Source organism: Poeciliopsis prolifica, unplaced genomic scaffold (assembly GCF_027474105.1).
Source record: "Poeciliopsis prolifica strain line A6 unplaced genomic scaffold, Auburn_PproV2 SCAFFOLD014, whole genome shotgun sequence".
Taxonomy (NCBI): domain Eukaryota; kingdom Metazoa; phylum Chordata; class Actinopteri; order Cyprinodontiformes; family Poeciliidae; genus Poeciliopsis; species Poeciliopsis prolifica.
In genome coordinates this window covers 4,478,259-4,593,162 of record NW_026562389.1, presented here as the reverse complement: position 1 = coordinate 4,593,162, position 114,904 = coordinate 4,478,259, and the positions used below count along the sequence as shown (strand labels likewise).

The window sequence follows — 114,904 nt, the reverse complement described above, 5'->3', positions numbered from 1 at the left end:
AGATTTTAGGGTCCCTTTAAGGAGACAAGTAAATAATTTCCTTGTGGGTCGTATCATGCAAAATATAAAACAAATGAAAACAGAAACTATCTGATGACACGTAATAAATTCAGATTTTTGTGATTTTGACATTTAAGCTTAGTCTCTTTTTTTATTCAATTTGAAACTACTGTATTTTTCCAAAATGGAAAGTCTTAACTCATATTTTCATTCAGCCTTTTTTTTCTATGGTGATGCTGTGAGCAGGAAGGATCTCAGGTAGCAGTCAGTATTCAAACAAATCTGAAGAAGCCTCTGACTGAAGGAATTGTGGCCGATTGCCTTAGAAAGATGGAACAGTAGCATTTTTTTTTCTCTCTAGGAAGGTTGAGTATTTTATACATTTCTTGTACATTTAAATAATTCTAGATGTATTTTTTGTGAATTTGAAGAACTTATTGGGTGATTTCAAATGTTATAAATGTTTAAAATAATTTGGAAAGTGCGTTTCTACACACAGAGGATTTCACTGCAGCCAACAAACAGGAAGGAAATCCTACAAGACTGAAAAAAAAAAAAAACTCAGACTAAACAAAAACATCCTGTTTGGAAAACATTTGACATCTTTAACTAAACTCTGAAACTAACGTCCTAAACAGCATAAATAAAAACATTAGCAACAAAGAGCATATTACTTTAGTCATCAACAGATTTTATTTCAGAAAAGTACAAAAAAGATTGTTGACAGCTAAATACAAGTCCTTTATGGCACATAGTTAAGAAATAATTGTTAACTCCAGAAAAAGACAAAAAGTTGAGAATGGCACATCAGATGGACAGCAGCGCGGGAACAAAGATTCAATCTGGAGGGGATGGAAGAAGTTAAATAAAGTCTCTAATGTAGATTTTCTTTTTAAGAAACCTGTAGACAGTTTTAAACTGAAGCGAATACAGACATGATCACAACTGTTTTCAGTCTGCAGTTTGGAACTAAAACTGCAGACACAAACAAGCAGGTCATTCTAGAGACAGATTCTCTCTATATTAAGAGTCTGGTTGGATTTTATTGTTAATTATTAAAGTTCTGCTGAATTGAAATGAACCAGATGAAACCGAAGAGCTGCTGTCAGCTGGACTGAAGGCAAAAAGAGGCTGAAAGTTGAATTAGACACAAAACAAAAGTTTAAACTGACAGCAAAACAGACAGAAACTGGCGGTGAAAGTAAGATTCAAACATCCTGTAAACTTTAGTGAAGACGTCTTTTAGTACCGTTTTCGATGGCAGACTGACAGACAACGACGGCGTGAGGCTAATTAACGGATAAATGTTCATGATAGTCATCTTTTTTAGAGAATAAAACAAAACAGGACAGTGTGGTTCTCCAGGCAGCTGGTGGATGGATGCTTAGCGGGAGCAAACAGAGGAAGAATAAGATGATGAAGATCCAGGTGTGACTCCTGGCTGGAGGGTTTTCTGCAAATATGGCGGATGCTTCCCTGGTTTCACTCGTCAGATTTCATCTTCATCTGAGCCTGCATCTGAGCGAGCATCTCCTGCATGCGCCGCAGCTGCGGAGAACCAACAAAAATAATCAGACAATTAAAAATAACAAATGAAAAACAAACATTAAGACGGTTTTCAGTTTATAACAAACAGCTAAAGAAATATCTTTCATAAATTAGCAGTGTAAAAACCATTTAAAATGTATGTATATTTTTATTATTTTCAGATGTAATGGCATCAGGAAAGTGACTAAAGTGTGTATTTGTTAGTAATTATTAAATAAAACAAGAGTTAGTAATTATTAAATAAAACAAGAGTTTTGGTGACTTTTTAAATATCTATTGCCATCTTGTGGCTGTGAACGTTAACTTCACCAAATACTATTTTCCTTTTTATTGTTTGTACTAAAATAACTTTTTTCTTCTGTGTTTGATTATGTCAGCAGAGAAAATACATATATTATCTCAAATAAACCTAGTTTTCTTATTTTGAAAAGTTTGTATTATTTCCTCCTGCCTATGTTTTATTTGTAACCTTTATCTCAGTATTTTGCAGAAATTCTATTTTGATACTTTTAAAGTGGCGAAATTCAAAGTATTTAGAGCAATAAAAACTTTTTCAAAGCACTGCTCTCTGATCAGATTCCTGTGATCCAGACTGATTATATAGTATTTTTCATTCATCTCTTTTTCTTATTAGGTTTTCATTCAGCATTATCGTCACTTTGATTTATTGTTCTTAAACGCTTTTACATTCTTTAAAATGTTTAAAAGCTTTTGAAAGGACTTCTGGATGTGAAGCAAAGTCATAAACCCAAAAGTAAGATAAAACCTTATTTCTGTGAATCGTTGTTGTTTTTGTGACTCTGACTTTAAAGCATGTCAAACATGTCAGGCATCGAGAATCAAATAAATCAGCTTTAACATTCCTGAATTAACATTTAGTTAATGTTTCAGTAACTAAACTTAACTCTAGGTTTTATCACTGAATGATCCGTACTGTTAGCTCATTTGACATGCACTGAAGAAATGCTTATAATGTACATAAAGAATAACATATTTATTCATTAAAATACCAACTATCTTAATAAATAGACCCTATCACCTATAAGATGATCTATTTTTCTAGACATTGTGATGAATAATATTTGTAATAATTTAGGTCAAAAACTGCGTATTCTGTACAGAACTGTAAGGTATTTACGCCATCAATGTGCCCTCTAGTGGTCCAAATTTCTAATAATCTAATTTTATAAGTGATTAATTAAAGGTGTAGTTGGTCCTATACAACAGTAAACATTAATTTAGCACTCTGATTATTGTACCTGGGTAGATACACTTACTTGACTTTTTTCCAGAAGAAGTTTGGAAAAGTACAGTTAAACTATATTAATCTTTATTTCTTGCTATCTTTAAATCATATACTATTTTCACAGTCACAATTAAATATACTAAAAAGACATAAAAATGCCCTTTCAGGCAGAATTTCTTTTTGCACACAGGCGAATTAGCTGATGGTACGGATTGTGAATTGACAGATTTTTATTAGAACATTGCAAGTTGAAAACCTTTTCAATCTCTTATTTGAGCTCCTATTTAATTACTGCAGCAAATAATAATTAAATATTGTTAATTAACTAACCCAGTTAATGGAACAGAGCAGTTGAATCAGTTCCCCTTTTTAGTGCATGGCTCTTTCTAGTAACTTTAGATTTTAAGAGCAGAGGAAGTGACTGCAGTGGTGTTTCCTCCTGCTGCAACAATTACAGCATGTAGAGAAAAGCTGCTCTTCTCGCCGGCGCTGAGTGCCTGGAGGTTACGGAGGTGACTCCCACCATAAAACTCAGCTAGGACATGCAGGGAGGAAGTGATGGCATATCCTGTTGGCACACTGCTTACAAACAACTGTGATTGAGCCCCAGCTGCAGCAGGCCAATCAAGAGCAGTCAGAAAACATTAAGTTAGGATGTTTTCCTTGCTAAGTGACTCTTCTGTATCGGTCTAATTTTTTAGATTAGCCTCAGAAATTCAAGAAAAAACTTGGCAATTTCTGATATTGTAAAGTTGAAAATTTATTAGAAAAAACAGAAATTTTGTACAGTAGCCCCATAATTTGTCGAAAAACACAACATGGAATCTTCTGAGTCAGCAGGTTTCCGACATTTGAAACAAAAATGTTTGAGAAATTTTTCTTAAAGGTGCCATAAGAAATTTTGTAGTTTTTATAGCAAATTTCTGACTTCAGAAACTTTGTTTTTTTTATAACATTTCTGAGATTTTGTGGTAGAAATGTACTCTTCTTTTTTTTATTTATATCAGCAGTAATACGCCACCGAAAACAGCAGTGCAGAGAGAGCAGATCTGTTTTTACCTCCAGCTCTTTCTGTAGCAGAATCTGGTCTTTATCCACCACATCCTCATCCACAGCTCTGCAGGAAAGAAAAACAAAAGTTAACCTGAATGAAAACACCTGAGGGTTTCCTGTTGATCTGATCAGCGTCTCACCTGCCGGCTCTCTTCAGTCTCTCGGACCGGAAGTTCTCATAATGCAGATCCTGAGTTACTTCCTGGAGGTCTTGCATGTGGGTCCTAAAATGACCAAACATTCAGACAGCTTCATTCAGAAGCTTCAAGAGCTCTTGATAGGCTTCAGATGGCCACAAGAGGGCAGTAACGTTCTGCTCTGAGTCATTTTCCAAACTTAACTGGTTCTATTGAAGTTTTCATGTCTTGCTCTAAAAAGTCCAGTAAGTTACCAGGTTTTATTACCAAGGAGACTCACACAAGCATGGTGCGTAGCTTCAGGAAGTCATTGTGCTCTGGGTTTTCCACCTCCACCACCCCCCACGGGTACAGGCGGCCACGGATCTTCTTCCCCTTCACCTCAATCAGCTGGTTGGACCCGATCACAGCAAAGGGGATGCTCGCCTGCAGAAAGGATGGTAAAAGTCAGTGGCTGCCCAGAGAAACAAGGAGGAATATCTTGATGATGTTTGTCCTCCCACCTTGAGCACTCGGGTCTGCTCCTTGAACTCCTCGTCTTCATCAGAGTCAGCGTCAGGAAGCTGATAGATTTTGATGCCGTGCTCTGCGATTTCATCAAGGATCTGATGAGAGTTTGACAGGAAAACAAACCGTGAGACTGAGGAGCAGAAACAGGTGGAAACAAACAAACTATTGCTTCCGAATGTATCAGTTTCTGCCAACGTTTAGTAATTAAAACTAACATTATTAAAGATAATAAACCTTGATAAAATTTATTGTGAAAATTTTAAGTCTAAATCCTCATGACAATAAATTAAACAATAAGCAATACGATAAAAGTTCACCACTGACTGAAGAACACATTAAAAACCTTTGGCATATATTTGCACTCAACATGTTGCAGAACATTTATAACAATTAAAGCTGCAAATCTTTGGGGATCTGTCTGTCAACTATATTTGCACATCTACAAAAAATTTAAATTTTGGTCCATTTTTTATAAAACAGTTCAATCTTGGTCAGGATAATAGAGTCTCAGAGACCAATAACATGGATTTATTCAAATAAAACAGTTTAACTTTATTTACTGATTGTGGAAGTTATCAATGCAGGTGAATTTTATTTAGGGGTATCTGGGTGGAAGGGATAAATAGATTCTTGATTTTGAAATATTTTCATGTTCTCCTTTCACCTTACAATAATGCTCAAACGTTTGTGTCAAAAATATCAAGGAAATGCATAAGTTTGTAGTTAGAAGTTGATGAAACAAAACAGTTCATGAATATTTGCATGACGCATTGTGGAGTAAGGTGAACTTTAAAGATAACCGAAAAAACACATAAAAGTCAGGAAATAAAGTCATAATAATATTAAAATTAAGTCATGAAGACAATAAAGTATTTATTCTCATTTGAGAATAAAGTCAAAATAAAAGGGGAATAAAATTGTAATATGAGAATAAAGTCAAAATATTACAAGATTAAATATTATGACAAGAATAAAGTCACAATATAATTACTTTATTCTCATAATTGAGGAAACAGAATCCATTTCTATTAAACGGTTAAAATAACAGATCTAGCTTTCACTCAGCAGGTTTAAAAACTCTATAGCAGCTTTCAGGTTTGCGTAAGAGCTTGTTGTTGCAGTAACACTTTTTTAATTAAAGCTCTGCCATGGAGGAAAAAGGCACGAGAGCAAAGCAGCATACAGGTGAAATAATAACAGTCTGTGTGTGGATTCAAGCTCTTAATAAGTACAGAAAAAGATCGCTCTCCCTCCTTTTTTTTTCTCCGGCCGGTAAAGAAACAAGTAAAAACAAAGGAGCTTTCTTCTCTGCTACCACAGGGACAGATGTCATTATTTATTATTCTAAACATCAAAGCTGCATTTTTCTTTTGTTTTCTCAAGAGCATAATTTTTCATATTCACAATGTAGGTTTACATAAAGGAGCCAAGAAATGCCAAGTGTTGTTTTAGGGGGACTTTCATGTGCTGGCGTACATAATGGGACAGTAATGAGTCAGCCGGGGAAGTGAGCGCAGGTTGGCCTGCTGGAGTCCATGTTGTGGCGGCGGCTTGTTTTCTCAGTGAACGCTGGACGCTGAGTGTGTGTGGGGGATTGTTGTGGGGCAGATCTAAAAACAAACAAGCTTTGCAGGACTCAGAGGAGAGCGTGACACCGGACCTGAGCCTCCTTTCCCCCCCTTTGGTCATGTACGCAAAAACACCCGATGTACAGAAGCGGCGTACATGGCTGCTAGATAAACACGACTGTGCCGAGGCAGAACAAAGAATTTAGGGAAACTGTACAGTCACAGGGAAAAATAAACACGCTGACGGGAAAAAACGAGGCACACAACAAATCAAGGCGGTCAGTAAGCAAATAAGATAAAGAAGAATTCAGATCATGGAATGAGATAAAAATGTTACATTTAAAAAAAAAAAAAAAAGCAGCTAAAACTGAAACGTGTTCAAAGGAAACTGCACTAAGAAGGTTATTGGGTCATTCCTGAAACACAGTTTTGTAGTCTGTCATCATCTGTTTGCAGCCCCTCCTAATCCAAAATATCTGTTTACCAGAATTATTCTGCTCCGCAACTTGTGCTTAAAACAGCCTGACACCTGTAATCAGGACCTCTCGTGGATCATCAGCTGCCAAAATCACCGCCTGCAGCAAATCCCTGTTGTCTCCGGCTGATTTAACTGTACACAATGTAGGCCTCAACGCTACACCAGACTCTCCTCAAGAGAGCCGGCGAACGAGAAAGCTGTGTATTTTAGTTGGCACCTGCATGCTGGCAGTGGAAGCCATTTTGATTTTTATGACTATCCTGCTGGGCAATAACACAACACTGGCCCCAGCATGCCTCCTTAATGTTGTTATGGTTGGCTGGATGGGTCCACTCCGCGATGTTCAGGGAACAAATCAACTGTTACACCAACTGGGTTCCTTCAGATATTTGATGTAAGCATTCCTGACTTTTCTATACTCAACGTGGCTTTAGAAGATATAAAAAAATAAAGTTTATCGTGATTTTAAAGCAGATATTTTCACAGTGAGCAGCAGAGTTTAAGAAAAAGAGAGAATAAGCTAAAGAGTAGTAGGACATGAGGAGGGAAGAAAATGAAGGACAGCCACAGGGAGGGAAGAAAGGAGAGAAAGAAGGTATGTCAAAGAAAAAGTTTGGACAAAATAAAAAAGAGAAAAGAAAGAAGGAGGAAAGTAGGACAGAAAATATTAATGAAGGACAGACAAAAAGGGGGAAAGAAAGTAGGTAAGAGCAAGGAAGGATAGGAGAGAGAGAAGGGATGAAGGAAATAATTACTCTAACAAGGACAGAAGACAGGTAGGAGACAAAAGTAGAAAAACAGGCAAAAGAGGAAGGAAGCGAGGACTCAATGGAGGAAAGATAAGAAAGAAGGAAGGATGGGAGGTAGGACTCAAAAGAGGAAACAAAAGAGGAAGGAATGGAGGTAGAACACAAGCGAGGAAAGAAAAAAGGAAGAAGGAAAAATGACACTAAAGAGGAAAGAAGGGAAGTAGGAGTCAAAAGAAGGGCATAGGACACAAAATAGGAAGGGAAGGAGTCAGAAAGGAAGGACAGCATTTAGAAAATTAAACAGAGCCATACAGAATTGTTTCAATATTGTCATTTTATTTTTCCAAACCTCTCCAGGAACCAAACTCTCATGACTTTACCACAGCATGGATCAGTGGAACCAAGTAAATATTACTTTATATTTTTGGAAACCAAGTATTTTTTTAGCTGTGGTATTTCATAATGTTGAGGTTGACTGAGGTGTACCACTTAGAAAATGGGTGAGGAATTTAAATTCCACAGGTCACAGCTAACATGGATTTATACAGAAAAGCAGGGATCAGACAGTTGTAGAAATAGCAGCATTAGATACGCTGCAGTGGTTATGTGTGGCCCATATATAGCAATACCTGCAGGCCTATACATAGATATAATTACAGAGGGATGTGGTGGGACAACAGCGAAGGTTGAACCAAAACCGCCAATCAAAACAAGGAGCAGAGTCATCATTAAAGGGATCGACATTTTCACCCAGTCAGCCTCAGATGGGAGTAATGTTTTTATGATTTGTTCATTTTCACACGAGCAAACCCACAAAAACAAGTGACTCAAACACCTGCTAAACAATTTTCACAGGAGGGAAACATAAAACTGCCCATGAGTCGAAACGCCGCTGACACATTCACAGTGGCACAGTTTTTCTCACGTGCCTCTGGAGGACGGAGCTAATTCTCCTCTGGGGTGGTATATTGCGTGTATCCACGAAACCTAAACTGCAACAATACTTGGAAGTGTACAAAAGCATTCCAAGAAAATCAACAATGTGCACACGGAGGGGAGAAAAACAAAACAAAACAATTAAATGCATCTTGGTACTAATCTACCTAGATTGAAAAGAGAATTGCAAACTTGCAGGAAGCAGGCTGAGGACACTTTGACGTAATGTTGATGTAATGGAGCAGGTCCCTGCCAGCTTCGTTAAGAAGCGTATCTGATCAGCTTTGATCCAACATTCGCTTTGAGAGAACATCTAAATCCTTGAAAAATCCAGCTTCTTTACACAAGCAGTCCTTTATCATTCTCTTTTAAGTAATATCAGTTTGCGCCAATCTTGTTATGAAAGGGAACAGTGTTTTAAAGCAAAGAGTAACTAATGATGGACCAACTGGTGGGACAGTATGGGGCTGAGGGACTGGGGCCCTGTTTTTCCAAGCTGAAGAATTTATTAAAGGAAAATCCCGGCCACTGTGATTGCACTGTGATCCTAATAACATTCCAGTTGATGCAAACAGCTGCTTGCTCTTTGCCTTGCAAAATAAAAATTAAAATACTCTTTGTCATGTTCCAACCAGAAACGCTCTTTGTGGCTTTCGAATGACTGCATGAAGTAAAAGGAAAATTATAAATATGCACAAAAATGTTATTTTTTCTTATTTTGTTGCGTTTTACACTTTTTAAAACCCCCTTTACTTGGAGGTACAGCTGAAATCTTTTTGTCTCTTTCAGCTTTGGACATCTATAAAAACAAACGTTTGCTCCCTTTTCCTTTTAAAATGGCTCAAAATCAGTCAGACAGAAAGAAAGAGTCGGTAAAAATCAAGTGTTTTCGAGTATCGCCACAGAGTTTCAGCTGAATTAGGTCTGCGCCACTTTTACACTCAACGATGCTTTGATTGAAAACCAAACAGTTCAGGCTGTATGTTTATAATCATCCTGTTTGATAAAACAAAGAGCAGGCAAAGAGGAGAAAGAAAAGCTTGTTTTTTGCTAGTTCACCATTCTTTCTCCTCTTACAGAACTTAATTTTCGAATCAAAGATGGGAACAGACGCTTGTCTCTGAGCAGGAAAGGCTTTTCAGCCAGTCATCTTTATCCAGCCTGCAGAGAGCCTGATGAGAGCAAGGGAGACCCAACAATACCTGAACCACAGGAGGGGGTAGCAGGGATTTAAACTTCAGACAAGCCACTTGCAGAAAAAGACGTTTGCATGCACTAACATGTAGCCAACCTCTGCCTCACTTTCACTACTATAATATGGCATTAATGGTAAAAAAGGGGACTAGATGGTGGGTCTTTGTAGCCACAGAAAATCAGTGATTTACCAGAACAATTTTGCAATGGAGGAAAAAAAAACCAGGCTTGCATATTCAGCCTACAGACAGAGGTGGACAGAAGACCTAGCCATTGTATTTTATTCAAATAAGTAAAAAGTTGCCAAAAAATTATACAGGAGTAAAAACGTATTTGGTTTAAAAGCTATTTAAGCACTAACTGGTCAAAAAAAAAAAAGAAATTAAGCATTTAATTTCTAAAAATGATGTAATAAGACAGACCAAAATATAAAGTTATGTGGAAATGTTGGTACAAAAAGACCAAAATAGAAATAATTCATATCAATAAGAATTAGAAAATGTCAAAATCATTTTATTTCAATGTAAAAGTAACAGAAATTGCAGGTGTGTCTGTGTCTGATGAATCTTTGGTTAAAACAAGTTTGTTCTTCATTCAGTGAAGTTACTCAGTGGGTAGACTATCCACAAATATTAATCAAGGATAATGACACTTCATAAAATTACTCCAGTTAAACAAAATTGTACAAAATACTGATAAAAGTATTTTTCCCCAATGGTTACTCAAGTAAATGTAGCCAGTTGCTACCCAACTCCACCTAGAGAATTTTGTTGCAACACAAAAACAATTTCTTTCTGTCAATGACATTTACAAAACCTTAATATAATGCCAACAAGTAAAAACATATTTATTAAAAGCAAAAAAAAAAAAAAACTGCATTAAAGGGTAGTGTGTCCCAACCTGCTGTATCTATAAGCGACAGAAAGTGGAAGTTTAACAGCCATGGTTACTTGAAGGCATCACGAGTATGATTGATCCACACACACACACACACACACACACACACACACACACACACACACACACACACACACACACACACACACACACACACACACACACACACACACACACACACACACACACACACACACACACTCCTATTGTCTGAGAAAAGCATTTGTACAGTTAAGACCACCCACCTCTCTGATCAAAGAGCACAGACACAATTGAGCTATTCATGTAATCTTGTATTTAAGTGAGACTTTAAGAGGGGAAGCAGAGTGAATGTAGGAATTCAACCAGACCAATATTTTTAAACTGGTCTCAGAGCTACACTAATAAATACAACAGATATAACCGACTCTTTAGCAGCGCTGCCCTTCAGCCCTTTCTCAGAACAGAGGACCGTGTGTAATGGGGGTGCTCGTTCCACAAGGGAAAGCAGTTATTTATTGTTTTAAAATCAGCGGAGATGTGAAGCAAGCTTGGGCACAATGACCGCAGGAGAGCAGGAAAATAAATATATCCGCGTGTTTGAAACACTCACAGGAAAACGGCCAAGCACAAGAGCAAGGACGTGCACAGAATGAAGTCATTCCTGCTTTCATTTCAACTTCGCAAGAGAGTTTAAAATCTGAGAACTGGTTTGACAAACGCGAGCTGTGGAGAAGCTGCTCAGAAAAGATAGATGAATGATAGACACAGATACATCTCAAAGAAAGTGAAACTCACTCAAAGGAATGAACATCAGCCAACAAATGTATTTCCTAAAGAAAGTGTTTCTTCACAAAGTGCTGTACTCAAAACAAATTATCTGAAAGTTAAGTGGAAGGAAAACATTGGAGGAAAAAAATCCACAAACAACAGGGATAAACAGTCTTAAGAGAGCTGTTTAAGTTTGTGCACAGAGGAGACTATGAGGTTGAGAAAACTGAGGACATTTTAAATGTTGAAGTGGATGGCGTAGAACTGATTGAGGAGAAAGAGGAGCAGATTTCCCCCAAAAAATGTGTTGAATGTTTGGAAACATCTTGGATTCGGCAAAGGTAGTGGGAAGAATCGTTCCATCAACATAACTGGATGTGAAGTATTTGCTCTTTTTTTTTTTTTAAGGGTGCAGGACGTAAAGGTTATCCACCATGTATTGGCATCAAGTTGAGCTGATCAATATACCATGATATGACTTTAAGTTTCTGTATCGGTCTATTTTAGAGTCTATTTTGTTCAACACATTAAAAACTAACATGCAGCCACAATATTTTTGAGATACAGCTAATGACAACCAAACGCATCTGACGCTTTAAACGCACTTTCAATGCAAACGCCTGATAATTTTCTCTGCACTTCGCGTTTCTCCTGTCAGGTGCTTCTAGTTTACATTCAAAGTCTACGCAGAGGGGCGTCACACATGTCAAAATCGCTCTAGCCGTTGTTTTCCTTTGCCAGATGCATTGGACACTCCTGATGCATCAAAAGCTTCAATGTGCCTCCACAGACTTTGAAACAAGACGCACCTGACGCTCAAAACAAGTTTGGTGTGAACGCACCATAAGGCTACTGTGTTCTGACTGAGGTCACATCTGGGGAAAAATATCATTTTTATCCAACCTTAATTTGCTTTTCACCCAGCGTTTTGCTTTGTGAGCGGAGGATAAAACTCATATGACTAACACTTTGTTGTTCAGCTCAAACCAGACGACTTTATGTGTTGCTCACTCTGTAATTCCAGTCTAAACCTGCTGTCCTGAAAAAAGTAATACAGTTTGAGACTAAAGCCCTATACAGGATATGACTTTAGGGTCCCAGACTGAGAGGATCAGCTTCTCAATATACCCTCCTCAGGGGCAATTTATAAACCATGAGCATAGCAACCCCGGAGAAGGAAATTGGCATTAGATGGAAGGACAAAGTAAAAAAGCGCTTTGTGAGGCAGTTCCAGGAGAGGAACGACTGAGGAAAGTACAATTAAGGGGAGGAGAGGTGAACGATGGGAGAAATGTTGACCCGGTTCTCTGAGTCTGAGCTGTACAACAGGCTGGATGGTTGCGTCTTCTCAATGGAAATGGTCTCGGCACATTACAGGAAGCTTATATTGTTTCATACAAGTATTTCCCCTCATAATAAGAGAATGGTCAAGCATTGAGGAAAGCACAGGGGAGCAGGGATTTATTACGAGACAAATGGCTCCAAACTGTGAGAAAGTGCTAGCAAAACACCAACTAATAAATTGTGAGGGCCACAACACTCACTGTTATCAATCATCCGAGCGATTCTGCTTCCTGGCAGGTTCTTGGCTCCTGGAGGTCTAACCTCAGAGGAAGTTCTGATGTCCTGCTTCATTAAACACGACTGGCTGCTGAGAATCCGACATAAAATTTAGCCAGAGGTGGGCGACGTACCCAAAAATTATATTCAAGTAAAAGTATTACTTCAATACATCTCTCTTCAAGTAAAAGTAAAAAGTAGTCCTGCAGAAATTACTCAAAAGAGATAAAGTTCTTGGCAACAAAGCTACTAAAGAACTGAGCAACCGATCAAATCATAAAATTAGAAAGAAAAAAACGTAAACAGGATCTGATCTGAAGCTTCCCACTTTAATTCCTTTGGAACAATTAAAATTTATTTTAAGTCAAAAGGAGAAATCTTGTAAAATTTATTTTTTTAACTCATATTTAATTTAAGTAAAATTTCTTAGTCGCTTATTTTGTTGCTGGGTTGTTAATTTTGTTTGTTTTATCAAAATGAGTCTTTGTTGTATCACCGATCTTGGATTTCAATGAGACAACCTGCATAAATAAAAGTAAAATAACAAAAACTAAGTTATGTGAAAATATTGGTATTTTAAGGACCAAAATGAAAATAATTCATATAAAAAAAATTAAAACATAGCAAAATCAGGCAAAATAAATATTTTTCCAAATCAATTTATTTTGATATTAGATTTATGAAATTTTAACAAGAACTGCATGTGTGCGTCTGGTGAATTTTTGGTTAAAACAAGCTTGTTCATCACTCAGTGGACTTACAATATACACAGTATTTCATAATAAAGTTACTCAAGTAAAAGTAAAAAATACACTGTAGAAAAAATATTCCAAAAAGTTTGTTTTTTTTCTAAAAGGATACTTTGGGATGAAAATGAAACTTGTGCATGCTCAAGCTGCAGCCAAACAGGAGATAGGAGGAATAATCTGCACTCATTGGAGACATGGTGCCGTTTCTAAATGAAGATTTGTCAATTAAGCCTCTAGATTTCCTGTCGATAATGTCTTTCCAAGAAACTCACAATCACTATTAAGATTTAAAGATAAAGTCTGAGCTCAGTAAGAAAAACAGGACAAAAACATTTATCTGCAGGTACAGATAGCAGAAACAAAATGGCCTGCTAAATCCTCAGTGGCATGGGTTTCTGAGAAAAGATGCGAGCATTTCTTAGAAAGTTTTGTTTAACTTTTTATCTAATTGCTGCTTGGTGTGCAATAGGAAATGTCTGTTAGGGGAACATTTAGTGGAGGAAAAACTGATGGACAGATAAACTCACAGACAGATACTGCAGCACTTTTATTTGTGCTGCTATGGTTACACGTTTACAACAGAAGAAAACACATAAGTGGGGTGTAAAGACAAATGTCACGTCCGACTTCTAATCTAGACATGTGACCTGCTCCAAGTTGCCAAGCTCGGGTTTGTTTCCGGGACCGAGTGGTGACAGGAAACATGGGTTTGTTCATGTTTGGTGCCAGAGGAACACTTAAAAGGTCTAGGAAGGTTACACCATCAAACAACACAGTAGTCTTACTATAAAGTCATTTTCATCACAATGGAGATGGATTTCTGCTTTGATTTTTTTTAAATGACTCCCACAGGTAAAAATATATTTAAATGTCCATGTCTTTTGATATGTTCATAAATGTTTACCTTTAAAAAGACCATTACTTTCATGATCGACATGAGACGACCTTAAGAGCCTAGGTTATAAATGAGGGAGTTGAAAGCAGAAAGTGAGGAGAAACAAAGTGGTTAAACAGAGAACAGAGCAGCCGGTTGCCTACTTTGACGCCTGCAAGGCAGCCGACTCCAAGACCTGAATGAGATGCTGGTGGGAGGTCCGAGTACAAAGAGGAGGAGGACAGACAGGCTGGCAGTTAATACATGAAAAGATTAAAGATTAAAAACCTCAAGTTATGACGACATGTCTTTCAACAAGCTGTCCACAGTCGCCACATGCTTGATTAACAGAAGGGATTGTTGGAAAGCCAACAACTCGATCAAATTGATCTGGACTCCTTAGATTAAAACTTAACTGAATTTCACTTGGTACTTGAATCTGATTACATTTTATGATTGGGTTATAAATTGGAATGAATTGGATCCAGTCGTCCTTTGGAAAGAAATGACATTCGACATTATTTAGTGGTGTATGAATAAATCTGAACTAGGATGGGAGTCGATTCATAAAAGCGGCTGAAAAGGAAACTCAGAAGCAGCAAGACACAAGATTACGAATCAAAATGATTAATGATGGGTTACAGTTCCTCTCTGAGGCTCTTTATCAGCTGCTATTTGTTTGTTTTATCACTTTCTTGACCACACATAACGTAAACAGAAGAATGTTGAGCAATATTAAGCACCACCAACCTTGAAACTCATGACCGTTAAACATTTTGCAGCTACAATAAAGCAGAGAATCAGAAATGTTGACTATAAATTAATTTTTAAGTTATTTGTCTCATTTTGGGAAATATTTTATTCCTTTTTATAAAGATACTCTCAATCAAATAATGCAACCTCTTCTCATCATTTCTGCATAACTTACAGCTCTGGAAAACCTCCTGGTTATTCCACCAAATTTTGATTTCTGAACCATTCTCGATTTAAAACATTTGTGTTATTGTTTCTAAATGAACATAAACTTGTTTTCTTTGCATTTCTTGAGATCTAAAAGCGCTGCAACATGCTTTCTCATTTTCTGCAAAGAAATCCAAAATTTTTGCTTGGAATTTCAGACATGTCAATTCATTTTACTTAAACATATACCTATAAAAAGTAAAATTAGAGAAACTGATCATTTCAATTTTTCCAGGAAATATATTCTTGTAACTCCTATTTTCAGAAAGGAAAAATGCATTTAATTTTAATTAAAAGGATTTTGAGAAAAAAAAAAGAAACATGGATATGTTTGACTTGTTCCCAGTCCCAACTGGGGAAAAAGATAAAGAACAATATCTCAGACATTTTTTTTAATAAGAATAATTTATTTCTATAAAAATTTTATGTATTTAAAGCTTGAGATGGTTGAGGGATTGAATTTAATTGTTATACACCTCAGATATTAAGAGTTGATAACAACGCTAATAAGTAGGAATGAATAGATGAAGCAAATGTTTCTGTTGTTACTTGCTGGGTTAATTTATACAGATATATTGTATAAATGGGCTGGTCTGAGTGTTTGCTTTACTTATAAAAGCTGTAAGAAACCTAAAAAAAAACACAGACTCATGTTTGCAACCAAAACACCAACATTATTTGTGTGGAGGAAACAGGAAAGCCTGCGAACTTATAATGAATATGTGAGGTTATCATCTGAAAACACTCAATAAAATAAGGTGTTACTACGTCCTTCCCCCGTGGACAGCAGAAAGCCGAGGAGCAGGCAGGCAGACACCTGGGTCAGCTCCAACAGGAAGTATCTGGAGCAACTTAAAACTGGATATGTGTTGCATCCATGTTATATACAACAGTCCTGTTCCTTCTACAGTTTCCTCTCATTTATTGCCCCTCCCTGGACTTTTAAACAATCTGCTGGTGTCATGAAAAACACAGAAAGGTCATATATCACTGTAATTACACAGGGAAGCACTGCTGCTATTCAAAACAAACAGAAAAACGCCAGACACAGGAAGATTCCAGTACGCACGGATGAAAGATTTAGGTTTCACCCAAGTATTCTGTCATTAATTTGTTAATTTGGACCACATGTCAGGAATAAACCTTCCATCTGCAGGTGGAATAAAACAAATACATGGAATATCCTAAAGAAACGCAGCAATACTTTTACCTTCATGTCTCCTTCTGTGGAGAAATCAGCATTAACGACAAGACATGAAACTCACCCTTCTCTTCAGACGATCCCTCTCTCTCAGTGTGAGCGTGTCAGCCTTGGCGATTACTGGAACAATGTTGACTTTGCTGTGGATGGCCTTCATAAACTCCACATCCAGAGGCTTTAGACTGGGAGAGGGAAGAAACATGGAGATTAATCAGGAAGGAAATAACAAAACATAAAAATAGCAGACCCAAGAAAGAGGAACAGGACAGGAGAAAAACTGAAAACGAATAAAACAGAACTGAATGATTGGAGGAAGCTAAAGTTTGCTTTGCAAAATCTTTAAAAATAGAAAACATTTAGCCAGAAAAAACTAAAGAAACAAACACACGTCTTTGTCTTAACAGTTTTAAACAAAAAATTCTGCTTCTATTTACTTTAGTGGACTAAAGTAGTTATATAATCAAAATTTGTGACATATTTGCATTATTTTTACCCATGTCCAAATGGAGAAATGAAATAAAAGCAGCAGTGCACCCTGTTGTCCACTATGTGCCTCCGGTTCAGCCCACTCTCGTCATGTAGGTATCGCTCAAACTGATTGTCAATGTACTGGATGATGGTCTTGAAGCTGATGTCAGAAAAAAACACAGATACATACTCTTTAAAATATAGCTAAGCACTACAAAAAGGTAAAGGAAGCAAAACAGATATATATGGATGACATATTGAACTCTTCAATAAAATGTTAGTGTTTTTATGCACAGTTAAGAGCAAAATTACTAAAACATAAAGAGTTAGGTTCATAATCTTTTAATTTTATCGACTTGTTTTGTCTGACTGGAAGCTCTATGAACATTTCGGAGTCTTCATAATCCTGACATGGAGAGGGGTAAAGATTAGGGTGACGGTAAGGAGGCCTTCCAACTTTAAAAACAATTAACAAAGACAAATAACCAAAATACCAGTTTATCAGCTCTTAAAAAGGTGTTCTATTTGTGTAATACAAAAATGCTTTTCAGCTGGTTATTGAGAAGCACAAAGTTTTCAAAAGTAATGTTTTTGTCTAAATTTATATAGAAATAAATTATTCTTATTTAAAACAACATCTTAACCATTGTTCTTTATCTCTATTCCCATTTAGGACTGGGAAAAAGTCAAACATATCTGTTTCTTTCTTTTCTTGAAAGTCTTTTCATTAAAATTAAATGCATTTTTCCTTTCTGAAAACTGAAGTTACAAGAATATATTTCCACATGAAAGCGAATACCAAAAACAGATGAAGATCCATACTTATTTCACACCACCAGACATTCTCTAAAAGTATAACAGGTTTATGAGGATGATTATATTAAAACTGCTCATCCATTAGATCAGATGTACCAGTCTTGGCTGTCGATGGCGTCACCATATCCAGGGGTGTCAACCACAGTGAGCCGAAGCTTCACCCCCCTCTCCTCGATTTCAACAGTGGATGCCTCGATTTGGACTGTCCGCTCAATTTTCTCTGAGGGGGTTAAAGAAAAAAGTAAACAGAAGCACAACACCTGTAAAAATACCGTTAATGTATTTGTACAACGTTAAAAATCTATTTTCTCCCTATATGTGCCAAATACTTCAAAACCAGAGAAGTTGACTTTAAAATAAAGTCTTAAACGTTTTGCAGTTACAAAACTTGGTAATTTTTTTTTCAGTAAAACAAATCCTAATCTAGCTGAGTCATAAGAAGGCCGTCATTTTGAAGGCTGCATGCAGCATTCCAAACGGTCCTCCTCCAATAAAGCTCTGCTGGAGACTTAGCTGCAGACATTTCTTCTTTATTACAGAGTCTGTAAGCGTGTGCCTGTGAATTAGAAAGCGTACCAGCAGCTCCAGGGATGTAGCGCTCAGGGTAGAGATCAGTAAGAAACAGGCTGTTTATGAGTGTTGATTTGCCCAACCCAGACTCTCCTATTTAAAAAAATTGAAGAAAATTCATTGTGTATAAAGAAAAATAAGCAAATAAAATCAACATATGCAGTTAAGAGTGATCACTCACCAACTACCATAAGGGTGAATTCAAAACCTTTCTTCACAGATTTTCTGTGCACTTGGTTTGGAAGGTTTGCAAAACCAACATAACCAGCTGAGTCTGGAAACTGAAAAACATCAAAAAAAAAAACAACATCTCAAATCTGCAACGTGAGACATAAAATTCAGATTATAACAGCAATAAAGACCATAGCAGAACAGATTTATTTTATGAGCTTGTTTTCTTCACCAATTTCAGTGAATAAACTGGTCATTTCTTAAGCTCTAAGTCAGTGCAGATGTAGGTGAGATTGCTGGCGAAGCATATCACTGGAAAATTCCAGCAGCCAATAAAATAAAGTCAAGAAGCACTTGAGTTTAGACAGGATTTCCTTTTTAAATGCTAATACAAACATGTGGGCAAATCATTAGTACCAAAATAAGTCACACTGATCTCATTAGTGAGCTCTCTTCCAAATGTGGAAATTTGAAGCAAAACTAAACAGTTGTGTCATTCATATCCTCACCTTTCCTTTTTCTCCCGACTGCGACATTACTATTTGTCAAGTTACGCCTGCAAGTAAAAAGAAAAGATTAATTAGAGGATGATGTGACATGGTCGAGAGCATCTCATGTACAAAGCTAAAACAGTCTGAAACTGAGATAAAAACCCATTTGATTTAGCTGAACTCCATAGATACACCCGCTGCATCTATGCAGTTAATGGTGTACTATGCACCCCATTAACTCTTCTCACTACATCACTCCAAATGTTTGACAAAGGAACAAAACCAGTGGTTAAATCAGCAACATGATGACTGAGCAGGAAGACTGGACTTCATTTTATCAACAGTGACCTGGCTCCTGTGTTGCAATGTGAACAACATGACAGTGAAGCAATAGTGCCAGAAGGAGATTCAGGATGATCCTGAAACCATTTATTCAGGACTAGGTGCGGTGGAAACCTAATCTGAGTCCAGTCCATTGGTATGCAATGAACCAATCAAGTGCATGAACAATTTGGGAATAAAAGCATTAAATATATAACGTCGTTTCGGGCCACCTTTTGTAAGCACATGAAAGAGGGCAGAGATCCTTGATACTGACAGGGTGGTTTCACCAAGCCTGCAGGGAGAACAATGGATGTTTAACATCTTGGTTCCTGAAACTTTTCCGATATGGGCCAGCTCAGCTGAAGGAGAACATGTCTCACCCTTGACTAGAGTTCAAGGTCAAGGACTACACAGCCACACCAATCATTTAGGGAGGCAAAGACAAGGGGCGTGACCTGGTCAACGCAAAATGGAAAGTGATCGAGACTTCCCCAAGAAATAAGAGCTGATTAAAAGGAAATAACAGGCTTAACATAGAAATATTTATATGTAAACCTGAATTTAAAAATGCAGATCTGCAGATCTCAGACGGTTTGTGAGAAATCAATTAACAGTAAATTGATAAATGAAAACAAGACAGATTTCAGTCTTCTGTTAGCAGCTTTAAAATGCATGACAAACTCGTTTTAATTTTTTGTCAAGATATTAAATGTTGCTAAAAAGCCGATTGTGCCACAATGAAATTGATAAAACCCATTAACAAGCTTCAAATCTTATTGAGCTTTGAGAATGTGTTCTCAATTATGTCATTACCATTATGTTACTTGAAAATGGTCTCAAAATAACACTATTGTTTATTATGATAACTTCGGGGACAATTTATCAACCAGCAAAATTTATTAGGGTGAAGGCCAACTCCTGCAACTTTCTTATAAATCTTATAAAAGCAGCAGCTGAATTGAATAACAAGATTTGAAGAAAAAAAAAACATCCAAAGCAAAATCCAATTTTCAACTTGAAACTCAGAAAATCCAAATTCCAGGTACAACCAGAACAGACAAGCACTTCAACCTACCAAACAGCTTTATAGAAAATTTGAAAAAATTTACTATTTGTGTACTAAAATCTAATACTGAAAGGTCTGGGAAACAGTGGCATACAAAAAAAATTTAAATCCCTTTTGAGTATTTTGCTTTACATGTGAAAGTATTAGACCTCTGGTGACATAGGAGACATTGCCATTACATGATGGCCATCACGTAATCTGCCTTGAATCTTATGACTATCCTTCTAGTAATTCAGTGAGCACCAGATGAGCTAAAGTGTATTATTCCAGCCTTTGAACAAAATGGTGAACACACCAACAGACTGACTCACTGCCCAGGGTAACACCAGCCTAATCATTGGGTTCTAGGCTAAAAACACACCTAATGCAATAATTAATGTGTTTTCTTTTTTAATGGATTTGTGAGCGACCAAAGTGGGCCACACCAGCGCATTCATACACCCCAAAGTGTTGTTCCTCGTCCGGCTCTGTGGGAACCAGCATTAGTCCGGCAGCAGATTAATTAAACTGTTTGAAAACCGCAGCTGTAATCTCACAAAGACAACACTGCAGGACACACACGTAGGAGGCACACTTCAATAAGGCTTTCTTAATAATAGCCATTTAATCGTCTGGACCGCCAAACGTCTTGCACACCAACACACACAGCGACCACTGGGTCGTGCTTGTGAGAGATTGAACTATTGAGAAAAATACCACATCAAAAACAGTGAAATTTAAAACCTGTAAGTTAATTCATTAGCTGACAAAATGCAACAAAATTTCAGAAAAGGTTTAAGGATCCGAATGGAAACGTAACTTCTCCACAAGTAGAGTCTATAACTTATTAGGAAGACAGATCAGTGAGCCGAAATAACAAACATGGCAATAATTCACAATGACCAACCCCAGAACTGGTGAACATTAATAAACAATGACTATGTACATCTCTTCAAAGCTGAATATTATATTCTGATTATTAATCTTATAGTTGAGAGATAATATCAGGTGTAAGATGTTTTTAAAATGTTATACCCTCTGCATTTCTTTGACTTCATCTCTATTCGTTTTCAACATTATGAAATGGCAGAAGAAGACGTCCTTATTGCACAGAAATGAAGTGCTTGGTGGTTTATAAAGTTTAACCACCTCAAAAAGGCATTTCATCCACACAATTTTAATATGAGAGAAAGACTGAGACTCAAAGCATCCACAGTGTCTTGCATGTGAAAAACCAGAATGAGATAGGTAGTATGTTGGTGAGTAATTCAACCTAAAGTCTTAATAAGCTCATAGCTGATTAAATATAATTTGATTACATCCTGTAAGAAAAACTGATTAAAGAAGCGGAGAATATTTCTCCGCTGTGTAACAAGATTATTCAAAACCTCCAAGACAATAACGCTGGCCCACTTTGTAAATATGAATGATGTTTTATTGTTGCATTCACATCACTCAGGAGAACAGGAGGTAACATCCTCTGGTAGTTTTGTAGATGGGTGCGTTGATGCTTGAGTGGGAGATAAAATCACAGGAAAGGGGAAAGGTCAGAGACTAGTCAGGGATCAGAATTCAGAGACGCTATTCGCCGGCAGGATACATTCCTTTGATATCAAATTTATTTGTCCAGCTAAATTGTTTTCTGTAGTAGGAGACAGCTGTGGACTTTAGATTACAGCTCCTCGAGTCAGTCCTTGTGCTTGAAGCGCTAAGCATTCAGTAAGAATGGAAGTGAATTACGCAGGCTATCAGTGGGCCAAAAACACAAGCAAAGATGAATGATAATTCTTCAATAGTGGCCTGCTGCCACATCTAAGCCACATAATACAAATATTTAATGGTTTCCTACTCTTATTCTCTGGTTGTCTGAAAGTGAAATTTATTATTGTGCCACACAATAAATAATAATCAGATAAAGGAATAAGTTTTAGAATATGCCACAAGTGAGCATAATATACATTTTTTAACACAAATGAGTGAAACCAGCCTATTTTATGTCAGACCTGTTCTAAAAGGTCAGAAGCATTCGATTTGTTTTATGATTAAGAAATGCATCAAACATAAAAACTACCAGGCTGTGTTTTTGTCTGTTATTGGATGAGATGGAATAGAAAATGTTGGCAGGTTTTGAGAAATCGTACAGTTAAGAAAATGGTCTACCATCTCTATAAGGAATACATACAAGGACTATTGTTGATAGTTCTGAATTTACTAGTTTTGGTTAATGCAAATATGAAGAAATAAACTGCCTTTCATAAAATTTCTTGGATGTGCAGCTTTACTCTTCATCAAAAAAGACAGACATTTTCAAAGTTCTTATTTACATAAACTCAGGTCTCATTGTTGTCTCAATATTTATTTCTTTGTTATTGCTATTGTTTTATTTTATTTTATGGATCTTAAAAAGTTTTATTGGATTCCGGTCCAACCCTTAGAAGTAGTACTAAAATAAGCATATTACTGCATATTATACTTATTTTGCATAATTTTTATTACTACTTTTATTAGGAAAACCCAGTTTATTTGCATGCAGTTTCCATGGAGAACATTCCACTTTCCAATTATAGAATAATTTACAGTTTTTTCAGGAAATACAGCCAATAAATCTCCCACTCTTTCCGATTTCTCTACTTTTGATATACATAACCATCATTTAACCACAATAGAAAGGCTTCCTGAGGATCTGTGTAGCTAAAAAAAAAAAAGCTTAATCATCCAACCTTTCACTACAAATTTGAACTTTTTAAGTTTGAATATTTAATAAGAAACCACTATATTGCTATATAAATAGGTAACTAAAATAAAATACGGGCGCACATTGCAGTTTGAGATGTACCAAAATTATTGAGCTATAATCTGTCTTGTGTAGTAACTTAAATCCAGAAAAAGACATTTCTATAACTTTGTTCTGTTTTGATAATTATTTAAATTTACTAGGAATGATTTATTGGTAAGACACTACCAATTTCAATATATTTAGAAAGAAGTGAAAGGTTTGTTTTTATGGTAAAAGAGAACTATAAAAATAACTGGTATGGTCAAGTGAAAGCTTTAAAAAATTACTTATTGCAAGCTGGCCTTAAAATCTCTGACTGCTGCATCTTTATTTTTATTTTTTTTAAAGAGTAACCTCTTTGATTGTTCCTCATAGTTTGTCAGAATATGCTTAAGCCTCACCCTTCCCTGTATATGTGAAGAACAAATATCCAATCTAATCAAATCTGCCAACAGTAGACATTTAAAACTGAATCCAACAATTTTTTTAAATAAACGTTTTTAAGAAAAGACAATAAGTGAGTTCAAAACCCTCAAAAACGTAACTTTTCTTTTCTTTAAGACAAAAAAGAATAAGAAGAATGTGTTTGGACATGTGTAATGTGATGAAGGGGAAAATAAAACAAACTTTAAATCATCTCCAAAAGTCTTAGGGCCTCTTGAGTTTGTAACATTGATTTCCACCACACCCAGTTTGTCAGACATTAAGCTTACCAACTGGGACAAGGTCGCTGTTGTTTTGACCTACACCCTAAGTTGAATACAACGCAACATATAACAACCTTACTCTCTCCTACTTTAATGCTATATTTGTAAACAGATTTTAGGCGTAAAACAGAAAGGAACCTGGCCTAACGTTACATGCCGAACTTTAGCATGCAACAGTTGTTACCGCGACCGGTGTCGTGTTCCCAACTCGGCTTCCACAGCCTCTATTCCACAAGCTCCAAATAAACTGACCTTTTCGGATCAAAACTACTTTTAACGGGCGTGCCGCGTCTTACCTGCACCGTATTCTGAGGTATGGTTAATCAACGGGAGCCTTTACGCTGTTGCTGCTATCCCAGCCCAGGAAGGGGAACCCGGAAACTGCTTCCCTAAGTCCGCCCTCCTCCAACCAACAAGCTGCTGGTCAACGGCTGTCCCCGGGCGCAACTGCCGCCATTACGGCTCAGCAGAGTGGGTGGCTGTGCCGTTCATGTTCTGACATATGAGAGCCAAAATGGCGGACACCCAACTTTAGCCACTTTAATCGTCTGTTTTTCAACCTTTCTAATCGTTAAAGCCATTTCTGATTAGTTGCAGGTAGCGTACAAATTGTCAGAGTAAAAACATGGGTGTTTTCCCATGTATAACATCGATGGGTTACCATGGAAAATAAATTCCCACTTGAAATTAAAATTGGGCATGTAGCGCAACACAAGGGTATGGAAGCCCGTTTCTGCCACTCTAATAAAAAAAAAAAACTTTCATTATGAGATAATTATCACTGTATACTGGGATAGTATAGCATCATAATGTGATATAAGGAGGTGTATCACATACCTCATAATGAATGATCTCATCATGTTCAGATACTATCTCATTACTATGAGTTTTTTTCTTTTTCTTTTTAGTCACAGTGGTGGAATCAGGTTTCTACACATTTTTTTGGAAACACCTTTTACACTATTTCTACCATTTTTGTTGATCCAAGTATGTTTCCATGATTTGATTCGTTAGATTTTAAGATTTTTTTTAAGTATTAGTATTCCTTTTCAGAAGGATAGAACAACCTCCCTGTTAAACACTCAAATGGACATCAGAAAAATCAGTAAAGGAGCATTGATGATTCCTGTTGATGGTTTATGTCAGGATTTTTTTTTTAATTAGAAGATCACTGGAATGTATTTGATTTAATAAAATCAGTTCAAAAATAGTTTGAGTCTTTGTCTGGACTGACTTTAGAATCTGTTTATTGGCTAAAACTGTGCATAAACTGAGAATTTGTCTTCAATTTCATGCATTTACAGCTCACATAAATATACAAACTTTAGATTTAAGTAAATGATGGGGATTACTCAAATTTTTTTACATGTATTTATGTTTTGCTATAGCTGACAGCCTTCCCATATCAGCTTTACATTTCAGCTGTTCTCTTCAATTGACCTCAAGTTTTTTTCAGTAGTAAAATTCTGCTTAAAATTTAAAATGTCCACATTTAGTTCTTCTTTTTGTGCAAACAGAATTTTAAATCCCTGAATCTTGCATCAAACCAGATATGAAAATAGTCTTTCTCCAACATGTGTGGCACAGACATGTTAAGCCTCCATATCTGAAAAATCAATAATCCACTGTTTCAAAGCTGCTTAAAAAAACAGCTAAAACTTCCCCACAGCCAGGCTCCCCCTCTTCTTATAAACCCTTCATCCCCTATTCACTGGAAATAACAGTTCAAACGCACAATGCGCTCTGGACCGCTCTATTCAGTCGCTCAACTTCCCCTCATTTTCATTGGTCCCCAGAGGATGCGGCCGCAGCGGATTGGAGGAAAGTTTCTGGTTAGGTTTTCACACCCCCACCTTGCAGATATCCGTGGTCCGGTGATTCTGTGTTTCCAGTTGTTTTCACTTCCACTCACTAACAAAGAGACTCGGGGCAGCTGCTGTATGTGAATGTAGAGACTCCTGCGCAACTAAGGCGTAAAGCTACAAGGAGTGGAATCGGTCAGAGCTTGCAGGAGAAATACGGAGAACTTGATCAACTTTAGAAAGGACAAACAGAAGAAAGAAGAGTGAAAATGGTGTCGGCCGGGCTGGAGATCTTGGGTCTTTCTTTGTGCGTAATTGGCTCGCTCCTGGTCATGGTTGCGTGCGGGCTTCCCATGTGGAAGGTGACGGCGTTCATCGAGGCCAACATCGTGGTGGCGCAGACGATGTGGGACGGCCTGTGGATGTCCTGCGTGGTGCAGAGCACCGGCCAGATGCAGTGCAAGGTGCACGATTCCGTCCTCGCTCTGAGCCACGACCTGCAGGCGGCCAGAGCGCTCACCATCATCTCCTCCGTGATGGGAGTGCTGGGTCTCATGGTGGTGATCGCGGGGGCGCAGTGCACCAACTGCATCCGCACAGAGTACGTGAAAGCCCGGGTGGTGAACGCCGGTGGGATCATCTACATCATCAGCGGCCTGTTTGTGCTGGTTCCTCTTTGCTGGATGGCCAACAACATCATATCGGACTTCTACAATCCGCAGGTGCCTTCATCCAAGAAGAGGGAAATCGGCGCTGCGCTCTACATCGGCTGGGCGGCCGCGGCGCTGCTGCTGATCGGGGGAACGCTTCTTTGCTGCTCCTGTCCCTCCAGTGGAAACTCGGGATACTCTGTAAAATATGCGCCGACCAAGAGAGCCTCGCAGAACGGGGACTACGACAAGAGGAATTATGTGTAGCTGCTTGCAGACGGTGCGTAAAAGTGACTTGCAGCTTTGAAAAGCTTTTTTTTTTTTTTTTTTTTTACGGACCTTGTTTTTGCACCTCCAACTTTTTTTATGTATAAATTTGAACTTTGAAATCAGCGGAAGCCTCTCTGGTCCTGCAATATTCTCGGGCCGTATTTTTACACGCATTTATGTCGACTGGAAATCTTTTTTTTCCCAAGACTATTGGCAATATACTGAGCACCTACCGGAACATTGACGGAAAAAATTTAAAAAAATGAACGTTTGTTTTACTTTTTTATTTATTTTTTCTTCAATGTCCCTCTAGAGGCTCCATAACTGTAAGAGGTAGCACACGACAAAAAGGAGTATCTTTCTAAGGTACCTGCTTTTGTAAATTGTCAAAATCTTTAGATTTGGATTTATTTGTTATTTTTTCTTATTTGATTAACTGTATGCACCGAAAATGTAACGTGCTCTTTGTCCTCAATATGCATTGTCAGCACAAAGCTGTACAGTAGAATGGCTGCACACTCCCACAGTGGAAAACTGTTTTCTTTGGCGGCAGTAGCATTTTGCCACCAGAAACCAGCAATAAGAGCAAAAATAAACCGGTAATTTGACTTTAGTTTTAAAATACAAGATATAAAATTCTAATACAAACTTTTCTCTTTCTCTCTCTCTCTCTTTCTCTCTCTCTCTTTTTTCTCCTTTTTATGGTTCAGAAATGATACGTGATTTTTTAGCAGATCTTAAATGTCAAAACACAGGCAAACAGAAAACTGAGCCCTTTTGTCACATTTCTACACTAGCGAACGATGATCCTTTACCCCGTGACGTCACTATTTGTATGGAGTTCCAGAAGGGTGATTGTTTTCACCATCTAAGGCAAAATAAAAATCTACATCAACTACATACCCTCCTACAAGTTCAGCAAAATATGTTTATCAAATATGTTTTGTGATGAAAAACCAAACAACTCAGTGTCCAGCAGAAGTAACAGCGCCCCCTACTGTCACAGTATGCAGTAATCGTAGAATTTATTTGAAACATCAATGTAGCTTTTCCATTATTTTCCTTGCAAAGGGTTTTGTTTTTAATATTTTAGACACAAAAAGAGAATCAAACCATCTCACAACAAGAACAATTCAATTACATCTTTAAATGCTTTACCGTAACATTAAAATCGAATAACCACTCGCTGTTTAGTTTTTGGTTAATGTTTCATCACTTTTTTCTAATTAGAACATCAATGAGCAAAATCTGAATGCACCATGATCCAAGTCCGACGACTTGGAATCAGTGTCCAATAAGGAAAAAGACTTAAGAAGAAAATCTCACAAGTCCTTTTGAATCGTAGAATGTTTTTGCTGTGTTGGGGAATCATGTGGGAGTCCATTCTTTGTCTTCTCTGAGCACCTGCTAAGTTTTTCGCCCGATGAAAGCATCTTTTTCTTACATAACTTCCAGGTTTTTGTTACTATTTTTGACGTCTGATGTTATGTTTCATTTTCCATGTGTATGAAGATGCAATACTGTTTCATTTTATTATGATTAAACAGAATATATTGTCTGAAATCTAGTTTTAGAGTGTGTTATTAAAAACAAACCACAGCAGAGACGTGGTGAAGGGGGTGACGGGGGCCTCTTCGGGTTGGTCATGCTGTTCCCACCGCCGATCCATAACACAACCCCCATGATGGGAGAAAGTACTTTGGCTATCCAAAGAAATCCAGATGACAATGTCCATTCAGGCAGAGTGGGGCTCTGCTGTTCAGCCCCCCCGCCTCCCAACGACCCCCAGTTTGAGACCAACACCGCCCCTCCTCAGGCCAGTCAGTGAAAGGCCTCAGCATTCATCCACCAGCCATCAGTCTAATCTCAATCCCACAGAATAAGACACAATCTCTGGAGCTAGACTTACAAGTCCAATTCACTACAGAAAAATCATTTTATTAATGAAAATTACAGTACGTTAATATATAAATATCAGTGGGTATGAACTGTTATAGTTACTATTACTTAATAATTTTCAAGTATTTGAATTAGGCTGAAACGATTAATTGGATAAGTTGTGACTTAACTGATTATTTAAATTATTTTCAACTAATTTAGTAATTAATCATTAACTGACTCAAAAAAAGGCATTTGTTGGAAAATAACATATTTATAGCAGCAATTAAGCCAAAACTGTAAAAAAGAAATAACATTTTTTGCATTTAATACAGAAACACGTCTGTATGTAAATATGTTTTATCCAAAACTCATCAAATGTTAAAGTTTTAGCTTCAGCTGGGTCAGATTTACTACAGGAATGTTATGCTATTACATTACAGGCAATAAAAATATTTGCTGTCTTTGTTTTAAAAAACTTAATTAAATTGTTTATTAGCATCTTTTAATGCATTTCTAAAAAAAAAAAAAAGAAAAGAAAAGAGAAAAGCCTCTAATACAGCACAGAGTGCAATAGTAACTAGTTACATTTAATCAATTACATTTACTTGAGTAACTTTTTTGAAAAACATGCACGTTGAGGAGTATTTTAAATACTTTTTATTTTTACTTGAGTAATTTTATTATGAAGTATCGCTCCACTGAATGAAAAACAAACATGTTTCAATCAAAAGTCCATCAGACGCAGAAACACACCTGCAGTTTCTGTTAAAGTTTCATTACTTTTTTAGTGAAAGAAACATATTTGGGGGGAAAAAATACTGTACTATTTTTTGTTATGAATTATTGCCATTCTGATCCTTAAAATAGAAAATTTTTCACTTAACTTTACATTTTAACTCATATGATGATGTAATTTTAAAATATTAAATGATTGATAATTTGATCAATTACTCAGTACTTGACTAAATTTTTCACCAAATACTTTGTTGCTCTTACTTGAGTAAAAATATGCTGAAGTCGTGCTACTCTTCCCAGATTATAATTTCTCTGTCCTCTGCTCGCCTCCTCTAACAGGTTCTGGATTGGTTCTGAAATATGGGTCACAGGGTTAGAGCGCCACTTCAAGTTGTGGCAACAGCAGAGGAGAAAACTAAGAATTTCACCCAGTGAGTAACAACATTGTGATTCAAAACTGTGACTGGATTATAAGAGATTATCCATACTTGTTTTGCCTGGTGATTTAAGAATCTTAGCAAGTCATATGCCCAAGTTGAAAACATAAAGCCTGCATACAGTCAGGAGAGTCTCAAGCATTCAGCAGCTGTTTCTGAACTCGACAAGGGAATATTTATTTATAAAATAAAACTTTGGGTTTACAACAAAGTGCGGCCCGGCGGCTATTTGTGGCCTTTGGACCTGCAATTTAAGAAAGATCCAAATTTGGCCTCTCCGGCACAGATGTTTGATTATTGGTAAAATTATTACTGACATAACTTTCTCACAATGGAAAATGATAAATACAACACAAAATATAAGTTTTTTTATAACCTATCTTTCATACTAAGTATAGCCAACTTTGCTGCACTGAAATCAGTTCTTATTTAATTTCATAAATTTGGCTAAATATAGCAAGTGTTTTGAAAGAAAGTGATGCAAACAAAGAATTAATTTGTTCAGTCAAGCCCAAAAGAATTTGATAACTGCATTTGTTTTATTTGGCGTATAAAATCCTTTTTACAGTTTGGATTTGGTCAGTAGTTCGCGAGATAATGATTTATTGCTCTTCTTCATGTGTGTAACTTCATTCCTTATGAAATGGAAACACCACAATAGTGAAATTGTGTTTTTTGACATCAGCAGAATACAGACAAAGATTTGCTCACATTTATAATGGAAACACATCTCGTGAAGAACAGTAATGACCCTATACTAAAACATTTCTAAGTTTAAAAACAAAGAGAATTGAAACTGCCACATGCTGACAGCAACACTAACAGAGCATTTCAGATGGAAGTGGTGTTTTTGTCAAAGAAGTTCTGCTTAGTTTGTTCAATTTAACAAAAGAATGACTGAATTAGAGGAAAAGTAGTTTTGAAATGTCCCTGCTGGCATGTAGAGCAACTTGACTGAAAACCACACAAAGAGCCATGAATAATGTCCTCATAATTTTATAGTATATTCTGACAACCTCTACAATATTACCTCATATGGCATTTTCAGCAATGTCTTGATTTAAGGGTGTATAAACTTATCCAACCCAATAATTGCTCCATTGCTTAGTTTTCCATGTAGTTTCTCTCAGTCATAACTCTGTGTGTTCACTAATGTTTCAATTGTTGATTTTTTTGTTTTTATGGCATTTCAACTGGCTTGTTACTGAAATGTGCAATTCAAATAAAAATTTATTTCATTTTGATTTAATATTTTCCAACAAACCTCTGAGACCTTCAAAGAGTCGCCAGATTTACACTGAGAATGAACTGAACAATGTTTACAGAATAGACAGTTAATGGCTCTGAATTTTAATTAGGGGTCTAAATGGCAAATTATTTAAATGTTTTTAATATAAAAACATAAATTCCTAATCCAAACTGTGACTTCCTGGTTAAATAAATGTTAAATGGTGAATTTGGTGTATTTTCCAGGCAAATATGGCACAATCAAATAACTTGTTTCCTTGAGTTGTTATAAAAATTTCATAAATATCAAACATAACTATGCAGAAAAACAGGATCTTCACGGATGACCATTCATCCATAGGTAAGATAAATTATTTTAACAAATTACTTAAGAGTTTGTCTCCATACATTTTTCTAACTGTGCTAAATCATAAAAGTCTATTTTTTTTCTGGCTCATGTATGACAACAGCCTGGTTTGATGATAAACTACAGAAAGATGATCTCATTTAGTCGAGCGTGATAGGAGTGCAAACTACCTCCTCCTTCATCTCTGCTTTGTTTTTGTTGTAAATTCCTCCTCATCTGTTTCCAAGAAGAAAAACCCAAACAGCATCTCTGGCCCTATGGAGGTTAATTGCTGAAACAAAGAACAGGGTTGATTGGAAAACTGACCACAGATATGTTAAAATAACTAACACTAAAGAATAGTGGACACAAAAATGATTAAACTAGAGTAACTAAGAATAACTATAAAAGAGAAATAAACCTAACAATGGCTGAACTGAAGGGAAGCAGGAACAAGACAGATCTAACCAAGACAAGAAATACAAAATAATAATGAAACTGGAATCAAATCAAACAAATTAAAACTCAACAACCCAGAATCCTGACACCAACAAAAATGCATTGTGGTGCTCAGCCGCTCAGCGATTTATAAACTAACAGCATTTTAAAGTCTATTCTCTGAGCTACAGAGAGCAGAAGTCAGGATTGTACAACTGGTGTGATGTGCTCTATCTTCCTGGTGTCAGTCAGAACTCCAGCAGCATCTGCAACTGGAGGATTTGTTTTAAAATCAATGTTGCGACTAAAGATAAAATATGGAAGAGTTAAAAAACCCTGGATGAGTTTGTGAGATGAGACTTTCACACGTCCTGCCCGGAGACAGTGAGTGTCGTCGACCGGTTGGTGTGACTTCCACCTGCTCAGCCTCTTCTTCCCCTCAGCCATCAATCACTTCGCTCTTCGTCCTCCGTCAGCAGCACCCCCGCTCCCGCTCCCCCAGGCTCCGGTGAAGTGAGGCCAGCGCCCTTTACGCCTCCCTTCATCCGAGGAATGTGGCACATAACAACACCGACACACACACACACACACACACTGATGAAACGTCTCCCAGGGGAGGATCACACAGTCGCTTTTTAAAGCGTTCACACTCAAACAGATGTGTTGCCTCAACAGAGCTGAGCTGCTCAGGGAAATGTTGATGGTGATAAGGGGCAGATCCTGCGCTTTGGACAGGCGTGACCCGGTTCATTAAAAATATGTAACATGAAATGTTTTCGCCACAGTTTCATTAAAAGGTCTTACTTTGGTTTCTTTATGTGTTCCTAACACACAAAGAACAGAATTGAGGTTCCAGAAAACTGCAAAACAGCTGAAACACTGAATTCCTTCAACTCTATACTAAAACCCCACCTGTTTAGATTTGTTTATTAACCATAATGAATGAAACATTGACCAACATACTTATTGATGATGGCACTTATGATGGCAACTGACTATAAAATAGTCAGTTGCACTGACTGCATATCATACAGTCACCAACTGACTGCCTGATGTTTTTATGACTTCTTATTTTTGAATCAACAGGCCTGATTTATTGTGAACTGTTTTCTTCCACTCAGCTGTCCAGAGATTTTTTTTAAATAATGTAAAACAAAATGGCTGATCTAAATTGTTTAACTTAGTTTAACTTATTATTGATTTCTGAAGTACATAAAAGACACTGTTGCACAAATCTATCTCTTACTTGAAAGCAAAAATGTATAATGATCTTCAGGGTTTTATTATTTTTATCAGGTGTTTTTCTGATAATTCAAGAGAAATTGTATTTCTATTAATATAAGACTTAAAAGGGGCAGATCCTGCGCTTTGGACAGGTGTGACCTGTCTACCTGATGCAAACTGACATTTCCAGTAACAAAACCATACATTTATTTTTAATTTTTGTTTCTGCCACAGTTTTTCTTCCACTCAACCTTCTAGAGGTTGTTTTTAACAAAATAAGGCACTTTGCTTGATTTTGCCTGAAACTTTTAAACCTAATTTAACTTTGAATCAATTTCTGAAGTGCATAAAAATCACTGTTGCACAAATCTATTTCTAATCTGTGTAACATTATTTTCTTGTTTTCTTTTGTAAAGTTGTGTCACTTATTTAAAAGCACAAATTTATCCTTAGCATCTTCAGGATTTCTGTTCTTTGTGTCCCTAACAAGCCCAGATTCCAGATAGGATTAGCTTTTCTGGACAGCTTGGGAAAACAGCTACAGCTGATTGTTTCTGTCTGCTGCCTGTCTCCTTGTCATGCTGGGATGATTGTACACACACACACACACACACACACACACACACACACACACACACACACACACACACACACACACACACACACACAACACACACACACACACACACACACACACACACACACACACACATCAGCTCTTCCGATCTTCATTTCAGCCTGTTTACAGATGACCCCTCTGATCTTTAACCCCTGCCACCTTTAACCCAAAACAACCCCTCACAGCTGGATCTGTCTTTTAAAATGTCTTGAAGTGAAATTTTTAGACATTGCAATTGTCTTAAAATGATGCAACCGGTTGCAGTAATACCAGTTGCAGTGATACCAGCAACTGGTATTACGGCCAGTTGATACCTGCAACTGGAAGTAACACCAGTTGCAGGTATCGCTGCAACTGGTGAAACCTGTTCCAGTTGCCTTAGTGTTGCTATGAATGCAGGTTTATGCAAATGCAGTGGGTGAATCGTGGTCACATTTAAACATGTTTGTCATGTTAAAATGTTTTAGTCTGTGCCACAGATACAGACATTAAAAACAGAAAATGTTGAACCTTGGGCAACAGTTAGAAGTGGTTATAAACAATTTATTTTGAACTCTTACAGCTGCAGAAGTCATATTTTATTTTGATGTTTGAGTTGCTAGAAAACCTTTAGATCTCGATCATTTCCATATTCCAGATTTTTGCACAACAAACTAAACCAAAAATACTTTACAAGACTTTGCAATGTAAAGCATGCTGGATGAAAAGGAGCCAATGTAAACACTTTTTTCCCTTAACTGTTTCTGAGACACAGTAACATTCAGCAGGCGTGACTTTCTCATTAAGTTAGGCTTTGCTCTCCAGGGGGCCAGGAAGAGAGCCAGATGAAGGCCAGCCTGAATCTGGTCGGATGTCTTTTCTGTCAGTGTCAGTGGAGGGAGGCTCAGTCATGCAGCATTTTAGCCAATAACAAGCAGAGCAGCCATCAACCCTGAAAATCTACTTGCTCAAAGACTGAGTAGAGCTCATGAAGCAAAAGCTTCAGTTGCAGTGATACCACTGCAAGGCGCTTTTACATAGATGTTGTTTTATTCTTTGTGAGTCTAGATTAGCAGTGTGAAGCACCACTCTTTGCCTTTTGCTTGTTTTTGTTTATAGAAGGAAATTTTGCGCATGCGCACAACGCTGGAGGTCAAAACGACTTTTGTTTTACATGCCGTCCAGAGCCACGCTGCTATAAGATAATTAACGCTGCGATGGTTGATGAGCTAATTTAAAGACTGCTCTGCTTATGATCTGTCAGGGTTTGTGTTTAGGTTCTTTTTAATTTAATTTTTTAACTGAACCAACACACATCGAATTCCACATCACATCTACATCAAGTTTGTCAAAGTCAAGCTAGCATAACCATAACTGAACTACTTCCCTCTCCCCTTTGCTATTTTTTCTCAATTAAAACATTTTCCTGACCTTGTTATCTAGTTGTTGTAATGTTGACAATTAGTTGCAAAGCACTGCATCCCTTATTCTTTTATATATTAGGCCTATATTTAAGATATAGTTTGTTATTTTGACAAGTTAGCTAAAACCGTGCAGTGTCACCCTGCAGAGGGTCCATACAGATCATGCAAATTACAAATAAAATTTCAGCGCTGTGTGTTGGAGGGAGTTTCTGCTTAATCCTGCAAGCATAGAGGTCAGCATCACACGTTTTGCTAAATCAGAAATGCCTCCTGATCCCCCAGAGACATTCCTCATCCTACCAGGAACTGTCCTCATCTTAGACAGCTTTCCTCCCTCCCCACTTTATCTGCTCTGACTTACATCTGTCCAAGTAGCAGCAAGCTTTTCCTGGTTCAGAGACAAAAATGGATTGGTTTGGTTGATGAACTACACAGAAGCATGATCTCAGAGATCAGAGGAGAGGAGACTCCCTGCTCCTTCGTCTTCAGTTTTTTCAATGATCAAGAAAAAGAAAATCTAGAAATCTAGATTAAACATCTGGGAGATTATTTCTCTAACTTCAGATATTATATTGAGATATGGTTGAAAACATTATTTTCCTTAAGACTTGGCATTGCCTTTTACAACTAGTGGTATAGCACATCACGCCATGAAGAAGAAACTAATTATTTAAGCAAATTATATCACTTACAATCAAAGGAGAGAATCCAAAAAGTAAGAGAAGAACTCCTTCAACACATTTTTACTCAAGTAAAAGTAAAAAGTATCCCTCCCAAAAAATTATTCCAGTAAAAGTATTTGGTTAAAAAAAAAAGGCTAGTCAAGTGATTGAGACGTCAATCATTTAATGTTAAAAAAAAATCACACTCCAAAATATAAAATTTTGTGGAAATTTTGGTATTTTAAAAACCAAAATGAAAATATATTTTTTTCATTCCGACTGAAAGCTGGAATAAAAAAAAAAGAGGGAAAAAAGGTTGTTGTGTAATAATTACCTAGTTCCATTTTTGTAGAACACAATCAGTCAAAAGAATATTTTTCCAAATTAGTTTCTTTCAAGGTAAAATTTACAACACTTTACCAAAAACTGCAAGTTTGTGTCTGCAGTGAATTTCTGATTAAAATGTTTTTGTTCTTCATTCAGTGAAGTTACTCTCACTGTGTGAAGAATCCAGAAATTTTAATCAATTAAGAGTTTTGATACTTCATAATAAAATGACTAAAGTAAGAGTAAGAAGTGCAATTTAGAAAAGAAAAAATACTCCTAAAAGTATTTTTTTTCCAAAAGTTACTCAAGTAACTGATGATTGAATGAATTATGCTTATGTCCACTAGGTGGCGACCATGTGTTTATGTGAATGCATAAATGTAAAGAATAGGAGAACACACCTGTGAGAAACCTGTGTGAGCAAAACCATGAAAAGATGAAAAGGATATGAGCAACACAAGATGGCTGGCCATTATCAAACACAAATATAACAGTAACTGTAAAAGTAATGTAATGTAACTAGTTACATCCATTCAGCCTTTCGTGTTTTGTTGTAGACTCACCGTCAAGAAACCACTTGCTGCATTTTCATTGGTTGTACAGGAGGCTCTACTTCTGCTTTTCAAAGATGTACAGTTGTGCATATAAGTAATAAAATATGAATCTGTTGGATATGTCTTGGAAGTTGACACCGAAGACGATGGCTCAGTACTATAAATCTCATGGATTTGCTTATAAAAATATTAAAAACAGTAAAATGAATGACCTGGTTCTAAATGTGAGACATGAGAAAAAATTAACTAACACCAAAACGGTTGGGCAGGAGTCTAGATTAGGTTTCACCTGTCTTTCTTTGTTTATTATATTTTGGAGCCATTTCCAAAGAGCTCCAAGCCCAGAAAGAGAAACACAGGCACACAGCCTCCTCCTCTCCACACCCTCCAGGTTCCTTCCTGCTTCCTGTTCCGTTGTCCCTCGCACAGGAAGCCTGGCCATGCAGCGGGTTTCAGAATCAAATCCATGACTCACAAAGTGGTAGATCTTGAGAATATGGCACAGAGCTGAACGCTGTGGGGGGGTTTTCTTGCTTTTTGTCCTGATCTCTACCAACAATGGTCCTCTCATTGTTTCTTAAACAAACGGCTCATGGGGTCGTTAACTCTTTGCACAAAGCTACATTTGTCCCCCACATGCGACCACCTGCTGACACTTGGCTCTGCTCTCTGGTGAGTGGGGTCCGACCAGCTGGGAAGTCTGTTGACCGAATGCACCTGCTGGCTCTGATGTAACTCTGACTCAAGCAGAGAAAAACATCAATTAATCCTGCTTTGTTTTAGAGATTGTAGAACTTCACATGAATTAAATTGCTGCTCACTAATTCAGCTGAGTATCAGTATCACTTTGGGAATGGCTTTTAGCCTCAGTTTTTAAAATTAATCTCCTGTTTGTCACTGTTGTTACTCACCAAATAAACACTGATTAGTGGCTGTTTCGGGGGCTTTTTTCTCATTTTTCCTCTGTACTCATCGCAGCAGCCAACTGTTGCTCTTAAAGTGACACAATGAATTTATTGGGTTTGGCTGTCAGATGTTTGCAGTGACCATTAAAGGTTTCCAGTAAATCCTTCCTTCATCCTCCAGATTGCTTTGTGTGTGTGTGTGTGGTGTGTGCGTGTGTGTGTGCATGTGTGTGTGTGCGTGTGTGTCCATGCATGTGTGTGTGTGTGTGTGCATGTGTGTGTGCATGTGTGTGTGTGTGTGTCCATGCATGTGTGTGTGTGTGTGTGTGTGTGCATGTGTGTGTGTGTGTGTGTGCATGTGTGTGTGTGTGTGTGCATGTGTGTGTGTCCATGTGTGTGCATGTGTGTGCATGTGTGTGTGTGTGTGTGTGTGTGTGTGTGTGTGTGTGTGTGTCTGAAGGCCTTTTTTTTGGCTCATCCATACCACCACATAGGCCCTAGTTGCCAGGTAACCTGGTTACCATGCCGATCTCTGCCTGTTTGCTTCTTCTGGGAAATGAGTTTTTGTTTTTTTCTAGAGGAGTTTCCCCCCATTCAGCTGCTTCAAAACCCACCACCATTACCCTCCCCCCAAAAAAAGTATTTACTCCCCTTGAACTTTTTAACATTCCCACAAACTTTATACAAACTCTAGAAAAAAAATAAATATCCTGCATAATTTAACTTTTTTATTACTATTATTTTGTTTCGTTTTATTTTAAGTGGCAGCATTACATTAAGTCATGTTATAAGGTTATTCCTTCATCAGAAACACGCCTGGAGCTTTGACTAAACGTTCGGTCTCACAAAGCACTGCTTATTTCACATAGTTCTCCTCCTCCAAGCTTCCTCCTCACTGCTCCTCCAGACTAGCGGCAGCAGCAATTAGCAGACACCTGGTTGAACTACGGTATCACATGAAGTGCTTCTCAGTCCAAAGCTCCGAATAATGATTGAAAACCACATAGTGGAAAGGTTTTGTTGTGAAACTTCTTCACTTAGAACCTGAATAACGTCAACATTCTCTACAATAAACATTTAGATTTCAAACTAATTAAATAAAATGTTTATTTTTATAAGCTTTCATCTCTGAAATTACAGAAAAATAAATCTGTTCATGAGAAATTGAAACAAAAACTGAAGTTCAAGAAGTCCATCAATCAGTAACTACATTTGGAAAAATAAACATCCTCCTCCTCATCATCTCCTATGTATCTGTAAACCACAGCATCATGGAGGAGTGATGGCGTGTTTGTTTACGTTAACGCTCTGCAGCGGGTCGGCTCAGCCTGGGGCTGGACCACTTCCTGAGCCAACGCCCAACAGCCCCGACCCCAAGAGGTCACGATCGGATCCTGATCCGGGGACGATAAGGATCTTAATGACTCACCCACCACCAGAACCCGACCTACATTCTGTCCAATGTGGGTCAAGTTCACCACATTAACCTTTGACCCGCATGCTGAGCTCCTGTTGTTCTCAGATCCAGCAGGTCGACTTCACATCTTACACTCTCTGGGTTTCTGTGTTCACAGTAGAAACCAGACATTAATGTACACTGAATAAAAAGACATTTTCTGGAGTTAAATCAGACCAAATGTTTGTGTCAAGAAGATAATTATAATTATTTATATTGGCTCAAATATAAATAATTCAGCAAATTGTTTATTTATTGCTAAATGCCAGAAAACTTGGTAAAAGCACTTTTTAGAACATTTTTGTAGCTTTATATCTCATCAAGATTAATACAAAAGACATTTATCCCTGATACTGACCAAATATATGTGAATATTTGAAATCACCAAAAAAAATCTAAAAAAATGTTTTTTGTCAACTTTTCTGGCACCTACCAAACAGAAATAAATTTTGTAATCCTAACAATGACAAAGCAATAAATGTTTGATCTGATTTAACTTCAGTGAGAAAAAAAAAAAGTTTTTTTTTATGTGTTTCACTTCGTCCATCACAAGGTGTTTTGGTAGAAAATACCAATAAATACATTTAGGGAACACTGCCTGACCTCCGGATGTTTATTATCACTGCCTGATTGCTGTAGTTGTCATAATTTATTATGCTGTTTTAGGCACTTATATTACACTTTTGTTACGTTGAGCGGAATTTCTCAAAATTTGTTTTGATTTTTCACAGGCAGAACAGACAACATTTGAACAATCGATGAGTTTAAATGATTTATTAAACATGTCTATAATGTAATGTAATATGCACCACATCTTGGATTAAAAAAGCAAGAGATTTAAAACAAATGTTAAAGTTCAAAACATGGATAAGAGACCTGTACAATATACACATAAAACCAATTAAAACCAATAAAACAATGCTTAAAGTTTTTGTGCTGGTGATACTTTAAGAGTCTGGCCAGACCAGATTATTCCTCCAGAGTAAACCCTGGAGGAATGCGGACCTGGTCTGAAAAGCTTCTACGGCTGTCAGGGTTTTTATGACAGCAGAGTGATGAGGGCGTCCAGGAACTTGCTCCGATCCTCCGACTTCAGTTCGATTACTGTAAACAGAAACACACAGATAAATAAACTGTGAACATAGAAAAACGACAGAACACATCCATCACAACCCAGGTGTGTGTCTTCATGCGGCAGATTCCCTGGAGGAAACTGGGAAAATAAATGCTCTGGATGTTTGAGGTGGGAATGACTGGAAATAATCTGAAACATTTCAGAGATGCTGAAACTGACAGGATAACTCAGGAATTATGTCTTCTGTGGAGTTTAGCTTTTAGGACCAACATGAGACAATACTGCCACCTGGTGTCGAGACAAGGAGGCAAACGTTTTCCTAAGATCCGTCCCAGTCTGTCGAGATTTCCTTTGAGCAGCGAGTATCAAATGTTTCCGTCATTATTACACAACGACGCTTTAGGGCCGTTGAAGATAGAAAGGTGAAAAAGATGAAAAAATTAAAGCCAAAATTTTTTAGAATTAAAAAAAGGTGGTAATAAATAAACTCTGAAATCTCCAGTTTTCCAAGAAAAAAAAAGTTTTTTCTAGAAAAGTCTTCAGATAATTTCAGTTTTGTCTATTTTGACTTTTCATACTCAAAAAAAGTTTCTTTCTAGAAAATGTCAAATTAATCTCAAAATGTATTTATTTCTTGCAAATTTTAAACTTTTTTTTTAAGTTTCTTAATTTTTTTCAACAAAATTTATAAAATTATTATAAAACTTTCTACGTTTTTTTGAGGAAATGTTTTTCTATCAGCGAGGGTCCAAAAAGAGGGAAAACTGAACATCAAGACCGGCTGTGACAAAGTAGCCTTCATTACCACTAATAAAAATTGATAAATTTTTTTATATTTTCCAAATAATGCATTATGTTCATGGGGTTTTATTTCTGTTTGAACACCAAAGCAAATGAACTTTTATTATAATGAATTTTCTTCCTTGAAAAGAGTAAAACAATGCAGGAATCTGCTGGAGGAAAGATGATCGTTTCTCTGATGCATATTATTAAGTCATGCACAGTGATTATACCTGAGCAAGTGAGGCCTGCAGAGCCTTAAATGTTCTCTGTAATTTTGTGATTTCCTGGTTGAGTTGTTGATGCTCTGAGTGACTTTGATAGACTGAATCACTTTATTTATGAAGTAGTGTCACAATTTCTACATTAACGAAGGGACAGGGTACCTTGAGACGGTAAATAAACGTCACTTACTCGACGTGTCAAAGTGATCATGAAGGGTTCTGGAGCTGGTGCTCTCTGCAGCTTTTTCAAAGGCCCGACCAAAGAAACTTCAAGAAAAAACAAACAGTGTTCACGGTCGAGAATAAAAAGTTCTCAAGAAGCTTGAGAACTGAAAGTGGAAACTTACTTCTTCTTGTCTGACGTCTCTGACTCTGGAGGGATTCCCACAACAATGACGGTTCCCTTCTCCACGTCTTTAGGAGCAGCCATGATGAGAGGAAGCAGCTTGCAGCGTTTGTTCCTCGTCTGAACAAGCAGGACAGCAAATAAACGAGCGGAAAGCCTTTAATGTCTGAATCGGAGTGAAATTCAAGCACTTTTCAAACTTTTCCATTACCACACTGGAGGTAAAAATTGCACAAATGAACTAAAACAAATCTCAGTAACACTTTGATGGGTTGTGAATAAAAATACTGTCATGACGCCGTAATGAACATGAATAAATCTTCATGAATATTTATGACTGTTGTCATAAAGTGTCATTTGGTAAATCATGATACTCTTAATATTAAATTCACATTATTCAAAATATCTTTGTTATGACAACTTGACATTAACCAAGATATTATGATCTGACATAAATTTGCTTTAAAGTATTATTTCTTAAACTTTAAAAATTATGTAGCTTTATGTTATTAAAGTTAAAGTTTAATCAGTAATACTTTTATAACAAATGTATAAATTATATTCCTGTGCAAATTAAATGTTTGAACACAATTTAAGAAAAAAGTTAAAAAAGAAAAATTCTGAAAAAATTTCTCACCAAGTTTTCTGGCATTTAAATTAAAAAATATTTTATAGATCCCAAAAGGTAATAAAATATTGCTGTAGCTAATTAATTCAAAATTCTTCAATTTCTTTTTACATGTAGTCATGGATGTGGGTAAGAAAGATCTCCTGTAGCAGTCTGTATTAAAGCAAATCTGAAGAAGCCTCTGACCAAAGATACTCTGTTTTTGTAAGACAGTCTGTAGCAAGAAGGCTTTTAGCAAATAGAAAATATTTTAACTGAAGTTTAGTCTGATTTATCTTCAGACAGTGAGAAAAACAAATGTGTCTGTCCTTTTAATACGAACATCAACATATCTGGTTTTGGCTATAAATAACATTTCACAAATTTAGGCTTTTCATCAAAAGGTTATTTTGCACTTTATTACAAAACTGTGCAGCACTTTCTAAGACTTGATAAAGAAATCAAGGAGTTTACAAACCTAGAAAACACCTAGTAGAAAGTCAAGGATATTGAGGGATTTAAAGCGACTGTGAGATCATTGCCTCCAGAATCAAATGCTGTGTGTACTCACTGAGTGGACGAACGCCGTCAGCAGGTATTTGCAGAGTAGAGTTAGCGCCAGTGGTTTGGAGAAGAGCTTCACATCAGGTGTTCCCTTCATGGAAGAACAGAAGAAACAGGATTTTACCTGGGAATCTGCAGCTCAGCGGAAACATCTTCAGGAGTAAACAGCCGTACCTCCATGAGGTAGCAGTAGAGGAAGGGTCCCTGCGACAGGATGATGTTGGTGCAGATGCAGCTAGCGACAGTCTGCTGGATGGCGATCAGCTTCTTCTTCGCCAGGTCGATGCCTGATAGGAGGCGATCAAGGTTGCTCCTGTGTAAAACAGATGGAAACAAATTAATGTGCACCTGAATGCATGCGGTATTACTATTGATGCAATGACAGATTATAGTTTTCTCTGTAAGATCTTAATATTAGCTGTACGAATTTAGGACGTTTTAAGTCAACAACATAACACTTTTTTTGTTTTTGCATGCAGCGGTAAAACCAGCAGACCAAACGTTCATGAGCTCAGATTGTAATGTCTGCTAATTATCACCAAACCAAAAAAGATTAACTTATTGCCAAATAACCGACTGCGTTTCTTTTAAGCTCTTTGGTTGTTTTTTATTTTGTTGAGACCAAAGTTCAAAAACGAGCTAAATGTGAATTTGGCACCTTTACGTCCCCTTTAAAAATGTGCAACGTCAGCAGCAGAAAGGCGACAGCATTAAGATGAGTTAGCACTGGAGTTAGTACACACCGTGAGAGGGCATCAAGTGCTTTGATGAAGTTGTCGGTGGGGTCGTTCTCGTCCCGCTCCGTGCTCTCCAGCAAGGCGGCGGCGGCGTGCACCATGTCGCTGGCCAGGAAGCTGTTCTTAAACCCGAAGTGGACGCCAAACGTCTGAATGCGAATGTCCTTCATTCTGTCACATTCACAGGAAAATATGAAACCGATGTTAGAGCTGGTGAAGCAACAGATTGCTTCATTAATTTATTGTTTTCTTCTTCTATTGGTGCCATTTAGTTCTTTCTATTTCGTTGTTGGCTTCGATCTCACCCCATGTACCATTATCTTGTACATTATTGGTTATTTTTAATCTGCTGTGGAAGTTTAAAGTCCTGAATTGTTTGGGTCACATGGAGGTCTGTCACAATAAGCAATACATTTATCAATCACATGACAAATTATAACAAGCTCTATAATTTCCATGTTTATGATTTATTGTTTTTCTCTACCAAAAATTGGATGACAAAAAAGTCTTCAGTCTGGTGCTTTGGCCCTAATTAGTCCTTTATTTGAAGGACAAATTTGTTTACCAAGAATTCATCGTTTTTTTAATTTGTTTTGTTCAGTCATTTTGAACATTTAAAATGTTTTCCTCTTCCAGTGTTAAATGTTCATTTATGTGTGAAAGTTCCTTAATCACTGAAAATGTGTTCTTGTATTATTACTTGAAAATTGTCTCAAAACAACAATATTATCATTTATCGCAATAACGTCTGGAACAATTTGTCATCCAAAAAGATTTGTTATTGTGACAGAGTGATGCACACGTAAGTAAGAGTTTTTTAACTTCTGTACGTACCCGTATTTATTAGACGACTCCTCAATGACGTCCCTGAGGTTCTCTTTAATCGTAATGTCCATTGACTTAAATTTTTGTTTAACTTGTCTCAGTGGTAGCCTGTAACAAGAATGAAATATGCACACATACAGACAAACACAAAATAAACAACAAAAACAACAGGAAAACTCGGCACTGTTGTCACACAAAGCTCGTACCCCATGTCAGCCAAGAACTCCTGGAGTTTCTTTTGTCCTTTTAGGGTCCAAAGCTTGAAGTTGCATGCTGTGTAGTAGGAGTTGCAGATGCTCTCATATAGAGACCAGTGTTGGTACAACGCCAGACGAAGGCTAAAGAAAAGCGTTAAGAGAAAACATCTTATGGCAAAACAAGACAAAATTCAAGAATCTATAAGCAATTCAAGGACTTCTGATGTACGGTTAAAATACCAAAACCAAATTTAGTTTTTTTCAGCTAATACAAAGTTACAATCTTGGTATCAAAATAGAGCGAACACTTTGAAAACTCCACCAAATGTTTAAGTATTACAGCAGATGCTATAGTTTCAAATACCAAGGAAATATAAGTAATTTGGATATATTTTTGTCCCTTGCCAGAATTTTTTGCACTATGAAGTATATAAGTCTTTTAGAAATATCATAAATAAGGTTACAGACTTGCACAAACCATAGATACAAGTTACCTGTGGAAAAACTGATGCAGCCAAGATAAACCAAAAACAAATTTATGGAGATTTAAGTAAAAGAAAAAAAGAAAAATACATGGGAATTTTGCCTTTGGCAGAGGTTGGCATCACCTATAAAACCGGAAATTTCCTGTGTTTTTGGTAAAAAAATTTTTTGACATTTTTATATGTCTAAAACTGCTCTTTTTTATAGCCACATGTATTTTTCATTCAATAAGGACATAAAACAATAAGGACATGATATATTTGACTTCAATTAAGTGGTTTTATTTTTTTGGGAAATCAAGAATAAAAATAAATAAATAAATAAATAAATAAAAGGGGAAAAAAATATAATTTAAGGCAGATTTTATTGATGAAAAAGAATTAAATAAAAACCTCCAAAATGTATTGATTTTTTGTCACTACCAGAGCTCCATATAATGTCTGTACTTTTGCATCGAAACTTTTTGAGAAAGGTTGCATCAGCTTCTCGTCTGGTGTTTGTGTATGTTTGACTGAGGGGCCTGAATGAAGGATACTCGTATTGAAAGGAGATCCTCATGCAGTCGATGGACAGAGAGTTTTCCTCATCCTCGTTTCGGTGGTTGTGTCGGGAAACGTGGCGCTGAACCGTCGCGATGTCCGACACGTACTTCATGCTAAAACGAGAACATAAAATCTCTCTGAGATACGAATCAAAAAGGTTTTGATTCGTATCAAAAACCTTTTTCAAAATGCAGACGTTTTTCTTACTGGGGGATTTTATCATGAACCCACTGGTCTGTCAGGCCGATGATGGCCCACCTGTAACAACAAACAACAGAGTTAACACACAGCTGCAGGGTGACGGGTCCAATATTACCCTATACTATCATTTCATGTTCGTATATCTTTCCCACAGTAAAATTCAAGCACTTTTTAAATAATTTTCAAGGTAAGTTTTCAAACTTTTTCAGCACCAGACTTTGTAGATAAAAACAATCCAAGCTGACAAAAAAACAGTTATATTATAATATTTATTACTGTTATTAATATCTTTTGGTAGTATTCCACCAATATAACAAAATTTTATATTTTAAAATGCCTCAAAACACCAATTTAACGCCACCATTTAGTGTCAAATAGTGTTTATTATTTATTTCTATTTCGCTATTCATTGATTATTTAACATAATTGTACTAAGACGGGAACTATGCCCCAATTTTGTTGTACACTGTTGTACGATGAAACTAAAGACGTTAAAATCAATAAGTCATTGAGACAATGACAAATTAGGGAAGATATGTTTATTAAATTTAAACAATCCAAACAAATTGTGCTAATTTGCTAAAATTAAATGATATACAAACAAAATTACAAAAAAAAATTCTTTTAAAAAAAATTCCTCATCCTCATTTTGTGGAAATTAGAAAATAATAAAGAATTTTGGTAATTTTAACTGACCTAAAACAAACTTTGTACAACAAAGAAAATGTTACTTTGATTTAAGTTCAGACAGTGAAGGAAAAATGTCTCCTTTTATTAGGTATATGAAAAAAACCTATGATTTCAATCTTAAATAAAATTTTCCAATCAAATGTTCAATGGAATTTTATTTTAAAAAATTGTGTTTTTGAATCCAAACCAGCTGAAGCATTTTCAAGCCCCAGTATGGACCATGATGTTCAGAGACAAACTCACCACAGCATGTCCTTTGTGTCTTTAGTCAGGACCCAGGCGAGCTCAAAAAACATCATGGCCGCCTGCAAACAGAAATGACTCAACATGGCTGCCACACATCCATCAGGGCCAAAATGAAAGAAAGCTCACTATGAATTCACTTTTCTCTAATGTTCATCCTACTCACAGAGGTGCCGTGGTATTCATACTGCTCATAGTCGAACAGGATCTCCCTCCTGTCAAACATATCAGAGTTAAATTATTATCAGCAGAAGGATTTGAAACGTCTGAGTCCTTTTTCAAAGAAAGACGCACAGACTGAGCTGTTTAAGTCTTCATGGCTCCATAACAAACTGTTCTGCAAATTTTATGCTGATATTCTGGTAAAAAATTTAAAAATTCTTGTAGCCTGGTCCTAATATTCAAAGAAAGGCCTGACTGAAAACCACATTTTCTTTCAGTTGTAATTTCTTTTTTTAGAAAAGAAAGCAAGATAAAAATGGATTAAAATCAGAAATTGGATGTGGTATAAAATAAAATCAGAGATTTATTTTTAAATAAATCACCCGGTTCTACGGCAGCGTGACGAACAATTTGTTTCACAGATAATCGGAGAAATTGAGAATCGACAAAAACATGAAAGAGATTTAGAAAACAGAAAATGGAGATTGTGTCTTTATGAAACAGATCATCTGATCACCTTCTGGCCTCCCACTGCCTCTTTGCTCTCTGCCTTTCGATCCGCCTCTCGATGGCGCCCTGCAACGTCACGACAACAGTCAGCTCAGGTCCTCAGCTCCACTGCCGCCGCGACACTCAACTCACTTCATCAAATCTCCTCCGTTTGCCCGACGGCTCCGAGCCTTCATCGCTCTCGTTCCCGGAGTCTTCGCCCTCCTCATCCTCGTCTTCGTCCCTGAAGATGTCATCGTACGTCGGCACGCCGAGGTCATCGTCCTCTTTGATGAGCAGCTTGATCTGCAGAGGAGAAGAAGACAGAGGATGAAACAACAAGAAGGACGCCATCATGTCCCCATTTGAGACAAACCAAAAACCAAAAAAGATCAGAAAGAAACAAAGGAAGGAAGGAAGTAACTCAAGGAAGAAAGGAAGAATGAAAGAAAGGAAGCAAAAAATAAGAAACAAAATGGGAAGGAAGCAAGGAAAGAAGAAAACAAAGAAAGAATTGAAAGAAAAAAGGAAAAAAGTAAGGAAACAAAGAAAGGATGGAAATATAAGATAGAGTAGGACAGAAGGATTCAAGGACTGAGGAGAGAAAGATGCATCCAACAATTGAAGGATGAAGGACGTAATGAAGGAAATAAGCTGAAAGGAACTAAGGACCTAAGGAAAGAATGAAAGGGAGGAAAGAAAGAGACGAAGGAACAAAGTATCCAAGGAAGGCAGGACGCGTGGGAGGAAGGAAACAAGGAAACAAGAAGGAAAATACAAATATAAAAATCAACTCTTGTATGTTTTTTTCCAGACTAGATAAAGTTTTGTACAAATCCAGGTTATTTTGCCAACAGAAATAAAATCAATAATCAGGTCACCTGGGTGTCGTTGTAGACATTAATGACATCAACGGGTCGGTGCGTGTCGCAGATGAAGAAGATGGAGTCACTGTCCGGCTGCAGCATCTCCAGCAGGTCGACGTTGGCGCCGCAGTTTATCAGAACAAAATACCGAAACTACAACACAAAGGAAAACTCTCAGTCCAGAGATTCAACATGGCTTCCTATAGGAACCGGCAGGTGAAACTCACCTGTTCTTTGTGCTCCAAGAAGGCGGTGCTGAGGTCCTGCCAGCCCGAAACCGGTACCAGAGTGTACTGGATCTGATCACAGTGAAACAGCGCCTAAAAAAAAAAACTCCATTAATCTCCACATAAACCATAATAATTCAACTTTAGAGTTTAGTCATCAGGCAAACCTGCTCATGCTAATCAGTGCAAATAATTGATAGGAATTATAAGCCTGGCAGGCTGTGTTCATTTTGAAACACTTTATTTTGTGTTTCACTAACTCAAAAAACAGTTCATGCAATATATAAAAAGAAATCACAAATGAAAACAAGCATAAAGTATAAACTTATAATATTTCCCCCTAATTCACATAAAAAGAAAAGCTACTCAGCTCAGAAGACTATTACAAACATATTTCAAACACACAAAAATTAAACAATTATTATTGTTCAAAAATAATTTGAGAATTTCTTTGAAACACAGAAACATTTTTAGATTGTTTTATCTCATTGTTTCATAAACTGGGACCTTTAATTGAAATGCTATCTATCATCGCTGATCTGAATCTACATATTTTTGAAAATGTCAGGACCATTAAATTTGCATTTGTCTTCTCTTTACAAATCTGTGTTGAAAATGGTTTGGTAAAAAACGTATGCACCTTGTATATACATTTTAATAAAGTTTAACTGTATTAATGCTGGGTTTGTGTGATTTCTGAATTAAAATTTAACCAAGTTCTTGTGATTGACAGAAGTTTAAATATTGTTTATGTATTTCTGCTGTTGTTTTGTCTTGTTTTTTTTTTCCAGAATTGTGTTTTCTCCTTTTTTGGCTTGTGCATGAAAAAAGTTAAAAATAAACAAGAAATAAATAAGTAAATATTGAATAAATTAAATAAATAGCATTGCTCCTGGGGAGGAGATTCAACTGGAGGGATAGGTGATAATCTTTACTCTTAAACCCAGCTCAATCTGAACATCTTGATGCTTAATTCAGATTTTTTTTTTTTTTAATAAAATTTGACATTCTTGCATTGTGGTCATTATCAAACTTATGTGTGAACCAGACATTTACATCCATAACATTTTTTATTACTGGCTGTCAATAAATCAAACTAAACTTTATGCTTCACATCAGTTAAAATGACCTAATTCAGTTTGAGCAGCTAAATGTCACAATAAATGATTTGCTAATAGATTTTAAATCTCAGATAGTGAGAAGAATAAGATTGTATTTGCATGTGTTATTGTAATAGTCTTAAAGAAAAAAACTGGCAAAATTAGGTATCATTTTTCCACTATTGCACACAGCTTAAACATAATGTAAAAAACATATTTATCAACTCTTAAAACACTAGGAAGGAGATAATAACAGATTTCTTCATGTATTTGTCATCATCATATGAAGTTTAAACAGGTTTCCTTTGTTATGACTACAGCAGCTTTCTGGGCCTTAAAAGAGGAGATAATTCTCGCTGACAGGACTTTTCCCCTTACCTGAAGTATCTTACAGGCGCAGAGAGCATCGATGTCTGCTGCAACCAGGAGGACGACTCTCTAAATACAAACAAAAACACATAAAATCCACTATTCACCGACTGGAAAGCTTATGATCTGACGCTAGCTTAGTTAGCCAACAAACAGCTCCGAAAAACCTACCTGGTTGACAACAACGTCATAAAAATCCTTCTTTATGTCGGCGATAAACATGTTTAAATCGCGATTAAATACGAGACAAGCTTGTTAAAAGTCCGTAGTGGAGAAGCTAATTCAGCTAATTCAGTTTGCAGTCAGTGTAACTGTTTCCACTGCCACAGCTGTTGTGTTCCGCATTAGAAATCAGGCGCCAACTGCACGCGTCACGTCCAACCAATCAGCGACCAGGAGTAAGGCTACGTCAGAGTTCTCAGACCACGCCCCCAGGAACAAATAAAATACACTGAAGAGCGAGGAGCACCTTATAAAATGTCCCATTACACAACTTTTTGTGATGTACTGTAATAAATGTGTTTTACTTCAATTGAATAGGAAAACTGTCCCAATATATGTGAAAACAAACCTGCCAATTTAACAGTGCATATGATATACATGTACAAATTATTTGTAAAATGTGGAGTTTTACTCACTGACCAAAGGACAAAAAAAAAAGACATTTAGACAGTTTTGTATTAGATGCATCTATGGTTTTAATTTTCAGTAAATTACCAAAAAGGAAAATATGCAAACACCAGGAATATTTTCCCAACACAGTAAAGTGTTCACTGAAAGCATCACAACATGGAGAGAAAAAAAAAACTAAAAACAAAAATCAGAACATCATCTCAGAATGAGCAGCTACATGTGGCTGTGATTCTAAAGCTAACAAGCCTGTTTGCATTGACCCGATACAAAACACATGAACTGAAAACCACAAGAAGCCTCACAAATGGACAGGAGCTGTGAGTTAAATTAGATGATGTTTAACTGTAAAACATGCACAATTTTATCAAAATCAAGAAGCCTAACATATAAAACCAAAGTGCCCTAGAATATGAATCTTAATTTAATAATCACCACATGTAAAAAAACAAAAATATTTTCAAGTAAAGTCAAACATTCCATGAAATTAAATATGCTAGTATTTCGATTTAAGGTCTGAAAGTGAGGTTTGTCCACCAGGTGTCCTTCTAATGTTAGGACATTCGTGTTTGACTCCATCAAAAATAACATTTGATAAATTTTGCTTTGAGGTAAGGAAAGGCGGCATGCCACATGGAAACACAGAGTTCTGTACATGTAAAACAGCAGGATGAGCTTGTGGTACAAGGCGTGGATCTGTAAAGTAACGCAGTAAACAAAGGCACAAAGTCACTCATTTTCTGACAAGTCTGATCGGAGTGCAGTGATTCTCACAGACGTGCTTTGAACCTGCAAACTTTGGCTGGTTTTACACAGATTGTAACAAGAGGTCCAACACAAGAAAAAAAAAAGAGCAGTGTAGCAGAGAAAGGCTGACATCTCAAGCAAAATTAAGCAATAGCACAAAATCGTTACAGAAAAATAATAAAACTGGACAAAACGAAGCAAAAAAAACAACCAAAAAATAAACACACAGGTAAACAATTTCCTTTTTTGAAAAACTAAAGTAGATGAGATGTGAGATTTTCATTTTGGCTTTTTGCAGCACCTGACCAGCAGGAGAGGTTCAACCTCTGTCGGGTCCAGTACAAAGATCTGGTCACTACCAAGTAGGCATGGGTCGGCTAGTGGTATCAAGATATGCAAAGGTTAAGGAAGAAAAAAAAGGTTAAAAATTGATTATTTGAGTGAGAAGTCAGAAAAAGTGCTGGAGCAGATGGAATAAGTCAGTTCTGCCTCTCTCCAACTTGTTGCTTTGCACTGACAGTCAGCTAGCTGAAGGAAAGTTACAACATCTGTAGAAGAAAAGCAAAACATTTCTCTGGTTGCAACAAACACTAAAATAAAAACAGATTTTTGTAGTTTGGAAACCAACCAATTAGCCCAGAGCAGACAGCCTGACTAAGTTTACCTCGCAAAAACTTGTTGGCGCGTTTACTTGAAAATCCCTACTCATTTTTTTATTCAACATTTCAGCAGGACTATTAATGGTTGCTTTTCTTTTATAAAAACAAGAAAAAACAAATAATTTATTTGTTTGTTAGATTCTTTTTATCACAGTGAAATTGTAGTATTTTTGCATAAAGTTATCACATTATGCAAATTTACCGACCCATGCTTACTACCAAAATCTAACTCACGGAGCGTTTTTCTTCGGCTTCAAGAAAAAAAAGCCACAATTCATTCGTAAAACCAGCAAAAACCATTTACAGTAAGTGTTAGATTCACTGAAACAAGGAAAGGTTTCCCTCACAGTTCCTTTACAGTCATAAAAATCTGTAACAATATGACCCACTGGGCTGTTCAGCAAGAGCAGAGACTAAAGTTAAAGTACAGCAGGCACTATCGTAACTCTGAAGCACAGCGTGGTGCTGCTACATTTGCTTGTTGTACTAAGAGTTTGTTGGCACATGAAGCCAGAGATTAAACACAAACAACATAACAATGATAAACATTCAAGAAATACTAAAGCAAAACAGAAAGACTTAGAGCAACACAAACAAAGGCAGCAATAAACAAGTCCTGCTGACGAAGCTGTCGTTAAGCTTTAAACAAAACGGATGGCTAATAAAGCAGCGCAACTAATTTTGAGACAATTATACAAGAAACCAACAACTTTTGTGGCTTCAGCCTCAACGAATGAAATGTGCATCAATCTAAAACTCCCAACACTGGACTACTACCTAAATAACAAATCTACCTTTGAAGGAAACAAACTACTAAAATTACTCCCACTTACTTTCCTCCCGTTTCCCTTCCTTTTCACATGAAATTATTCCTATAGTTCAGCTCTGCTTACACTAGATTCTCACTTAACATATCACAGAGCAAATTAACATAAAAAAAAGTATGAAACATAAATCATGATTACTCTTTTCACTGCTTTTCTAAGCAAATACACATCCTTATCAGTAACAGTCCTATTTATAATCCTGCTAATCTATGACTGAAAATAATAATAAAAAACAGTAATGACTGATTGTGGTAATTTTCAGTGGGGATATGTCAACAGGATGAGCACTGGAGAAATAAACACAGATAAAGAAGGTGAATTTTTCCTCTCCCAACAAAAGCACCCTTTTGTTGGAACAGTTTAACTCGAGGATTACAAAAAGTCAATAATTCAACACAGAACGGGGAGTAAACAGCCAGACTGTTAATGTGAGTGGACATGTTTTTGTTGAGCTGTAAGCTAAGAAAGAAAGAAGTTGCTTTACTTTAATGATAATTCTTCCTTTCTCTGTGTGTGAGCTAAATGAAGAAGATAACATTTCACTGCATTTCTCCTGGAAATGCTCACTGGAAAAATCACCGCCCTATTGAAATTCAAGAAACAGGCTTTACAAACATTATCTTTGTGTTGAAATAACAAACGTAAACAGAAAAAAACTGTTAGGAAAATTTGGTCAAAATTATATTTGCGTTTTAAAGAGGGGATGTGGAAAACGCTAGCATAAAAGGTCCCAGTTTCTTTTAGATCAATTTACAGCATGTCGCTGTCCTCCAAAGCAAAAACATACATAAATAAATACTTTCACAAAATGTTGGCAATGTCCTGCAAAGTTTCAGGGTTGTGCTTTGGCTACTTTGAGTCAAAAATGATGAACAGAGAAAAATCTGAGCCTAATGTTTCTGATCACTGAAAAACACAAAACCTCAAGAATTCTTTTGTCTGGATATCTTAGTTTACTTGAAATAAGTCAAAACTTTCTCACAAGTAACTTTTTAGCAAGCTATAAGAGCATCTTTTAAATCAATAATTGAATACTATTTCCACTGGTCAATTATTTGACTTATAAAAATGGTTGGAAAAATGTTTTTATTCTAAGAAATAATCTTCCAGTGGAGCTAGTATTTTCCATCAATATTAAGCAATTATTTATTAAAAATAAGCTCCAATATGTAGCTGAAAAGTTACTTGTAAGTTAGTTTAGTCTTATTTCACAAAGATAAGTGATAGGAAACTAGATCAAAAATACTTGGTAAGTTTTTGTGTTTTTGCAGTGTTGTGATCATTTCAATAGCAGAAGACCACTGAAGTAAAAGATCTGCATTGTTGTGGATCAGACCTTTAAAACCACAAATCTTCTATTCAGTCAAGAATAAAGACTAATGGAAATAAATTAGATCTAGTGTATGCATATCTGCTTCTTTAAAAAGTTCCAAGATAAACAATCAAGTCACCCAACAATGGCTAACGCAGCTAAGCAGTGGTTGTCAGTAACAGTCCTATAAAGGTACAGAACTGGGCTCAAGTCAAACCATGAAACTAAAATATCAGGTATGTTATGATACTTTTCAGTTTCTCTAATTAGAACTGTTGATGATTTGGTAATTCATTCATTCACAATCATAGAAATTTCAAAAGCTGCAGCGGTAATAACCAACAATAAATATAAACACTAACAAAGTTTCCATCCCGACCGTTTTGAAAACCGTAATTCCACGGATCTCCTTGTTATCCCGTGGAAAGCGTTCAGGTCGCAGCAGCTCTACAGAGGCAGGAGGAAGTTGGAGTTGGCCAACTTGCGCTCCTGCGCCGCGGGGACAGTCTCTCTCTGACGGATCGGTTTGTGGGAGTCCGGGTCCTGAAGCGGAGGAAAGTGCTGCCTGTAGCAGAGCCAGGCGAAGGCCAGACCCAACATGGACCCCACTAACACATCTGCACGGAGGACAACGAGTCAAGAAGTAAACCACACTTTGTTTGTTTAATTCATAACATCCTGATTTTGTTAATGCTTCTCAAGTTAAGTCTGAACAGTATGATCTGTTTCCTTTTCAACAAAGAGTTGATATGTGGAGAAAAACCTTTTGTAAAAATCAAATCAGTCCATTTTTCTTTGCTCATTGTAACTATCTTTAAGGGTTTATGCTTTTATTTTGGTAACTTTCTTGTTAAGGTAGCAATAGTAAAAGGATAAAAAAAAGAAAGCAACTCAATTTTAGCTTCAGTCAATAAGGGAACAAATTGATTGAAATTTGTGATTTCTGGAAAGAAATTAAAGGAAAGAATTGCACTAATATAATGGGGCGTGCATAATGATGGATGGTGAAAACTTTTGTAATTTTTATTTCTTCTTCTCTAGCTCTTATGTAGGTTGATGAATATATGGACAACTTTTATAAATCAATATTTAACCCTCACTTCTGGCTTTCTCAAAATGTACTGGATGCTACAAAAAATTAAAAACTTTTTTAATTTTAAATAATTTCTCATTCATTTTACCATTTAAAAAATAATAATAAATAGTAAATACTTAAAATCAAGCTGTTCTAATTCATCTTTAAGTACTTTGCTTTATCTCAGTAGTCTAAAAGAAAAGCCAAAAAAAGCTTTTTTTTATTTTTTTATTAAGGATGATTGAAAAAACCTCAAATAATTACATTTATAAGAATGACATATTCCAACTAGGGATGTACATGATGGCTGAAAAACATACAATATGTGTTTCATATCAGTGAACTGATAATTATTGACTAGCTTTTTGTTTAAAATATCTGAAATGCTGCCAAACTGGTGAGGGGATCTTTCCTGTTTTATCCACAGTGTCATCTCCAGTTGTACTTGTTTTCTCCTTTCACTCCATCCCGTTGTATGTATTTTTGAGCCTTTATGAGACTGCTGTGCAAGTTTATTAGCAGCTAGTTAGTTCAATCTAGCTCAGCTAGCTAGAAGAGGTTGAGTGACTGTAATACATAAGAGCTATGACTTACAGACTATAAGAAACAATGTTTTATTGTCTACAATCCTTTTTTTTAAAAGGTTTAGTGTAACGTCATTCCCCAAGTATCAGTTTCAGAAGCACATGTTGAAGTTATATTTTCTAGCCCAGAAACTCTGACCTTGCCAGTGGTGCTTATAGTCGCAGGTTCTGGAAAGAGCGATTACAGCTGCGATGAGCAGAGGCGTGAGGAAGGCACATAGCCGCCATGCTCTGCCTTGGCCGGTCGGACTGAAGCAGCGCAGCTTTCCTGCGATGTACAGCGCCGTGAAACCCAAACCTGCAAAGGCAACTGAGGGGAAAAAAACAAAAACATGAACTGAGAAATCAAGGCGAGAGGCGCTATTACTTTTGTTAGCATTTCGAGTAACCTTGGCGACGTCAATAGCGGAAAAGAACGAGCCAAATTCAAATCAAAACAAATTCTTACCGACTCTGTCTTGAGTCAGTTTAGAGTCAAAACAGAAACAGAATTTTGTCTCCCCCTCTGGGTCTCACTCACTCATGACAGGTTTCACAGAGGATTAATTAATGGCAACAGAACACTGAGGAGGGCAGACATGAAGAGAACTACTGAAATGGCGGAACGCTCAGTTCCAATAGAGGAGGGCAGAGCTTCCAGTTACAACTACAGAAGTCAATGTAAGACGACATGCTAGCGATGCCCTACATGCCAGTAGTAGCATTTTGGTTAACATTAGCATTTTTGGGTAAGGAATAGTTTCATAGAACCATTTTGGGACCAGTTCAATCAAAATGGCCGCTTACAGGAGGAGTGTCCGCTGGGAAAGCTTTTTCGTCCCTCTATGACAACATCTGGGTCACCGCTGCAGCGCAACTCCAAGTTCATCTGACCGTCCGGGAAACAGCGATAGAAGAAATCTGGCCTCGGCCTGAAGGGAATAAAAGCAGAGGCAGGATAATGTTTTCATTGGCAGGCAAAAAAAAAAATCTGAAAACAACAGCAAAATGATGTATGATGTTGAGACTTTTTACCTGCCAACTACAAGTTTGATGACGTTGGTAAAAACTCCATTGAGCACCAGAGTCAGAGTCACAGCTGGATGACGAGGAAACAACAGAGTCATGAAAAACACACGTCACCTCAAACAGGAAATGAGTCATGAACATGTTTGTAGGAGTTTATTTCTTACCCAGAGAGGCTTCTCTCAGATCGCCATGCTCCGACTTTATCAACAGGTTAAAAACCAGGATTATAATCAGGGGGGTTAAAACAGCCAAACTCTGAAAAGAGCAGCAGTAAATTTTAGAAACTAAACAGTCACTAAACCTGCAAACACGTCATTCTGTAGGAATAAAACCTCTTCAACCATTATCATCTGGCTGAGCTTCCAAAAACAGGTCAACCACGATGTTAAAAACAGACAGAAAAACAAAAATATAATTAAATGTAGCTTTTTTCCACCAAAAAATAAAATATTGCTATTGTGTTAATAAAAGATGTAGCACAACTTCACCATTATGCTCAGTTTTATTTTGGTCCATCACCAAAAAATTCCAATAAAATCCATTTCAAGTTTGTGTTTGTAACTTCCTCATATGAACATGAAGTAAAATACTTAATATTTTATAAAAATATGAAGTCAATTTAGAGCAGCTCGTTCTGTTCTAGAGCTCAGGGATACATACAAACATGAGTGGGGTTGGTACGTGGTCTGACTCCACGCGATGGAACTTGTACAGCCACATCTCCTCGGCCTGGATCTCCCGGTAGAAGGGAGGGAGCTGCTCCGTCACGCTAACAAACAACAAACAACACCGGTCCATAAAGCTGCACTGTGAACTACACTACCACATCAACCACTGTGATGTTTAAAAAAAAGAATAAAACTTACAGAAACACAAACAGAAGAGCACACCGGATGGAGATTTCCGACAGGAAACCTTGCAGCAGTCTCTTCTTCATTTTGGTTCTTGGTTTGGACTTCAGTCAACAGCAAACATCATCCCGCCACTTCTTTACTAAACAAGGATTAAAAAAAGACCAAAATACTTAAAAGCTTAAAGGAGATCATTACTAACTAGTTAGTAACACTCTGAGACCAGGTTATAATCATCTTAAATGAATAAAAAAGGGTATAAATATTCAAAATTTTCCAACACCACACTTCAGAGATACAAATAATACAAATGAACTAAATAATACCGTTTCAATTCACTATTATATATTATACCATTATTAGTAATATCTAACAGTATTTAACATTCTACAGCAGGAAAAGGTAAACTAAAAAAGACTAAATTCTATGTTTTGAAATGTCTCTTGTACACACACGAGTTTTCTGACGTTTAGCAAATAGAAATAAGTTTGATAATTTTAACTGACACAAACAGGATAATTTTGGTCTGATTTAACTTTGAGAAAAGAAAAAAAAATATGTGTCTTTTTATTATGTATATGAAAATATCAACTGTAAATAATGTTTCACAAATTTAGGCTTTTAATCAAACCTTAGATTGCCCTTTTTGCAAAACTATTGGTGAAAAAAAAAACTTTCAAAGTTTCTTAGAGTTTTTTCAGTAACTTTTTTTAATCATTGAGAATTTTATTGAATTTCACTGAAACCTGAATACAAAACTCCAAAAGCAAACAGTGCAGCAGACATCTCTGAGCTATTTCCCACATAGGCCCTAAGCTAGGAGTAATAAAACATGGCTTTGATTTTTTTTTATGTGGAGTTAATAAAAAAAGCAGCATAGAGGAGAGATAAAGTACATAAAGGCAGAAGGAGAGATAAAGTACATAAAGGCAGAAGGAGTTGGGGCAAAACAGAGGCTTCATACTCAGTGCTACAGCTGCAGTCAAGACTCATCAGACCAGGTTTTGTCCTATTTCGGTAAGAAAGAGTCAATCACAGCCAGAGTTTCTGGTTCGAAAAAATTTAAAGTGATCTTAGAATAACAGACACATTAAAGGGATGAAAATACTTTGAGCTTCTTGTATTTAAGACCAGTGGTTGATTGATATTTCCATGGCTGATTGCAATTTTTGGAAATCAGACGTATCACCTTTTTTGTTGTATTTGGACAGAAAAGGTTTTCAGTCTTTTTAATCTTCTTTTTTTGTTGTTTTTAATAAACAGGAATGATAATTTTGCCTATTTCTGATGGAAAGTAGCATCACTGCACTACAAAATGACATGAAAGAAGACCTTGTTTATCTTTCTGTAACTGAGCTGATGGTGGCGGTGATTTGAGCAGTGATTCCAGTTTAACCTGCTGGCTGTATGTGTTACATTCGGCCTTGAAACACTTATATAAATAGTTCTAATGTCATTTAAGTACAGATCCAGAGAGAGAGATCCATTGTTGTTGGCCTTAACTCTCTCCTCTTACTGGTTGAAAGCTTGCTGTTATAATCCTGTTCCGTCTGCCTGCAGATTAATTTCCTTGGTTAACCCTTTGCCAATAAACAATTTTCAACGAGTGTCAAATACCAGATTATTTACTGGCTTGTTGATATTTTTATCTGCCTTTATGAAAACACGTTATGACTTATTTACATAAGTATTGTTGATAATGTGAATTAAACCTGTTAAATCGTTGCCAGGAAGTGCATTTGGGATTTCTCAGCGGGCTCAGCAGTTTACTTACACTTATGAATAAAATATGTTACATTACATATTAAATCTGACACAAAGGCCAACATGCTGCACCTGTAAACCCTCCACATCAAGGTGAAAGTGTTATTAAAAGGGCTCAGCTTTACTAAATACATATTTAGGTAATTGTAAAATTAAACCAATCTACAAACTAAAACTTGTCAGGATAGAGAAATGTCAAATAAATAGAAAAAAAATCAAGTGGAAGCAGATTTGTAATAAGCTAAGCTAGCATTTGTCAAACAACAATACATCCTTCCTCTGATTAATTTCCGTGCTATCGTTAAAGGAGCAGAGTGTCTCAGTTACTAACCTTAAACAGGCCGGAATTCATCTCTCCATACTTGATTTAACTCGTTAATTTCACAACACGAGCCTCGGCATCCCTCTTTTTCTGCAGACACTGGAGGTATTTGAAGAAACAGAGGTGTCACGGAAGGGGATAGCTGCAAGTGAAGCTAACGGCTAAAACTGACTCTTCCGGTTTGTAGTTTCACAATAAAATTCCAAGTACAAGCGAGGCAAATACTATCGTTTTTATCTTTTTTAGTAATAATAATAATAATAATAATAATAATAATATATTTTACTACTATTATTTCTTTGCTTAATTTTAGTTTTTTTCCCTTCAATTTCTTGGTTGTGCAATAGAATCAGCAGTCACTGTGAAACAAAATTGTTTTCTTTTTGTAGTTGTTAAAACTGGTACATTTCTGCCTGGAAATTAATTTTGGAATAGCACTTTTTAAAGAGTTTCATGACATCTGCATTCTTAGTTTTTTTCTTGTTTTACAGTGAGACACATGTAACATAAACCCATTTGTCATAATAATTATTTTTCTAATTGTTTATGAAATAGTAGTATTAGGTTTTAATCCTGTGCATTATTAATACATAAAATGTATGTTTTAAAATGACACAAATTAAAGTAAGGTAAAAGCACTTTAGCCAAAGTATGCTAAAAATAACTATACTTTTATATATGATCTTAACATTACCTGCATCCATAAATAATTGATGAAGTTCACGTGAAACTAAACTTTTTTTTTTAGAATGCATGCATATTTCTTTATTTATATTTTTGGAGTTCTGAAAACCGGAAGTTTCGATACGGCCCAGTTTGTTAAGCTTTGACACGTGGATGCAAGAAGCCACGTCACATTACGACTCGCCATCCAGAGGTTGCATCTACTTGTATTGAAAAATATTTACGTATTTTTCACTTTTCACATAAAAAGTAGGTATTAATCCTCTTGGATGTTTTATTCTTGTTATTGTTTTAAGAAAAGTTGATCATGATTAACAAAATTTGGGCTTCTTTAGATCAAAAATTACATATTTTTCAATCTATCTATAGACTGACATATATATATATATATATATATATATATATATATATATATATATATATATATATATATATATATATATATATATATATATATATATATATACAAAAACCAAATTTAATGTAAAAGTGAAAGCCAATTTCTACAAAATAGTGACAATATACATATGTGATTACATATATATTCACCTATTAAACTTTTAAGTAGATGCACCTTTGGAGTCTGTGGATGGATCTCCGTTATGCAATTTTACTCCTTTATTAATTTTGTCAAATGTGATTGATTTGTAGAAGGAATAAAAGAGCAAAACATTCAAAGGGCTGCATATTTTTTAAAATATCAATAGATGAATGTTATATGTTGCAACACAGATGGTTAAAAAGTGAAGCAGAAAGAAATGTTTCACTGAGACAGAGTACAGCTTTATTAAAGTCAAACTTCAGGCATGTCTGAACTCTTCAAACTCAACTTCAGAATGAAAAAGGACAGAATCAATATCTCCAAATAAAAAGACAGATCATGTACAAAAAGAAGAGTGTCTCTCAACAGTCACACACATTTAGAAGCAGAATTTTACAGGCAAAAATAAAAATAAAAAAAGAGCACACCACAGTAACATGAGTCTATGCAAATTCAATGCAAAGTATTTACAAGTTCCTCGACAATGTGTGTGTGGTATGCAGTAACACAGGTAGTTAACATGGCGGTGTGTGTTCATCCACGGTTTAATCGAAGCAACACCAAGAGAGATAGATATGACCCCAGTCAGAGTTACTGTGAGCAGGTTTCCTACGAGTAAGAAGAGATGAAGAGTGCTTATGCAGGTGAAATTATTCATTTATTCCAACACTATTTGACAGGATGTCAGGTGAGACCTCAACAACAGACGGCCCAACATTGCACAAAAAAAAAAAAAGACGTCACAGTGAACTGAAACATTCCCTTTGATAAACAAAGGGAAGAGGGATCGGGTGTTCCTTCGTAGATTTGAAATAAAAATCAGAGTTACGGGTCACTTAAAGGAGAAAATAAAAGCATAAAACCAGACGGAGAGACGATTAAAGCAGTAACACTTCAGCTGCGTCAGCTCAGCAGGGCAGGAGGCAACCAACTGGCACAAAGATGCAAGTGCGATCATGCGATCTACAGGTGCAAAGAAAAACAAAAATAAAGGCTGTTTGGGTTTTTTTTCCTTTCTTTTTTTTTTTTGCAGACTCTCTGTGCAATGTGGTGAAAATCAAACAAAAGTAAATACAGCCAAACATTGGCATCGATTGGAATCGTCTGATGTTGGAAGCATGCACTCCACCTCGACAACATTCACCATTACAACAAAAACAGAGGCTTCAGTGGGAATTATACAGCCACAAAAACCAGAAGATATTCCCTCAAGCAACAAGGAGGCTTATGTGAGAAAAGCAAAGACATACAGAAACATCAAGTGTTAAGTTCGCAAAGGAAAGTGCCTTAATGGTGCACTAAAGAAGTTCTATTAAAATAAAAAAATTAAAAAAACAGAGCTTAGAGAAGCCATCACTTTCAGCTCTTTGGATTAGTTTCATAATTAGCTCAACTCCAATGTGTAATTTTTCTGATTATTTGATTTGAAAAGGTGAAAATGTGAAAACGTCCAGCAAAACTGGAGTTAAAAAGAAATATTCTAATTATTTTCTTTTTTTCCTACATTCAGCTACAAGTTTAATAGAGAAAAAGAAAGCTTAAACTACAGGAGAAGAGCAAAAATGCTCCTAAACATAAATCTTTCAATGCAATTATCTGTAATTCATCCAGGTCTTAATTATGTGACATGAGAAACGCGTATAATATTTTAGCCAATAACTGCTGAAAAGCTGCAACACTGGTTCTGCTGAAAAACAAAAAACAAAAGCAACAGCAACTTTAAAGACACTTTAAAAGAAAGAGGATGGCAACATTGGCACTTTTTCACCCTGTGACCCCCAAAAATGTCTTCCATGGGCAAAAATGAAGAAGAAAAGCAGAAAATTCTCTCATCCTGTCATGATTACATTTATCTGCAACAAAAAACCCTTGCATTTCAATATCGAACTGCGTTAAAACACCGATTACAGTGAGTCATAATACAGGCCGACAAGCAGCTGCTGTCACCAAATGTGGAATCATTACACCAAATGTAAGAAAATGATTAGATACAGGCATAAAACATAAAACTCCCCGTGCGTGTGTGTGTTTTTTTTATCTCATTATTTCATCATCTATGTTACACCGTGGTGAGAAGGGAGATGAGTTACTGCACTGGTGTTTGAAAAAAGAAATCTGTATAAAATGCGGTGCAATAAATACAAAAACTTTAGTTCTGACTTGATGAGCAATTTAAAAACACTGTACAGAAGTTTATGTTTGTACATCATACTGGACTGGATTGTTGTTACACCATTTCTTCCTGCAAACAAACAAAAAGAAGTGCCTCTGGAGTATTTTTTTCTCCTGTTTAAATCCAAAGCTGGGGTGGCAGTTTATTCCTATTTGGGCCCCCCTCTGTCCAAAACAACCACAACAAAATAAACTCCTAGCAATTAGGCCACTTTTGTTTAAAAAGAAAGAAAAAGGAGACCTAGCATTCACAATGTTTCCAACTAAGAGGCAAAAACAGTCACAACACAGATTAAACTCCAATGTTATAACAAGAAGAGGTATCTGTTTTTTGAAATACTTGTCCGTCCGTCCGTGTATTTCTGTGTCTGCCCGTGTGAAAGTGCTTTTCATAGGTTTGGCAAAAACATAAAAAGAAACGCCGTCACAGTACACGGGTGAAATGAAACAACTGAAATGAGCCGCAACCTTCTGCAGCGTGCCGAAAATTAAAACTTAAGGCTTATTAACAATACTTGAAACACAGCACCAGTGATCACAAGCTGGGCCTTCCCCCACCTTCTCCATTTACTATACAGGTAACAGGAATTAAGTAAAGGACGCGTGAGAACGTTAAAAAAAATCCCCAGAAAACCGAGAAGTTCTTCCAGACGCGACAGAAGAGCCTCCGCCGTCCTGATTTTTAAGTACTTTACAATATGGTGAGCCAATTATGTACACAATGGCGAGTGGGACTGGCAATATGAAATCACAAGTACTTCTGTAATGTCATACCATTACACTATATACCATTATATTTCACCTTAATAGGACTATTTTCACAAAGAGGTCTGTGTAATGTTCAACACCGAAACAAACAAACGTAATACACCACTCACCGAGATGAAGTGAGAGAAATCTGTCTGTAAACATTAACAACATAGATACTGTATATAATTATATTCATCTATACCCCATAAGTATATTAAAAAGCATGTTCAAGGAAGATTGGAATGTAGTGTGGTCCTGGAAAACAAAAACAAACAAACAAAAAAAGTAAAATTGCACAAATTTGGTCATTTCGACGAGAAAGAAGAAGTCGGGTGGCGAGTTGTGTCGGAGGCGATGAAGAAGAGCTGCCTCGTCTACGTCGTTTACAGCAGGTAAACGGGGGAGGAGAGCAGCACGGCGGGTGGAGAGGTTCGACGTAGCACCTCCCTTCCTCCTCCTCTTCCTCCTCTCTAACCTTTCTGAGATCTTCAGAGCGCCGAACACTTACAGGACTGTGGAAAAAGTGTTCACCTTCTTACAGGTTTCTCTGGTTTTTCAGTCACGTTTAAATGTTTTAGATCAAATAATGTTCAATATCAGAGCTACATAATCTGACTGAACACAAAAAGCTGCTTTCAAATGATGATATCATTTACAGAGGAAAGAAGAAGCTGCTCACAGCAACCTGAGTCTATAAAGATGTACCTGCCTACACCTGTCTCATAAATCGTCAATTAACAGGAAATTAATCCCAGGTGATCAACAGTTTAACAGATTAAAATATGCCAAAATATCTCATAAACCATCTTATTGGTCACTGATCACTCTGGTAATGGTTACAATTATATTTCTATGGCTTTTAGATTCACTGCAAAAACAAAACTTTACCAAGGATTCCAGGTTTCTAGAGCAAATATCTTGTCACACTTGAATTAAGACAAATTTAACTTATAAAGATATGGAAGCTTGTTTTAAGAAAATAATTCCTTGATATTGATGAGAAAGTGCTAGTTCCATCGCCAAATAATTCCACTTATGGGAAAACTGTCTCGTTAAAATAAGCTCCTACATCTTCCTGAAAAGTTACTTGTAAGTCAGTTTTGTCTTATTTCAAGTGTAACAACATATGTACTCTAGAAACCAAAAATACTTGGCAATTTCTGCAGTGAAAACATGGAAAAGTGGTGTCTCCACGTCTGAGTGACGTTCAAAAGGTCATTATGAAGGTTTTAAAGAGGTCTAGTCAAAGTCTGAAGCTCGTTCAGATGGAGAAACTATCACATTATGTCACTGATGTCCAAAATTTTGCTGTGTTTGAGCTGAAAAACAGCAAAGAATATATCAAATATTTCTATCCAAGTATTTGTGAGAAATTACTTTCCTACCTTTAGCCAGGTTCCTTTGATTAGCTTTTCCTCCTTTAAATAAATCAAATCATCTTTTGAATGAATGTTTTTGGATTCAAACAGATTGTGCTTGATATTAAAATTTGCCTGATGATGCAAAACATTTAAATGTGACAAAAAAGAGCCAACAGTAAAAGAAGAAACACAGTAAGGTCTGGGCCCTCCGGGGGGCGCAGACGAGCTGTAGAAAGTGTAACTATTTTTTATCTTTTATGGCGAGAGAGGAGAGAAAACAGCACATGATTATGCTCAATCACCTTTCCGTGTTGTTCCTTCAGTCGTTCTACTCTCTCTGCCAACAGCATCAGTTCATCGGCGTGTCCCAGCCGCTAGCGGCAGCTATCGCACCGCTTAAAAACCAGAAAAAACAAACAAAAACAAACACTGTATCCCCTTTGTGAAGTGCGCCGCTGCAGACGTCAGAGAGCACTTCGCTGGGAATGAGGTATAGTGGAAGTTGCGGCTTCACTCTTTAAACTCCTCTTTGACCCTGACCGGGCTCCGATCGAAGCGCCGCGGCTGAGTCGAGCCGGAGCCCAGCGGACTGAGCGGGTCGTGGTTGGAGCAACAGAGGCGGTCGTCCAGAGCGGAGGCGGCGAGCGCCCCCGCCTCATGGTCCCGGCAGAACGAACGGGGGCAGAAGTCGCAGAGTGACGAAGCCGAGGCGCCGCATACGCTGCAGTCGTGCCACGGACATTCCCAGCGTCCTACAGAGGAAAGAAGCTTGAAGATAAGGACTAAACCAAAGCTTTAAAAATTACCCATGCTTCCTTGAACAGGTTAGAATGAGTCGAAGGGCAATGCAAAACATGATCATTACAGTTTTTGCACAAAATCAGTTGTAAATGATGAGATTTCATTTGGCTGGGCTGGCTGGGGTTGCGAGGTAACGTCGCAGGAAGATTTTTGAAACGGATAATTTCCAGATACCAAAAACATAAAATGGTCTTTTTAAGCACTTTGGCTGTTTTTAGAGGCAGCAGAGACCCAAATGAGAGCATAAAAACATCCATGATGAGAATTTTACCCATTTTGTTTTTGTCAATGAATGTTTTTAAGGCTCTTCTTACTGATTTTGAGGAGAAATTATCTTCTGTCTATAAATATTTTGATAAATCTTTTAACTAATTTATTTATGATGGCGCTAATTTTTCCTGTTTTGCTGTAAATGTTCTGTAAACACTGTGTGATGTGTGAGAATCTTGGTCAAGATACTCTTGCAAGATATATTTTTAATTTCAATTAGATTTTGCTGTCAAAATTCAGATTAACAACAAAAAATGATGAAAGTTGTGTTTACCGTATGGTGGCTTGGTGAGGTTGAGACACAGCAGGTGATACGCTTTCGGACAGTCTTTCCTGTCACACATCACCAGCTCTCCTCCTTCTCCGCAGCAGAAACAGACGTAATCGTGTGTGTGTTTGCCCTCCGGACGCAGCTTCCGCTTCTTGGGCTTCAGCTTGCCGTTCTTAGCCTTCTCCTCCTTCTCCATCACCACGGCACTCTGGAGAAAAAAAACAAAAGACGTCAGGTTTGAAGTTTCACCAATCTCTGGTTTGCTTTCGGAACGTTTGGAGTAAACACGCTCACCGTCGGCTGAACACCGAGGAACCCCGAGCAGTTGTCAGACCCGCAGTGGCAGGACATCCTTCGGTTACCCACACAGTGTAGGTTGTAGTTGAACGTCAACTCTGTGCCTGCAGACAAAACAACAACAAGTCCCCCAGTAAATGGTGTGTCTGTCATGAAAACAGGTGCCACAGACGCTCCGTCTTCAACTCACCAGCCTCGATGTCGCAGAGGGCGAAGAGCCCGATGCGAACGTCTCCGTTCACCGTCCACTTCTGGGTTTCACAGTTGGGGCTGCAGCTGTGGTTCATGAAACGAGACGAGTTTCCTTTTGGGCCGGCGTCTATCACTCGGTCCTGTCCAGCAATATCGAAAACACAGAAGCTTCATTAATCTTTTAATTAACTAAAACTTAAACTCATTGTTGCCTTTGATGCCATGTTGTTTCAAAGGTTTTAAAGATTTATTTGAACTCCCAAGAGTTTCCACTCTCCAGAGTTTCAACACTGAGACCACAAGTTTTAAAAATTTAAGGTGGATTACCTCTAATCCAGAGTTAAAACTGTACATAAAGACTCAAACATTTCATAAACATCTAACATCTTCTTTAAAGTTCCATCAAAAAGCCAGAGAGAGCTTCAAGAGATTTTCAGCTAAAAATAAAACATTGAGAAAAAAAACCCAGAAGATGTTTTTACGGCTGAACGTTTTATGAACATAAAAACATTTTATAATGTTCCAGGCATTTTCCTCAAGAAAAATTATTTGGTAGGTGAAGTTTTTTTTTTGCAACATGACTGATGATGTGTTTTCTGCCATTTAATATATTTTATGGAAGCATTATGTTTTTTCAGTCTATAAATTAAAGTGTTAATCAGTTACTATTTTACAGCATTTTATGATTAATGGTGTATTTTTGTGATCAATCAACATGCCAGCGTTTTTACGACATTGATTCATTTCCACGTTTCCACAGCATCAGCAGCAGCATCTTTACCTTGGTTAAGGTGAGCATGTAGAAGTTGGTCACGTGATTTTCATGGGCTCGTTTGATTCGCTGCTGGCATTCCTCCGAGTCTATAACTTCTCCCACGTATTCGGTCACAAAGTCACCCTGAAAGAAACGAAAAATGCTTTTATTACACTTTTTATTTCACTAAGCATGAACCAGACGCCTTTATCTGACTAATCAGTCATAACAACAGCATATTGAATGACAGGTTTTGATTTCAGCAACCTCCTAAAACATAATTGCATCAAAAATTTCAGTTTTACATTCAAACACAAAATTATGATCTACACTTGTTTCCAGTGCATCATCATTTAGTTAACAGATTGTAGAAATAAGTCTGTCAAGATAACAAATTGATCAATTATCCCAGTAATTATTGTATAAACCTGTTAAAGAGACATAAATCTGTTAGAATATTAATAAATAGTTGTAGTTACATTGGAGTAGTACTTTTTAAAATTAAATAACAGAATATCTTTTGCTAAAGTATTTGTCTTTATGTACAGCAGTAAATGCCGTATAATATGACATAAAGTAAGATTGAAGTCGAAGTGTAGTAGAAGTAAGAAATACTGCCACCTGCAGGTGCGAGTTAGTACTCACATGTTTTTGACTATTTTTGTAGAAAATTTAAATAAATTCACAATTATGGATTATTTCGAAACAGTGTGGGGAGCTACTGTTTTTACGTGAAGTTAAAAAAAACTGGAGGGGCAGAAAAAGATCAAACCTGGTTTGATTTGATTGATAAAATTATATTTAAGCATTCAACTGTTATGTTGAATACACCATTTATGCACCCTGTGGAAATTAGAGGGCCACATAAATATTTATGGTGTGCTGGATTTGGCCCTCGAGCCTCAAGTTTGACACATATGGTCCAGACGTTGGGCTCAGCTCTCACCTTGCGGAGCGTTTGGTTCGTTCTGAGCCCCCAGCCACATCCCTCCGTCTTCATCGCCTCAGTTTCTGCGTACAGCCGCTTGGAGAAGCACTGGTTCTCACATCGGTCTCCTGCAGGACACACCTGACGCAAACAAGATGGAGGTCACACTTTGGGTTTTAGTCATTAAAACGTTACACTGCAAAAACGCAAAATCTTAAGGATTTTCAGTCTAGCGAAAATATCATATTACACTTGGAATAAGACAAAACTAATGATGAGTAGTATCCTGCTACAACTTCCAGTTGTTTTCTTCATCTTTTTCACCAGCAGTAACATCTGGTTGTTGATCATGTGAATTGTGTGATGTACGAAAAAAAATGTTTTTATTGCAGGTTTAAGAAATACACAAATTTTGTAGCAGCTGTAAAAACCCCACCTCATCCTAGCGTAAAAAGCTTTTTATCAAAAAAAACGAGAGCTTTTTCTACATAGGTCCGTTAAGCACATAACATTTTTGAATTTCACATTTTATGGTCAACGGAAATGAAGCTGTTTATCAAACAAAGGGGATACAAACCTGCGGGTGACACTCGTACTGCAGCATACGGTTGAGACACTGGGAGTCGAGGCTGCAAGGACGCTCCTCTGTTGGTTTGCAATTGCATCGAGGGATTTCCGACAAGTCGGCCACGTGCATCTGCACCTTACCCACTGGCTTATTGGACTGTTACAGAAAAAACAGAATAAAGCCTCTAAGATAGAGTCTACTGAAGCGTTTTTGTGTATTTTGAGATGTTAAAGGAATGTAAACCTTGATGATTTTGTATGGTGGAGGTTTGCGGGAGTTGCGTTCCTGCTCCAGAGCTTCCCTGCTCTCCCTCTGAGCCTTGAGCTCCTGAAACCGCCGAGCCGCTTCTTCCAGAGCTGAAACACGAACAGCATCACATGAAATCCCTTCAGCTGTGTCGTGAGGCAACAGAAACCCAAACAAGTTGAAAAAGGTTAAAATCTCACCTTTCTTGAAGGTTTTGTTGATGTTGATCTGACCCGTGACAAAGTTCTTGTCGTTCTCTACGTAGGGGAACACGCGGCCCTGGTTAATCCAGTAGTAGTCGTGGGAACCAAAGAAGAAGACCGGGAAGTCGCCGATGTCGTGCCGAAGGCTCTGGATATTTGATGGCACCAAGCGAGGGTTGCAGATCTCAGCCGGCCACCATCTAACGAGGAACGTCGAACGTAACGAGACGGAGAGAAGAATTAGAAAAGTAATTACGGAGCGTGAGATCTATGGTATTTTATTTAAAAGTGACTTTGAACAGGTTAGGATAGATTTATGGGCTAAACAAAACATATTCATTACATTTTTTCACAAAATTATTCTTAGATCATGATATTTTAGTCTGGTCAGTTTATTTTGAGCTCTTTGGGACTCTTGTCACTTTAAATCCATCTCAATGTTTACATTCGCACAGGAAAATGGCTGCAAATGTTTTATTCAACCGTCTTTTCTGAATGGTAAATCAACAACAAACCATCTATCTCTTTCAGCAGGAATGAAAGAGATAGATAAAACCAGCTCACCAAATTTGCTGGACCTCTGCTGGGGTTGCTAGGTAAAAGCTCTTTTTAAAACTAAATTGAAGTACAAAAACGTGCAAAATGTGAATTTTGTATAATAGGTTCCGTTTAATTGCCCAGCATTTGTTTGAATTTAATTAGAAAATCAGCATTTTTATACATAATCCAATAAAAAAATTTATCTTCTTAAGTAGATTGATAATTACATAAATCTGGTAGAGCATTCTAATCTAATGTCATTTCATTTATCTATAAATAGTGCCATAAACCGGGATTAACCTGATTCTACAAACAATTGCATTTCTACACAATTATTCAAAACTGATTTAGTTTTTAGATGCTGCTCATTCACATGTGATTTTCTGTTTTTCATACAATTACTGAATTAAACCACAAATATCTGAGTTTGGAGTATTTATTTAAGGCAAAGTTGAACAGAGATTCATCCTCCACTGAAGCGCAAAAACAAATGAATTTCTGTATTATTCACCTCAGCAAAGCTCACAGTGTTTACATTAATATTTGCTCCAGCTTGCTCTAGCAATCTGCAGGACAAAACAAGCCCGCATGCCTCTTTTAGAGAGACAAGGTGATGCCAACGAGGTTAATAAAATCAAATCTCCTCTTGATTCATTTCAGGAAACATTTTGCTGAACAGTTTCCAGGAAAACACAGAACATCCATCTAAAACATCACATCCTGTTTTATTTCAGAAAGTGACTCGTTTTTTAACATCTAAAAATAAAGAATAATAAAAATCAGTGAGTTTCTGAGAGGCTGATGTTAAAGAGTTCGTCTTTAGTTGCTTTCTTTCACCTGCAAGGTTCAGATATTACAGGTACCCAGACTAAAGGCTTTCTTTTTTCGAAGGATAAAAGCAGGTGATGCCAAAATGTTCCTTTTTTCACTTCTCTTAACAATGACAGGGTAAGAACTCCTGCAGCATTTATACAGCAATGTGAAAGCTTTTAAACTGGGCTTAATGAGCAGATTTTTTTTACATAGACTCCATCATTTAATTTATTTGTCATTTGTGTTTTCTTTAATTTAGTTTGGATATTTAAAACGTCTTCCAGTTCCAGATTTAAATGTTGATTAGAGATTAGTTTATAGATCTTTAAGAATATGGATTATTATTTTACCATTGTCTTTAAATTATTTGAAATTGGTCTTAAAACAACAATAGTTTATCGCAATAACTTCTGTGATAATTTATCGTCCAGTAAAATTTATTGTGACATGTCTCGGTCCACCCAGGCGTTTTCCACTGCTGAATGGTTGCCATGGGAGAAGCAAAACTCCAGCTTTTTTTGATTATATAAAATTAAAGGCATCTAGTTTTTCCCAAATACTTTTTTTCCCTCTTGATTCATTTCTTGGACGACTACTTTTTACTTCTATTTGAGTACAAACATGTTGAAGTAGTGCTACTCTTACTTGGGTACGTTTATGGGGACTCTACCCACCTCCGCTTAAATGTGACCACAGACTGACAGACGTCTAACCCTCACCACTCTGCAATCGATGTGCTCTGCCTACCTGTAGTTTCCTAGTTTGACCCAGACAATTTGTTTGTAGTGAGGCTTCTTCCCCGCCCTGCAGTCACTGCAGGACCACGAGCCTTCGGGCATCTCCATCTCCAGACACTCCGGGTGGAAGGAAGCTGGGCATGAGTCGCAGCACAGCAACTTTCCTCCTACATTTGGATGGATGTAAACATGTGTTTGTGTGCGCACATGAAAGTGTGTGTGTGTGTGTGTGTGTGTGTGTGTGTGTGTGTGTGTGTGTGTGTGTGTGTGTGTGTGTGTGTGTGTGTGTGTGTGTGTGTGTATGTGTGGGTGTGTGTGTGTGTGTAGGTGGGTGTGTGTGAGTGTGTGTGCATGCGGATGGGATAATGAGTATGCAAAGAGAGGAGGAGTGTATGATTAGGTGGATGCACATCAAACACCTGGACAAACTCTGAATCTCAATTGCAGACAAGCCTAAGCAGGAAATAAAGATTTAATTCATATTTTGTTCATATTTAGGACAAGAAAAAAACTTTTTAATTGAAAATTTTGTCATTATTTTGAATAAAAACAAAGGTTTGCATTTGACTGAAGGTTCCAGTGATGGCAACACTGCAATAAAATCTTAAACAAGCAACAGCTTCTACTGCAGCAGTTCCAGCATGTCTGCCAATCAGATTCAGAGCACTGTACCAAGACCAGTCTATGGGAAATACATGCGGCAGCACTGGAATAAAAAGTCAGCCAGCAAAGTAGGAATTATTCAGGGTTATAATCAAACACATTATCTGCAATAAGCAGGCATGCAGTCCTGCTAGAGCAGCGAACCTGTCCGATCGCACAGCGCATCCTGCAGAGACCAGCTTGCATGGAATCCAATGTTTACAGTATTGGCATTTCTTGTTTTTGTGTTTAAAAAAAGAACAGTCCCTGCTTAAATGCACACAAATCTTTTTTACTGACTGGGATTACATTCCATCCAAGACGGGTCAAAAAAAATAAAAATAAAAATAGCTGCAGTCAGCATAAAAGAGGTGAAGCTGAACAAGACCCTTTCAAATCAAAAACAAGCCCAAAGTGCTGAAGCAGAGAAGCGGTGCACCTCCAGCAGTGATCCATACAGGGAAAAAAAAAAAAAAGACAACCAGAATTAATTAACCCAAAACATCCTGCAGAGGGGAATATACACAGAGCTGCTTCAAGTTTAATGACTAGCTGGGTTTCTGCAGTAGCAAAACTCTATTGTCATATTTAAGTTTTCTTTTTTTAAGGTACTGTATATACCCAGATTGATTGATCCTCAGAACGGGGCCCCATGCAAGAACGAGTCTCCTTCGCAAAAAACGCCTGTCAGGAGTTTCTCATAAATTATAATAACTTTCTAACGAGATATCAGTCATCTGTTAATTACAAAAATTACATTAATCCTAATGTCCTCACATCTAAACTAAACCAAACGAATTAAACTTTGTGTCAGGGCTGGATGATGTGACTGAAAGTTTTACGACACGTGTTTCACATGAGTCAATACAGATAACTATTCATTAGTTTTTTTTGTTTTAAATATATTTCTTGTTTTATCCAGTTTTCACCATGTCAGGTTTTTTTTTTATATTAAGCAGATACAAGGCACAGCGGCAAAACCTGGAACTGTTGCTGCGCATGTTACTCAACAGGTTGTTGCCAGGTAACCAAAGAGTGAGCGAGTTAGTTGATGCCACCAACCTTACAAAACTCTCCATGAGAGTTTGAGCTGCTGAAGTCTTTCCTCTGACTACATCTCCCAGAATGCTGAGCGGTTCTGGATCAGAGTTCGGTAAATATTCAGATGTATTATTACAACCAGATTTCAGATGTATTGTAGTAAGATTTACTGTAGTAGAAAATTGTAGTAGAAAATTTATATGATCTCGCTACATTTAGCTCATGTCGTGTTTGTAGAATGACCCAGATGCTATAAATCCTCATTGTCTGCTCATCTTCACATTCAGGCACAACCAAATGATCCCCCCCAAAAAAAGAAAAAAAGTTCTTGCATGAGGCCCGCTTTTATCTGAAACTGGGCTGAGGCTCCTTTGCGTCACTCTGCATTGAAATGAACTGCATGTGTAATCAGTTAATTAACTCTGCACCTGAAGGCTTTGAAATGAAAGACGTATGCAAAAAGGGGGAAACTGAATCAGAACGGGAGCAGGCACAACACAAACACGGACCAAGGGAGGAGGGGGGGACAAGGAGAAAGAGAAAAACTGTTCAGTTACCTTTCCCAACATTCTTTTTGGTAGCTGACGAAGGAGAGGGAATCATAGGTAATTTCAACTCAGCACGATTTGACTCAGTCAGAAGGTAGTGGGACTTATAGGCATATGAACTTAATATGGTGTCAGTAAGGTCTTGCACTAACAGCCCTACACAAGACACACAGGAAGAGACGGGGGGTGAGCCGCAGTCAAACTCGAAAATTACCCAAATTTCACACAGAAAGAAACACACACACACACACAAACGCACTCAGAAGTAGTAAACAAAAAAAGTTTGTCCCGACGTAAAAGAGGCCAAACAGTGCACTCAACTCAGTGCCAAGTGTTGGGCCTAATTGGCTGATTGGAAAACCTGTTTACTGCCTAATTCAAGTGGAGTGCAGTGTGAAAGCCTGGGGTTATTAATATTACAATGGAAAAACAAACACAGCACATGTTTTCATGAACAAAATCCCTAAACATAAAACACAAATCAGAATATCTACACGTTAAAATACCAAATGTAAGTTTTAACCCAGGAGATGCTAACACTGGCCTGAAGCCAAAACACTAAGCAGTGATGAAGTCAAGATGGTGGCGCGTCCAGTGGTGAAGGCTTACCTCTGGCACACAGAAAGCACCAGCCGACGTTAACTGGAGACGAGAGGAGGCCGTTCTTCTTGGCGCTGCCGTGGTTGCTGCAGATCATGATGTGATGGGTGAGGATGACGCTGCCGGCGGCCAGGCAGCCATCGCTGGGGTGATAGGCCAACGGGCAGCGGATACAACGAATCAGACGGCCTGCGAAACGAACCATACCTTTATCATCACAGGTTAGGTACAGAGCAGAAAACTTTCCTTCAATGCTGACTTTATTTAAAGGGTGACCTATTACGCTTCCTTGAATAGGTTAGGATAGGACTATGAGCGAAATGTGTTTGCACTCGCAAAGGAAAAACAGCTACAAGCAGATAAGCAATTATACAAACGTTTATGTTTGAAAAGTAGAAGTGGAGACTCCTGCACAACCAATAAGAATGCAGCAAGTGGTTTCTGGATGGTAAGTCAGCAACCAAACACTTGTGTTTTCCAGCAGCCATTGTACAGCGCATACAACGGCAAAGCCAGCTGATCAAACGTGGTTGCTAGGTTCCTAGGTAACGGCACAGTGCTCGTCAAACGTGACTTAACAAGTAGAAAGTATTTGAAACGGCTCATTTTCCAGATACTACAAAACATTAACTTGTTGCCAGAAACAGCTGGGTGTTTTTATGTATGTTTTTCTAAATGCCTGAGCTGTTTTTTGAAGAAGTAAGACACAAAGGGGAATAAAAAAAAACATACAAAAAGTGCATTTTGTGTAATAGGTCGCCTTTAAATAAACAAGAAAAGAAGGTAGGTCATGTTCCTTTGTGGGCTTAAACTGTAATTGAAGAGACAGGAATAGCTACTGCATACTTTGAAGGAGCTTATCAAATAAGATGTTAGCCAAAGCACAACACAGCAACTCAAGTTGCATTAAAAAAATGACAGAACAGTTTTATTTACAGTCTCTTCATTGGCAGAGAGCTCATTAGACATATTAAATCTGAAAAATAACACGTTTTTCTTTTTGTAAATTCCTCAACAAATGTGCCTTCTAAATTCAAATAAAATTTAACTGAAAATCTCCTTTTTGAAGTGGGCAATATGGGTGGTTGCCCAGGGCAGCATTAGGAAGTGAGGAGCACACAAAAACTAGAACAAAATTGATTGAGCTGTAAGTTTTTCCTCTTGCTTTTACGCTTACCCATTCACTAAAGAGTTAGAGCCCACTTGCTTGCTTTCAATAATTTATTATTTTGTGGGTGTTGCACAAAACAGCACTAGCTATATAACAAAGGAGTTCTTCAAGATAAAAATATTGCATTAATTGTCATTTTGATGACAATTCCAATTTAATAAATTGTGCATATATAAATTATTGTCTGACCATCTAATTTTAGTAGACATATTTATCTTTAGCTTGTTATTCAAATATTTTTTTTAATAATTGAGAAGCTTTTGAAGCTTCTCAATTTCTCTGAGAGGAATAACACCGATAGCAGCGATGTCACAGGATGATGGTCTCCCCTTGGGTGAGATGAAGACCATTTCTTCCTTTTTTCATTTGGTTTATTTGCAGCATGATGACGCACCATCATCCATTTCCAGGAACATAGCAATAGCTCTGTCCCCGATGGTCTTCCAGGTACACCTCATTCAAACCAAACAGAAAACTGGATGTTCTGAATCACCAAAAATTCTAGATGTGTCTCTAAGTTCATCTGCTCCAAACAAAACTATTTTGAAGAGACTCATTTCTTTCTACAGCAAATTATTTCTAATATTTTACCAATTCACCAGTGAATTGATCTTGCCTTTCTGAATTACCTTGTAATTTAATTTGTTTAAAAACTTTTTCTAAAGCAAATCAACCTTTTCCCCACTTTGTAATTGCAAAGTTCCAGCAGCCAGACTCAAAGTGGAACTTAAAGGATACCCATTATGCAATATTCATATTTTACTTCATACTTCCATTTTTGTCTCTACTGCTTCAACCCAAGCACTTAAACAAAAAAAACAAAATAACACTCAGCCATTTTTTGTCAATGAGCTAACGATATTTTGGTCTCTGAAAAATTAACCGTTTCAAAAATCTTCAGAATGTATCACCACAACTGTGCCGCAACCTAGTAACCCCAGTCAAGCACAAACAAGTTACCTAGCAACCCAGTCTTTAGCATGTTTGGTCAGCTGGTTTTACCGCTGTATGGCCTGTACAATGGCTGCTGGAAGAAACAAGTATTTTGACATTGAATTACTGTCCAGAAACCACTTGATGCGTTCTTGTTGGTTGTGCAGGAGCCGCTACAAATACTTATCAAAGATGTACGATTGTTTTCATGTGTGAGAGTAAACGTTGAGTTAGGTAGCGTGGCCAGCAGGAGTTTATTTGGCTTTAAAGTGACAAGAGGCCCTAACAGAGCTCAAAATGAGCAGAACTCAACAGACTAAAATCTCATTTTCTAAAAATTATTTTGTGCAAAAACATTTGTTACATGTTTTGTACAGACCATATATCTATTCCAACCCATTCAAAGAAGCATAGCAGGTCATCTTTTAAACAGAAAACAAATGAAGCAGAACGCGCTCCACCTTTGCTGGCTCGTTGCAGGTCTCTCTCTAAGCAGCAGGTGGAGCAACTGTGCTGCGGGCAGCAGAACCCTCCACCAGAACCGCTGGTGGTACCCGGCAGCTTCCGGACACAATCCTCGTGGTAGAAGCATCCGCATCCAGACACGGAACAACGAGTCACCTCCGGGTCCACTGATTTACAGCTAAAACAAGGATGATTGCCTAAAAGAGAAAAATAAAACAGCAGAAAGTCACAACAAAAGAAACAAACTCAGCTTTTAGGGGGGAAACTGTCTTTGCTCTCACCATTTCTACATTCAGTGCAGGTGAATCGGCCCTCCGGAGCAGACGACAGGCCAAGACACTCCAGGTGGAACTGTCTGCTGCAATCACCCTCACACACGACCAAACCCTCCCCATACACCTCGCAGATCTAAAGAACACACACATCATCTAATGACGCAGAGCTTTGCAAAAGTACTCACACCCCTTCAATTTGTCCACATTTTGTAATCCTACAACTCAAGGTTTGCTAAATTTTACTGGGACTTTATCTTTTAATCTAACACAAAATAGTGTAACACTACAAAAAATTAAGACAAAACACTTTGCAGAACAAGCTTTTGACACAGTTAAAGCTACAGGTCTTTAGAGATATTTGTGTAACTGGGCTGAAACTAATAAATATGTTTGTAATTGATTAATGTAATTTGGAAGAACCTTGTTAAGTTGTCTGTATTACATTGCAATATATTATATTTATAGTGATCGTAGCTTGAGGGGGAAAAAGACTGAAATACTGTCTTCAAAGTTGCTGACAATAACATACTGAATTTCTCAAAAAGCGAAACACAGGCTTTCCTTTTGACACTGTTACAAATTGTACTTTTGGGGTGAATTTTAGATTTTTATGAAACCCAAACTAAAGAAAACATACAAAACATTTGTGTGCTTCATCTGTGCATACGAAAGACTACCGCTTCCAAAAACAACTGAAACAAAACAACACATTTCGTTTCATTTCAGTGAAACTAGCCATTATGACCAACTCCTCCACATTAAGTGATATGATTGTCCTTTTTGAGATCCATAAACAACAATTAATCTGATTTTTTAAAAAAGGTCAATTCTGCATATTTTTCATTTGACCATCTATTGTATTTCTGACACATAAAAGAAGCAAGTAATTTAATTCCTTTTTGAATGACAAAATAAACATGTTATTACTTAAAATATGGTAATGCAGCATTTCTTTAGTGAATACTTGATCATTTGTAGCAAACAATGCCTCTGCTGTGAAAAAAACAAACTTCTAACATGAGAAAAGCTCAATCCTTCCTGCTCGACATCAATACAACAGAAAGCTAATCTGTTGATTATTTTTTTGATTAAGTGATTACTAATTGGACAGGGAGAGGTATATAATAGCTTTTTTCTTACAGAATTTGAATCAGGTGAAGCTAAAACTACGCTATGAAAGGAGTTCTGTGTAGAAAATAAAAAATTTTTATTTTTCATCTTAAAAGCAAAATGTATACTTTTTTGTATAATTTTGGCTTAATTACTGCCTTAAGTGCTCTGTTCTGTCATCAATAGTATGTAAAATCCACTTAATGAATTGATTATTAAATTAGTTGACGATCAAGAACTAGATCAAACAATTTAGTTTATGTTGGCAATGTTAGACTATTTGAAGCTCAGGAGATTTGGTTTAATTTATTATCATTTAATATATCTTTAGTTTGTGTATTTTCATTTATTTGTTTGTATTATTTATTTAAATTTACAAAAAATGCCATTAAATATTGGTATTTAATGGTACCAATAGAATAATGCAACATTGTTCTATGTTGCATTTTAAACATTGTTATCTTTTTCTGAGGAACAGACTTGCAAAGTGCTTTTTATTTATTACCATGGACTGGTGTTTTGTTTTTTTTCTTTTCTCCTTAAGTATTGGCATTATGATATTGTGAGGCTATGTTTTGTAAAACTTTCTTCCTTTTGAACCAATAAAGATAATAAAAAAAAAATAAAAATAAAAGATGTGAATATTTTCGGTTTGAAAAGTTGTAATCCAGCAGAGTCCAGCCTTACCTGGCACACCATGTCTCTCTGTCCGGTACCGCTGTCTTGACGGGACAAACCGGAGTCCACAGACTGAGTGTCAGAAGCGTCAGCGTCTGCCGCTGCTGGGCTGTCCAGGCTCTTCCCAAATAATCCCTGGAGAATTGTTAGGGACGAGATTACTTTAATCTGTGCTTAGAAAATCTTTACCAGTTGAAATTTGCCTTAAAAAGCCTATCGATTATACAGCACTCGTCTCTATTGACCACGTGACGTCACGCTCTCCAGACCCGCGTCCGCTCCGCCATGATGGAATGCGCTCCTTCAAAGCTCGTCTAAAAACAGATGTCTGTCACCTGATGTCGATTTTATTAAGTTGATTTCACTTCAGAAATTGTCACAGGGCTCCATATGATTAGAAAATTTTCAAATGTCGCATTACGGAGAAGGTACGCGTCAAACCGTAACCATGGAAACAATGCCGCATCGTCATGTAGCCTAGCATGTATTGTATGCAAAAAAAAAAAAAAAAACTGGTTAGCATCTCGTCTTTTGTGCGTTTTTAAGGGCACACCGATGTAAAAACACTGTTTATGCTATAGTGACATACATCGTGTGGTGTGACTTCAGGCACCCCCTAGTGGTCCGCGAGGTACTGCATGTACCGTGGTGTTAGCTCAAAGTTCAACACTGCTAATAGTGAGAGTGGTGTTTTAGTTTTTAGGACTTTACTTGCTTCTAATTATCTGAGTACACGTCGTCAGCTGTTATTTTTTATTTAAAAAGATTTGAATCAGCAAATAATTACGATGGATAGAAATGGGTGGGTAATTTTTATGTTTAATGGTGTAGAAGAGGATTTTTGTTTCTGCAAAAGCCACTCAAGTCTATTTTTCTTTTATTACGTTTCTTAATTACAAATAGCCCTAAAATGATGTTGATGTGAAAAACATTTATAGTGAAGAAAAACTTCTTCTTTTATTTCTGTCTGTTTGACATCATTGGGTAGCTTAGAGTCCACACAGAACATGTATATAACTCAAAACACCTTAAATATAAACAGCACCTCTCTTCTCATTAGTTAGGAGACCAATATTTTAATTTTTACAACATTAAGATGTTGATTTCAAGCTAAGTCTTTGTTTAATGGGTTACGTGATCCTCAGTCTGAAAAAGTTTAAGAAATACTGCTATCCGTTGATGTGAATGCGGTGGATTTCTTTTATGATACAGGAATGACAGGATGAGCTATTTCTTTGATTACATCTGTGTCTTCTCATTTTTGTGTGTGTTGTTTCATTTGAAGCCCACCTGTGGGTCGTTGAGACCCCTGGAGTCAGAATCAGACGTGTCTCTGTACTGAGACGAAGCCATTTCGACGTCCGTTGAAGCTCTGCTTCTCTTCTTCAGCGGTTTGCACGCATCCGAGATTTCACTGGCTCCTTCGGGAGGATGGCATGGATTTCATGTAAGTTATGAAGGAGTTTATATTTGCTGGGTTTGAGGAGGTGTTGAGTATTTTATACCTTTCTGTGATCCCGTCTTCAGCATGGTTTCTGGAGCCATCTCAGCCTGAGAAACACAAATTTCCCACTTTAATAAACTCTGTGTTTTCCAATTTGTTTAACTTAAATTGATTGTTTTGATTAACAGAGTGAAACATCACCTGTTCTTTTTTGGTTTTCTTCTTCGGGATGGGATCGGTGCCTCTCTCTGACTCAGATCTACTCCGGACTGATCGACGCTGAGGTTTTCTCTCCTGAGAACCTGAAAGCAACAAGTAAATAAATAATAAGCAGCCTGCATTTTGAATCACGCAGAGAACAAAAATAAGAAAAAGAAAATTCTGTTTATTTTGGAACTGCTGGTAAAGATGAGCAGAAAGTCCTAAAATTAACTTTTCTATCTAAAAACCAATCTCTAATTTGAGTTCATCTTTTAAGTGGAGAAAAATATCCCAAATTAGCATTTAATTAAAAAATCGATTCACTAGTGCTACACCTACTGGTACAGCTTCTATCAGCACCTTGTACAAACCTTTCACCTTTTAATTAGTCGTCTGTAACATTTAATAAGGTTGGAGCACAATGAGAGGGAGCGATATTTAATTATTACTTTTTCCTTAAATCTTAAGATGTCTCTTCTTTTCAGCCAGGTGGTTATTGTGAATTAGAATTTGTTCTTAACTCAACTGGTCAAATAAAAGTTAAATAAATATAAATAAGTATATTCCTCCACAGGTTTTAAAAAATCTGTTACAATAGGTTTTCTAAATGTGTAAAACAAGAAGCTAAACATGCAATATGTAATAAAGCAGCTTGATTTTTCAAAAATGTTCAATCTGCTAATATTATGAGTATTTTCATATTGTTAGGGATTCATTCTGTTTACATGACTTTCATCACATGTCTTTACAGCTTTATTTTTTAAAATATTCTGAATTTTGTATGATTCAGTATGACTTTATTCCTGTAAAATTCAGGGTTTCCTACAGTGTATTATACCAAACCACCACCAAGACAATCTCCTGTGGTTAAGTTTATTTTGAAGTGGTTGTTAGGGGCACCAATACTTTTGATTGTTTCCACCCACTGAACAAAGGTAAAATTAAAGATTGGAATTTATTCAGTATGACATTTAGACCTGTCGCAATAAGAAATAAATCAATCACATAATAAATCAAAGCAAGCTCAACAATTTCCATTTGCATGATTTATTTTGTTTTTTCTCTTTTTCGACAAAAATTGGATGATAAAAGTCCTCAGTCTGGTGAATTGGTCTCAAATTTTGAAGTGACCAGAGACTTCCGAACTTGACTTTATTTGTAGTTTCCATTGTTTTGTTTATTTGTTTTCAGTATTTAAACTGTCTTCCAGGTCCAGTGTTAAATGTTTGTTAGAATTTAAAGTTTATTGATCTTTGAGCATGTGTTTCTGAATTATTATGCAACTCGGTCTCTGAACAACAACATTGTGGCTTATCAATATAACTTCTGGGACAATTTATCATCTAGCAACATTTGTTACTGTGACAGGCTCAGTGATGTTGTGCTGCTTTGTTAAAAAATTTATTTCTTTTCAGGCTTTTTACAGAAGAGCAAACAAACATGGCTGATGCTGTGATTCGTTTCCTCGCCTTGCGGACTGCTGCTGGGCGATCCAGGTGAAGAGTTTTGTCGATTTGCTGACTCGCTCCTCCTGCTGGCCGGAGAGCCTCTCCTCTCGTCGCTCTCTTCCTCACCTTCGTCGCCCTCTTCTTCCTCCTCCTCTGGACTGGGCTCAGGTTTGGCTCTGCTGTCCTGCTGGAGGAAACACTCAGATCAGACCTCGCAGGTCGGCGCCACTATCCTTCCGTCCATTTGCACCTAGTTAGACCTACGTCAGGTGAGCAGTACCCCAGGTCGGGCTGCCGGCCTTCTCTTTCCACCCTCTCCTTCTTCTCTTCTTCTCTGTCCTTCTTTGGGGACGGCGTGATGTTTTTCTGCAGGAGAGGCCAGTCGCACTTGGTGATCTCCACGTTCAGCCTCTTCATGGTGATGGAGAGAGGCAGCAGTTTCCTTGCCGCTGCCGTTTTCCACGGCCTGACCACCGGTGGCGGCGAGTCCTGCTTTGCATCAGACCCGGCGTTCTGCAGCGGTGAACTTTTCTTCTGCTGTTCTCCCCTCTGGTTCTTCTCTTCCCCTGCGGGCTGTGAGTTCAAGCTGTCCTCCGTGTTGGAAATGCTGCACTGCCGGCGCGGCAGCTGCCTCCGAGGCAGCTGCTCTCTGTCAGGCGACTTCACACCAACATCCTCCTTCTTTCCGACCGAGCCGCTGGAGCGCCGGCTCCGTTTTTCAGCTCGGATGCTGGGTTTCTTGGTCGGCGGCGCCTCTTCTGGGTCCGGGTCAACGTAGATGAAGGTGTAATTGTCGATCCGTTCCTGGCGCGTCATGAGAAAGGCGTCCTCAGCATGGCCGACGCCTACTTCCCACTGAGTCCGCTCCCTCTGAGGGATGGGCTTCAAAAGCTGGAGAAAGATAAAACATGAAGGATTTATTGAATAATAATCATTATTTACTGGAAATTTAGAACTTTAAAAGTGATAAATTATGCTTCCTTCAACAGGATAAGTATGGGCTCCACAAAACATGCTCATCAAATTTTTTGCATAATATCATTCAGAGATAAGATTTTAGTCTATTCAGTTTCAGAATGAGCTGTTTTAGGGCCTAATGTCACTTTAAATCCAAATAAGTTGCTGCTAGTCACACCCCCCAACTGGAACAAACCTCCGAAAAGATTACTTGAACTGTTTTAAAGTTCTAAGTGATCTACAAATAAAAATTGATTTGATTTGACACATAAAATGGCTGCACACTGATGCGCAATTATACAACCGTACATCTTTGAGAAGTAGAAGTGGAGCATCCTTAATAACTAACAAGAATGAAGCAAGTGGTTTCTGGACGGTAAGTCAAAAACAAAACACTTGTTTTTTTTCAGCAGCCATTGTATCACCCACAAAGCAGTAAAACCAGCTGGCCAAACGCACTGGAGCTCTGAGTGTGTTGTTATGTGACGGCGCAGTGTGAATCAACAATTGGGAGGTTTTTGAAATGACTCATTTTCCAGGCACTAGAAAACATAAGCTCATTGGTAAAAAAACAAAAAACAAACAAAAAAAAAACATCTGGATGGGTTTTTTAAAATTTGGGCAATTTTTAGAAGCAGTAGAGACTCAAGTGGAAGTACAAAAATGTGCAAAATGTGAATATTAGCCCCTTTAATTTTCTACATAAATATAATGCATCAACCTGCCAATATAAAATTAATTAATAGCTAAATCTATGAGAAATACCAAAAGAAGACAGAAGCTGACGCATAAAGAAGAATTTCATCCCCCGTATCAACTCCCCTCTGCTCGGTAAAATAGGAATATTGGCCAAAGCAACAATGTAAACACATTAACATTTAGCACATTAGAGCTAAATGTTAATACAAAACCAGTATTAACTGGATATTTCCACTGTCTGACCATACATGAAAGTAAACATTTGTTGTTTTAGATTAATTAGAATTAGATAAATGATAAAAAGTAACAGATTTTTTCTTCTTAAAATTTTGATATTTACAAACATTAAGGATGTTTTTACACCTGATAGTTTGGTTGACTACATTTGATTGGGGACCAAAATCGCAACATTTGTTACATTTTCAGCTGGTGTGGCTCTCTTTCAGGCTCCACTTTACCAAACGATCCAAACTAATTAAAAACCTGCTCACTCCCTCGCCTGTGGTGGCGCTGCACCAAGAACTACCAATGAAAATTGCACAAAAATCTCAGAAGAAGTCATGAGTGCAACTTCCTTCCTCATGAAACATAAACTTACATGGAGTAGCATCATATTTCAGTGGTTGTGGAATTTCTCTTTAAAAGACGAAATCATTTTTCTGTTAGCACCCGACGGACATATTTGTTTTGGTTGCATTTACCCAGAATGCCTTGCACTGCAGTTCACTTCCTGCTTTTGGAGCAGGCTCCTCTTAGTATTTACATATGTATTCGAGTTCACTTCATCGAAACTAGATCTGGGTTTTTAGGCCAACCAGAGTTCACACCTCCCCAAACAAACCGGACATTCCAGGCAAAAAATCTAGAGTTTGATTAAAGCAGACCAAACATGGCTGCTGTGAATAGACCCTAAAATAACTACTCATTTAAACTTACATTTCTGAAACCTAGGATGGCTTTGTAACCAAAAGTATCCAACATCTGGTTTCCCATCTTTTTTCAATGCTTTCTCTTTGAAACATTTTTTATTATATCATTTATTGCATTTTTTTAGACGTAATATCTGTACATACTTTCTGTCTCTCAACAGGGTTTGTGGCTTTGCGCAGCGTCTCTGCCTGGAGCTCGTCGAACTGCTGCTTCCCCTGGTACGTGACTATCCTCTTCTCGTGGATCCACGCTCGCTCAGCGACGCTGCCAAAGAACTGGACGTGATACTCCCTATGTCCTGTTATCAAGAGGAGTCACAAGAGAAATTTGGTCAACAGTCTTGCGATTAGAGGTGTACCAATATCGGCTGATACTTAAATGTGAAGCCAATCTAATCCATCTACCTCAGCAAATGTCTTAAAAAATGAAAATAAAAAATTTACTACTGTCCTCTTCTGCTCTCCCAAAGGAGAAGTTTGACCAGCAGACCGGCCCACAGGTCACATCTGCACATTTGCAGCTAACAATAGTGAATAGCTCACCCACTTTCTTGTTGTATTTTGCAACATTTAAGACAAAAAATCTGAATCGGCAGGTGATGCTTTTCAAAGATCGGTGCAGTCGTACTTAACGGCTCTTACCTCTGGTGTTGATGCGAGTGTGGACCTTCATCTGTGGGTCGGAGGAGACCATGCAGGGCCACCAGGGATAGGTGCCCACCTTGGACCACACCAGATCTCCGATCACAAACTCCTTACAGAACCCCGTCTCCTGGATCACCGACGGATGATGGACTTTAGGAATCTAAAGATGAAGATTCACTTGTTACTGGCCTAGTTTTAAGATCCCACATGAATGAAGGTGCTAAGCTGCTTTGCTCTTTGCCTTCTGTGTTTTTGGTTCAGTTTTGATGACCGTTCTCTGAGTTTTCTCTGTCTGGGCCGGCGGCGGGTCGCTCGGCGGCGGTTCTCTTGGCTGCGGCTGGACGGACTCCTCTGTCTGGACCGTGGAAGCGGTTTGCTCTTGGCTCCGCTCCACGCTCTGCTGAGCCTGAAGCTGCAACCTCGCGCTCTTTTTCCTCTTCTCCTTCTTCCGGTCATGTCTGCGCTGCATTTGAGTCGCCTCGTTCTTCTGAGACTCCTTCTAAAGGACCGCAAAAAGTTATCAAGACAATGTTGCGCCTGCTGTTTTCAGTTAGTTACTTTTACAATTTGTAGCGACCTGAAAGTATTACATTTTTCCTCACATTGTTGTACTGCAAATTCTTATTTTCTTGTCAAACATCTGCGAAAAATAGCCCATTTATTTGCGCATTATTATAAAATGAAATTTTCAGACACATTTTGGTAAATGAATACAAAATTCATACAAAAAAATAAACATAATATCACAAGTATTCACACCCGTTGCTGAATATTTTGTTGAAATACTTTTGGCAAAAGGACATCCTCAATTCTTCATTTTTAATAAAAATAAGCAAATAAGGACACCACTGATGAAACACAAAATATGGAAAAAAGTGGGTCTCAGTATTTTCTGGTGGTACTGGAACTAAATATTAAAATCTAATCTCAACTTTAGTCTGGACATTCTTAAATATCCACAGCTGTGGATATTTAAAATGAACATTATGTTTTCCATGAGTATATTCCTTTAACCATTTAGAAATTACATTTTTTATATTTTCTTCCTGCTTCTTGTCATATTAAATATTAAAAAGTAGTTTTTCTTTGACTCTCATTTCTAGTATTGATATTTATTTACTTGTGTAAAACCTGGATGATGGCCTGTCTGAGGTGGGAGAGACACCGAGTTAGAGCACCCCCACTATGGGAATGGGAAGAGATCCTCAACTTATCTGTGTATGAGTAGTTTTGGAGGAAGCTAGGTAAAGGACACCTCCCCCCCAGGGCTGTCTATTTGGTTCAGAGTATCCACTTTTATGTTATATATCCTAATTTGGTAATGGGCATTTGAAATGACTCCCACTTCCTGTGCGCCAAGGAACTGTATATAATTTTGTGATTGTTTCAGCCTCCCCAGATCACACCTAGAGTTTGCTATGATTTTATTTGTGTCGTTCTCCACTTGCAAGTGATATTAAAAGATTTTGTTCTTTGCGCTTTTGCTGTCTCAGTCTCATCTCTGGAAAATCTGTGCATTTCAACAGACAACCTTAGATAGCAAGATTTGTTGACTAAAACTAAAAGTCAATAGGTCATCTCCTCATTTTAATGATTTTAAGTCAAGCAGAAAATGTTTATATGAAAGAATAATATGTACCTTAGGAGTGAAACATGAGAAATTACAGAGCAGTGCATCGTGTATACACCGTGAGTTCGACCTGTTACCTGCAGCTCCTGAAGCAGATCCCCACACAGCGCAGACTCAAACAACTCCTTTCCATTCTGATACGTCTTTATGATCTTCAGCTTGATCTCTGGAGAGCTGGTTTTCTTCAGCACGCCGCCTGGGGTGTTGGATGGAGCGAGCACGGGCTGAGAAGAGGGGGTGCTGTCCACCAGGGAGGGCGGGGGGCTGGAGGATGGCAGGTGTAAGGGGGGTGGCGGCGGCAGGTTGTGGCTCATGATGTGAGGCGTCTGGGACAGCTGGTGCTGAGCGGGCAGCGGCGGCGGTGGGGGGCTGTGCGGGTGCGAGTGGGTCTGTATGTGGGGCGGGTTGGAGTGGAAGGGGTGTGCGTGGTGGTGGTGGTGGTGATGGGGATGGGGATGGTGGAGGTGCGGGTGATGTACCGACAGCGGCGGAGACACGGGGGACAGAGGTCTCTCATGGAGGCCGGGTCCTCTCAGGACAGTTCCCTCCCCCGGCAGGAGGCCGTGGTCCCCGTAGCTCCGTATGGCGCCGTAGCCATTAGCCGAGCCGTTGGGGAACTGCGAGTACATGGAGAACTTGGCCTGGGGCTCGTACAGGCCCAGACCAGGTGGGTAGCCGTTAGGGACCTGCGGCATGTCCTCCGAGGCTGACGGCGGGTAAGAGAACTCTGCATCCAGGGCAGCATCGTAAGAGGGACCGCTATCCTCACCCGGGTCACTGCCGGTGTCGCAGGAGCCGTCCTGTCTGATGTTGGCTGAGTCAATGAGCTGAGGGGGTTGCTGAATTGTATTTCCCATGATCCCTTGCATGAAAGAGAAGGAGAAATCCATTGTTGGGCTCCTGCATCCTTAACTGTCTTTTTCTTTGACTGGACCTGGGGACAAAGACGGGGAAACTTTAAGACTCTAATTAGTCTTAAACAAAATTACAGAGAATTTTAAATGCATCATAAAACAGATAAAACATCAATATTTTAAACACAATGAAAGATCTTTATTCCGTATTCTTCTGTTTTGTTAACTACAACCAACACAAGACCAGAGCTGAAGCAATTAATCAGATTAATGAATCAATTACTAAAATAATCGTCAACTAATTTAGTAATCGATTCATCACTAACTGGAGTACACAGACTCTAAAAGTCAATTTGCTGATGTAACAGCACAGGTAGACCAGTAATTAAGCCAAAACTCTACAAAAACCAAACATACAGCTCTAAAAAAAGTAAGAAACCACTTAATATGATCAGTTTCCCTGATTTTACTATCTATAGGTTTATGTTTGAGTAAAGCAAACTTCGTTCTTTAATTCTATGGACTACTGACAACACGTCTCTGAACTTAAAAAATATATATATCGTATTTATTTGCAGAAAATGAGAGATGGTCAAAATAACTAAAAATATGCAGAGCTTTCAGACCTCAAATAATGCAAATAAAACAAATTTATATTAAAATAGAGAAACAACAATACTGATGTTTTAACTCAAGAAGAGTTCAGAAGTCAATATTTGGTGGAACAATCAGGAGCTTTTCAGTGCAGTGGGCTCTTTTTTTCCAGAGCTTCTTATTGTATTCAATATAAAAAAAAAAGGTACATTCAATATTTGTACAAATTTTCTCCCCAGAACTACTAGTCAAATTTAGTAAAAGAAAAAACAAGATAAGAAAAGAATATCTTAGATAGCAAGATCTGCAGACTAAAAATAAAAGTCTATAGGTCATCGCCTGAGTTTAATGATTTTAAGTTGAGCAGAAAATGTTCATATGAAACTTTTCATATGTCGGTGTTTGAAGTATTGTTTTTAGCTGGAGATTAATCTTTTGCTACAAATCATCAAGCATACATTTAAGGAATGTTATGCTATTGCATTTTAGGCAATAAAATGTGTATTTTTCTATTTTATAGAGGAATTCGATTCAATTTTATGAATTTTTCAATATTGTATGAAATAGAATAAGGTGGTTAACATGAAAAGTGCCATTTTTTTAATTGTCAGAATCATCAGTTAATAAAATAATCATTAGTTGCAGTCCTGCACATGACAAAAAGCTGCATTACCCTTTAGAGCACGTGTCAAACTTAAGGTCAGGGCCACAGCCGTACCTATTTATGTGGCCCTTTATAAGAGTTGAGTGCTTAAATATTATTGTGTCAATGAAATCAAAGCTGTTTTTATCTGTATGCCAAATTACATCAGACTCTCTGTTTTTTTAGAAATCAATGAATATCATGAAGTCCTTGGCAATTTTCATTTTGCACATATTGATGGTCCAGTTATTGAGATTCAATATTTTGTGCAGCTCTGGCCTGAAAGCAGAGAAACAGTTAAACCAGCCAAACAGCTACTGAAATTTTCCAGCTTTGCCTTGATTGGTTTTGAATGATGATCAGCAGGTCAAATTAAAATTTATCTGTTTCCACCTTGTCTACAGCATCAAAGCTGAAAGTCTCCCACTTATTCTGCATAGACAAAGAAGAGATTCTTTTGTGCGCATTTTACTTCAAGTTACCAAACATCTCGTTATCTAGAAAGATAAACTTTGATGCACACATGGAGACAGCAATTTCTTCAAATCTCTATGTTTTTGAAGGAGGAAACCCACAATCCCAGTTCCAAAATACTGCTAGGGTGGATTATGTTGTACAATATATTTTAAAATATGAAAATTCTGCTTTGAAAGAATATATTTGGTCTGGTCAGTAAACACTCTGCTCTCCAGGAAGCATATTTTTAGCACTGGTGACAGCAAATCTCACAAGGAGTTTCAGGATGTTTTACTGAAAATAATGAAATGGTCATGCCAGTTTTTACATGATACAGTTATTAATATCAGCCTGTAAAAGCCTGATCACTGCAGGTCTAGTCACAACATTTGTTGTGCCATTTATCAAACAAATTATTCAGAAGCTACTGGATTAATATAATCTAGATTATTCCCCAAATGGTGGAGGTGAAAAAGGTTTATAATGGTTTCCATTTACACTCAAAATTCAGAAATAATGAGTTTAACGTTGGACAAAACCAACAGGAACATCTAAAACTCAGTATTCTGTCTGATGATGAAAAGGCGATAGAGTTGCACCACTAATGGTTTACATTTGATCAAATTAGTTGAACACACAACAACGTGCAAAGCCAACATGTAGCATTTTATCCTTTTGAATGAGTGAAATGTGGAGAAATACACCGTAATTGGCCTGTGACCCTAACAAATTCAAACGTAAGTTTTATGCTCATGTTAAAAAGTGTTTCCATTCAATCAGTCCCCGTTTATTTACCAAAGAAGTTAAAATGTTTATTCAGCAATTTCATTATCATAGTACTCTATGATTTGGGGTCAATATGTCACAAAGCCATTAATGATGCCACATAAGCGAACCTTAAATGTATTTGATCAGAAACAAGAGAAGTGGAATCACCAATTCTTCAAAAGTATTACTTGAGTTTGAATTATTTCTTAACTTTTCCTTTATTGAAACAATATTTAAGTTTATGACAGACCTAAGTTAATACAAAAATATAATAATGAATGTGTGATAAGTGCTGAGGTAAGTGGGAACTGTAGAGTCAAAAGGTGAAGAAATTCAGGGGCAATCAGTGTTCTCAGTCCAAGATCAGCTATTAAATAAATTACTGCAGGATGTAACAACGCTTTTCTACTAAACCAAATCACTGGGAAAACTGAAGTTTTTATTTGGATGTCTGTTTTTATTTATTTCACTTGTTCTATCAGAAGTTGTAAATGTTCCAGTAATCCTTTATATGTGTGATAAACAAATGTTTCTTGGATGAAAACAGTGTGCTGCATCAGTTGTCTTAAGGTTATAGTGATAAACTGTAGAAATAAATAGAAACAAAATAACCAAAATGGAGAGGAACACGTCAGCGTTGGCTGGTACTTCTGAACACAGTTAGCACCACAAGAGTCACTGAATCCCACTGGTATTTCAACTTGCAACCAAAACATGTTCAACTGGGACATGAAGTCGGAAAAGATGTGAACCAGAGATGCTCAAATCTATCTGCCAGAAATCTGAGTCGAAAAGTTTCCCCTGGAGCAGTTCAGATTTTTTCCCCATGTTCATTGAAGTGGCAGTATTATGTGTTTTCCAGGCACAAAATGTCATTTTATACCAGAAGTAACTTTGTTACCTTCAGTAGTTAAAAAAAGGCTACAACATCACTCCTCTATTAACCCTTTAACAAAGTTTTTACCAGCGTTACGCTGAGAAGAAACTTGTGTATTGAGTACAGCAGACGCACAATTCCACCAGATGTTGGCCAATTGCTGCTGGCTACTCTGAAGGAGTCACCCTGTGAGGCAGAAGCTCTGAAGCTAAGAAACTGCAGCTCTGAGGAAGAGCTGTGTGTCGAAGGCGTAGCTAGGTCTACCCAGGGGTTTTGCACAGCGGACCGGCTGCCAAGGATTTCTCAAACATGCATGAAAAATACAGAACAACACTCCAGGTATGTTTTTGATGAGGAAATAACATTATAACATAAATGTAAGGCGCAAAAAGGTCGACTTTGTATGAAATCACCCCTTCAAATGTATCAAAACTAATAGAATAAAAGAATAAACCAGCAGCAGCTCAGATGGTCTTCTTTTGAGTTTTATTAAAAAGAGACATGCGATTTGATTCATAAATTGAAAAGAAAAAATGCTAAAAAAATCTGCTAATTATCAATCAAGCTTGAAAAAATGACAGCATATAGAGCACTAAAAAAAAATCAAGATGCCACTTAAAATGATCCGTTTCTTTGATTTTACTCTCTGTAGGTATGTGTTGAGCATTGTTCTTTTCTTCTATGAACTACTAGCAACATGTCTCTGAAATTCCAACCAAAATTTAGTATTTATTCACAGAAAATGAGAAATGGTCAAAAAAGATGCAGTGGGTTCAGACCTCAAATAATGCAAATAAAACAAATTCGTATTGATTTAGAAACAACAATACTAATGTTTTAACTCAGGAAGAGTTCAGGAATCAATATTTGGTGGAAAAACCAAGTTTTCTATGGGGTTCAGTGCATTGGGCTCTACATTTTTTCCAGAGCTGTGTGTATATATATATATATATATATATATATATATATATATATATATATATATATATGTGTGTGTGTGTGTGTGTGTGTGTGTTTTTAATTTGTTACATTTCAGACTTGATTGACATGTGGTAGATATTTCAGGATCTTATTTTTGTGTTCATTCAAATGAATGGCTGAAGGTTCTGCCCTTCACTAATTTCTACACTTGCTGCATCATTTCACCTCCTTCAACTTCCATTTTTCCCCCATGTAAATAAACTATTGTATAAGTTTCTTTTTTCTAATTTGTACTTCAGCCTTTTCATGAATTATGAAGATAAATAGTCAATAAAATGCCTCCGTTTAATGGTATGACATCTGAAAATACAGCATTCCTCATATTCATTCTGGTTGTAATCCTCATTTCAGCTCATAAAATATGAGAAATCCAAAATGACTGAGTGACCAGATGGAGGACGTTAAGTGGAGTCCACATTAACCTACAGTAGACGACGAGTTACTTCAAAATAATCAGCTTTTAAACATCATACATATCCCTGGGGGGTTATTAATTAATTGGAAATGTCCTTTTGAAGACAGCTCTCATTTGTATATGAAAGTTGTCCTGGAAACAACAACAATGGTTCATAATTGTGACAGAACCCATTTGTACCACATTAGAAGTGGACAATATACTAATTTCTTTGGGTTTATGCAGGAAAGAAACAAAACTGCAGCACATCTTTCTCTTTTGTGTCCGTTTTCTTTTGTTTCCATTTATTGGGCTGCTATGTTAACTGTAATTTCCCCCAACAGCCAGGGTTTCCCAAAGTGTATTATAAACCCGACAGGCCATCAGGCTTTACTTGTGCCCCCACCTGGCTAAGCACTGCTTATTTATTTAAGTTTTTAAAAAATGTTTGCATTTTTTAAGACTGTATAGTTGCTGTTCAGACATTAATCTTCTAATAACACATAATTATCACGTGATATTTTAAAATTTCTTGTCAATTTTAAATATTTTATAATAAAAACACAGGATGAATGATGCTCTGTGTGCCCCAACCACTGGGCTTAGCAAGTTTTCTGGGGAAATCTTGCAACAGGGATTAACAAAGAGTAGCTAATCTTAAATGCAGAGGTGGGTAGTAACTAGATAATATATGATTACCTAGGGTGATTTTATGAAAAATAAATAAAGAGTTAGCATATTTTGACCAAAATACATTCAAGTGTTGATTTAAGTACTGGTTTCATAAACCTAATGTTGAAATTTTTTATTTGGAAAGTAGTACTTCTGCTTTAATCTCTCCTTTGTAGCTATGTAGCTATTTGTATTCATTTTTCTCTTTAAGAATTGATACACAACTTTACATTTTTGTCTGCCTGATGACATTTATTCAGATCTTATGATTGAGAACTCACTTATGAAGTAGCATTTTACAAAATATTTTGAGCAATTTCTTTACTTTTATTTTCACTTGAGTGAAATTATGTTGAAGTAGTGAACAATGAAATAGATCTCAAAGAAAACCAGGAATCAGTATAAACCAGAAAAAGCAGATCGGATCATTTCTAGTAAAAACCTGAACTCTATATATGTATTTTTTATTTTTAAAGGGCAGGTGAATTTTGAAGCTTGCATGCAAGATACTTACAGATGTTAAATGGTTAATCCTGTCAACAAACATTACATTTTTACATTACACATTTAAATTTTAGGTTTAATGCACTGAGCTTTTGCAGGCTTTTGTTTTTGTGCATTTAATCCCATCAACACGAGCTTTCACAAACAAAACAAAGAGGTTTCTCACGGCAGCTGCTTTCACACATCTAATATCTGTGATGATCGATTAATCGGGTTTAAAAGCGTGAAGTGAAATGGACTGATCCACTCAATGTGACTGGACGTGCGGACGCACACAGGCTCCTCAGCAACCGAAAGGTAAATAATGTAAACATCCATACGGTGTCGATTAGCGGTCAAAAGCCACCAACATCAATCCAGGGGATTCATTTCGCTCACAAGCGACTCAGTAAATCATAACAGCTGGCAATAAATGTGTTGGTTTCATCACAAAACGACTGCGCACTCAGAAAAAACACATATTTCACTGAATGATGTTTTAGCTGCCTGCGATGTTAGCATCAAGCTACCGGGCATCAAATGGATCAAAATAAGAAGACGTCGGGGGTTTATAGAGATGAAAATCTCAACATGAAACCACTAAATGCCTTTTAATATCCAGACACACACAGCTAGGCGTCTCCTGTTGTTCAGTAATGCGGGGCAAACATGGGAAAGATGAAAGGAGATGCTAATGTTGGCTAACGCTGCATTCCTAATATGGCTGCCTGTGCCCCTTTAAATCAAATTGTCTGTAGTGATTAAACCTCCATCACTGGCGGTTCGGAGCGAAAAATGTGTCGGAAACAAGCGATACCCGCCCGTGAGGAGGCGAGGGGACGGCTAACTACGGCGCAGACCCGCCAAACACGCTTGTCGCTCCGGAGGAAGAGCGAAGGGGCAGCACAGATTTTGATGCCGAGCCGAAAGATGCGGGTAAAACAGAGAAATAAAGATGCAAATACCTTCAGCGTGTCCCATTCTAAACACATACACCAGCCTGCAACCGTTCCTCTTAATCTACAGGAGGGGGGGACAAGATCAAAAAATAAAAAAATATATTAATCCCGTAATGTTGACAAAGCTCAGGCCTTTCCTTTTTTAACGCAATTCTCAACAGAGGAGATGATGATGGGGGGCGGGGGTGTTGTTACGCTGTATGGTCGCTATCCAATCCCAAAGCCTGGCTCTTCGTCGGTGCTAAGACCCCAGCATTTAGTCGGAACCCTGTTGGAGAAAGACACGTCTAATTCTCGCCCCTCCTGCCTTCTCAAGGCTCATCTCTAGCGTCCTCTTCCTTTAGTTTCACAAAAGCGCTCTGTAATATCGCTTTTAAGTCCCGCTTGGTTCAGTGTATGGCAGGCTGTTGCACCATATAATCATCTAACTCTATGAGGTTTTTTTTTTTTATTGCTGCATTCCATTCAGCACGGAATTTGAAACTCTGACGTGTGAGTGACGTCACACCAGTCAAGTAAAGATGCAGAGTACCCAAACATTGTAATCAGGTAAAAGTAGCACTACTTCGACATATTTTTACTCGAGTTAAAGTAAAATGTAGCCACCCAAGAAATTACTCAATTATTTGGTGAAAAGTTTACTCAAGTAATGAGATCATATGATCAAATATAATCTGAAGCTGTAATTAGCATTCATTCATCAGGCAGTTTTTTCTTCTTTTATAGCACAATAGAAACAGATTTTATTTTCCCACAAAAATTCAGGTACAACAGCAGCATAAAAGTTCACAAAGAAGTTCTTAAAAGTGTTAAAAACAATAAAAACAAATTTCACAATAACAACAATAATAGTAATGATAATACACTGTACAAGACTAATAAAAATTTTGGTATTTTTACATGAGTTTGTTTACCTCTTCGTGTGAATACATTCAGCCATAAATTAAATGATAGTAGATTAGATAAATGCATACATGTGCATTAATCGATCATTTTTATTTGTGTTTGAATAGTGTATCTTTTTGTTTTTGTTGGTAACTGACATTTGTCGACACTGAATATTGTGTAGTCAGTATTAAAAAGGCAGCATGGACTTGGTTTGTGGTTGTTTTGTCAGCTTAATTCAGATCTTCTATAAACTAAGTGATTAACTAAACTAAAGTTTATGGAGTCCAATAAGACACCAAAGTTACAACTTTTAAATCAGGAGGTTTCCAGTCAGTCAGTCAGTCAGTCAGTCAGTGCAGGTGCTCATCTTCAGCTTAAAAATGTAAATATTTTTAAGTTGGAAAAATATTTCCAGCTTAAATATTTTTTAAGCTAGAAAAAAACTTCAAAAAGTCTACAGCCATTACCATGACTATTTGACGAAAGCTAGAAAATAAGTGCTCCTTTAACATTAAATTTAATATTAAAGATTTAATAAGTGCCTATTAATCTTATTAAGTTTCTTTATGTGCAAATTGTGATTGGCTTTTTTCTTTTCTTTCTGAACTTAAAAATCTTTTTCAAACAAATTTATTCACTAAAGCCTTCTGCACATCCTGCACATTAATGATTTAACTTACCTCTGTTTAACTTGCATATGTACAGCTCTTTGTAGACATTAAATTATTTTAAAGTCCTTTTATAAATAAAAATAGTATGCTGTGGTATGGTAATGATAAATATTTGCTTAATGTCATGAATTCACTTTTTTTTTTTAAATAAAAATAATACATTACAGTACATTGTGGTACTTGTCATTACAGAGATGGTTGAAATTAATTCAGTGATTTATGATGTTATGATTCCCCTGGAAAGAACACTGAATGTTTATAAATATATATTTACTTGATATAAAATTACTTTTGAGGTTGCTTTGTCTCCTACTGAAATATAAGAAACCGTTTTAATTTATGATATATTTGAATCTAAATTAGTATGATGTCAACATAACTGGTTTGAAGAGCGTACTGATGATTAAATGACACATTTTCTTGCCATACAAGGAAAAGATTTCACACATTCGAGGGGAAGGATGATGTGTGATGTGTGTTTTACTTGATTTGGTCAACGCTTCACGAACAGAAAAACTACAAGCATATTAAAAGCAGAAGATAGCAATAAAAATATGCATAAACAGTTTAAATGCAGATAAATTACAGTAGCACGTAACCTCGTAAATACAGCCCTTACGTTTGCAACAGCGTCTCTGATTGGCTCTCTCAACCTCCTCTGCTGATCTGCAGCTCCGAGGTCGTGAAATGCCAGACGTCTCACTCTGCATCGACCTTTTGGAACTCCGAACCGAACTCCTCTTTGATAACCTATCTTCAATTTTCAGTCCTGTGGGTGCTAGATGAAAGGAGGTGCACGTCTTTATGAATAAAACGTGCTGAATAATAAAACGAAACACATACAATTTCCAATCAAATGTCAAGTCGCTATCCATCCATTCATCCATTTTCTAACACCCTTGTCCTAATTAGGGTGCAGTAAAGATTCCGATTTTTGGAAATCTCAGTGTCGTCAGTATTATTTATTAAGCGTAGATGCTCATAATTGCTGTCTTAACATATCACATCTGAAAGGATGAAATATCAGACACACTTTACAATTTGCACGTTTTAGTAAAAAACAAAACAAAACAAAAGAAAAACTCAGGGAGTAAATACTCTTTTTAAATAGACGTTCTTTGTTAGCTCATTGCCACAAACATTTGCGCATGCTCAACGTGAGCTTTATGTGCAGCCTCCTGGGGAGGCTGTCGCTTACAACGCTCTGGAGCAGAAACTCGACGCTCACGGATACGATTTAAAACATAAACCCACTGTAAATGGGTTTATCACAACACCAGACATTTCTTTCGCGAATTCTGTTGACATCTCCAGTCTGTTTTGGATGGATAATATCGTCCACGTCTCACCTAGAAGCCTTCCGACGCCCCGTCAGCAGCGGTAGCCATTGCTTGATCGCTGACGCTGGAGGTTAGTGGACTCCATTTCAGCTGACAAATAGCTGTAGCAAATAAAATGCTAAGGCTAAGCTAAGGAGGTGCACGTCAATCTGGGGTGCACTTTTCGGCACACCACCTCTGGTAGCCATGATAAACGGCACAACATATGTATAAGTTAGCGTATTAAAAATGGTTTTATATAATGTTTAAATTGTATTTACGATATTTTTGATATTTAAAACAAATGGTTTTAAAGCGCTTCCCATGATGAACCGGAGTGTTTTTACGGCACAACACCGGTTAGCTTAGCGAATGGCGTTATTCTGTATCGTTCGCCTTTGTTTGCTGACAGGTTTTACTTTTTAAATCGCGCTGAAAAGTACATCGAGGAACGTCAGTGGAAAATTTCCAAAATGTTGCAGACTTTCCGCGGAGCTTCATGTCAAAAGTTTCACTGTTTAGCAACTAAACAAAGCTCTGAAAACATGCACCTCTATTGTTTATATTTACTTATTTTACTTTGGCTGAATACAATGAGATAGATGCATGTGTCAGATGGGTGTTTAATGAGGCAGACATCTGAGGCGTAAACCTATAATCGTTTAGTTTTTAGTCATGCGTTTGTCAAACTGCACTTAGCCGTACTATCAAACTGTCAAAGTGATTAATTGGATATTGCTACTGTTTTCTCAGCTGATGCATGAACTGTTACCTGACCTCTGCATGCTCTGTCTCCATGTGAACCTCGACAGAACAGCGTGATCTGACTCTGCAATGGCAGTCTTTAGTCACCAGGTGCTCCTGGCAGTCACCAGATCAAGGTAAACGGTGGGGCACATAACTCATCACCAGGGCAAACAGTGACAAACAACTGGGGGTAGTCTGTACTAAGTCAGAGCGAAGTGTGGGTTCTGCAGAAAAGCATCCACTTTCATGCAGAAGAGATTCTCATTGAGTAAGATTTCAGAACATGATGCTGAGATTACTGTACAGAGGAATGTTGCTAAAAGTTGACAGAATTTAAAGTAGGACTTTTTTGTCTTTCTTTTTGTTTTAATAAAGAAATTACAAATGGCAGAAAATATTTTTAAAAGTTGCTTTATTTTTATTATGTTTTGTGAGTTGTACGATGGGACTATCGGGGCACGGCTACAATAATCTTTTAATTGCAGGAATGTAGTCGGAATATTGGCGGCATAAAGATGTAACTTTACCAAAAAAACATCTTTAAAGTTACGGGAAAAAAGTTGTTTTAATTAAAAAAAAGCTTGGTCATGTAGTTCTTTCTTGAGCATTTCAAAGTCCTGATGCTGGTGTGTTTAAAAAAATGAAGCATTTCTTTCTGTAAAACCAATACGAAAGTATAACCTCACAATATTCCTCATTTTAAGTTAGTTTTTTAATATTTTTTGTACAGGTGTTGTTGTACAATTACAATTTTATCCTACTAATTTTACAACTTTATTGTGCTAAAAGTAATCCTTTATTGTCATACTACTTTATTCTCCCACCATCACAGCTGTATTGTGTAAATTAAAATCTTAATCTGGCTCTGATACTTTGTTGTAAATTTGACCTGAATTAAATTGAAAGTCCAAATAAATGGAAGCTGTAAAACAGTTTGTTAAACAATATAATAGGTTTGATGTGAACCGTTGTCACTCTGACCTTTGGAAACTCGAGCAGTGCAGTGTTGGAAAAAAAATTCAGATTTTATAAAAATTCAGTCTTCAAGAACCAAAAAATTGATTAACAGATAAGTTTTACCAGCCATTTAAAGTGATGTAGTTTGATTTTGTCTTCTTGACTCCATCAGTTCTCCCCTTTTGTCAATTTCTTATAAATCAATTAACATATAATTTACTGAAGATGTTTATGATGCCATATTTTCATCTTCTAATTTTTCTAAAATGCCACAGATTAGGAACCCTATTCAAACCATCATAGCTCTAACTATTATTATTAAAATTTTTATTTGAAGACGGCAGATAGAAGAAACAGATCAAGACAACCTAATGGCTGCATCACAATGTTTTTAGCTTTAGCTCGCTAATTTGCGACACCTGTCCCTGGAAGGACCTTTTAAAGGTTAATTTAAATGAAGACATCAACAGTAAATATAATAAAATGATGAAAAAGCAATGTATGAAACAATATATTTAAAACTACAAAATCAAAAACATTTACGATATTTAAAAATCAAATATCGTTTTGGTTCAATTTTATCCAGTTCTTAGACCTTGAAATTAAAGTATTTGATGTGGTCTTAAAAAGTATATCCATCAGTATTAATAAAATCTGAACCTTTAACTTACCAATGATGATTTCATCATTGTTTTTTGATCAGATGTATTTTCTGAGGAAGCATAAATATGTCTCTTATTAAAGTATCTGACTGTTGGTTGGAATTATAATTAAACGAAGAGGCATAGTTGAGGTGAACAGCAGCATTTCTCACTGTTGAAACCATAAATCACTTCCTAGACAGAATAAGTGTTTCCTAGAAAGAGATAAAGAGGAGCGGCTCAACATGATTCACCAAAACCTTTTGACAATATGAACATTTATTTATAGGTACTGGAACTGGCTCTGCCTGAGCTGTTCCCTCTGAAAACAAGATTTCTTTACCTAGAAAGATGGCTTCAGTTTTTAGTTCTTATGTTGTAAATCTGCTTCCGGGTTCTGGATTCATGTCCTGCTGCCTTTGCTGGCCTGGTTTGTCTATTCCTGACTCCCAGATGGTTTTTCTGTTCTGCACAAAGAGGAGCGGCTCATCACTTTTTTTCTGCAGAGAAAGTTGAGGAACGTCGAGGCTCAGAGATCCTCGACGTTCAGACAGAAAGTTGATAATTAGGCCAGGCGAAGTTTCACACAAGCAGAACCAGATTGAGACAAACTTTTAAATAAATACATGGTTTTATGTCTCACTGCATTAAGCTGTAATAAGGCAACGTGTTAGGATAATTTTGGATTATAAAAGTGTAAAATATTTACATAATAAATAAAAATGCATAATTATTTTGTGCAGATGAATGACTAATGAGAAAGCAAAATTATGGTGCATTTTATTTGATTATTATTGCCTAATTAGTATTACTTAGCCACAATTTTCCTTTTTTGTTTTTTTAGAACATTTAATTGTTTTTTTATTGGATTCTGATAAGTTTGAGCGAAATCTTTATATCACTAGACCTAATTAAGCAAACAGAAATGATTAATTACTATATAAAAATCAGCTGTCTTAATATGTAGATTCATATATGAAGCTCATAAAACAGTCTCTGAATAATATTTTCTATTTTAAAACTAAAACTGTAACAATAAGCAATAAACCTCAATACATTGAAACTAATAAGGCACTGATATAAAGATTTAGGCAACAGGATTTTTCTTCTTCCTGCTCCATTTTCACTCATGTAGAGTAAAAGTTATAAGATGTTTGTACATTAACATTTACTAAATTGAGTGAATAAACATATTGATTGACCTTAAGATAACTGATCATTAATTCATGTTTTTTCCGTCCTCAGAGGATCGTACTTGTTGTCCAAGAGGCACAGCTGCTCCCCTCTGTCCTCTAGAGCGTATCTGTGCGTAGACGCTCCCCGCCACGCCTCGTCTTCGTTTCCTCCCAGACACTCCCGCTACGGCCACCATCACTGCGCCCACTCCCTCAGCCGTGGCGACGGCTCCGTCCTGCTCGCTCGGGCTCTGCACAGCTCCGCCGTTTGGCTCCAGGATGTGAAGCAGGACGACACCAAAACGTCTCCAGCTGCTTCTCAGGACGGGGAGAAAAAAGACTCTGCTGCTGCTGCTCCTACCATGGTAACGGACTCTCAGCCGCCGTCAGCTCCAGCAGCGGCGGTTCCTCCAGCCCAGGAAAGGGCGATGGTGAAAAAGTCTCTGTATCAGAGAATCGTTGACGAGTTGAAGCATTACTACAACGGCTTCAGGTTGCTGGGAATCGACACAAAGATCGCTGGGAGGACTGTGTGGATTCTGCTGCACGGACAGGCCCTGACGCGCAGGGAGAGGCGGAGGGTGAGACGATGCTTCTGCTTTATTATCCATCATTGATCTATCTGGTTTGAATTTCTGGATATCAGCTGATCAGCTTCATCAAACCAACATCTTCAATAAAATCAATAGTTTCTCCCCAAAAACAAACTTTTTCCAGAAGAAAATCTTAAAAATATATTTATTTTTATGTATTTTTAAAATCTGCAAACGTCCATCTGGCATTTATAATATAATTTAGAAGTTGCTGTTGAGACTTTTAATTATAAAACAATAATTTTAAAGACGTATTGTGATTATTTTAGGCATTTTTGATATCAGTTTGAATAGATTTTTACTTTAATTTCACAGAGAAATAGATTTTAAAAATGATCTTCTCTAAAATAGAAACAAGAGACAGAAAATGTTTTTAAAAAGCGACATTATTTTAGTCTTTTCAGAAATGTGCCCATTTCTTGCTGCACTTGCAAAATTAATAATTTGATTAAAATAAATTTGGTCGGCTAGAATTAAAATGATCTTTTCCCAAAGTTGTAAGGCTTCAAGTAATGATTATTTTGGTAATTGATTAATCTATCAGTTATAATGATGATTAATTGGGTAAAAAATTGGCACATTTTTAATCTTAACCACATAAGCCTCTTTTTTTAATCTAATACTAGGAATACATTAAACATGCAAATGAGCAAAACAATTCCTTTCTTTTTTTAAATGGAAAAACTAAACATTTTGTTGCCTAAAATTCAGTAACATTGAACAAAATGAATATAAATAAATGTGGTCAGACGACAGGCCAGTCATTCAGCCAGCGGCCCGTCGTGTGTTTGAGTTAAAAAATGTTTAAAGTTGACAGGAAATTTGAAAATATTGCTTGATAATTATGTGTTTTTGAAAGATTGGAAGATTGATACCTGAACACCAACTATCAAGGCTTAAAAATGCAAATATTAAAAAACAAATTATTTAAGCCTGGTGGAGGCACAAATAAAGCCTGGTGGCCCGCCAGGCTTATAATACACTGGTGTAAACCCTGGTAAATCTAAATTAGAATTATTTTGTAAGAGGGAAGCCACATGTTGCATGTCGTCAGCAGAGCTGCGGGTCAGACTCGTCAGTTTGTGACGCATCGTTTTATTTGCGTTTGCAGCTGATGAGGACCTGCGCCGACCTCTTCCGCCTCGTTCCCTTCATGGTGTTCATCATCGTTCCTTTTATGGAGTTCCTGCTTCCTGTCTTCCTCAAGCTGTTTCCAGAAATGCTGCCATCGACCTTTGAGACGGAGTCTAAAAAGGTTCGTGTTTCTGTATGCCCTTTGACCTCGGTGACCTTTCCACGGCTTGTTGCGATTACGTAACTCATCAGACGTCTCAGTTTGACAGAAAACATTTTAGGCGTGTGGCTGAAATGTTCATCCTGACTGTAGAGGCTTTTATGCAAGTTTTATTTAAAGAAAAATACTTTGTATATTTATATTTAATTTGGTTTCTTGGCTTTTTTTTAAAAAAAACATTTAATGCAGCTTATATTTACTAAACCTCTTTACCTGCATAATATTAAGCAATAGCAACACTATTAATGTTTTAGTTGCAACTGTTTGTTTTTCACACTATTAACAAAGAAAGAAAAAACAGATTTATTTAAAGAAAAACAACATTGTCATGTGTACAGCACCATACACAGTATAAGCTACACTGTTAAATTTTGTTTTCATTGTAGTAAATGTTTTTGTTTCTGCAGGAGGAGAAGCAGAAGAAGGGTTTGGCTGCGAAGCTGGAGTTGGCCAAGTTCCTCCAGGAAACCATCGCTGAAATGGCCCGAAGGAACAAAGCTAAAGCCCAGATTGAGGATGAGACCCAGAGATTCTCCAAATACGTTCAGAAGGTGAAACACAGCAACATTTTTTAACTTTTATCACAGCAGAATAAACTATTACATCATATGAATTGGATCTATAGTTGATTTAGGATTCTTGTAGCTGTATTCCTCCTAAAGTTTCGTCCTTCCTCTTTAACAAGAGAAATGTCGTGTCTTTTTATTGCTTAGCACTAAAAGCACTCCATACCAACGCAATACAAGATGATGAAGTGTTACAACATGGTTAGGATCTACCTGCTTGTTTCTAAAGGAGTTTATGGGTTCTGGAGGGCATGTTGTGGAATATGGCAAGCCCAAAGCTCACATAATACAGAGCTTATGTCAAGCAGTTTGTGTATTTATTCAATATTCATTACGCGTGACTCCACTTGACATTTAATGCCACCAACACGATCACTCCAGGAGAGAAAATATCAGGCTGCAAAACTTTATATCTTGTTGGCCGAGAATTTAAAAGAAAGAAAGAAATAAAACTCAGCAAATTAAGTAGCTTTTTTCAATTATTGGAAAGAGAAGTTATTCAGTCCAAAACTCAAAAAGGATTTTGCGTATTTGCTTTGTTAAAATAAAGGCATCTAGTTTTAAAATGTAAAACACTTTTATTTCAAAAAGTTTTATAAATTAAAGTTGATTTCGTTCCAGCAAATTTGGATTCCTGGATAAATTTAGCTGTACTTGTAACAACAGCTTGACTTTAAAAAAGCCAATATTTTTGTTGTACTTAACAATTTCCATTGTGAGAAAATTACATAAGTAATAATTTTACCCTGATTACAAATAAAAAATTCAGTAGAAAAACAATTTGTAGTGTTCTTGAACTCCTGATGGGGGGGCCACAATATCATCAATCCAAGGGCTATAAATGGCCCCTGTGCCACACTTTGAACACCCCTAAGTAAATGACAAAGCTTATTTAGTTTGAAATGTTTATATCTAAATGATATAACCTGATATTTTTACTCCTCTTCATGAACTAAAGAGGTATTTATGTCTGTTTGTAGCTTAAATATGAAATTTCCTGTCTTAGGTTCGGGGAACGGGCGAGCAGCCGTCCACGAAGGAGATCGTCCGCTTCTCAAAGCTGTTTGAAGACGAGCTGACGCTGGAGCACCTGGAGCGCCCCCAGCTGGTGGCTCTGTGCAAACTGCTGGAGCTGCAGCCCATCGGCACCAACAACCTGCTGCGCTTCCAGCTGATGATGAAACTGAGAGCCATCAAGTCGGACGACGAGGTGAGACTAAACGCCTCGGGATCATTTAGCTTCCATCAGAGCAGAAAAACAGGGTGAGGCTGGAAATCCTTGAAAATCCTTGAATTTCATTTCATGATTTCAAGGTTTGGAAAGTACTGATATTCAATGAACACAGGTTTGAAATATTTTCATCCATCTTATAAAGACGCACTTTTTTTCTCTCGGTCTGAAGTTAAATCAGGTTAAACTTTTCTTGTTTCAGGTCATTTATAATTAACAAAGTAATTTATATTTGCCAAATTCCAGAAAACATACTAAGAGTTTCTCTTTTTGGGGATTTTCTGTGTGACTTTCTTTGTATCTTGTGTTTGAATTTTGAATATTTCTGATTCCTAATGTCTTAAGGAATTATTGATCATCTTGTATTTCATATATTAAAAATTTTTTTTTGTTGTTAAATTATTGTTTGATATTCACAGACCAGATGTGACATTCAAAACATTAAACTTTTATACTTTAGAGGACTTTGTCCCTGCTGCAGAATGTAGAATATGATCACAAGCCATTAGTATCTTCCACAATAATAAATTAATTATTTGATTAATTAAAATTATTAGAATTATTTCCATTCTGATTGTTAGTAGTTTTTTTAAATGGAAAATGTGTTTACAGATTAATTTCATTTATTAATTTGGTTTGTGTGTGTTCTATATTCCCATATATTTTATTTTAGATATTTAAAACATTTTCCACTTCCAGTTTTGATCAATTTTAATTTAATAAATAAAAAATTATTCTCCTTTGAGAGTGTGCAACCTTGCATATTATTGTTTATTAAAATAATTACTAAGGAAAACCACAGAGATTTTGCAGCTCTGGGAATTCAAACTGTGTTTCTAAACATTTTAAAAACCTTTCAAGGCTGGAAATCAGTTAAAATTGTGTGAAAATCTTTTGTAAAGAAGAAAAGATGGTTCCAGCTTCCTCTCGTTCTCAGATGATCTCGGCGGAGGGCGTGGCGGCCATGAGCGTGTCGGAGCTGCAGGCGGCGTGTCGCAGTCGTGGGATGCGTTCTCTGGGTCTCACCAGCGATCAGCTCCGCCAGCAGCTGCAGCAGGTCGGTAGCGGCGCTCGCACATCGTAATCTGAGCCGCCTGCAGGCGGTTCCGTGTTTCTGATGAATGTTTTCCGTCGGCTCAGTGGCTCGACCTCCACCTGAAGGAGAACGTTCCTCCGTCGCTGCTGCTGCTCTCCAGAGCCATGTACCTGACCGACCTGAAGCCAAAGCCGCCCGTCATCCCGCCGGTTCCCAAGCTGGAGGTGAGATCAAAACCGCTGCACTGATTATTAATCCAGATGAATTGCAGAGCTGCCTCTAATCACAACACACTTTTACAAGCCAACTTTGCGGTACCGTAACTCTGTGATACTTTGCGTTTTCTGAAAGAAGACGTTGAACTTTCCAGCCAATATCGGGTTATTACGGTAATCTCAATCCCGCCGTTGCAGGAAGCGTGTTTTTCTTCATTTTAATCTGATGAAACACTCATTTAATAGACGGTAAATCGTAAATAACTGCTAGATGCTGAAAGTTTCAGTTGTTGTGGAGAAATGGGCAAAATATTTACTGACAGGATATTTAAAGAAGTTTGTACAATTAAATTAAGCAAAAATGTCCAGGCGGAGATTGTCCAGGCGGAGATTTGAGTCTTAAAGGGCTTTACTCTGATAAAGTCCACATTTGTGGTGCTAAAACTTAAACTTTAAAACGACTGAAATTTCTGAGATAAAATTTCACTGCAGTTTTTCCGAGATCAGATTTTTTTGTTTTTGTTCTGCAGAAAGCTGCTTCTTCTCCTGCAGAAAACCCAGCAGCAAACCCGACTGCTACTGGGTCAGAGCGACTGGCGGACCCGGCAGTCATCATCAAAGACAGACCGGTCAGCAGCTCCTAAAAATAATAAATTAATAATTTAATTTGTGTAACGAGACGGTGGAGTTTAGGCCATCAGGAGGATTTAGATTTTCTAACTGGAGTCGGTTTTATTGATACGTTTAATTAAATCTGTTCTGTTTTCAGCCGAATTTATTTCCAGATTCCTCAAAATAATTCAATATTTAGCCAAAAATGGGCCATTTTACTTTAATCTAGGAACAAATTATTAGATAAATCTCATTTTTATTTGTAAACCAGAAAAAGGAAACTGAGCTTTTAAATTTGATTTGAGTCTGATACATTTTAAACACCTTAGCAGCTATTTAACCATCTTTCATTCATTTACATCAAGTTTTAACTTGTTGCTATGACAAGTATTCATTTTATTTTCCTTCATCTTTTTCTAAAACGTCTTCCATGGTTCTATAAGCAAAATGAATTCTTAAAAACGGTTAAAATATGACTTTTCAGTGTCACTGGTAACTAAAAGGATTTTTTTTTTAGCCTGTTTTGTGATTTTAATGATTTATTTATGATTTTCAAAGTCGGCCACAGATGAGACGAAGCTTTTATGGGACACTATAAAAACACAAAACATTGATTTAAAACTCTGTTTAATATGAAATGAAAATGCACAGAATTTGATGGAAATAATTTGACCCTGTTTACGTCGTCTTTACATTTTCCTGCCGGTTTGCTGCAGGTGGAGGAGCTGCGGGACAAAGCCCCCGTGGTTCTGGACAAACCGTTAACTCCTGCTGAGGTTCTTCAGGTCAGACCAGTGTTGCATATCTTTATATTAAAGTGGACCAATTATGCAAAATTCACTGAGAAAATCACAGCCTGTTACCTAGCAACCAAAGCAGAGCTCCAGCATGTTTGGTCAACTAGTTTTAACGCTGTCTGTGCTGAATAAGACAAAAGTTTTGTTGTTGACTTTTCATTCAGAAACCACTCGTGGCATTCTTGTTGGTTGTGCAGGAGGCTCTACTAATGCTTTTCAAATACATGGTGGTATTCAGAGAGGAGCTTAAAGTAGGCAGAAATAACTAGACTAAAATTTGATTGTCTTGGAATGAATTTGTGCCGTAAAAGTAAAGAATATGTTTTATATCGCCATCATGTCTCCTTTAAATGGAGTTTATTTTACTGTCTCCATTGTGGGATTAATAGTTCTGTTCTAAATAACCGACCCAACACTAACTCACTTCTATGGCATCTCACTTTAACTTTCTGATGGTTTTCAGTAAATATTTATATATTTTTTAATATATGTTGTTGTTAATTGATAAATCAGCCTAAAGTCTGGGATGAAACTTTATTGAATAATTTTATATTTTCAGGCTAAAGCGGCGACCGAAGTGTCCCAGAAGAGCAAGATGAGCGCCAACGGCGTGTGAAGAGGAGCAGCTGTGATGAAGCTGGAGGACCCGGGTTCATGTCCGGGACTGTCTTGGCCCCGATCCGGGACAGTCTTGGCCCCGATCCGGGACAGTCTGGGCCCCGATCCGGGACAGTCTGGGCCCCGATCCGGGACAGTGTGGGCCCCGATCCGGGACAGTCTGGGACCTAATTGTTGCTTCGCCTCCATGTTCACCACGTTGACCCCTACTAACTTCGTCGTTGACCTCGTATCTGGTCGAGGCGTTCAGATCCGTTCAGACTCGTCTCTGTCCTTCTTTAGCTCTGAAATCCCGTTTCCGTTCCCCTTCTTCCTCTGTGTGTAAATTTGTAAATATTATATATATTTTCCTCCTGCGCCGGAGAAGCAGCAGCAGCTCTGTACAGTTTGCTATGCAAAGGCTCGCGCACTTTGACTCCTATCAGGTTGGTTTTATTTGCTGATGGTTTTAAAAACTCCCCAGAAAAACTTTGCTGAACCCACATTCAGTTTTCTGTTCTTATTGTCCAAAATGAGGATTATATTCAGCAGAAATTTATGAAATTACACCCAGAATGTCAGGAATCAAATGTTTCTATGTTGGGGGGGAAATGTAGTTTTTATGTGAATCAGCAAATGAAGACATAGAGTTTCACTCCTGAATATTTGACTGGTATCAGTCTGTACTAGTAAACCACTGACAGGACAATCTGTACAAACACGTACAGATAAATATATAAATATATTTTTTGCATATTTGTTTTGCTTTGAACACTAGAGCTAGAGCTAAAAAGAGAATATTCTTGATGTTGCTCATATATTTGGGAATAGTTTTATCATGGCAGTAGCAGGTAAATAGTGTACAGATGGATTTTCCCTCCTTCAGTCATTATCATTTTTTAAATTTTTATTTTGACCCCATCTTTGTTCTGCACAAATCCTGAAATTAATGCATAATAATCATAATCTCTGTTCTGTTTATCCAAGAAATTTAAAGTTATTTGGTTGCAGGGCTTATAAATACAAGCTGATGTTTTTTCTTTATACCATTTCTAATTGTAATCTTGGTTTTTTCCATTTTATATAGAAGAAATTACAGAAAATATTTTCAAAAAGTGTCTTTTACTTTGATCATCCATTCTGAGATGTTTTAAGACTCCGGCTACAAGAATATTTAATTATGAGAATAAAGTCAGAATATCAGTAAAATAAAGATGCACTTTACCAGAAAATCTCTTAAAAATAAATGTTTAAGATCTGATGTGATCGCCTCGGTTCACGCAGTTTATTTTTTTTGTTGTTTGCACTGATGATAATCTGATGTGTTTAAAAGATTATAAAACTTCACAAAAAACTGCGCTAACAGGCCAGTGTTTCAAACCTTGAAAAAGAGTTGGAGTTCTTATAAAACTACGACTTTATTCTCGTAATTTAAAATAATCTCAGTTCTAACATTTTGTCATAGCATTGATCTGAATTCAAATAAATAGAAGCTGTGAAACAAGATGGCTGCCTTCGGCCACTGACATCACTGATATTCGGAAACCCATTAGTGTAAAAAAAAAAAAAGGATTTGATTAAGTGACAAAATGTATGGATCTTGATTGCCCAGCCCTAGATAATCCATATGAATCCCTGCTGTGTTAATCATTGGTTTGATATTGAAAGAGTTCTTTTTTTTTAACTCTGTGAAACGTGACAAAAGCATAAACATACTGTAGCTGCTTTGCTGTGTGTGCGCTCTGCTGCCAGATTTAAAACCCAACATTTCCCCCTGAACAGTGACTTAATCTCTGGATCTCTCGCTCAGATGGGATTAGGAGAATTGCAGCTCCATGTTTAACGATGAAGAGCGAAGATGAGACTAAAGCAGCAACTACACCAGATTTGATATTGAACCAAACCTGCAGCGTTTCTTATTCTCGATGCCTTTTTCTACTTGTCGTTTTGTTTTATTTCTGTTTTCTTCATCAAGCCGCCATCATCTGTCTGGAAATGTTGGCTCAGAAATGAAACTGTGGTCCAGATTATCCAACATCAATCTCCCAAAACGACGAAACAGAATCCATGAAATTAAAGAAATGATCCAATCCTTTACAACGCTTTGCTTCATTCATTTACTCAACTTTATTGGAGCTTCTCAGCATTTATTTTTTTTGTTTTTATTCACTCATTAAATATAATGTAAAAACAAAAAAATAAATGAAAAGAATAAGAATAAATGTAACAAAAATAATTCATGTTTTTACTGTAGAGAAAACAAAAAAAATGTTCATGTTGCTGTTTATGAGATGTTAATGTGAAATTAGAATATCAAACATAAAATCAAAAAATTAGCAACTAATTGGCAATTTTTTTTTATCTTTCTTAGATTCAGGTCCTTGGAAAATTAAAAAAGGACAAATTAAATTTATTTTATTTCAGAAATGTCAACATTCATGAGTGTACTGCACATGGATTTCCACCAGTTGTTTTCCTTCCACTGAACTTTCCATTAATTTGATAGGAACCAGCATTCTTTACCAGTAAACTTTTGTCCCTCACCTTCCTTGGGGAGGATTTAAATTATTTATTGGTTGTTATTCTAAAGCGTTTCTGCAGCAAAAATTGGTTTTATGTAATATTTATCATTTTTCAGAAGAGCAAAAGTTATAAGGAGCCTCAACTATCACAGAAATAAAACCATGAAATGTGAAATGAAACTATGCTGTCTAAAGATTTGAGTGTACAAATTTACGTTACTGATCAAAAACCTTTTTTATAATTTATGTACATATATATATTTACTGGTCCGTGTTTATTTATATTGTGGATGAAAACTTTGTGAAATACTGATTCAACGAACCCAAGGATGAGCAGGATTTTTATTTTATTTCATGACCAGCATTTACTAAACCATCTGCAGATACTAACGTTAAACAATTAAAAGATTTTTTTTTTTAAAGTCGCTCAGATGATTTCTTCTCCTTGGTTTCGGATGGAGTCGCCCTGAAGTTTGTTTTATGAAGAAACATCTGATCAAAGTTTTGATCTGGACAGATCACTTCATATTCTCTGTTAGAGATGTTGAACAAAAAGATGAATCTATGCAAATAATCTGCCTGGAAAACGGATCTCTGCCTCTTAATTTATTCACAGTGGGTCACATCAGAGGCAGGAGGGGCTGAAACTTAAGGAGAGCAGAGGACAGACGGGAAACAGTTCTGTTTGCTGCTGTGCTGAGAGATCAGGTCAGTATGTTTATCTCTGGTTTTATGGACATTACAGACAGAATCAGGATATAATTAGGGTCACAGGACGGAGCTAACGCTCTACAGTGGATAATTCTCATTTTAGTTTACTTCAACAACAACAGAATCAAAGAATGTAGAGGTCGTTTCAGGGTTTTATATTTGTCTTATTTTAAGAACTTCAATGTAAAGTTTTGAGCTTTTAAAACAAACTGCAAACAGGAGTGAAGAGTTGCAGCCTGTTGTGGATCTGGATCTATTTTCAGCCTGACAGCTTCATGGTGGCGACAGGTGGGCCGAGCTCAAGCGTGTGGAGGCTTTCATCTGAGCATGCCTTTCTTTTATTTCCCACTATTTTTTTACCAGCCACGTCAGTTTAATCAATCCTCAAAATATAATAAAGTTTGATTTGTACGAGAATTTAGGAATGTGTAAGAGCTCAGACAAGTGACCTTGTGACCAGATGCTCCTTATCTGGTCAGAGAGGAGCCTAAACCTTTTTACTCAATACAATTTTGATTGCATAAAAAAAGAATATAATTTTCCGAATGAAAAGAGAAGCTAAATCCAAGTTTTAAAGACAAAACAGCAGAAAAAAATAAAAGAAACAAACATTTCTCCAAGGTAATTTAATGATAATGACAGGGAACAGTCCTTCAAGGTTTCCCTCAGTGTATTATAAGCCTGGTGGGCCACCAGGATTTACTTGTGTCCCCACTAGGCTTAGCATTGTTTATTTATTTTAGTTTTTTTTCATAATTGCCTTTTTTTTTTTTGTTTAAGACTTTATAGTTGGTGTTCAGGTATCAATCTTCCAGTTTTCCAATAACACATAACTATGAGGTGATGTGTTAAAATTTCCTGTCAACTTTAAACTTGTTTTACCTCAAAAACATGGGGGGCTTAACAAGTTTTCTGGGGGAAACCCTGGTCCTTGATGAGAATGTTGAGTTAGAAAGATGTGAGAAAGTTTGCATAAAGGTGTTCAAAGTGGGGTGCGGGGGCCATTTCTGGCCCAGGACTGATTTTTTTGGTGGCCCCCAACCACAATTCAAGAATAAATTACGACAAGCCTACGACTTTTAAATCAAAATCTTATAAAAATGTTGGATGCCAAACAAAGTGATTATCTTTTGTAGCTTTCTAAACTTTCTTCTGTTGTCATGTTAACTAAGACCACATTTACTCATTAACGAATACTCTGAAGTCCATCTTGGTGCATTTAAATCTCTTAATTGCTGAACTCTAAATGTTTCCAAATGAAGACAGACTTAAATCCTGTTTATATTGCTGAGAAATGACAAAATATTTTTTCAGTTTTCTTCAACCAAAACAATAAGCAAACTGGACGCCTGTCACAAAGAAAATGTTTAAAAACCACTTTAAGTTTCTACAATCCCATTTCTACAGAAATAACCAGATTATCTGGTAAATTAAAATATGTCATGCTTATTTTATGTTTGAGTATGTTTGAATGTTATGAGACAATAATATATTTAATTTTTCTTTTAACGTTTGCAGAGTAAAGATGAAGCTTTTGGCCTTCCTGTGCCTGTCCGTTCTCTTAGCTCACATTCATCTCTCAGTTGCAGGCAAAATCAGACTGTCAAATCCTTTTAAGAAGACGACAAAGATAAAAACCAATCTGGATGCCAAAACTAAACATTCAATCCTGGATAAGGCCAAAAAACCCACTTCAAATTCAGGAAGTTACCCTAAGCAACCAGAAGGAGGCTATCCTCAGTACCCAGGTAACCAACCTCAATATCCAGCAAGAGGCTATCCTCAGTACCCAGGTAACCAACCTCAATATCCAGCAAGAGGCTATCCTCAGTACCCAGGTAACCAACCTCAATATCCAGCAAGAGGCTATCCTCAGTACCCTCAGTACCCACAGTTTCCTGCCGGCCATTTCCCAGCTCCAGGGTATGTAGGAGGTTATGGAAACTATCCAGGTAGCTACATCAACCACAACCCAAACAACAGAATTCTGAGCCCTCATTACGGTGGGAGTTTTGGATATGGTGGTTACGGAGGTGGGGGTGGTTCTCCCTTCTCTCTCTCGGTTCAGAAAATGGGATTTGTTCCGTCTGATCAATCCAAAGGGTTCGGACGCAGTGCGGCAATGGCGGCGGCTGGAGGGGCGATGGCAGGAATGGCCCTGGGCTACGGATTAGGGAAGTTCCCCCATCCCAATTTCCACTTCCACAATCCCCACCAGGAGTATTACTACAACTACTACATGTACAAGCGATATGGTATGAAATCCTCTGACAGCAACGACTACAGCAGGGACTACAAGTTCAATCAACCACCTGAGGAATTTGACAAGTTCATGACCTCCTGCATGAAAAGGACAGACCTTCTGCCAGGAGAGAACCAGAGGTCACAAACCAAACCACTGACCACCACCACAACAACAACCACAACAACAACAACAACCTTTGCAGCTAGCACAACTACTATCACAAGAAGCAACATCACTGCACCGGGGAACGTCTCCTTCACCACCAATTCAACCACCAACCCTCTCAATAAGTCTGATGTTACAAATCTGAAGGCTTCACAAAATGTCCAGAACAATGAGAAAAATGATGACACAGTCAGTATTGTGGAAATTGGCTATCCAGCATTGATTAACCAGATGAAGGTGAAAAGATGTACGGAGCTTTTCGTCGTTTACTCTGAGAAACACTTGAAGAAAAACGAACCGTCTTCACCTCACGGTGGGAAAGAAAGCCTGCAGATGGGGCAGCAAGGGCTACTTTTTGTATTCATGAGCACAACTATGATGTTAATGCTGCACAATTAAGACCTCCACTGAAAATTAAGTAGAAAAATAAAGATAATGCAAGTCTGGAAACAAGCAAATGTATATATTTGTTTAATTAACGGTTTTTACGTTGCATTCCAGCATGACTTCTACCGTCTGGCTTCATGGTTCATTGTTTTTGCTCATGTGAAGTGAATTTTTTTTTAAAGAGAAAATGTTTGTATTCATGCATCATACAGCGTTTTTTTCTGTATCACATAATTCTAATGTTATTGTATCATAGTCAAGATGTTTTTCCGTGCAGATGCAGAGGGTGTGCAAACTATTTAAATAAGATGTGTTTGCTAAAGTTTCCCAGACGGGTCGTCTGGGAACTTGCTGTTTTTTTCTGTGGCCTTTCCTGCACGAAGATAGAGTGTTTAGTTTTCGCATCCCGTAGACATGACAGTGAATGAGCATACAAAGTTGAACCGTTCCTTCAGTCTGTTTTTCTATGTTTGGTCCTTGAAGATTAAATCTATGCCTATGTTAGCTGAGAGAGAGGTGAATAAAGCAACTGTGTAACTCTGAGTTTGTTAGAGCACATTTTTCCTCAGTCCATGGATTTCTGTTCTCTGGCCGTAAGCACATTAAAGATTGATTTGGCTTCCTGACTTTTGTTCAGATCTCAGTCTCTGAATTGTGCACTTCACACTCATGACAATGAACTTTAATTATGGCTAATAATCCCTACTGCTCCTCTGCAACACCAACCCTAACACAAAGGAGATCATGAATGACTAATTTTAGCTAGGACTAGTGGAAGATGAAGGTTATTTTCCTTCCTGTAGCTGCCAACTGCAGTCCACAGCTAACACTCCACAACAGACATGTTAGCTAAAGATTTGTTTTAGCTGGTTTTTTTTTATTTCCTCCCCATTTCCAACAGAGCTAACAACATTATTGTTAGCATCTCTCCCAACAAAAAAATGGCAGCATTATTCAAGTTTGTTGTGTAAATGTTCTAAGTTAGCAAGTCCTCCAACTGTTACAAGGAGGGCTGCAATCTGGGAAAACTTCACTTCCCACTCTTATGTTAACATCCTTTCAGAAGTGGTAAACAAGAAATTTATCAAGT

At 37.2% G+C, this 114,904-nt stretch overlaps 7 protein-coding genes and 1 long non-coding RNA gene across 17 annotated transcripts; 4 read left to right on the top strand and 4 right to left on the bottom strand.

The window, feature by feature from the left end:
* Positions 1–670: 670 nt before the first annotated feature.
* On the bottom strand, positions 671–24,206 carry zgc:63587 (uncharacterized protein LOC393431 homolog). The gene is made up of 12 exons (XM_055039984.1): positions 24,075–24,206; positions 18,945–18,991; positions 18,446–18,545; positions 18,271–18,357; positions 17,791–17,914; positions 16,904–17,038; positions 16,475–16,592; positions 4,488–4,589; positions 4,265–4,410; positions 3,988–4,071; positions 3,854–3,911; positions 671–1,548 (listed from the first exon to the last, which is right to left on the bottom strand). Exons 2-12 carry the CDS (start codon positions 18,969–18,971, stop codon positions 1,483–1,485), a joined length of 1,047 nt encoding a protein of 348 aa, XP_054895959.1. The 5' UTR covers positions 18,972–18,991; positions 24,075–24,206; the 3' UTR covers positions 671–1,482.
* Positions 24,207–25,568: 1,362 nt separating this feature from the next.
* cldn5a (claudin 5a) lies at positions 25,569–28,063 on the top strand. Its single transcript, XM_055039979.1, has one exon. The coding sequence runs from the start codon at positions 25,850–25,852 to the stop codon at positions 26,495–26,497; it is 648 nt and encodes a 215-aa protein (XP_054895954.1). The 5' UTR covers positions 25,569–25,849; the 3' UTR covers positions 26,498–28,063.
* An 11,410-nt stretch (positions 28,064–39,473) lies between these two features.
* Positions 39,474–49,787, bottom strand: cdc45 (CDC45 cell division cycle 45 homolog (S. cerevisiae)). Its single transcript, XM_055039978.1, has 18 exons — positions 49,613–49,787; positions 49,451–49,510; positions 47,973–48,065; positions 47,761–47,898; positions 47,033–47,185; positions 46,908–46,966; positions 46,395–46,443; positions 46,229–46,290; positions 45,302–45,352; positions 45,088–45,207; positions 44,079–44,210; positions 43,882–43,980; positions 43,054–43,218; positions 42,485–42,623; positions 42,318–42,401; positions 41,141–41,259; positions 40,984–41,060; positions 39,474–39,818 (listed from the first exon to the last, which is right to left on the bottom strand). The coding sequence occupies exons 1-18, from the start codon at positions 49,661–49,663 to the stop codon at positions 39,754–39,756; spliced, it is 1,716 nt and encodes a 571-aa protein (XP_054895953.1). The 5' UTR covers positions 49,664–49,787; the 3' UTR covers positions 39,474–39,753.
* Positions 49,788–50,120: 333 nt separating this feature from the next.
* On the bottom strand, positions 50,121–59,367 carry plpp5 (phospholipid phosphatase 5). The gene is made up of 8 exons (XM_055039977.1): positions 59,230–59,367; positions 57,150–57,276; positions 56,944–57,052; positions 56,448–56,538; positions 56,290–56,353; positions 56,062–56,186; positions 55,415–55,585; positions 50,121–54,233 (listed from the first exon to the last, which is right to left on the bottom strand). Exons 2-8 carry the CDS (start codon positions 57,218–57,220, stop codon positions 54,064–54,066), a joined length of 801 nt encoding a protein of 266 aa, XP_054895952.1. The 5' UTR covers positions 57,221–57,276; positions 59,230–59,367; the 3' UTR covers positions 50,121–54,063.
* A 1,298-nt stretch (positions 59,368–60,665) lies between these two features.
* On the bottom strand, positions 60,666–94,809 carry nsd3 (nuclear receptor binding SET domain protein 3). 5 transcript variants are annotated; one of them, XR_008606559.1, is made up of 26 exons: positions 94,452–94,809; positions 86,842–87,698; positions 85,376–85,633; positions 85,132–85,294; positions 84,634–84,788; positions 82,169–82,795; positions 81,926–82,088; positions 80,457–80,557; positions 80,317–80,362; positions 80,102–80,232; positions 78,821–78,946; positions 77,030–77,156; positions 76,745–76,945; positions 74,189–74,368; positions 73,589–73,735; positions 71,359–71,515; positions 69,256–69,458; positions 69,053–69,165; positions 68,819–68,965; positions 68,260–68,382; positions 67,341–67,457; positions 66,558–66,699; positions 66,365–66,471; positions 66,074–66,278; positions 65,031–65,480; positions 60,666–63,879 (listed from the first exon to the last, which is right to left on the bottom strand). XR_008606559.1 is itself a non-coding variant. In XM_055039358.1 (25 exons), exons 2-25 carry the CDS (start codon positions 87,652–87,654, stop codon positions 65,239–65,241), a joined length of 4,794 nt encoding a protein of 1,597 aa, XP_054895333.1. In that variant the 5' UTR covers positions 87,655–87,698; positions 94,452–94,809; the 3' UTR covers positions 60,666–65,238. The 5 variants fall into 5 exon arrangements, 4 of the variants coding, with proteins under 4 accessions (XP_054895333.1, XP_054895335.1, XP_054895334.1 ...); XM_055039358.1 differs by having other exon boundaries at positions 60,666–65,480; XM_055039360.1 differs by having other exon boundaries at positions 60,666–65,480; positions 73,589–73,612.
* On the top strand, positions 79,057–85,190 carry LOC129365842 (uncharacterized). 3 transcript variants are annotated; one of them, XR_008606561.1, is made up of 6 exons: positions 79,057–79,239; positions 80,097–80,258; positions 80,513–80,570; positions 81,872–81,952; positions 82,073–82,173; positions 84,651–85,190. It is a non-coding gene; the product is annotated as an uncharacterized LOC129365842 (long non-coding RNA). The 3 variants fall into 3 exon arrangements; XR_008606560.1 differs by having other exon boundaries at positions 80,444–80,570; XR_008606562.1 differs by lacking the exon at positions 84,651–85,190 and adding an exon at positions 82,277–82,363 and having other exon boundaries at positions 80,444–80,570.
* A 2,370-nt stretch (positions 94,810–97,179) lies between the features above and the next one.
* Positions 97,180–109,884, top strand: letm2 (leucine zipper-EF-hand containing transmembrane protein 2). 3 transcript variants are annotated; one of them, XM_055039704.1, is made up of 11 exons: positions 97,180–97,414; positions 98,136–98,204; positions 100,914–101,424; positions 102,548–102,691; positions 103,138–103,281; positions 104,303–104,506; positions 105,465–105,584; positions 105,668–105,787; positions 106,309–106,407; positions 107,107–107,175; positions 107,747–109,884. In XM_055039704.1, the coding sequence occupies exons 2-11, from the start codon at positions 98,158–98,160 to the stop codon at positions 107,801–107,803; spliced, it is 1,515 nt and encodes a 504-aa protein (XP_054895679.1). In that variant the 5' UTR covers positions 97,180–97,414; positions 98,136–98,157; the 3' UTR covers positions 107,804–109,884. The 3 variants fall into 3 exon arrangements, with proteins under 3 accessions (XP_054895679.1, XP_054895680.1, XP_054895681.1); XM_055039705.1 differs by having other exon boundaries at positions 98,077–98,204; XM_055039706.1 differs by lacking the exon at positions 106,309–106,407.
* A 934-nt stretch (positions 109,885–110,818) lies between these two features.
* LOC129365682 (uncharacterized) lies at positions 110,819–114,440 on the top strand. 2 transcript variants are annotated; one of them, XM_055039038.1, is made up of 2 exons: positions 110,819–111,014; positions 112,536–114,440. In XM_055039038.1, the coding sequence occupies exon 2, from the start codon at positions 112,543–112,545 to the stop codon at positions 113,824–113,826; it is 1,284 nt and encodes a 427-aa protein (XP_054895013.1). In that variant the 5' UTR covers positions 110,819–111,014; positions 112,536–112,542; the 3' UTR covers positions 113,827–114,440. The 2 variants fall into 2 exon arrangements, with proteins under 2 accessions (XP_054895013.1, XP_054895014.1); XM_055039039.1 differs by lacking the exon at positions 110,819–111,014 and adding an exon at positions 111,069–111,305.
* The last annotated feature ends 464 nt before the right edge of the window (positions 114,441–114,904 follow it).

What these genes read in the sequence shown, in the direction of transcription:
- cdc45 (XM_055039978.1), bottom strand. Translation starts at nt 49,663, where the DNA reads ATGTTTATCGCCGACATAAAGAAGGATTTTTATGACGTTGTTGTCAAC. An exon ending in ATGACGTTGTTGTCAACCAG is followed by an intron (nt 49,511 to 49,612) that starts GTAGGTTTTTCG and finishes GTTTGTATTTAG; the next exon opens with AGAGTCGTCCTCCTGGTTGC. An exon ending in AGGCAGTGGGAGGCCAGAAG is followed by an intron (nt 46,444 to 46,907) that starts GTGATCAGATGA and finishes TATGTTTGACAG; the next exon opens with GAGGGAGATCCTGTTCGACT.
- nsd3 (XM_055039358.1), bottom strand. Translation starts at nt 87,654, where the DNA reads ATGGATTTCTCCTTCTCTTTCATGCAAGGGATCATGGGAAATACAATT. An exon ending in GGGGTCTCAACGACCCACAG is followed by an intron (nt 78,947 to 80,101) that starts GTGGGCTTCAAA and finishes ACAATTCTCCAG; the next exon opens with GGATTATTTGGGAAGAGCCT. An exon ending in CGAACCAAACGCTCCGCAAG is followed by an intron (nt 67,458 to 68,259) that starts GTGAGAGCTGAG and finishes CGTTTCTTTCAG; the next exon opens with GGTGACTTTGTGACCGAATA.
- LOC129365682 (XM_055039038.1), top strand. Translation starts at nt 112,543, where the DNA reads ATGAAGCTTTTGGCCTTCCTGTGCCTGTCCGTTCTCTTAGCTCACATT.
- plpp5 (XM_055039977.1), bottom strand. Translation starts at nt 57,220, where the DNA reads ATGAAGAAGAGACTGCTGCAAGGTTTCCTGTCGGAAATCTCCATCCGG. An exon ending in TACCAACCCCACTCATGTTT is followed by an intron (nt 56,539 to 56,943) that starts GTATGTATCCCT and finishes TGCTCTTTTCAG; the next exon opens with AGTTTGGCTGTTTTAACCCC. An exon ending in TCCCAGCGGACACTCCTCCT is followed by an intron (nt 55,586 to 56,061) that starts GTAAGCGGCCAT and finishes TTTTCCCCTCAG; the next exon opens with TTGCCTTTGCAGGTTTGGGT.
- cldn5a (XM_055039979.1), top strand. Translation starts at nt 25,850, where the DNA reads ATGGTGTCGGCCGGGCTGGAGATCTTGGGTCTTTCTTTGTGCGTAATT.
- zgc:63587 (XM_055039984.1), bottom strand. Translation starts at nt 18,971, where the DNA reads ATGTCGCAGTCGGGAGAAAAAGGAAAG. An exon ending in AGTCGGGAGAAAAAGGAAAG is followed by an intron (nt 18,546 to 18,944) that starts GTGAGGATATGA and finishes GATGTTTTTCAG; the next exon opens with TTTCCAGACTCAGCTGGTTA. An exon ending in GGGATCGTCTGAAGAGAAGG is followed by an intron (nt 4,590 to 16,474) that starts GTGAGTTTCATG and finishes AACTCTCATCAG; the next exon opens with ATCCTTGATGAAATCGCAGA.
- letm2 (XM_055039704.1), top strand. Translation starts at nt 98,158, where the DNA reads ATGGCAGTCTTTAGTCACCAGGTGCTCCTGGCAGTCACCAGATCAAG. An exon ending in TCCGCCAGCAGCTGCAGCAG is followed by an intron (nt 105,585 to 105,667) that starts GTCGGTAGCGGC and finishes CCGTCGGCTCAG; the next exon opens with TGGCTCGACCTCCACCTGAA. An exon ending in CTCCTGCTGAGGTTCTTCAG is followed by an intron (nt 107,176 to 107,746) that starts GTCAGACCAGTG and finishes TTATATTTTCAG; the next exon opens with GCTAAAGCGGCGACCGAAGT.